Here is a 144,179-nt window from a genome sequence, read left to right as displayed (position 1 = left end):
ATGAAATATATGAAATTGATTGGGTTCTTATTAAAAAAAAAAAGCAAAGGACGAGATTTTTGAGCCCACTGAGGAGATTTAAATATGGACTGGATGTTAAGGAATTGTTATTGTCTTAGACATGAAAATGATACTGTGTTTATGTAAGACAATGCTCTTATTTTTGGATAGTTCCATGCTTAAGTACTTAGAGGTCAAATGTCATGTCTGTGCATTATTTTCCAATAGTTCAGCTCTATCTATCTATCAATCTATCAATCTATCTATTATGTATTTATCTATCTATCTATCTATCTACCATATTGCAAAATATTCACAATTGTGATGAATCCACAGATTTCCATTTATTATTTATTCAACTCTTCTTGACATTCAAAATTTTTATGGCAAAAAGTAGGGGGAAAATTAATACCAGATCCTATTCCAGACTAAAAAAAATCAGGATGTCTTGGGGACAGGACCTAAGCTACAACATTTTTTAAAAGCTCTCCAGATGATCGTTTGAAAAAAATAAAAAGACCATTTTTATCGGACTCTGGATTCTGTTGGTCAGGAATTCAGACAGGGAAAGACGGGGGTGCCTTGTCTCTGTTCCACAATGTCTGGAGCCTCAAACAGGGTGTCCTGGAGCCTGGGGTTGGGGGTCATCTGGATGTATCTTCACACGCATGCCTGGCAGTTGAGCCTGGCCGTTGGCTGGAATCTTAGCCGGGCTGTCGGCCAGCGCACCTCCATGTGGCCTCCCCATGTGCTTTCTCTACGTGGCCTGCAGGTGATTTTAACGTGAGGCAGCATTTGACCAACTCCAACAATCATAAGAAGTATCCTAAATATTTATTAAAATTAAGATTCCCTGGCCCTTTTCCTGGGTCTTGAGATGTGCACTCGGACATTCTGGAAAGTAAGTTTGGAAAGCACGGACCTAGGGCCTCAGCCCCAGATCTGTCCAGACACCAAGCATCAGATACCGTAGACAAGGGGAAATGTCATATTCTCTTGCTTTATTTCTGAAGCTTTGTTCTTGTTCCTGTCTTTGATTTCTTGATTTTCTTGCTGCCTCCAGCTTTGTCTTTCTCTTGGCCGTGACTGTGGTTCTCCCATGGCTATGTGGTTTTGTTGTTTTAGTTGAAACACTTGTCTAAGCCCTTGGAACTTCCTTCCTTAAGACATGATGATGTGGGAATGGAAACTGGATATGTTAAGATACACTGGGAGAGAGAAAGATGAGCCTAGGTCATCCCAGGTCCTGGATGTTAGACTGAGGAGTTTGACCTTAAGTCAGTGTGCAATGGTTGTCCAGAGAGGTTCTTGCTCATGAGTGCAAAAGGACTAAGGATGTGCATCGTGAAAGCTAATCAGAAGCAACGAAGCCTGGAGGCAAGAAGAACAGGTTAGGGACTAGGAGAAAAATTTACTTACAAAAAAAACAGGCATTGGGCCCTATTCAGTTATGTCCTGTAATTTGATGACCTGTCCTAAATTCATCTGGAAGTCACTCCTTATTCCTAAATAACCAGTTGAAACTATACCTTCATTAAATTTAGGCAGAATGCTACAAATAACAAAAACGAAACAAAACAACAACAACAAAAAACAAGCAAGCAAACAAAAAGCCACCAGTATATCTGAATAATAACTTGATAAATACCAATGGAAAATCTCCTCCGAAGATAATCCGTTACTCTGGTCGAATGTCACATCTGCACGTTATTTGCCAGTAGTTCAGCTCTATCTATCTTGGAAGCATTTACCAAGATGGTGGCAATCTCAGTGTTAAGGAGAAGATGAATCTAGGACACCTTATTTTCAAATCCCTTACAGACCATCACCACACTCCTGGGCAGTGGTGTTGGATTATAAAATGGAATCAACATTCTATCTTCTAGAAGCAGGACTATATTGTTGACTTATAAGCTACACCATAAATTGATTCCGAGCCAGTCATAATGTATACGAAGTGGTCAAATGAGGTCATATTCCTCCATTTGTCTCATTTCCCTCTTGACCAAGATGACTAAAGCTAAGCTAAGCTTTGGATGTGTGGACATTTATCTTTGTAGCATGATTTTCCAGCCCACTGAGCCAATGATGATAATCTAAAAGCAAGGAAGAGCTTCTATAATCAAATCAGAACCAGAGAAATAGATTGTCTTCTGAGGATATTTCCATTGGTATCTATCAAGTTATTATACTGGTGGTTTTTTGTTTGCTTGTTTTTTGTTTTGTTTCGCTTTTGTAAAATTCTGCTCAATTTAGTGAAGGTATAATTTCAACTTGTTTAGGAACGAGGAGTGACTTCTAGATGAATTTAGGACAGGTCATAAAATTCCAGCGCATAACTGAATAGCACCCAATGCCCATTTTTTTTAATAAGCAAAGGGTTTTTTTTAAATTGTTTTAAATGTTTATTATTTGAGTGAGAGAGAGAGAGAGAGAGAGCAAGCAGGGGAGGGGCAGAGAGAGAGGGAGACACAGAATTGGAAGCAGGCTCCAGGCTCTGAGCTGCGAGCACAGAACCTGACGCGGGGCTCAAACCCACAGACTGTGAGATCGTGACCTGAGCTCAAGTCGGCCACCCAACCAACGGAGCCACCCAGGTGCCTGTATAAGCAAACTTTTATTGGGACAGTCAACTCATTCTTACATCCTTCCTATGGCTGTTTTCAAACTACAAGGGCAGAGTTGGAGCAGCGGCAGCAGAGACTCTATGGCCTGCCAAGCCTGAAGTGTTCACTCTCCTGTCCTTTACACAATTTTCTTGACCCCGAACTAGGAGAATGACTTTCTCATTACCTGGGGGTACAGTCCGCACATGATATTGGTGGAAGGACAATGTGAGGAATGAAAACTTCTCTATCCACTTTCTTTTTTTAAAATTTAATTTATTGTTTAAATTTACATCAAATTAGCATCTAGTGCAACAATGATTTCAGGAGTAGATTCCTTAATGCCCCTTCCCCATTTAGCCCATCCCCCTTTAGCCCATCCCCCTCCCACAATCCCTCCAGCAACCCTCTGTTTGTTTTCTAAATTTAAGAGTCTCTTATGTTTTGTCTCCTTCCCTGTTTTTATATTATTTTTGCTTCCCTTCCCTTGTGTTCATCTGTTCTGTGTCTTAAAGTCATCATATGAGTGAAGTTATATGATATTTTTCTTTCTCTGACTGACTAATTTCGCTCACCATAATACCCTCTAGTTCCAGCCACGTAGTTGCAAACGGAAAGATTTCATTCTTTTTGATTGCCAAGTAACACTCCATTGGGTGTACATCTTCTTTATCCATTCATCCATCGATGGACATTTGGGCTCTTTCCATACTTTGGCTATTGTTGTAGAGTTGCTATAAACATTGAGGTGCATGTGTCCCTTTGAAACAGCACACCTGTATCCCTTGGATAAATACCTAGTAGTGCAATTGTTGGGTAGTTCTATTTTTAATTTTTTGGGGAACCTCCACACTGATTTCCAGAGTGGCTGCACCAGTTTGCATTCCCACCAACAGTGCAAGAGGGTTCCTGTTTGTCCACATCCTCGCCAGCATCTGTAGTCTCCTGATTTGTTCATTTTGGCCACTCTGACTGGCGTGAGGTGATATCTGAATGTGGTTTTGATTTGTATTTCCCTGATGAGGAGCGACATTGAGCATCTTTTCATGTGCCTATTGGCCATCCGATGTCTTCTTTAGAGAAGTGTCTATTCATGTTTTCTGCCCATTTCTTCACTGGGTTATTTGTTTTTCGGGTGTGGAGTTTGGTGAGCTCTTTATAGATTTTGGATACTAGCCCTTTGTCTGATATGTTATTTGCAAATATCTTCTCCCATTCTGTCAGTTGCCTTTCAGTTTTGCTGTCTATCCATTTTCTTTTAAGTCAGGAAAGTCTAGTTGGGAAAAACAAATTCAAATTCCCCTTTGTGTGTCTATTCTTTGAAGCTGTTTTTTCTTTCTTTTTCTTTTCTTTCTTTCTTTCTTTCTTTCTTTCTTTCTTCTTTCTTCTTTCTTTCTTTTTAGGGAACTGTTAGTAGATTTATATTTGGCAGAGCAACAGTCAGGTCTCTTCTGTGATTTGTGGTTTAGAGGTTAAAGTCACGGGCTCTGGAGCCACAAAGCCCAAGTCACTGCCTCAACAACTCTACCAGCCCCCTGTACAACCTTCAGCAGTCATTTGAATATTCTGTGCTTTGGCCTCAACTGTAATACTACAACATGCTGTCTAACATTTTAGGAGGATCCAATGCATTCATGCATGAGATGACTAAGACATAGCTGCCTACAGTCAACACTCTGTAACCAGCAGCTCTTATTAGTACCAATCTGATACAGGATCATCTACAGCCAACGTTCCTTGATGAGACCATCAGCATTCTTCTTGCCAATGATGACTTAGGATATGAATATGTTCTCCATTTCAGGGCTCCCTGAAATGCTTTTCCAAGCAGTTCTTAAAGTGTGGTCCCTGGACAACAGAATCAGTATCACCTGGAAATTAGCTAGAAATGTAAATTCTCAGGCCCCATTCGAGATTTACTGTATTAGAGACTCTGGGGATGGAGACCAGCCAATGGTGTGCTGGTAAAGGTACAACAACTAGCTATCCGGTGGGGGGAAAAATGCTCCAGAGTTTGCTGATTCTTGTGATTTAAATTCTCCCACTATGACTGATTTGAGGCTACCAACGTGACGTTATTGAACACGGAGTTAGGAAAAGATGCCCGCAATTGGCTCTTTTGCGCTGATGGGAGGAACCTGCTCCAAACCAGTGCTGACCTGGAGATCTGTGTTTTAACAAGTTTTCCAAATGATTCTGAATGCTGCATGTTGGAATTTGAGAACCATTGCTCCAACTGATCCCCCAAGAGCTTAGTCATATGGAGTTCTGGAAAGGAAGTGTGGCAGAGCTCCTGGGCTTTGGTAGTGTAATATCTGGGCACGAATCTCATTCTGCCACTTCCTGACCTTAGGCAAATGCCTGGCATATCGTTAAGCGTAAGTGCACATTAGTTATTATTATTTCTCTTGCTGCATTCCTGCTACAGTCAAATGACACTGTCTCCATCAGTTAGAGGAGGTCCGAGGACTTTTATTGCTCCTCCAGTCCCCAGAGTAAGTCAGCAATGATCCTGTTGTAGGTAGAGTGGTTGGATTTTCCTGGGGGCTTTGCCATATTATCTGTTGTGCCTCATAGTGATTCTATAAAGTGGAAAATGGTTGGTATTACCCCATTCTACATGACAATCACAAAAATAGCCAAGATCAGCATGGTGATTTGTAGACCCCTGTTGTAACGCTAGGTTGGGGTCCAGGATGTATGCAGCCTGGAGGTTCGTTTTTGTCTTTCAGCAACTGAAACTACAGTGATGGGGGTGGGGGGTCTAACAAATCCTTCCTGATAATTCCAATTTCTACCACAGTCAAATGGCTGGCCTCCTGTGTGTAAGAGATCCCAGGGAGCAGAAAGGCCAGCGTGGTAAACTTGAAGTCCAATGAGGCTTCCTGAACCTCCCCAGCTATCACGCTCACACCCATAGTTCCAATCTCATGAGCGTCTGTGCTGATCTTCCTTCCTGTTCCTCCTTTCTTGTTGATTATCAACCCAACAGCCACCTCCACTTCTTCCTTGTGAACACAGCCTTGATTTTGTCCAGGGAGAGTTAGTCCCCAACACACAAACTCTGGTCCCAGCACTGTCCAACAGAACTTTCTGTGGGGGTGGAAACGGTCTGTATCTGTCACGGAGACCAGTGGCTTTGGCTATTGAGCACTTGAAATGTGGCCCGTGTGGCTGAACAACTGAATTGCCAGTTTTCATCAATTTTAATTTAACTCTAGATTCCTTCACGTGGCTAGTGGCTACCATGTTAGATAGCGCAAAGAATCGAACCCGTGCCAATTCAGTCCTCTTTGCCAGGTATTGCCACACTCACCATGTGGTCCTGTCCTGACCCGCAGGCTCCGGTGTTAAAGGATGAAGCTCTTTGGGAAAGACTTTTATTCCTGCTAAAAGGGAAAGAGTTAGTAGGAAGCTCATGTCCTTTTCATGCCCTGCCCTGTCCAGCCCCCACACTTTCCTTCCCATCCTGCACGTTGTCTTGGGCAGCGTGAAGTTTGGTGCCTTGGGAAGCCTGTTGGCGGCAAAGGCGAGGATGATGTTACTATAAAGAAAGTGGTAACTAACATGTATACAGTGCTTATTATGAGCCAGGCCCTGGCTACGCAGTTTACATATACTAACTAACTTAATGCTAACAACAACCCTGAAGGGGATGTACCGTTGTTCTCTCCAATTCTACAAAGGTGGGAACCGAGACTCAGAGAAGTGTAGTAACTTGCCAGAAATTCCACCACCAGATAGCACCAAAGCTGAGACTTGAACCCAGGGAAACCGAGGACGGAGGCTGTGCCCCTCGTCACCGCACCACCCCACCTCGCTAGAACCAAGAGCATTGCAGACACGGCTGCCTAGTTCCAGAACCTTTGGACTTCTTGTTACATGAGATGGACACAAGTCCTTATGCTTAAAGCCACATTAGCTTGGGTGTCCTGTGATTTGCAGCCTCACATATCTTAACTAATGGCATATCTTTGAGTGGGTCTTCTCCACCCAGAGTACCGGACTGTGCTAGCCTACTGAGTCACTCCACTACCAAGGGCTGAGTCACAGCAGACATGGATTAGGAAACCAGCACCGTCTAAGCCATGGGGGCGCCGATGTTGAAATACCTACTAGGAGATGCCACAGGGCTCTCTGTCCCTGCCCCAGCCTAGAGCTGACAGCAAAGTTCTGTCTTTCGGCTTCTGCCCTTTATTTTCTGTTTCTGATCGATAAAGTTTGTCCCAAGGTATTAGGGGAATGACAAGCTCCAAGAATAGGGAGACTTGAAAAACATCTATGAAAGGCTGCAAGGCACATTCTTCAAGTTTTACTCTAATTATTCATTATGTCCTCATCATGGAGTCAACATCTGGGTTTCCCCATCTTGCAGACCCTCTTTTGTGACTAAGAATTCCGGCTGACTTGAAGCTGTATCACTGGTAAGTAGGTGTTCGTCCTTCCAGGCTGACGGAAACTTGGAGATATATGAATGGTTCATCTACTCAGTCAGAAGTAAACACGGGTTTAAGAGGATAATGCTGAAAATCACTTGCCCATGTCAGCACGCGACACGTTGAATAGGGGACAGAGTGGCCCCCCATCCCCAGGTGTCACAGGAAATCTCCCTCCACCCCCAAAGCTATCCTTCCTTGGTTGCTGCTGGGTGGCCCCCTCTCTCTCCCCCACCTTTTCCATTGCTCCCTCCCTCTCCTCTAGTTCACCACACCTAGAATTAAGCACTTCTGTGCTGTTGTCACCACACCTAGAATTAAGTTGAATCATGGCTGCAGTGGCAGAATGAATGGGCTGATTCAAGAGGAGGGAAGAACAAGTCTAAGTCCCCCAGAGTCCCTGGGCCCAGCCCTCACCACTGTCTTCATCTGGCCCTTCACTCATCCAGCAAAGAATGATGGAGAACCTATTTACTTACTACTAAGTACGAGACATACAATGGTGGAAAGGTACTCCTGGGGGAAGAAAGGAAACTGCTGTAGGATCCCTCTGGGGTTTTGTTTCTTAATCCTATTTTAGAATTTGGTGAATCCAAAGACCCAACATTATCTTTGTATCAAAACTTGTGAGTTAATGAGTTAGGTATTACTGTCTCATTTCACAGAAGAGAGCATGGGGACTGAGGTCAAATGACTTTCTCATGGGATGTGGGTAAATGGCGGACCAAGCCTCAACCCCACATCTTCTGTTCACTTATTTTCCCCTGGCCGGGTCAGGGCCACCCACAGTTCTGAAGCAGACCCTTGCAAGTTCTTTGACCAAGAGCCCCTCATTGCAGGGAAAGGGGTCGGTATTGCCTGCATGATCCTGCTGGTTATTCTTTGAAGTTAAAAAAAAAAAAAATCTTAAGATCAAAGGAAATATTTTGTTAAACTCAGTCATTTGTTCTTGATCTGCTGGAAACCTTAATTTCATTAGCAATATAAACTTTGTGAAGACTTCACTTTCCCAGCTTGGTTTAACCTATACCATTTCTTTTATGTCTAAGTGACTTGGAACAAATAAGGAAAAAAAAATATGTAAAATAACTCACGTAAAACATGAAGTGTGCAATATGGTCTATCTCATGAATATTTTCCAGCAGTACTGACCCAGCTTTGTGTATTTCTTATGCTCCAATGAGTAATAAGTTAGGGCGAGAAATATCTTGGACTAAATTATCTAGTTGTGGTCCAGAGAGGCAAACGTCCCAGATTCCTTGGTGTTTGAAGTCACAGCATTTTAGAGACAGGGTACGAGCCTTACATAGTCCACAAATCACGAACTTCACATATGCTTAAGGAATTCAGTCCTCGCAAGAACCTGTGACATAAGCAATCCTCTAAGTTACCAAAGAAATCAAGAGACATTTCCGTGGCCACACGGCTTGGGTGGTGCTAAGGTCTGAATCCACACTGGCGGGTGCTGAGCCCAACTGTATTTGTGGTTCACGTAGTTCACAGTTCACTAAAGAGCGACCTCTAGACCTTCGGAAGCCAGCTGGCCCCTTCCTCCCCATGTTAGAACCGAAGTAAGTGAGGTCCTAAAACTTAAAGTCCTTGCCCATCCCCGATGGAGTAGAGATGGAACTCAGGCCACCAACTCTGGAGGGTGTTCTTTTCCCTGTCTCTTTTGCAAGGGTCAAGGATGGGGAAAGTTGTCCGAAGAGGATGAAGGCCATCTCTGGGGCCCTTGAGGAAACTCTTCCATTCCAGAATGTTTGACTCTTGGCAAGGGGCCTACCGGGGCATTTAAGCCCCAAGAAAATGGGTCTCCTCATTTCTGTTGTGTATCGTGTATGTGTGTGTGTGTGTGTGTGTGTGTGTGTAATAGCTCTGCCCTCCTCTGTGGGACTGTGTTCATGGTAGACACGTATCTGCCTTAAGCATTTTGTGTCTGGGAGTCATACCTGTAGACGTGGAAATGCCTCTGGCCAAGACATCGGGCCCTGATCTATTTATGCCAAACGTATTGTTTGCTCTTTCATAGACTTTGTCAGTATTTGGGGGGCAATCATTTGAGTTCATCAAATCCCACGATGGAGGTGTCAGATGACTCTGGTGATAGGCAACGTGACCTTGGGCCATTATTGGTACCCACTGCTCATATTTTTCCTTTCCCTTTCCCCTGCTGACAGAAAACAGAAGATCTTGGCAAGTGACATGTTCTCTTTTTCTTCATAAGGCATATGCTCTTATTAAAGAAAAAGAAAGAAGGAGGGATGGAGGAAAGCAGGGAGGGAGGAAAGAAAGGAAGGGAGGGAGGGAGGGAGGGAGAGATGGGAGAGAGAGGGAGGAGGGGGGGAGGGGGAGGAATCACAAGCTACTTTTGAGAAACTTTTTACAGACGCTCGTCTCTTCCTTCCTCAAGAGTGGTGGACAGTTCTGACTCCCTCTAGAATAGTCTCCGTTGACTCACACGAGAATGATCTTGGGTGGGCCGTGTTGCAGCAGGTCTGAAACTGAATTTGCACGACCTGACTGCAGCTTTTGGAAATCCAGGGCTGTTTGTACCACGTGTCTTCCCTGGGTCCCACCGCCACCCCACCATTGCTTTCGCTGGGAAAGTCCTTAAGCTTCTTACTGGAATTTGCTCAATGTGGCTAAATCCCCAACAAGTAAATTGTGAGCTTGGCGTAAATCATCACTTTTGTTTTAGAGTTGCATTTGGAAGAGTGAGTGAAAATGAGATAAATTCCTTTTTAAGGAGGCTCCTACTTCCTATAACCCAATGATATCCCTGAAATGTAATTGAAATTCAGAATCTGGGGAGAGTCTGCAAAAAACAGATTGTATGTCATTCGTGCTGAGAACTATCTCAGTCTGGCTTCCAGTGTAGGAGGGAATACGAAGGAAGTGCGGAATGTGCTCCAAATTTTGTGTGCAACATTTAATGCATTTTCCCCTTATTATTATTATTTTTGGGAACATGTCTATTGAATACAGTGGCCCAAAGAAGCTGATATTTGTTGAAGCTGGGTGATGGACACATGGGGCTTCATTGCTTTTCCCTCCATGCTGTTGTGCATATTTAACACTTTCCTTAATAAAAACAAACCAACCAACCAACCAACCAACAAACAAACAAACAAAAAACCCAAAACAGAGAGAGAGAGAGAGAGAGAGAAGGAAGAGGAAAGAGTGGGGGCAACTGTCATGGCTGAAGTTCTGGGCTGTTCTTAGCTTGCAAGAGCCATCGAGGAGAGCTAAATTGTTGCAGAAAAGCATTAGTTCAAATGCATTTTCAAAGGAGATTTTTTTTTTAAAGTGTTTTCCTGGAATCTTAAAACACACTCAAAAGCTATTTCCCCCTGGTCTGGTCTGGCGGGGGGTCAGAAATGGCAGAGGTGCAAGACGGTTGAGAAAGCCTATGACGTCCAGTTTGTGGCTGGTTGAGATCATTTCCAAATAGAATTATGCCCAGCAGATTAGAAAAAGAGCCTGTAACCAGGAATCCTGAGATCCATCACGTGACTGCCACGTGTCTTCGACTTTACCTGGGGGCCAGAATATGGCGCTTCAGTTTTGGGTGTTCTTCATCATCATAAACACTATAAGGCTTGCTTTTTTGAGTGAGTCCCTCTCCCACCCCTTTCCAGATGAGCAGAAGGTACAGCCACACTCAGGGCAAACTGTTTTCTGTTTCAGATTTTCCAGTGGGAAAGAGGAATGTCTATCAGGCAGATTATTTCACCTTCCCTCCGTCATGCCAGAGGAAGCCTCCTAGACCAGCTAATTCTTCTCCTGCGAGACTGGCAGTGCTGGGCAGTCAGCTGGGTGAAGCTGAACTCCTTCGTCCTCCACCATCTCTGTGGTCCCAAAGGTCGCCGTTCTACCGAGGGTGTCGACCAGCTGACCACAGCCCTGGCAGTTCAGAGGACAGAAACAACCCCAGCCTCTGTGGGTCCTGGAGGCTGGCAAGTCCCATCCTGGCTGTCATTCTGTCATCTCCAGGGATCACCCAAGTCCCTGCCCCTCGGGTAATCTATCTTTTTTATAGTCATGCACCATATTGCTCTGTGGGTCTTTCCCATGGATTCCAGACTCCTCTTCTGTTCCAATGCCGACTCCTTCCACTGGGCTGTGCAGGGTCCTTGTTCCATTGTCTGCGATCCCTTCTGTGTCCTCAAGAGTCTTCAATGGATGCTAACCCTCGCTAAAAAATGGCTTTCTCCAGATTAATCTGGTTTTCCACTTTCCCCATGGGTTGGGGATTCGGCAGTATGCCAGTGGTCCATGGTCACTTGCAATCCATTGATCTTCCTTTTGAACAATATGCCCTCTCTGTTGAGTCCTGGGCATTTTGTGATTCCTCTCCCTTTCTGCCTTGCTCTCTCCTATGTGATCTGGGGACTGCTGTCCCCCACCTCTCCAATTCAGTTAAGACATGGGTGTATGTGTTTGAATGTGAATGTGAGTGTGTGTATGTGTACCTATATAGTGTTAAGACCTTGGCTGTAATAGCCAATGACATGGATTCCAGTTTTGGCTTTATGCTCACTCATTGGCGTGACTTTGGCCAAGTTATCGAATATTTCTAGGGTCGTTAGGTCTTCTATAAGATGCGGGTAAAGGAATTCTTATAGCATTGGGCCATAAGGAGATGAACAGATCCATAAACAGCACTGGCATGTTTCCAGCATAAGTTGGTAACTGTGAACTATTATTGCATTTGACTTGCTTGTTCTCCTTCCCAAATCCCACCATCATTTGAGGAAACCACTGTTCTTCAGAACCACACAACTGTTCCCCACCAGACCCCTGACTGCCTCAACTTGGGACACACAGGTCCCCTGCGTATCTGTCGCACTTTCTTTGACAACCTCTTGCTCCGTGTGCTCTCCCTGTGCTCTTTGCTGCCACCGTCACTTCCTTCTTATCCATCATATCTTTGTCTTTCTGGATCACCAGTGGGGACCCCTCAGCCTTGGCCACGTGGCGTATTTCCCCTGCAGACTACAAGGGCCATGACGTGTATATGTCATTCATCTTGTAGGAAGGTCATGTTTATTCTATGGTTATATTTTCGTAATTTTTCCATTATAAGGATTAACAGGGAAAATGAGTAATTCTTTAAAACCTTAATGCTTAGTCAGTTAAGTATCTCCTCGTTGCCACTCCCGAAATCCCCTATGCTACAGTTTCTGAATTTGGCCAGAAATAATTACATAATTTCCTAGAGATGCGGTAACAGAGTGCCACGGACTGGGTGGTTTAAAACAACAGTATTGTATCTTCTCACAATTCTGGACACTGGAAATCCGAAGTCAGGGTGTGAACAGGGCTCTGTGGGGGAATCTGGTCCATCCTTCTCTCCTGTTGGCGGTCGGCAATGCTGGGGGTTCCTTGGCGTGCTGACCTATCACCCTGATCAAAGTCTCTGGCATCCCGGGTGTGTCCAGGGGTTGAAATCACCTCTTCTTTTAAGGACAACAGACATACTGGATTAGGGCCCACCCTCAGAATCTCATTTTCACTTGAACCCCTGCAAAGACCTTTCCAAACAAGGGCGCATTCACACGTAGGGGGATTGGACGTCAGCCTATTTGGGGGGGAACGCAATTCAAACTGCAACACTGACCAAGTAAAAAAATAATAATAATAATAATAACTTTCCCTCGGTGACCTGGCCACTGGCAACTGCTTTGTGTGGGTAAGGTCTCTTACTCGTAGCCTTGTAGGGCAGGCAGGGAGCTCAGTCAGGACAGCGCTGTGGGGGCCTGAACTGTGCTGTAAGTATCCTTAAGGTGCCTTTGCTGAGTTTTCATTCCTGGGGGCCCCCTTTGTACCCTCTCCGCCCGCCGCCACTGTCCTCAGCCCTCCAACTCTTAGTCTAAGAAATGTATGTTTAGCAAATCAACCAAATGCTTTTTAGAAATGGAGTTAGTTTAATGAAAAATTCAAATGTTTATTTCTTTTTTCAATTAATTTTTTTGAGGGGCAGCACAAGCTGGGGGGGAGCAGAGGGAGAGGGAGAGGGAGAGAGAGAGAATCTTAATCAAGCTACATGCCTAGCACGGAGCCCCACTGTGGGGCTCGATCTCACAATAGTGAGGTAACGACTTGAGCCAAAATCAAGACTCAGCCGCTTAACCGACTGAGCCACCCGGGTGCCCCATCAATGTTTTTTTTTAAAAAATGGCTAAGAACATGCATTGCTGGCCTCTTATCCTCTACTCCATGCTTCTTTCTGTCCATGTGATACAGCCACAAAGAAGGCCCCCTTTTGACCTTCCTGGCACAGCGACCACTACCCTCTGGAGATCCCTCGCTCAGCTGGAGTCAGCTGGTGACATCAGATGTATCATGAAATTAAATGCCTTCCCCTCCTGAATCTTATTTTAAAGCTTCTGAGACACCTAAATGTTCTTGCCTATGACAATCAGCAGGGGTAGGGTGAAGGGAGAGTAGGGGGGGAGGGCAGAGGACATTTTAGCAAGCAGAACGAGCCAGCAGGCCATCTCCTGGACCCGAATGTTATCTCTGGCCTGACCTTCTTGGTTCACGTTCTCATGCGGGTTCAGGTTTCCTGAACACGTGTATGTTGACCTCAGTATAGGGCCAATTCTGGACGCCCAGTCAGCTACTTTTGACTTCTGCTGCCAGAAAATGATTTTTTTTCTTCCTTCAGGCAAAAGTAAAAAGAGTGGGCTCTCATCTTGTGAAAACAATTCACTTTGGGCAATATTAATGAAAGGACCTGAGTTTACCCCAAGTGGATTGAAGGTTTGCGGTCATTCCCGGTGTGCTTTGACTGCAGTGCCCCCTAGTGGATTTTCCATGTCATACAAGGTTCTCCTGTTTGATCACTTCCCAGAAATCCAGGAATGTATTTTAACAAATTCATTGTTCTCTCAAGTGGGTCCATATTTTGTTTTGTTTTGTTTGTTTTTTTGTTTCTTTTCCCCAACTAAAGCTCGCTGCAATACATGACCAAATTGTGTATATGCATAATCTTCAGATTGTTCACATGACATTTTCTACACATTCCCTCTTTGTCGTTTCAGGAAGGAAGGGAGAAGAGAGAAGAAAGATGTAATAAAATAGGCACAGAAGGAAATTACCACACAGCAGAGATTTGGAACTGTGGTTGGTAGCATGATATACGTCTAGAAAACTAAAATGCTGAAAATGCAACTATAGTGAAGCTTTAAAACTGAGATTCTCGTGAAAGGTGTTATTTTTATTTATTTGTTAACGTTTATTTATTTTGAGAGAGAGAGAGAGAGAGAGCATGAGTGGGGAAGGGACAGAGAGAGAGGGGGACAGAGGATCCAAAGTGGGCTCTGTGCTGACAGCAGACTGCCTGATGCGGGGCTTGAACTTACGAACTGTGAGATCGTGACCTGAGCAAAGTCGGAGGCCCAACCGACTCAGCCACCAGGTGCCCCATGACTAAACAATTTTTAAAGCAGGATAAGAATATGAATTCACTCAGCGAGAGTCTGACACGTGGGGAGTGGGGAGGGGAGAGGAAAGAGCAGGTCCCCAGGTAAAGGCCACTTTCTTACCGCTCTGCCTAAAGATGTCCTGCCTGTGACTTTATCTGTCCAACTGCCCTGTACATCGTTTGTCATCCCGGTCCACACGTGGGTTAGGGATGAAGGCCCTGGCCTCACTTCCTTGCTTTGTAGCTTCCCGGAAGACTGCAGGGTGGCAAAGTCAGGTGATTCCAGTAAGGATTGTTGTGTACGAGACACAGATTTGGAGAGTTCTCAAGGCTTCTCCAAAGCGATGGTAAAGCTATTGCAGAGATTCCCAGACCTTTAGATCTTACAAACAAGCCACAGAGTGAAACGGAGGCTGAAAAGAGACTGCTGATTACAAAAGAAGCTTCCAGATAATGGCGTCAACGATAAATTCATTAAAAATTAACGACCATCTCCATCAGTTCATAAAAGGAAAAATAATTTAATACAAAAGACAAGACGTAAGTTGAGGACGACGTGCATACTTCGCCCCTGAAAGTTGCCACCGTTGGTATGACACTGACATTTCTTTGAAATTGGGACTCTGGACCCATTGTCGCAGTGAGGAGAGACTAACTCCGAGGGACAGTCTGCCCTCGAGGCTCACAGAACTCGCTGCCTGCTGGCCTCTGCTTGCTGTGGAGGGCACGGGGGAATGTCAGACCTCAGAGAGTCTTGGGGACCACAGGACCTAAACGCATTGCCTGGCGCAGAACCAGCGTGAATCCTTCCAGACAGATGGGAATGTGCTCACGTCCAGGCCCTCGGAGGAAGGATTCCAAAACATCCCGGGACACTGCCTTCCAACGCTCACTCGCGAGAAGGGAGTTCACGGAACTTTCGACTCAGCAGTTCAGAGGCAGAAGAGGCCGAAAATCATGTAGGTGGATTGCTTCCCTATTACAAAGTCAGTAAGTCACCTGAAGGAGGCAAAAGACAAGCAGAGATTTGCTCCAATTGTCTTTGGAGAGGCCGACACTGCCCTGTATGCTCCACACAGCCCAACACTGTAGCCTTGAACGTGGAACGGTGGGGGACTGGGCTGGGGTCTCCAGACACATGATCTCACACCAGTGATAATCCCAACCCCCTGAGATACACCCTTAACTTTGCTAGAACCCTGTGAGCCAAAGGAAAGCCAACACCAGAGACTCTGTTGAGAGCCTTTGGCTGCTGGGCCAGATGATTTTATCTTCTAGGCTTTGTCCTGTCCACATTCCAACTTTTTATCCCTTCTTTCCAGGATTTATTTTACAAATATTTAATTGTTTGATTTTTTTTTTCATATTCGGTTCCTTTCTCGCAGGTATTATTGCAAAGGGGCTACAATATCCTATACAAAATGGACATTGCATGTTTCCACGATTTGTGTTCTCCTATTTTGTGCATTTTGAGAGTCTAGACACCACACGTTCTTGTTCATATTTTTATTTGCTGTGTGTCTTTCAGTTGGCCTTGTCTTGTCTTCCCAACCTTTGAATTAGTTATATCTTTTGACTATTTAACTTAGTTTGTTGGTTTTGGATGGTATCTCTGTGGTGAGCCACATGACGGTTCTCGAAAAAGGTTTGTTCACATTCTACTCCCTGGAACACGTGACTGTTACCTTATTTGGAAAAGGGGACGCTGTATATACATTAAGTTATGGATTTTGAGATAGGGAGCTCATCTTGAATTAATCCAACGGGTTCTTTTTTTTAAATTTTTTTTTTATTGTTTCTATTTACTTTTGAGACAGAGAGAGACAGATCATGAGCAGGGGAGGGGCAGAGAGAGAGGGAGACACAGAATCTGAAGCAGGCTCCAGGCTCTGAGCTGTCAGCACAGAGCCCGACGCGGGGCTTGAACCCACGGACTGTGAGATCATGACCTGAGCCGAAGTCGGATGCCAACCGACTGAACCACCCAGGCGCCCCAATCCAATGGGTTCTAAATCCAATGACAAGTGTCCTTATAAGAGACACAAACAGGAGAGATGCCAAAAAGAAGTGACAGCTGCCCAAAACTGGAAGAGGCGATGAATTCTCCCTCAGAGCCTCCAGAGACTGTGGCCACAATGATGCCTTGGTTTTGAACCTCTGGCATCGGGGCGCCTGGGTGGCTCAGTCGGTTGAGCTTCCGACTTCGGCTCAGGTCATGATCTCACGGTTCGTGGGTTCGAGCCCCGCGTCGGGCTCTGTGCTGACAACTCAGAGCCTGGAGCTTGTTTCAGATTCTGTGTCTCCCTCTCTCTCTGACCCGCCCCCACTCATGCTCTGTCTCTCTCTGTCTCAAAAATAAAATAAACATTAAAAAAAAATTAAAACAACAACAACAACAAAAAAAAACCTCTGGTGTCTAGAACTGGGGAAGAATAAATATTTGTTGTTTTAAGCCACCAAACTTGTGGTCATCTGTTAAGGTAGCCACAGAAAACTCATATAGCCTCCAATATTCTAAGAATATACTTGACACATTTCTTATATGGTGCTAGCTAGCCATTATTCCTACATTTAATGTAATTTCCTAACTGTCAATGTTTTACTACCCCTCTTAGGTCATGGATCCCAGGCATTTTGTGTATTCTAATCACTGCATTTTACTTGTCAATTTATGGGTTGTGTCTAGAATTGGAGGCGTCTATTTCTCAACTAGTAAACAGAAAATAAATTAGTTCGGGAGCAAAAGCATGGAAAACCTACAGAACTGAATGGTTTGACATCTCAAAAGAAAATATGAATCATGTGAAGGTGTTTTAGAGCAATTACACTAATTAGACTCTAGTAGCAGCTAATATGGGGTTTGGAGCTAGACTCCCTGGGTTGGAAGCCAGCTTTAGCAATGAATTGTGAGAAAGTTATATATCTTCTCTGGGCCTCGATCTCCCCATCTGTGAAATGGGTCTAGTAGTTGTACCAATTTTTGATGAGCATGAAGTGAGGGACTATGTGTCAATTTCTTAGAACAACACCAGGAGCATTTTGAGCACCTTGGAAGTGTTAATTATTGTCCATATGTTTATGCTTTAAACATCTAATTAGTGGGAAAGCACCTTAAAAATAGGGAGGGACTAAGTAGGGAGGTTATTAATAAGTTAATAACCTTAAATTATTCCCTCAGGGTAAGAGCACGAACAAAGTGTTCCTAGGGTCATAACCCTGTGTGACCCGGATCGTTTAAAACTTTTTGTCCAGCTTATTGTCACAGGCGATTGGATTATTGTTGCTTTTACTGTATGCTCAAGGGTGGGTGTGTCTGCTGTCAGGGTCGGCTGCTTGTGTGTGTTGCTTTATCAATACGGTGTTCAACATGCCGTTTCTTTCCAGGACTCTTGTTAAGCTGCTTGTCCTTTTATTGAGGGTTAATTAAGTTCAAAAACATGAGCCATCTGTGCTGCAAAACACAACAAACAGGCAGCGAAGCAATGGGGAGGAACCCCCCCTCTGTCACCCGCATCACTTTGGGATAAACTGACACGCTCACGGGCCATCTGACACGCATCCGGGCTGAGTGAGAACATCAGTGTCAACTTGCATAGTTAATACTGACCAAAGAGAAGACTTCATGTGTTCTGTCGCCTCTCATTTTGTGCTCCTTCAGAGTGGATGGTATCCCATGGGGGACCAGTGTCTTTAGAGAAAGTCCAAATATTTTAGCCAGCTTTCCTATACCCTCCAGAGCCTGGTCTCCATTGGCCTTTCCTGGTCTCATGGGTGGATGGCTCCTAGGGGACCCGAACTGGGTATATGCACTCAGGCTTTGGTCTCAACAGAGTGTTCACTATTCTCTATGAGCACACATACTTTTTACCTCTCACGAGTCCTTGGACTGCCCTCCCCATGTTCAAGTAGACAATTCTACTTTTCCAAGAAAACTAGGACGGACCTCACCTTTCTACAATGTCTGCCCTTCCGATATCAAGGCTTCAGTGAGTATTCCTGTCTCTGACTCCAGAAATCGTGTTTTGGCAATTAGACAAATTGCCTTGTTGAGGGTATCATCTATCATTGACTTTATTATTGAAATGCTCATTATTATTGTTTTATTTGTATATGCTTGGGTCTTATTGCTGCCTCTGGATTGGTAATTCCTTGAAGATGAACCTGTGTTGTATCAGTCTTTCTTTTTTTTAATTAAAAAAAATAAATGCACATAATTTAAAATGTTATCAGTACAAAAAGACTTAGCGTGAAATACACCATTCTCCCACTCATTCCTTCCCATCTTTATTTTCATTTTCTTTTTTTTTTTAAATGTTTATTTATTTTTGAGACAGAGAGAGACACAGCATGAATGGGAGAGGGTCAGAGAGAGAGGGAGACACAGAATCCAAAGCAGGCTCCAGGCTCTGAGCTGTCAGCACAGAGCCCGACGTAGGGCTCGAACTCACAGACCCTAAGACCATGACCTGAGCTGAAGTTGGACATTTAACCGACGGAGCCACCCAGGCGCCCCTATTTTCATTTTGTTTACAGACATTCCTTTTCAATTCTTAGTTGGTTCTTGTGGAAATTTTCTCCAAATTTTATTGGTCATTCTCCAGTTCTTGAATTGTCACTTATAGACATTATCTAGTAAATTCCGGCTCTGGGATATAATAGGGCATTCTGATAGCTCTTCTCCTATCTTCCCCTCGCCCTCTTCATCTTTGTGTTTTCCTAATATGTCACAATTTGTTGTTGGCCATCATTTACATTAGTATGGCCATCTAAATATGGTTTATCACTGAGCCAACTAAGTAGATGAGTTCATTTCTTTTTACAAACTTGTTTTTCCTGAAGTTGCCACATTTTCTCATTTGTTTTATTGTCTCTGAAACTGTACTTGTTTTATTTCCAAATGCTCTCACAGCATAACCAAGTGTCTGTCAGTATTGTCTTCCAAATTCTCAAATGTATCTTATAATCTTTCCATTTCGAGTTTTGCTGGGAGAATTTCCTCCCAAAGATTTTGTTCACTTGCTCTAATCTGGGTCAGTGGATATCTGAATCCAGCAGTGCTGTTATTCTGTGACTTCCCTTTGACACTGTCTTGTGTTAGACACCCTCCTTTTTGGATTCCATGTCCCACTCCAGAATGAGAGTTTTAACTCTCATTCTGAAGGGGTCCTTAAAAGTCTGAAAATTTTTGGCACAGAAACAGACACTCAGATCAATAGAACAGAATAGATAACCCAGAAATAGACCCACAAATGTATGACCAACTAATCTTTGACAAAGCAGGAAAGAATATCCAATGGAATAAAGACAATCTCTTCAGCAAGTGGTGCTGGGAAAACTGGACAGCGACATGTAGAAGAATGAACCTGCATCACTTTCTTACACCATACACAAAAATAAACTCAAAATGGATTAAAGACCTAAATGTAAGACAGGAAGCCATCAAAATCCTCGAGGAGAAAGCAAGCAAAAAGCTCTTTGATCTTGGCCTCAGCAACTTCTTACTCAATACGTGTCCAGAGGCAAGGGAAACAAAAGCAAAAGTGAACTATTGGGACCTCATCAAAATAAAAACCTTCTGCACAGCAAAGGAAACAATCAGCAAAACTAAAAGGCAATCGACAGAATGGGAGAAGATATTTGCAAACGACATAACAGATAAAGGGTTAGTATCCAAAATCTATGAAGCACTTATCAAACTCAACACCCAAAAAACAAATAATCCAGTGAAGAAATGGGCAAAAGACATGAATAGACACTTCTCCAAAGAAGACATCCAGATGGCCAACCGACACATGAAAAACATGCTCTATATCACTCATCATCAGGGAAATACAAATCAAAGCCACAGTGAGATACCACCTTACACCTGTCAGAATGGCTCACATTAACAACTCAGGCAACAACAGATGTTGGTGAGGATGTGGAGAAAGAGGATCTCTTTTGCATTGCTGGTGGAAATCCTAGCTGGTGCAGCCACTCTGGAAAACAGTGTGGAGGTTCCTCAAAAAATTAAAAATAGAACTACCCTATGACCCAGCAATTGCATTACTAGGTATTTATCCAAGGGATACAGGTGTGCTGTTTCAAAGGGACACATGCACCCCCAAGTTTATAGCAGCACTATCAACAACAGCCAAAGTATGGAAAGAGCCCAAATGTCCATCGATGGATGAATGGATAAAGAAGATGTGATACACACACACACACACACACACACACACACACACACAATGGAGTATTACTCAGCAGTCAAAAAGAATGAAATCTTGCCATTTGCAACTACGTGGATGGAACTGGAGGGTATTATACTAAGTGAAATTAGTCAAAGACAAATATCATATGACTTCACTCATATGAGGACTTTAAGACACAGAACAGATGAACACAAGGGAAGGGAAGCAAAAATAATATGAAAACAGGGAAGGGGACAAAACATAAGAGACTCTTAAATATGGAGAAGAAACAGAGGGTTACTGGAGGGGTTGTGGGAAGGGGGATGGGCTAAATGGGTCGGGGGCATTAAGGACTCTACTCCTGAAATCATTGTTGCACTATATGCTAAGTAATTTGGATACAAATTAAAAAATAAAATTAAAGAAAAAAAACACACAGAAGAAGGGGACCCCTGGCTGACTCAGTTGGTATAGCATGCAATGCAACTCTTGATCTGGGGGTTGTAGGTTTGAGTCCCACGTTGGGCGTAGAGATTTCTTAAAAATAAAATCTTTAAAAAACACACACAGAGAAGAACAGTGGTTACCTCTAGGGGTTGCAGGGGCTAGAGCACTGAAGTGTACAGGTTGGAAGCAGAATGACTTCTCACTGTACCATTTTTTATATATTTTAAATGTATCATATTACACAGATTATCTATTAAAAATAAATAAAGTAATAAAAATTTGCATCATAAAAAAAGTGTGAAAATTTTTATTGTACCCTTACTTTGGTGGATATATTGGCTGGGTATGAAATCATAGATTGACATTAATTTTCCTTTAGAACTTTGAAAGTTTTATCCTTTTACTTCTAGGATTTTCATTCTGATTCCTGATTCCATTTGTTGGTTTCCCCTCTGGAAGGTCCTAGCATCTTCTCTTTATCTCCGGGGTTCCTGTATTTCAAGATGGTGTGTTTGTTGTGATCTTATCATTCACTCTGCTAGGAATTCAGTGTACCCTTTTAATTTGGAGGCTTGTGATCCTCAGTTCTGGGGAAAGTGTTGTATAATGTCACTGATAATTTCTTCCTTTCTGACTTGTTTCTGTAATTTCAGAAATGTTGGACTTCTTATTTTGAACCTCTGTCTTTCCTTTTCTTCCCTATTTTCTATTTCTTGACATTTTTATTTTACTTTCTAGAATTTTTCCCGTTATATTTTAACCTGTTGAAATTATATCTTGGTTATCGTATTTTGAATTCCCAAGAAATCTCTCTTGCTTTCTGATGCTTGTTTCATATCTACCTTTCTGTTCTTATTTCATGACTCAGCTTTCTTCCCTGATAGCTCTGAGTGTACATGCAGCACACGCACATATCTATTCCTCCATCATCTCTATGTTCTCTGGAGTCCTTCCTACCAGTCTCCAAATCATGTTGCAAGTTTTCTTAAATACCTGATTATCCTTGGTTATCCTGTTATCACTAAGACCAAATAGTGATTTGCAAGCTGTGTGTATATGGACAGAACTGTGGAAAAGTGGGCTTTATAATAGGTGTCAAACCAAAAGTTTGGCCAGGGGCCCACTGACTTTTCATGAGGGACACTGCTCCCCATAGAAGTTTCCAATCTCTTATTTGGGGGACAGGATTTTCCTGGCTGTGACCTTTGGTCATTAGGGTCTTGGAAAGGGGCTGGGTAATCTACCATCCAAAGGCCATCTATCATCTCTATTGAAGGCCAGCTTTCAGTAATAATTCCTCTATTTTCAGGCCTGCCCCTCACCCTCTCTCTGGACTTATCAGTAGCAACTACACTGGCACCTCTTGAAATCAGTTTCTTTAGGGCACATTTCTAGTTAAGGGGGAGGAGGGACCAGGAAGCATAGAGGTAGCTGCCTCTATTGCATGATTGGGAGGGAATCTGGGAGTACATTCATCTACATAAGAATGTTAAACCAATCTCCCACCCTGTCCTCAGTTTTGAGTGGATCCCACCTCCAAGTGTTGGAGTTTTGAAGGTTCTATAGGGAAAACTGGCTTTTAAACTTCCCATGAAAGAATTACAGTTTAAAACCATTTTCGTTTTTGGGGCACCTGGGTGCTCAGTCGGTTAAGTGTCTGACATAGGCTCAGGTCATGATCTCATGGTTCATGAGTTTGAGCCCCACGCTGGGCTCTGTGCTGACAGCTCGGAGCCTGGAGCCTGCTTCAGATTCTGTGTCTCCCTCTCTCTCTCTCAAAAACAAATAAACAATAAAAACAATTTTTAAACCATTTTCTTTTCAATTAAAGAGACCAATAATAGAAGTATTGCTGTGAATTGTCTGATGGAGTGGGGTCTGTGATGCTTGATCTGGGTTGAGAGACTCGGCAGGAACTACAGGTCAGAAGCTACATCACTCAGGAAGTTGGCTGTTACCTGGCAACCATTCCAAACTGTATTAAGACCGCTAAGTTGTCACCATTATGAACGGAAGTTCGCATTGTTTGGGATATGAGAATGTATTCTTTCAGGGGATATAAAGGGGATATAAAATTAACCTTAATTCGGCACTAAAGAGGCTTTGCTTTGTTACTCTGACCCAAGACACGTGGGGAAGTGTGCCGTTTCCTTTTTTTTTTTAATGATTTTTTTTGTTTTGTTTTTGTTTTTGTTTTACTTTTGAGAAAGAGAGATCGCAAGTGGAGAAGGGGGAGACAGGGGGACAGAGGATCAGAAGTGGGCTCTACGCTGACAGCAGCGAGAGCCCTGTGGAGAGCTCAAACTCACGAACTTGTGAGATTGTGACCTAAGTTGAAGTCGGATTGAGCCACCCAGGCACCCCAGCACTTTTCTTCCCTTGACGCCAGGAGCTCACTGTCGTAAGTGGAGAGCCCAAAGTTATTTAATGGAATGGAACTCAAAAATTAGAATAGTTTAGGTTAAGTAATTTCTTTCATTGGTTGTATTTAGCAGTCGAGGAAATGTGTACCTGCGGTGTAATAGAGGCTAAAAGACAGAGCAGGGTGTCAGGGAAATTAACACTAATTGTTCAATAAATATTCTTGAGTTTGGATGCCATCCCATGCATGGCACTTAATCACCCATACGTTCCATTGCTTTCCATGTAGGAGAGATCTTAGCCTCTCTGCTGGACTCTAAATCTCATCTTAAACTTCTCAATGATGCCAACATCTTATAATGCAGATTAGATGAAGCCCGAATGTGTTTTATCGTGAACCTGGCAGGTAAAATGAATGAATGAATGAAGATCAATTATATTAATAACTTAATATTTTCCATTGCTTAACATATGCCATCCATGGGACTAAGTATTACAGAAGTATTAGTTCACTTATTCTTACAACCTCCATATAAGATACCGTGTCAGTCAACTCAGGCTGCATGAGTTGTGCCGCAGGGAAACACAGCCCCCAGATCTCAACGACCTATGACAACACACATTTATTCCTCACCCACACAGCAGGTCCATGATGAGGCTGCACAACAGGGGTCCAAACGGTGCAGCAGCAGTTGGGTGAAAAGTGGGGGGTCTCAGGTGAAGGGGCAGGAGAGATGGTGAACCGTGAGCTGGTTCTTAAAACTTCCGGTTAGAAGCAATGCTTGTTACTTCTCTCCTCAATTCAGGGGCCAAAGCAAGAAACGTGATTACGCCTGGCCTTCATGAGTCAGGGAGATTTTACTGTATTTCATGGAGGGGTGTCTCAAATCATGTGGCTTGTCTGATATCAGTGGGTGAGGAAATACAATCCTTTACCAGGGAGGCCAGCAAATATTTTGAATAATACCATCTACTACAGACAAAACAAAATCAGCAAAACTGGAAAACCCCCCACAATGTCAAGGATTTAATTGTGCAGACATGTCAGAATCGAACCCCGTATCCCACTTTTTAAACAGAGAAAGGGGGCACCTGGGTGGCTCAGTCGGTTAAGCGTCCGACTTCAGCTCAGGTCATGATCTCACCATTCGTGAGTTCGAGCCCTACATCGGGCTCTGTGGTGACATCTCGGAGCCTGGAGCCTGGTTCGGGTTCTGTGTCTCCCTCTCTCTCTGCTCCTCCCCTGCTCATGCTCTGTCTCTCTCTACCTCTCAAAAATAAATAAACATTGAAAAAAATTAAAAAAAAAAAAAGATGTTGTTTCTAAAAAAAAAATAAATAAATAAACAGAAAAAGAATTAAATTTTACTTGAATGATATCATTCCAGGGGGTAGTTGGGAAAGAAAAATAACATGTTAAGATATTACCACAAAGAGTAACACCAAGAGATTTCTTTCCATAAGGGCCGATCTAATGTTATTTGCACAAATATTCAGGTTCTAAAATTCAGATTTCAGACAGCTTAGGTGGTCTCAAAGAGTCTTCTGGTTCACCTTGGGGATCCTCTAGTGTTTTACTTTCATTGTGTGACTCAGACTTGCCAAAGGCAAGAAATAGCGGAGAGGCAGTAAGTGTTATTGTTTGAAGGGGAAATAATTTCGCACCACCAGAAGCATGTCTTAGACTCTTGGGTACTTAACCAATCTTTACATTTTATTTCCCTTCTTATGGTTGCATCGAGTCTTGTCTGTCACAAGAGAAGTTAGTACATACACATCCCAGCACTATAATTTGTTTTCCAGTTTATTAGAAAGTTCTTCAAAAAGTCACCACTTCTCTGGTGTTAGCATTGATTTTGCTCTAAAAGTTAGCCAGCTAGGTGACACTGTTTTCTTGAACGAGCCTGCCACCTTGTGGTCATTTGGAAAACCAGGCTCGGCTGCGCTAGCTCTCTGCAGTACTTTTCCCTTAGTAAGTATTTTTGAGCCCCTAACGTGTACCAAACCCTGTTCTGGGTACTGAGCTTACAACCGCGAACGAGATGGAAAAGAATCCCCGCCCTCCCGGACTTTATGTGTTAGAGCAGACGGATTGTATATATAATCCTTATATACAAAGGATTGTATATAAGTTAAACTTTGGAAACGTGGTCAACCTTTATTTATTTATTCATTTTTAGATGCCTTTTTTTTTTAAATGTATTTTTTTGTTGCTGTTGGCGGTGGTGGTTTTTTTTTTTCTTTTTCTTTTCTTTTCTTTTTTTAATTTTGAGAGAGATCGAACTCACAAAGGATGAGATCATGACCTGAGCTGAGATCAAGAGTCAGATGCTTAATTGACTGAGCCACCCAGGCGCCCCTGTGGTCAACCTTTATTACGTGTTAACAGAATATCCTACCTACGTGTAAAGCTCATCTTTCCTATATGTTAATCTGCGAGCCCCGCATCCCTGCTGCTATAAAGGTCAGCTCTTCCTTGCTTCTGAAGGACTCAGGGACTTGGCATCTATCATTACCCCATCTTTCTCCTACATTCTCAAAGTCTGCCTTCCCCTTGTATGTCTCCTTCTGTATAGATACCCAAGTTCAATGGCTTCCAATAGAAGGCTTTTCTTAGCCCCAATTCTCTCCTGCTAAGGCTGCGTTTCTCTGCTTCCCATCACAGTAACGCTCTCAAAAGTTTGGTTTCTATCTCTGGTGCCCAGGAGAACCTTGTCTACCTTGTTTATGGCTGAATTCCCAGCACTAAGGATAGTTTAGTAGGTGCTTGATAAATATGATTAATTTGCGTATGAATTCATATTGTCATCATGGCAACGCCCACCCCGCCCTGGTCCCTGGGTGATAGGGGATTCGTAAAACAGAAGCAGAAAGGGCGTTACATTGAAGAGAATCCTGTTTAGAACGTGGGAAGATTTGTTAACCTTATGGTCTCCAAATTTGTAAAATCAGGATTGGACTATCTTGGAAGTGAAAGTTACATGTCAGCCTTGGGGTGAGATCTAATTGGCAGTGGTATCTGGGTATAGTACTACGAATAATGTTTTGGCCCTGGAAACAATTCTGTGATTGGTTGATATTGACTTATTAGTGATGTCCATCCTGGAGGCAGGACGTGGCATTGACTGTACATCCTTGGGCAACTTGGTTCCCTCCAGCTCTAAATGTGAAGGATGATTTAAAAAGACAGAACCTCAACACGTTGCTGCATGGTACATGTAAACTAGACTTTGAACAGTTCTCAACATTTAATTATAAAGTAAGAATTAAACTCAGGCTCAAAATGGCAAACTGTAGTCTCTAGGAGTGATTCTCAGATAACTGAAAGTGGATCTGTCTTTTATTTTATTTTATTATTTTATTTTTTACTTGTTTTTAAATGTCTATTTATTTTTGGGAAAGAGAGAGAGAGAGAGAGACAGAGCATGAGCAGGGGAGGGGCAGAGAGAGAGGAAAACATAGAATCCGAAACAGGCTCCAGGCTCTGAGCTGTCAGCACAGAGCCCCACGTGGGGCTTGAACTCATGAACCACGAGATCATGACCTGAGCCGAAGTTGGACGCCTAACCGACTGAGCCACCCAGGCACCCCTACATCTATTTTATTTAACTGGAGTTCATCTGATATCTCATATCATGAAGGAAAAGTTATTTTTTATTGTATAATATTTTAAAACGTTCCTTTCAGAAAAATGTCCTGCACTAAGTCAGTATTTTTTATGTTTAATATTTTATTTTCATTTAAATGTATTATTTCCCTTCTCTGCTGGATGGCTGACTGCATTCGCTTTCTTTCCCCCATTTTGCTTCCCCACAAGGAGGTAATTCCAGACCAGACTGGCAAATATGTCAAGCTATATTTCAATTTCTGGGACAATCAATGTGAAGTTAATGAGATTAAATACAATGAACCTCCGAAGAGACTGTAAGCCCCTTTTAATGGAAATCAGGATTAAATGCAAATTTTCATCCCCTTATGTGTCGGTCATAAATGTTTTGAGTCGATGAAAAAAACATCCGAATGGATTTCAAGAATGTAGTTTATCATAGTGAAAAAAAAAGATAAATGATTTGAGAATATAGAATATTCACATAACTCTGCATACAGCGTGTGAAGAAAAACATTCAGCTCGCCTTTTTGTTGCTTGCATTTATTTATTCGTTGCTCCCGAATAATATTTCAAGGCAAATAAAAGAATGCATGTGAAATTTTTAAATTTTCGAAAGGAAGCTTCAAACTTACTTTACTACAGCCTAGGGGTTTGAATTTAGCAGGGGTGGGTGAACTGCAGCCCCCTCCCCCCCTTCGTCAAAGCTGACCTGCCACGTGGTTTTACAAATAAAGCTTTATTGGAACACAGCCATGTCCGTTTGTTTTCAAATTATGGCTGCTGTCCGAGACCAGGGCAGGGGTCTGCGGTGGCAACAGAAGCCTGCCCGCTTGCAACACCTGAAATGGTCACTATTTGGCCCTTTCAGAAGTAAAGTTTGCAGATTCCTGCCTTACCTTGTAAGTTTCTCCATTGTAGTGTGTGTTTCTGAAGGCAGGAACTCTTTGTTTAAGCTTCCTCTTTAATTTCTCTTAGAAAAGTCTCCATAACTTTGAGATGATTAGCTAATAACAACTTGAAGAAATACAGTATGAAACGCAGCTTGATGCTGTGGGGCATATTTAAAATTTTTTACATCGCTAGTTATATGTGTTTAGGCCAATCCGAGGACGGTTGTGTTGGCTGTTTCTCCGCCCTCCGCTGGGTTCTGCCGCTGGTCCCATCCCGGAAGGGGGGCCTGCACAGCGGGACATCGGGCCCACCCCCTTCCAACCTGCGTCTCCCACTATTTCCCCGGGGCCGTTTTTTAAAGCTTAGAGTCCATCCAGCTGGTTGATGGGGAACAGCTGCTCTCAAAAATCTCTTGGTTGCGCCTCCCACCCTCAGCACTTTTGGCCTCGGGGGCTTCTGGTTGACACTTTGCAGGCCCCTGAGCACATTCTAAGCAGCTGCCAACAAGATGTGGCAGGTCCTCTGCCAGAATCCCAAGGCGCCCCCTTTGGCGGACATGGGAGACCCCTTTGCCTGGGTCAAAATGCAAGCTAAGTCTAAAAAAGGAAGATGAAACCTTAGAATATAAATATTTCTTGGTTGTATTTATTTATTTTTATTTTTATTTTTTTACCGTTTATTTATTTTTGAGACAGAGAGAGGCAGAGCATGAGCAGGGGAGGGGCAGAGAGAGAGGGAGACACACAATCCGAAACAGGCTCCAGGCTCTGAGTGGTCAGCACAGAGCCCGATGCGGGGCTCGAACCAACAGACCGCGAGATCATGACCTGAGCCCAAACCAAGAGTATGACGCTTAGCTGACTGAGCCACCCAGGCGCCCCGGAATATAAATATTTATTACTTTTCTGGCAATGCAATTCGGGAGAAGTCAATTTTGGCGCCGCAGTGTGTGTTTAAAGTTCACACCAAAATGCAGAAGCAGCTAGCGAGAGGGGTGAAGAATTGCGTGATGGCTGTCCCCCAATCCCCTGGGACTCTAGGGTCTCCGTGTTCAAAACCTCTGCTTCAGACTCCCGGGGAGAGGTTGCCAGCAGAGTCTGGGGGAGGGGTGGCCGTGTGTTTTCAGTAGGCCTTCTCTCCCGGGGGACAGTCTACGCGGACCACGGAAAGGCGTCCCGCTGCTTCCCTCCTGGTGCCGCCCGCGCGGAAAAATCTCACCCTAGGCTCCAGCCCAAATGGTCTGCCTGCACCACCTTATTTTTCCCTTCTCGTAAAATCGCTGTATAATTATAATAGCTTTCCAGATCCAGAAGTATGATATGAATTGTAAAACTCACGAGCTTCCTTTCCAGAATTAGGATTCGATGGCTCGTGGCGTTTGCTGGTTGACGTCATAAATGACCTCATGAGAAAATGTCTGTGTTTCCAGTAAACGTCGTTATTGCAAAATTGTCCTTTACACAGTCCACGAGCCTTTCCGTCGCGGGATACATCGATCCATTCCTCTGAAACGTTTGCTGGGAACATCTGTCGCTCCGCACACCCTGGAAACCTTTCCTTTATTAGAGGAGAGTTAATAGTTCATGGCGTCTTGACCTTCTTTTCTTGGCTGCCAGGAAGCTTCGAGCTAAGTTTCTCGTGCAAACAAAGCAACAGACCGTGTGCCACAGGTTTTCCCATTCCAGGGACGTGTGCCCTCCCATCCTGTTGACTCCTGTTTTTTATCCCTTCCTTGATGGCCCTCTTGGTGGCGCTGTAAAATCAGCCCCTTTAGAACACATTTTTCTGAGTGTGTTTTATGAACTGCCTGAGGGATTTAAAGTCTCTTGTATAAAGAAGTTGTGGTTTGTATATGCAACGGAATACTACTTGGCGATGAGAAAGAATGCAATCTGGCCTTTTGTCGCCATGGGGATGGAACTGGAGAGTGTTATGCTAAGTGAAGTAAGTCAGCCAGAGAAAGACAGATACCATATGTTGTCACTCTTATGTGGATCCCGAGAAACTTAACGGAAGTCCACAGTGGAGGGGAAGGGGAAAACAAAAAGTTAGAGAGGAAGGGAGGCAAACCATAAAAGACTCTTAAACACTGAGAATAAACCGAGGATTGATGGGGCGGGGGGGGGGGGGGGGGGGGGGGGGGGGGGGGGGGGGATGAGAGGGAGGGGAAAGTGGGTGATGGGCATTGAGGAGGGCACCTGTTGGGATGAGCACTGGGTGTTGTCTGGAAACCAATTTGACAAGAAATTTCATATTAAAAATAATAATAAATAAATAAACATTAAAAAATAAAGTCTCTTGTATAAACTTCAGCACAACCCGGTGCAACTGGAAATATTTCCATTTCCCAGATGAAAAGACTAAGGCTAAAAGAGATGAAGATCTGTGCTAAAACCCAGAAAGCAGAGGCAGTTGGGACTTGAAACCATTAGTATCTAAAAATCAAGCTTGTCTGCAGAGCCACTAAGATGTGCTGCCCGCGCTAGTCCCGCAGAGTTCAACAGGTTCGAAGAGAACGTCGACGAATGGAACCCACTTTCCCATTAAAAAGTGACAAAGGGATGAACAGAAGACTTTTGTCAGTAGAACTGATATTAACCCTTTTTCATAGGAGACAGACTATGACATCAAGTGAAACCCATACAGTGAATCAGCACTGGAAAAAAAAAAAAAAAAAAAAAGGCTGATCCGGTCCGTAATTAAATATATGCAACTTAAAGACATTGGCACCTCGGAGAAGTTGTAGAATGTGTTGGGGTCAGATCTCTGGGGAAACGAGTTCTCTTAGTTTATTTTGTTTGCACTGATTTTGTTTAATCTCGTGGATGTGGAGGGCAAAACCATAAACATCAGCATAGCAGTGATTGATGGATCCCATTTCTAGAAATGTAAATTGGGAAAATACTTCAAAATATGAGAACCATGTGTTGAAAGCTGTCACCGCAGCATTATTGGGAATAAAAAACAGAAAGGAAGAGAACTGGTCTCCAGTAGAAGATATGATGCCTACGGTGATTTTTGAATCCGCAGCAGTGCTGTTGAGTAGAAAAGCACTCAGATATACCAAGAAAGACATTTAGGAAAACACATTATATAGAAAACAGAGCTTTGCGTGTGATCATCGGTCCATCAACTCCCAAAGTAAGTTAATATGTGGATGGCACAGTGGAGGTGAACTGTAGGCGAACATCTTTCTACAATCACCTCAAAAGCTGGGGAGAGGGGTTTTTTGCCCTAGAGGTGGGCTGGGGTGAGGTCGCCCAGACACCTGGTCCAGCAGCTGAAAGCGGAGTGCCAGGGCTATTAAGAATGTGCCAGGGCACATGCTTCATGTCAATTAGGCCACCAATGTAAAGGTAAGAAACAGGAAGATTCAAGCAGCAGCAGTATGGGGTTAGAAAGCATACAGCAGGAAAGCTGATGGGAAGGCAGTCTCCAAGTGGTGATTTCTTAGCCCAGAACAGGTCTCTCGAGCACTGGTCAAAATTATATATTCTGAGTCCCAAAATAATGAGCGGTCATTGCAAAAATATTCACTCAACATAGAACTTGATAATATGGTGTCAGAGAGCCAAGCAGCCCCCCACCCCACCTCTGGAATGACACCAATTCCCGAGGACAGCCACTGGTAACAGTCTGGGCTAAAACCCCGTGGACATTTCCCCATGTATTTATTTCTACCATAATGCACAACCCCACAGGTGCTAGTCAGCAACTTGCTTTGGCACCTGAGAAGTAGTTCTTGGCATCTTTCACACCCTTCCTTGTGTTCGGTTTTGATCAAATGAATATTTCGATTACAATGAAATTTCCTTTATTTTTTTATTTTTTTTTAAATTTTTTTTTTCAACGTTTTTTATTTATTTTTGGGACAGAGAGAGACAGAGCATGAACGGGGGAGGGGCAGAGAGAGAGGGAGACACAGAATCGGAAACAGGCTCCAGGCTCCGAGCCATCAGCCCAGAGCCCGACGCGGGGCTCGAACTCACGGACCGCGAGATCGTGACCTGGCTGAAGTCGGACGCTTAACCGACTGCGCCACCCAGGCGCCCCTGAAATTTCCTTTTTTGTTCCAGGTCCTTTTGGATGCTTTCAGATGGGGACCATGATGCTTTGTGCCAAATACTTTGGCTCTGAAATCATTCTTTCTGACATGGAGCTGACCTTATCTGAGTAGGAGATTCCTGGGCTTGAGACACGGGAGGGTCATGGCGTCTATTTGGGGGTCTTAGGGTGTGTATCCAAAGAGCAGAGTTGGCTAGATATTGGAATTTGGGCAGCATTTGTGCTTGGAGAGGCAGGGGAGGCAGCATCCCTTAATTAATTTATAACAAAAAAATGTTCGTCCTCTGCATTCTGTTTGGCAATTTACTGTTGCACTTAGCAATTTATTTTGGGCACCATTCCTGGCTTCGAAGTTAAAGCAAAAATATTTTAATTACCGGTAGGGGCTGATCTGAGAGTAAAGGCAGGTAGCAACAAGGAATGGGCGAGACTTCAAGCTCGTGTTATTTAACACCAGAACCTCTTCAGTCTCATTTATTCAAAAGTGGAGCCATGCGAATAATTGTTCTACGACATTCTTTATGTCATTTAAAAGCAACTTGTTCTTTGAAGGGTTTAACAGGCGATTTGGGCGGAAGGGCAGCCAAAGAATTAAGGGCTGTTTTTCTAAGACTCGAGGTCCCTGTGTTTAATCCCAGGCCTCAAGGCTATAGGAGCGGGTAGGCACCGGCTAGAAAAAGCCCTCGCTGGTGAGTGAGGCACACACCCTTTATCGTTGGTTTGATGTATTTCCTTAATAGAAAATGCTGGTGAGTAGAAAAGTATTTGGGGGCCAATGTGGCGGGGGACGGGGAGGTGCGGAAATTACAGTGAAAGAAAGGGAGAAGGGTGTTGAAAAGGGGAACTGTTCGGGCAGAGTATGAGATTGTTTTTTGCTGTTGTTGTTTTGCCCTGCTTTTTCTCCTGGGCAAACATGTTCCTAGCGTCTTGCCGAGGCCGGCTTGCTCCTTCCACTCGGAGTCCCATGCTTTGTTAGCACATCCAGGGTTGCTCAGGTTTCCCGGCTATCGTTTTACAGGACACAAAGAGGAAACTGAAATTGGGAAGTGAGGCTAAGCTGTTTCTCTTCCAGTTACTCGGCAGGTAGTAACAGAGGGTGGAATTCAAAAATCCCTGATGTCAATCTTTGGCTCCGCTCTTGAAGTCACCGCTCAGACTCATGTCATAGTCAAGGAAGGGGGTCGGTGAAGGGCTCAGGGCCCCTGCTAAGAGCAGAATTTTACAGCTCCAGACCCACTGCCTGCGAGACACCCTGAACCACACACACGGCAAGAGGCACTGCCCCTGGCAGCACGTGCTCTCAAAACAAATCTTTCCCGACTTCATGCGCTTTTACACCAAGGTTTCTCAACCTCATTATTATGGGCATTTTAGACTGGATAATTGCTGACTGCAGGGCTGTTCTGCGTGTGCTGAAGGATGCTTAGCAGCAATGCTCATTTTTACCCATTAGATGCCAGTAGCACTCCCCCCCCCACCCCACTTCTATCTTCTTTCCCCAAATGCTTCTAGGTGTTGCAGGCTGTGCTCTGGGAAGTCAAAGAGCACCTGCCTGAGAGCCACCGATTGGAACAAAGGAAGTCTTTTCACTTGGATCTGTGAATGCTGAGGTGGTGATAATCGCAGGGTGGGGGAAGTGAGGCAGGGAGAAAGACGAAATAAATGTACCGATTTCAATATTTTCCTTTGATCGAAAATCATAACGACACTGGGGCGCCTGGGTGGCTCGGTCGGTTAAGCGTCCGACTCCAGCTCGGGTCACGATCTCACAGTTCGTGAGTTCGAGCTCCGCCTTTGGGCTCGGTGCTGACAGCTCGGAGCCTGGAGCCTGCTTCGGATTCTGTGTCTCCCTCTCTCTCTGCCCTCCCCGGCTTGTGCTCTCTCTCTGTCTCTCTCCCAAAAATAAATAAGCATTCATTTTTTTTTTTAAGTCACAAATATACTTCAGGGTGGGGGGAAGCTGTAACACTTTCATATGTCATATGGGATCTGGCTCTGTCTGGCCTTTGGCCTGGAATTTGTAGATCAGGCCTTGTGAACACCTGCCGCAATTCGGTTATCTGTTCAATAGCTTAATGAGTAGAGCTGAATTTATCAAATTCTCCGCGTGGTTCTCCTCCAAGGCTCTGGGTTAACACGTGGCCTTGGACAGGAGCTAGCCAAAAAGATGTCAAGCAAAGGCGGCTGGTGTGACAGGCCTGGCTGTCAGCATGCTTTTGCTTCACTCATCTGGGTTCACATCGTATTTGGGACCTTAATCCTTTTTACTATTCCAGAGAAAAGGAAGGGAAAGCGAGGACGATGTCAGGCCTGGGGAGGTGGAGATTTGGGGGTCCAGGGCGAGGAGCTGTGGGTGAGGTTTGGAGGTGAGATGAGGTCTGTATACTAATCAATCGGAGATGCCTCAATTGACACACTAGATACAGTTGAAAAAGCTGAGCTCGCATTGAGGCTCTTGGAAACGGACTAGTAATTTCGGTGGCAATGTGTCCATTACACTGCAAGCAATTCTTTGGTAAGTCTTTTAGGAAAAATCAGTTGTCGCTGAATAATTTATCTTTTGGATGAGTAATTTCATGATGCAGGCGATGCTTCACTGAAGCAAATTATGCAGGCAATTGAAAACGACACTAGGATTCATTTTACAACCCCAGGAAGTTCAGCTTTGTTTATTAAAAAGATATTCACTCCATTTGGAGAGTAAAGCTGGTTTTCACGAGTGTAATGCTGGCAGGTAATTAAATTTGTCATAAAATGTGCTTTTAACATATGCCTCCAAATCCATTCATTTATAATCGAAGCAGCGAGTGACATCCACAAGAGTTTTCTAAACTCCAGAGCTTCCTGAAGCGTGTGTTTTGAAAACGTTTTCAAGTGCACGCACCCTAAAAATGTTAAGATGGGAGATGAACAACTAAAAATCAAACTAAAAACATCAACAAATTGGATTTAATGGAAGACAAAATTGAGGAGACCCAAAGTCTCATTGGCGTACGTTTTTGCCTCCTGTTTCTTTTTTTTTTCTTTTAATGTTCATTTATTTATTTTGAGAGACAGCATGCACAAGGGGAGGAGGGACAGAGGGAGAGGGAGAGAGAATCCCAAGCAGGCTCTACTCGTCAGCACAGAGCCCGACTCAGGGCTCCATCCCATGTACAGTGAGATCATGACCTGAGCTTAATTCAAGAGTCAGATGCTTAACCTACTGAGCCACCCAGGTGCCCCTTTGCCTCCTATTTCTATGGCAACCTGTGATCTTTTCTCGAATTGCAACTTTGAAAGGCTTGTTTTTTCCCATCATGAAAATTTAGCTAGAAGCACTGACGGTAACAAATGTTATTTTCTGCGTTGTCTATTTTGGGAAAAATTGGAAAAACGGAAAACAGAAAGAAGGTAACATTCAGAGGCCTCTCATGCAAACACAATAGGAGCATATATTTACTAATTTTCAGATGACTTATTTACATGTCTGAAAGATCACAGAGTTAAAACTGAATGTTAATGAAATAACTATTCAGATGTCTTAACAAATACATTCAGCAAATGCCTTGAGTGTAAAATGCAAGTGCTCATCGGATTCGATAAAGTGAAAACTTAGAGGCTTGCTTAAGAGGACTTGAAATTCGATGGCCACACAGTTTTCAACCTGGAGTGACTTTTGCCTCCCAGGGGACGTTTGGAGACATCTGGAGACATTTTTGGTTGTCACAACTGATGGTATGGTGGTGGTGGTGGTAGAGGGTGTGTATGTGTGTGTGTGTGTGTGTGTGTGTGTGTGTGTGCGCACTCACTACTGGTAACTAGTGGGTAGAGGCGAGCAATAATGCTAAACATCCAATAGAGCACAGGACAGCCCTGTCCCCCATCCAAAACAAAAAATTACCCATCTCAAACAGGAGGTTGAGAAACCCTGCATACGATGTTCTGGATGTTCTGGATGATGTTCTGGAATAAGGGGCATAGGTTGAACACACTCAATTATTGAACATAAATGTTCAAATATATAAAATGCTTTGGAGACAACCCTAGTTGTAATCCGCTCCACCCCGTTCTTGAACTATAGTTACTTCTTTGCTATTTCACTTCAATGGCAAGAAAAAAAAAAAAAAAGAAAAAAAGAAAAAGAAAAAAAAGGAAAGCAAGGAAAAAAAACCACTTAGAAACATAATCGCCACTTTTTCTTACCGCCCTTTGGTTAAAATGCGAACATTTCCAGCTTGCACGCGTTTTATCTGTTGTGGCCGCGTATGAACCGTAACTACCTGTGCAGTACGGTTGTCTAGCGGTTACCTGCATAGCCTCCAGCGACCTATAGAATTGGGTTGATATTGACACCCTGCTTAATTTAAATATAGTTAAGTTCTAACAAGTTTTTTCCTTGTTACCCGGACTTACCTTTCCCCAGTTGAATGCAGATGCACTTGCCTTTGGCGTCCTCCCTTTGAAGATATGGTTGCATTTTGTCGCCTCGATTTTGGAGGACAACCCAACCCCCAAATCCAGGCGCGGGTCAGGAGGGCAGATCCACCTTCAAGGACAACTCCCAGCTCCATCCTTCGCTCTACCGGGAGGCGGGCAAACGTGAAAGCAATCCGAGCACAGCCAGAGGGCGCCAAAATGCCGCAAATAAAAGTTCCGAAGGTTCGGATGGTTGCGGGAAGGTAAAATTGGCTTTTGTCTAATGAAAGAGCTGCGGTTGTAAGCGTTGTCCCGTTATGTTTTGCATTTGCTGCTGGCCAACAGATAAGCAAGGTGGGCATACCTCCCCACGCTGGTGGTTATTTTATGTCCCGGTGTGAAAGTGGCGGTGCCTCAGGGCACCCCGACACGGCTTGGCCGTGGCTTTGACCTGTGCGCTGCTAGGCAGCACTGCACCGGTTGCCTCGGCTAACCCAGTCTTCCCGAGAACTGGTTGCCTCTTTTAAAGAACAGACATGAAACACCGACGGTTCCTTCCCTCGGGCTCTTGTCCTTTCTCCTTCCTCTCCCAAGTCCCGAGAGCACGGTCGCAGGGACGACGCTGCCCAGCCCCCCCCCCCCCCCCCCCCCCAAGGCGGACCTCGGCGGCGTCGCTAGTCCCCAGCCGCGGAGCTCCGGGCTCAGCCCAGCGTGCGAAGGAGCCGCCTCGCCCAGCGCGCCCGGTCCTCGGGGGGGCGCCGCCCGGACTTGCCTGCCGTTGGCAGCCTCCCTCAACCCCGAGGACCTCTGTCTCGATGGGCTGAGGGGGTTCGGCAGGTCACCCCCAACCTCACTGCCCGTCCAGGTATCGGAATCCCAGGCGGACGTCGCGCGCGAGCGGGATTGGGGTGCTGAGAAGGGTAGCAGGTGGCAGGGGGCGTCATTCACCACCGCCACGCAGCCCCTGAAGTCTGAGCGAGAGCCCGAGCACTTCCTATCCACCCATTCCAAAGGACTGAGAGAGACAGAGAGAGAGAAAAGAGGAGAAGAGAGAGAGAGGTGCCTGCAGACAGCCCCGGCGCGGCGGGGGAGGGGAGGCGGCGCGGGGTGTGGTAGTTGGGGGGGGGGGGCGCGGCAAAGGAGAGGAGGGTAGGGTAGGGTGAGGGAGGTGGGGAGGGAGTGGGAAGCCCGCGTGCAGGGCAGATGGAGACTGGCGGGAGGGACAGCGGGATGGAGGGGAGGAGAAGGGGAAAGGGGACCACCGGGACGCGGGGAGGGGACGGGGTGGAGGGGAGGTGAGGGGAGGCGGGCGGGGCCCGGGATGGAGGGGAAGGGAGGGGAGGGAGGCGGGCGGGGTACGCGGGAGGAGGGAGGCTGGGCGGGCGGACGCGCCGGGGGAGGGCGCTGGGCAGGAAGGGGAGGGGGAGCGCGAGCGCGAGAAATGCAGAGGCTGCAGCGGCGGCGGCGGCGGCAGTAGCGGCAGCGGCGACGGCGGCGGCGGCAGCGCTCCAACTCGCTCCTCGCTCCGGGCTCCGCCGTCGAGCCGGGGAGAGAGCCTCCGCCAGCGGCCAGGCACCGGCCGGACGACGCCTGCGACCCGGGCCCCTCGGCGGCACCGCGCTCACCCAGGGCCGGCACAGGCACCCAGAGCCGGTAAGGAGGCGCGCCCCGGCGGCCCCGCCGCCCCCGCGGACCCGGGGCGCCGGCAGCCCGGGGGCCTCCGTTCGCCCCCGCCCCACCTCGAGGCCCTTTGTTCTCTCGGCGCCGCGGCCGGGGGCGTGGGGCGCCGCGGGCCTCGTTAGACGGCGCCCAACGCGGGGGACCCTCCGCGAGGTTCCCGTCGCACTTCGGGGCTGTGGGGTGATGGGGGGGCCCCCCGAAGTGGGTGGCTTCAGCCTCTCGCGGGGTGGGAAGGTGCGGGGGTGGCGAGTCTGGTAGACGGGAGATGCGGGGTGGGTAGCGAGCGGGAGCCAGCTGCTCGTGAAGGAGGAAATTGCCTAATGGGAAACCCTCTAAACGCACCGAGTCCCGAGGAGACGGTTTTGTGGGGCGGAAGGGAGCGTATCTGTCATCGGAACCCGTCGCAGCCCGGGAGGGAGCGCTGGGAGAGAGGGGCGCAGCAGCGAAAGATGGAGGGTGGGGGTGGGGTGGGGCGGGAGTAGGGGGAGAAAGAACACGGGGATCTGGTGTGCTCCCAAGGAAGGAGGTGGCTCTTTGGTTCAGCAAATGGGTTTCCTTGACCCCGGGGGACTCCTGAATCCTGGCCTGCGGTGGCCAGGGAATGCGAGGTTCACACGACAATGTGCCCGCCGAAGCACCTCTGAGCGGATCAAAGCCCCCCCCGCCTCGGACGTGGCCGAACTGCCTTCCCGCTAACCTGTGGGCCATCTCGGAGCATTTTATATTTTTGCGAGGCTTCGGTGCAGAGATGCCCGGGGCGCCTCGCCTCCACCCTCGCGGCCCGGGCCGGGAGAGTGTGAGCGCGGACCTGACAGCGCGCGGTCCCCCCACGGCCCGGCTCCGCTGTGAGCCGAGGTTTGGGGTTCAGCAGGTCTTGCCGAAAGCGCTAACGCTGAAACCCGACGCCCGGTTCCTGTCTCCGTCCCCACGCCCCCCCTCCCCCTCCCCCGACAAATAAAAAAAAAATTGCGGAGTCCCTGGATGCGACCGCACACACAGCGCGCGGCTACAAACCGCATTCTTTCATGAATATTCATCGAATGCTCGGCTGAGCTCCTTATCTGCTTCCCCAGAGACATTTCCGCCTTGAAACGAACTCCTTGGACAGCCTGTGCCTGTGTAATTTTCACCCTGCTGAAATCAGCACAGCGCTCAGGGGTGCAATTTTAGTGCCTTTGAACGGGGTTGACACACCTCGATCTCCCTCGAGGCCACTACCTCGCGGGTTAAAATCCAACAGTAGCATCGAGGTGGTCGTTTTGCTGTAGGGGTGTGGATCGGCCTCCCCGGGATTCCAGCCAGGGCTAGCAGATCCTTGGTACTGCGGGCAAAATGAATGAATCGGGACTGTAATTACCTATTCCTTTGTCTTGGCCTCGCGCATGCGCCGGAGAGCAGGGTGTGGAGGGCCCCGGCAGCCCCATCTGATCTCTCCATCACCCACCCACCCACTCCCTTCCGAAGCCGAGGAACAAAGGCGTTTGCCCTAAATGTTGCGTGAAATCCTTGGACCCAAATGACAGTTTTTCTTTTATCCCCTCTGTGTGTATGTTTCTTCTTTTCCAGGTTATCTTTCATCTTTTGCTTTCTTAGCGATCTCAGTTGACAAAAAGTAAAGATTATCCTTGGTGATGAGAGCAAACTGTGGATTAAATGTTTTAATGACCGAATACTGCTCTTTTCCTTTCTAGTACTGTCCATTGTTCTCTTTTCTGCAACATATTGCACCGCAGTGATGGTGGCCCTCGATTTGCATCAATTAACCATTTGACAGATTTTTGCTGCTGGTCCTTTCATTAAGGGACATTGGCCTCAAAACTAACAGTGGCTATCTGCCCCTAGTGTCACTACTTGGGAGAAATTAAGACATTCTGGCGTTTATAGGAACAAGATGGCCTACAAAACCCAAGGCAGAGAAAATGGTTACCTTGTCAGAATCCTAACCCTGTGTTTTCTCTTGATTCCTGCCTCATTGTTTTACTAGGGACCCCAAAAGGCCAACCCCACAGAGATGCAGATCACTGATAGGGCAGGAAGAAGGAAGAAGGCTACTGGGGCTGCAGGGGTGAAGATGGTCGATTGAATTCATAACGCTTCCTTTTTTTTTTTTTTTTTTTTTTTTGGTCAATTTCCAGCAGAAGCCATGATACATATACCTTAGGTGCTGATTTTCTTAACGATGATGTAATAACCAGATTATGGTCATTTAGATTTCTTTTTGGGCTCCTTTATTCTACCATCCAAAAGGTGACTTATGGATATAAAATAACTAAATACTGTATTTTTGCAATAGCCCGTTATACTTAAAAGAATTTATGTTTAAGTAGTCTTAGTACACCCTGATAGGACAGCATGTGGCAGGAAAATGGAAGTCTTCTCTTTTGTTCCTTTTAATAAAAGGATATTGATATTGACCACGTTTAATAGATGAGGGTGTGTGCTTGATAGGCCTGGTACTCTGTCTCTAGTCTTTAGTATTGAGCAGCTTATTATGGTTTAGAGGGCTATCTTTTTTTTTTTTTTCCTTTTCTTTTTTCCTTAAGGTTATGTTTTTGAGGGAGAGGTGAGTTAGAATATAGATGGGATTTGATAGCAAGTGTATTCCAGTATGCCCCCAATTCAGTGAGTCATGGGTTTTTCAGCGAGATCATTTTTAAGCTGAATTTGAAAAAATAATCAGTTACCTTATTCTTTTATCCGGCTAGTTTTTTTGGCAGTCCTTAGCAGGTGGAGAAAAGGAGCTAATGGGCCTTTGGACAAAATGCGCCAACAATAACCATATCAGACAGTGGCATTTTTGTCTTTAACTTTGCTCATCCTCTCATTATGCATGCTGGGGAGAACCTTCTCTCCTGCTGGGTCACCCTAATTTGAATGTCCACTGCGAGAGCCCTGAGGGCTTCCACTCTGTCCTTGGAGGCATCTTTCTAATCTTACTGGATTTACCAGAACAAACCATGTTATAGTCTAAGATGTGATGTGTTCTCTTTGGCTTTTGTGTTTTTGAAAACAAATTCACATTAAGAACAATTTAAAAACCATTTTTATTCCACGGTCACGATAAGGAGAGTATGAAAAACTTACTACGTTTGGGGGAGATTTGGTCACTGTAAAATGGATGCCTGTGTTATTCACTGTCGTTTTGCAAAAACTTGCAAAATCCAAACCTAATTTTTAAAGCAGTTGAGGTGTCCGGTATATGCACATGTGTATACGCATATACACACACATACACATATACACATATGTATATATATGTACACGTGCTATAAAATAAAATCTTATTAATGATATGAAACTAAACTAGTTTAGTTATTGTACAGTGCTTCATACTGACGTTTGGAAAATGATCCATTTTTGGTCTTTCTAAATACGTAGGTAAAAGGGGGAGCCTAGCTAGTGTCTGAAGAAGCCCATTCCCAGTGCCTAGCAGGGTAAAACTAATGGATTGCATTGAACATCTTAAGTTAAGATGTTCATTTACAGGCTTAAGAACTCACAAGGAGCATTAGTGAACATTAAAAGTTGTAATAAACAATGCTTACTAAATAAAGGATTTGTAAACTTGTTCTGTCTTCTTTTTCTGATCTCTTGTACAATTTGGTTTTGAAAAATATCCCCCAAAGGCCTGTCAACTCTTGTGTGTCAGAAGTAATTGCTTTTGGTGTCTGATTCTGTTGAAAGAAATGCTCTGATTCGCTTGGGCCTTCCTCTTTCTTCCATGTAGTTGACCTGCTCATTTTACACTTTCTTTATCAAAAGGTTAACATCTTCTTCATGATCGTTTTAGCTGGTGAACTGGAAGCCAGGTAACTGCTAAGGGAAAACTGAGTATATAGACAAGTTGAAGTTCTTGGGAAATTGGGTGCAGAATCTCTCATCTCATCAAGTTTTCTCGACTCAGCTGGATCCTTTCCATTTATCCCAGTTCTGTAGATAACCCCATACAACATGAACTTTACTCTTTGGCTTAATTATGGTAGATACATAATCAGGAGATAGCTTTGAGGTTGTGAATAGTCAGAATTGTTATTTATTTATTTATTTATTTATTTATTTATTTATTAAGAGAAAATAGTGCATTTTGGGGAGGCTTCCTAAGACACAGCGGAAAGTAACTGGGTTTGAAAAATCTCTAGACACTGGTTAAACCACTGTGGGCAAATTATTCAAGCCTCTCTGAATTTCACTTTCTTCAATTGTGAAATTGGGATAATAATTCTTATTTTTCTTGCCATAATAAGGGCCACACGTAAGTCTAAAAAGCGCACAGGCACGGTGGCTGGCTCTTTGTGGCTTCTTGACCTCTCAGTCTGCAGTTTCAACACAGTCCATGTGATTGACATCCCTAATTAATTTCTGTATATTGAGCTGTATTTTTGTTCCATGCTGATTAATCAAGACCTGAGGGGTTCAGTGTATTCAGTTAGAAATTGGATATTTCAATTTCAAAGTTGCTCAAATATCATAATTCCCAACTACTGTCTTCATACATGTACATATTTGAGGTTTAATGAGACCCTGGGAATTTGCCCCAAAGTGGATTGAATTAAGCCGGGGTAGCCACGCTCATTGAATTTCCCATGGCTGCTTATATAACTCAAGAGGTGGCATTTAAATTCTTTTGAGAAAATACAGGGGTAGTTCTAAAACCACAGAAGCTCCCAGCCAGCCAAAGGAAGGTTTTTCCTAAATACCATTCCCTACACCACTATTAAAGACAGACATCTAGGTAAGTGTCCTATGAGAAAATTGTCCAGCGAACCTTATCAAGAGTAAGAGGTGACCACATAGAATCAAATTCTTACCAGGATACAGTTAAAGTGTAAATATGAGAAGACACAAGCCTTGACATTGATTAAACCGCATTCTGTCTTTCCCTCTGGAAGTCGGGAATGGGGTGGCATGGACACAGAGACTCATAGTGCCTTTTCCTTCTTCTGCAACCTGAGAACTTAAATAGCTTTAAAAATCAGGCTTTCCAAAGGCAGTAGAGAGTTTTTTGACTTGCCAAGGCCGTTGGTGAGGGGAGGTTTGCAAGTGGGCAGGTTTCAAAGTCTAGGAATAAATTCCTGAAAGCTTTAGAGATTTAGAAATAGAAACCATCTGCAAGCACAAACAGGGGCCCAGGGCATAAGGAAACCTCTCAAGATAATAGAGAAAAATGGTGTTTAGTGGGGCAGGCAGAGCATTTACACAATATTTCCTTCTTATCACTTAAACATTTTGTGAACTTGTTTCTGGATTGACTTTTCCCCTTCATTTTAGAAAGGACTGGGTTTCACTGGTGTTTTTTTTAAACTTCTCTTTGAAATAAATAGATTTCAGCCATTGTTTATACCTTGTGTAGGGACTATGGTATTTAGAAAAGCATGATTTGGAGGGCTAGGTGTGGTAGATTTGGACTTCGGGGCCAGATTCCCTGGCTGAAGAATCTTGCCTCAACCGTTTTACGAGCTGTGTGGCCTTTGGCAAATTGCTTCGCTTCTGTGCCTCAATCTCTAAAGTGGGGATTACAATCTAGAGTTTTTGTAAGGATTAAGTGAAATTGTCAGACACTTACAACACGGCCTCACATTCTGCATGTCTTTTTTTAAAATCCGTTTTATTTATTTATTTAGATAGCACGAGTGGGGGAGGAAGGCAGAGAGAGAGAGAGAGAGAGAGAGAGAGAGAGAGAGAGAGAGAGAGAGAATCTCAAGCAGGCTCCACACTGTCATTGCACAGCCCCAGCGTGGCTCGAACTCAGGAACTGTGAGGTCATGACCTGAGCTGAAATCAAGAGTAGGGCACTTAACCAACTCAGCCACCGAGGCGCTTCTGCAAGTCTTTGTAAAGCACATTCACCATAAAGTGGTGAAAGAACCAGGTTTCTTTACTTCATGCCCTGTGTTAGTGACTTACACGCTTGTTTCAAAGAGGCCATCATCGCAAAACAAGCTGACGGTGGCGCCTTGGACAGGAGTTGGTAGAACACAGAAATACGTGGTTTAGAAACATCCTCCAGGTTGGGGCGCCTGGGTGGCTCAGTCGGTTAAGCGTCCGCCTTCGGCTCAGGTCACGATCTCGCGGTCCATGAGTTTGAGCCCCGCGTCGGGCTCTGGGCTGATGGCTCAGAGCCTGGAGCCTCCTTCCGATTCTGTGTTTCCCTCTCTCTCTGCCCCTCCCCCGTTCATGCTGTGTCTCTCTCTGTCTCAAAAATAAATAAACGTTAAAAAAAAAAAAAAAAAAAAAAAGAAACATCCTCCAGGTATAGCTATGATACCTTGAACATGTTGCCAGGACACTTAACTGGTTTCAAAAGCCCAGAGTGGGTAAATCAACACAACCCCAGCCTCCACAACTGGTATTAAAATGAGGGGGGGGAGGGGAGGGGAAAGAAAGTCCTTGGGATTTCAGAGACCTTCAGAGAAAGGCTTACTCTTTTGATATGTTCAGATCAGGGCAAAACTATCACCTGGGGAATAGACATAATTCATTCAGATTCCTGAAGGCACGCGGTTTTGTTGTGTCCTGAATCAAGATGCCTTCGTTTGCAGTTGAAAGGAGCGTCTTAATCATTGGTACTAAGATTAGTATAAACCAATCTCGATATTTAAAATTCTAAGGTATACACTTAACCACATCCCCACCACCCCGTTGCCAGGAGTAAAACCGAAGCTTCAATTATGCGGGACTGTAAAGGTATTGTTACCTGTTGACCAAATTATGTAATTATCCCCGTAGACACCTTAGTCAGCCTGGCTTCTTAAAAACAAAAAAGGAAGTTCTTTGGAGTTTCAGATATTTGGGTTTGATGGGTCGGTCCTAGATTCAGTTTGAACCTTTTAGGCATTTAATTCAGAGATCTGCCCAAGGTGATTTGTGTTTTACCTTCTGGAGACTGAGTTTTGCTGTTGGGTGAAGGTAAAGTCATTTCCATTTTGGTTAAATCCTTTTCTAAATAGCTTTTTTTTTTTTTTTTTTTTTTAACAGCTTTTTGAATCTTACGGATTTAGGAGGGAAATTATATTTTACTTTACCAAGAGGTTTTGGATATGGGTGTTGTAGCTTTTGAAAACTTGCCTCTGTGAAGGCTTGTTTTGATTTGTTTTGGTTTAATTTAGAGACGCTACAGGATGAGATTGAACATTTGTGAATATTTCTTGTACATCCTATACTCTAACTGAATTTTATCCCCTCAGACAAATTGTAGGATGCATTTTGCCTATGAATAAATGAAAAATGGAGGGTTGAATAATACACATAAGATTGCAGAGCTAGGGACACCTGGGTGGCTCAGTCGGTTGAACAGCCGATTTTCGGTGCTGGTCCTATGTCACAGTTCATGAGTTCGAGCCCTGAATGGGGCTCTCTGCTGTCAGTGCGGGGCCCGCTTCGGATCCTCTGTCCCCCTCTCTCCCCTCTCTCCCACTCATGCTCTCTCTCAAAAATAAATAAACATTAAAAAAGAAAAAAGATTATAGAGCTAATAGGAAGTCCTATATTCCAAATCCACGTCTGATGACCCTGTTCTGCTGTCCAGCACTACACTGTATTTCCCATAAGCCTTGGCCATTTTATCTTATGTCCAATGGACATGGGATAACATGGGTAGCCTTCTAACATATTAATATCTTCAGTGTTCATATAGAGAGAGTTGTACTAAGTTCTTCAATGAAAAGATGTTTATCATAGAGATACAATGTGGAATAAATGTTTTAATCAGTAATGCCTTAAGCGATCTGTAGATTAGAAGTGCTTCTTATCCTAGTGAATATGGACTGATATCCTCAAGCCATCCTTTTCGAGGGGGTGGGGAAGGGGGAGGAGGGGGAGGGGGATGGCAGCTGCCCCTAATGAGGGCTCTAAATGAATGTGGCTTTGGTTGGCCCCTTCACTTTCCTCATTGCCCTTCACAAGTGAAAGTAATCACTCAGATGCCTTACCTGTAATCCTACCTTCGTGGTGCTAATCAGCGATGCCACTCGACCCCCTTCCTGCTGTGTTGTCGGTTGCCCGATTAGAGACAAACTCAAGTCCTAACGTTGCCAACCCATTTTCATTCTGCCTCCAGGCAGGATTCATTTACAGAAAATTGGTGGCTGCTTTTAAATACCATCCTGACCACAACCTCAGTCTTCTGTAAATAACTTGTGTCATTCCAACAGAAGGTTTGAAAGCTCATGACCAAACACACTTATTTTGGAACTCGAGAGGGTCTTAGAAAAGTCAGTGGCTTACTCAAGGTCTCATGAGCTGGTTAGTGGCCGAGTGGAAAACCAGGTTATTTCCCAATAAAGCCTCACTCCTGCTGCCTCTCCCTTATGTGGAATTGAGTCAAACTCTTACTCAATGTCTGCAACTTAAATTCCTGCCATGCTTTTAACCTGGTACCATTTTGTGAAAATGTGCTCTGCATCCTGTATGTCTCTCGCTGCTGCCCTCTCTCCCCTCCTCTGCAGAAGGAACCTCTTCCGCCTTCGACAGACCACGTGAGCCCCTTGTCTTCAGGTACCCCCTGCTTTCTCCACGTGCCATCTTTCCCCCTCAACTTCTCTCTCTTCTTGCATTATGGGACGTGACTTCCTTCACATGCCAAAGCATTTATGGCATGCATTAAAATAACTTTACTCATAAAATGAAATGTTGGTGTCGTATCTGCGTTTTCCTCCTGAAATGAGCAGTGGTGCAGGGTTGGGGGTATTTTGTTTCCTTTGAGGAGAAAGCCAGTTGGCTCTGCACTAATTTGGGGGCTGCAGAGCGAGTGGAACAGTCAAGCATTGTGCGCTAGGAAGACTCACTCAGGAGTCTCTTGGAAGCTCCAGGGAGCAGTGCTGTGGAGATCGGATGGACAGCAGCCTTCATGCTGATTACTAGTGTTATCTGGCTTATTGGTTTGAGAGCTGCATAAAGCAGGAGGTTTCATCTTTTTTCTTTAGAATCACCATTAACAGTGTTTGGGCCGATTTAGAGGATTTCAAAGCGCGGCAAGTTTCTGCAGCAGTCATTGAAAGTGGAATGTAATTAAGTACTGAGGTTGTGAAAACACTTTGGCCAGACTTGAAAACTTATTTGAGCAGTGTAAATGGTGTATGTGCGTTTGCACGCGGAGAAACCAGTAAGCTTAGTTTTGGTGAGATACGGTTTTCATTTCATATTTAAAATGATCTGGTTGGACATTTCGGTAAGTGGAGAGTGAGCCTGATGAGTTTATATTTCTCCAGGGAAGCCTGCAGTAAATAAGTGACTTCACAGTTTTTAGACGGCTTTTAATTCTTACAGTTCTGTAGGTCAGAAACCTGGTCCTCAAATAAATCCAAATTAAAATTTCTTCTTGAAGGTTATGAAGAGATAGATGGTAGAGAACAGCCTTTCCTGGTTGAGCTTTCTAAATTACAAGTTTCCTGGGTTGCTTGGCAAAGTGATTTTGATTACCTGTTGACAGGTCTTTAAACCACCATTACCACAGAGACTAATTCAACAGCCAAGTTAAGCAGTAACAAATCTAATTGGGGGAAATAATGTATCAAAAAGGAAAGCAACAGCAACCAGGTAGCAACTGTAAGAACATCACTATTTCTTAAGGATGTTTAGAAGAAAGGTCTTGTGTCTTTGTACTGTCATAAGCTTCTCTGAGCTTGTCCTGAAAACAGTAGGGGCTGGAGGAATGTTTGCTGTCTTTGACCTTTACCTATGTTCTCAGCTGTGTCAGTACAGATTAACAGCGTCTGTATTTGTCTCAGGCATATTTGAGATGATTATGGGAAAGAACAATCTAGAGAAATCCGTGATCTGTAGGTGGGAAGGGGGGAGATCGCTTTCTTTCCTCCTTTATCCTGCATTTATTTCATCAGGAAGGTAGGATAAGGTGACGGGACCACTTGGGAATTTACTGAAGACATAATATGGTTAAGTAAGGTGGTCTGGAATCTCTGAATGACCCATTTTCCTAAGGAAAAAAAGAAAGAATCTCAGCAGTTGGTGGTGACAATAGCTCCTGGGGCTTCTCGTGATCTCCTAACCTCAGTGAATAACACCCTGTTGACTGGAGGTTTACTGTAGCACCCAGGGTTTCCTCAGTAACCCTGGTGATCTTTTGTTGAGACCTCAAGACTTGAATTCCCGGGGCTCACCCAACTGGACTTTGGAAACCTCGTTCTAGAATTTCCAGTGTTTGGTTTTCGGACAAATAGTAACAGGTGTTTGTAGCAATATTCGCCACCAGGTTGTTAATACGTGATTAGGAATGGTTTCCCAGGTGTGTGTTTCTTCATGTGACTCACATCTAAATGTTCCTCTTCTCCCTCATCCAATCCAATGGCTGACTAACGAACGGAAAGTCTCACTGAAGGTCTCATGGGTGCAAGAGTCAAAAACTTGGCTCGCTCCATTCCCTTTCACCCTTTTCATTCTAACTAGTTTTGTTTCTATCAGGCAGAGAGCTTAGGTTTGATTTCATCTGTCCTAAAGTCTCCTGGGTGGGTGGTCGTCTTAGGAGACCCCAACTGGCCACCACGAAGAGAGAAGTAACTATACAGTGGAATTATAACCCATGATTTCACTAAGGTAAGAGTGGTTGTTTTAAGTGGAATAAACTCAGTGGGAAAAGAGTTCTCTTGAATATTGCTAAGATCTTACATTCAACTTTCTACTAATTCTGGGTGCAGGGGATGTAACAAAAGGTGATTTTTTAAAAAAAAGTGTATCTAAATGTCAGTAGGCTTCACATTGCCACCCCCCTCCCCCGCCCCAGTCACCGAAACAACCCTGTTGATGAGCCCTTCCTGCTTACAAGCTATCACTTTGGTGCACTTTGAACTTTAGTGCAGCGAATAGTAACACAGTCTCTGACTGTATCCTTGCTTCCAGCAACAAATACTACAACAGGGTTAAGGAGAACAGGTAATCGTTCAAGGGAGCGGTTGGCAAATCAGGACAAATGGACTTGTGCCTCCCCTTTAACTTGCCTTCTTCAGTCCAGGAGCTACTATTTGCAGTCCCCTTGCCTGTATTGATCCCCATTGGCTGGGCTTTCGGCCTAGTGAGGTAGCCAAGAATCTCAGATAAAGGGCAAAGGAGTCCAGAATGATGTAACATTGCAAAAAAATGTTGCTGCTGTTTCTAAGGGGAGTCAAAAAAGCTCAAGCCAGTTTTGAGCAGGGCATGATTCCTATTGGAAGAGGGTGTAACCTGGGGGAGATAGATCTGTAAAACCCAACCCAAACCCTTAGGGCATTTAGACAGTGTTCGCATCAGCTGCACGGAGCGTGGCAAACCCAGCAGGCCCTGGCATGTTAGCCACTGTTTGCATAGTTTACCTGGCAGAGAAATGACCCAACTGCTGACACAAATGTTTTAGAACACCGGAAGGCACAGTGGTTAGTGCGAGGTTTAATTGGCATTTGCATCTAAATCTGATGCTGAGAACATATTGAACTATCTCCCTACCGAATTAAACAGTCCAATCTTGAGGGCGTGGGGGTGGCACTTGTGGGCAGTGGCGTTAACTTGTTAAATCTTGCAGTTTGTAAAGTGCTTCCGAAAAGGAGGCCGTGGCTGTACTTGGAGTTTCTGTACGGTCGTTTGGCAGCCATGTTTCCGGTTGGAGAGAGGGGAACACCGCTCCTTTCTGTTTCTGGGAGTGTCTGGATTCCCCTTGTACAAAAAGTACGCGAAACTGTCTTGTAGGTCAACGGTCAGTGACCTCTTGTCCTTGAGCCGCGCTGCTTCCTCCTAGTGTTGGGGGGAGGGCAATAGTGCCTGAGAGGAGGAAGAGAAGGGACAGGACAGGTGGGGAAACAAATGTGTAGTAATAGAAGCGGTGGAAGACACCAATGCCTTGTTCCCGTCTTGGTCTGCTCAGGCTGCCATTACACAATACCGCGGACTGCATGGCTTTAACACCAGAAATTGATTTTCTCGTAACTATGGAGGCTCGAAGGCATGTTTGGTTACTTCTGAAGTCTCTCCTTGGCTTGCAGATAGCCAGCCACCTTCTTGCTGTGTCCTCATGTGGTCTCGTATCTGTGCACACAGCCATCCCTGACGTCTCTTCCTGATCTGTAAGCACAAGGCCCACCCTAATGGCCTCATTTTCATATAATGACCCCTTTAAGGGCCCCGTCTCCGAACATAGTCACGTTTTCAGGTACTGGAGGTCAGGGCTCCAACGTGTGCATTTTGTGGGAAGACAACTCGACCCCTAACAACTCATGCTTGATGTTACGAAAGGTGGTTTATAGTGAGGAACTTTGGAAAGTCCTGGGCGAAAAGGTTTTTCACTTGTCCCTGCCCCCAAGAAGAGAGTGGAGAGAATCAATGGTACTTGAGCCCCTGGCTTGGTCCCCACCAATCCACGTGGGGCAAACATAAGTGCCTCCATTTGATATGAGATGCAGAGAAGTTAATTTCCCCAGGATTCACATCACTGGAAACGATCAAGCCTGGTATGAGATTCAGAGTCAGGTTTCTGTGGCTCCCTTGTACGGGGGATGGCCAAGAGTGCATGCAGGTACTCTTCCCTCTGTTGTACTCATGACGGACACGGGTACGAGAGGCCTTGGAATCCCTCTCAACACAGTCTCTAGGCAGTTGCCGTCCACCAGTAAGCATCAATACGTGGTGAAGCCCGGTTTTCATTCTAGCATTATATTCTGTTTCTTTCCCTCTGCCCGAAGGCTTTCCCATTTGGGTAGCCACATACCCAAATATTACAAGACCGTGAACAAAGGGAGTGAGAGAAAGATTTACTTAGTGAGTACGGTGTGAAGAACTAGCTAGTGTCGAGTAGGTGAAGACAGAGTTATTTTCCGAAGGCCCTCTTTAAAATCTGCCAATCCTGAGGGCGCCTGGGTGGCTCTGTCAGTTGAGCATCCAACTCTCGATTTTGGCTCAGGTCCTGAGCCCAGCATTGTGGGATCAAGCTCCTCATCAGGCTCCAGGCTGAGCACGGAGCCTGGTTGGGACTCTCTCTCCCTCTGCCCCTCCCATGATCTCCCCCCCCCCCCCCCTTTATAAAATCTACCAACAGTGGCAATGGCAGAGACCTTGTTCTAGACGAAAGAGTAGACGGGATGCCTAGGCTAGTTGAAAATCCCCCACTAGCATCAAGGCTTATTGGTAGGAATTCACCACACACAGTGTCACCAAGGGGCAGGTTTTGATGGATGGAGACCTTAGGAGATGGGAGTTTTAACAAAGGCAAGTGTGGGCGGGGCCATTAGAGTTTTGCTGGAAAGTTTGCCTTATAGTGGGACGCTGGGGAATGGAAAGTAGCAAGTGTCAGGAATCATATGACGTCTTTGATGACTGCAGACATCAAGCCTAATACATTTCGGGGTCTCTCCAAGCAATAAAACAAGTAGTGATACTTAAGGGATTTTCTTGAGGGGCATTTTCAACACATGTGCCTGTGGGTATATGCCTATGCTTAACGCTTTTGAGAGACTCTTTCTAAAAAACCAATTTTGCAACTTTTGAGGGTGTCCCATCAAGTAGTTCAACTACCGCCTTTTCTGTTTCAACTTTCAGGTCACGTCATGTGTTAACGGCAGCAATAAAATATTACCTCGTTGATCCACCACTAAATTGAGTATAACAGTTCAGTGTTACTACACCAGATAAACCACAGGTCCTAAAATAATTGAGAGTTGGTACTATTTAATATTTTTATAAAGGATTATAAGTGGTAAATTACTTTCTGCATAAAATTGCTGTAAGTAATAGAATTTTTAATTTTAATATGCAACATCTATTTTCTTTTTTTAAAATTTTTTTTTAACATGTATTCATTTTTGAAAGGCAGAGAGAGAGACAGAGTGCGAATGGGGGAGGGGCAGAGAGAGAGGGAGACACAGAAACAGAAGCAGGCTCCAGATTCTGAGCTGTCAGCACAGAGCCCGATGCAGGGCTCGAACTCACGGACTGCGAGATCATGACCTGAGCCGAAGTTGGCCACTTAACCAACTGAGCCACGCAGGCGTCCCTATGCAACATTTATTTTCAAGCTAATGTCCACGGTTCGCATTTAGTGGCTCACTTTCTTGGTCAGCATCACCTTTTTCCACTCATTCTGGAAAACTGGGCTCTTTCTGGTGACCGGTGTACCTTGTCGTTATCTCACTATGTTCATCGCCCTCTACTCTAAGCCGTGAACCTCATAGAAGCTTCTATCCCTCTCCTTGATTACCGCCCTAATACTCTTGTATATCTGAGCATGACATCCCTCTACCTAAGACTTTATATCATGATTTTCTGGTCCACCGACAATAAAATATGAAAATCCTACTGATCTGCAAGTTCCTGCCCTAGTTTCCCATTTAAACTCCTTCGTCCTCTCTCATCTACCCTCTGTTCTCCAGCCACATGGCCCGCCTTTCCGTTCTCTTAGTGCTGTGTGCAGGCCCTGGCCTGCTGTTCCTTCTGCCTGGAATATACTTTCTCCCACCGCCCAAGTAGTCTTCAGTTACCACTTTCACAGAGATAACTTTCCTGTCTGTCCCCACACCTCTTGCAGCCCTTAGCATTTTTGTATTTTTGCATTTATCAAAACTGAGGGCATTATTTCATGTTTCCACCCCTCTCGATGAAAAGACCAGAAGGCGGGAGTGTACTGGTTTTGTTGACCCATACCAGTGCTCTGTGACAGTTCTGATACATAACCTAGCCCTCCGCATTTGTGCAGTGGACGAGGTTGCTTACCGTACATTATATGGAGGGCCCGTGTCTTCTGAAAATCACCTTTGGTAGTTGAAATGACTTCCATTTATGGACACTGTAAATTTCCCCTCATCTGTTGTGCTTACTATGAAGATGAATATCTGATGAACTCCAATTAGTGTAATTATTCTGTTTCCAGGCAGTAACTTTAGTAGTAATTGTTCTAAAGCCCTGAGACATTACGAATAATTAGTCCTAATGGCTTATGCATCTAAGCTTCCTCCCTAGGTAGAGCCTCCGAGGAAGAATGAAACTGTGTTATTTGTGGGAAACAAATAGTATTCTGTTATGGAATCTTTTCAGAAATAAACCACAGTGAGTGGAAGCTGGGGCTCATTACAGGTACATTTCTTTTTTTTTTTTTTTTTTTTTTTTTTTTTTACATTTATATTTATTTTTGAGACAGAGAGAGACAGAGCATGAACAGGGGAGGGGCAGAGAGAGAGGGAGACACAGAATCTGAAACAGGCTCCAGGCTCTGAGCTGTCAGCACAGAGCCCAACGCGGGGCTCGAACTCACGGACCGCGAGATCGTGACCTGAGCCGAAGTCGGCCGCCCAACCGACTGAGCCACCCAGGCGCCCCATTTACAGGTACATTTCTCATCCCTTCCTCCAAGTCACTGAATATCGAGGGTTTGCAGTGGATCCATCATTATTGAACAGCTTGACTAATCCATTTTCATAACCGCCTTTGGGAAGTGTCATGTGTTAGGCCCCCAGAGGAGCGTGCAGTTTTAAATCTTTACACATTAGTTGATGATAACAAATAAAAATGAGTTTAGCCCTGGTTCTGTGCTGTAACCACTCATTCTAACGCGTGCATTCCGCCAAGCCAGGAACTTGCTTCATTCATCATTGGATGTCAGTTTCTAGCTCAGAACCTGTGGTCCAGTAAAGGGCCGGATGCACAGACGGGCATGTTTCAGGGCCATAAGGCATATGCCAGAATGTTAATTATTTTACCTTCACGTCCAGGAACCAGCTGGCAAAGAACCTTTAGCCAACATCATGGTGTTTCCTTTAGGGGTTGGGGGTACACAATTAAGACAGCATTTGTGATTTACTCCCCCTCTCTCCTCATTTCATACACTCCTCGACGGCCAGCGTTCAACTGTCACTGTCTCCTCCCTGAGCGTCATGCTTTACTTTGAACTGAGATGGTTAGAGAGTTAAAAACCCTCCTGTCAAGTCTGAGATCTCTCACGGATCTGTGTCTAGTTTCCTAAAACTGGCTCTTCTTCATGGGACTCTCACTAAATTAAAAGACAACGTTTGTAGTTTTTTATAACGACGCAAAATGGACTTCCAAAGCAAACTGTATTTAGGGAACAATGATGCAGGGTTTCAGGCAACTATCTGACAATACAATTTGCTCATTCTAAAAATGTTCCTAGATATTGATATTTTACTTGCAAAATTTTTATTGTAGTAGGTTTTTTTCTAACATATTAAAAGTGTAGTTACCGTTGAGTTGATGACTGTCTTTGTTGCCTACATTTGTGAGCTGAGCTGGGAGAGGAGACGTATCACCTACATGATTTACACCCTAAACACTTGCTACTTATACTATGAGATCAATATTTCATCTTGAAATTATCTCATTTTAAACTTCTGTTTTTGAGAGAGAGAGAGAGAGAGAGCGCGCGCGAGCTCGTATGCATGCAGGGGAGGGGCAGAGAGAGGGGGAGGGAGGGAGAGAGAGAGAGAGAGAGAGAAAGAATCAGAAGCAAGTTCCAAGCTCAGTGTGGAGCCCATTGCAGGGCTGGATCCCATGACCCTGAGATCATGACCTGAGCTGAAATCCAGAGTCGGATGCTTAACCCACTGAGCCACCCAGGCGCCCCGAGAATGGTCTCATTTTAAATAAATTCAGGTTATGGATCAGCCAGCAGCATTGTCTGCAGCTGTGAGCTCCTCCCCGCAATGCCCCTCACCCCTGCGTACAGAACGGCACTCCTTATCCATCTAAAGGAGCCAGCCATCAGGGAAAGGGAGAGGACAGCTCTAGCTCATAGGGTCGAGCCAGTTTGATTTAAATCGGTTAGCAGACCAGAAAGAGCAGGGCCAACCTTTGCGGGTACTTTTTTATCTGATGCACACTGTTAAGTCTCCCTAACTTCACGTTCTCTTGGGAAGCCCAGGCCAGGTTGCAGGTTCTGTCCTTGGAATATGTAATTAGCTGGAATGACAGCGTAGGGATGGTGGGGCAGGAATTCACGACACAGACTGGATGATCGATACGCCTTTTGATGTGTATTTCCAAGCAGTTTACTTGATGATATTTTTCATCCTGTATTTTTTCTTAAACCCTCTGATGTGACCCGCGTGAAGGAAGTCAGCAGTAGTGCTGTAGATGTTTGGATTCCATCAAGTCTTTGAACTCCAGGGAACATGCATGTGGCCCTCAGTCTTCGGCTGTTGTGGGTATAGGCCTCGCCTCCCCCTCTTCAGTTGTGAAGATTGTCCTATTTCTGTTTTATAAATATGTTACTGGGGCAGATGCATATGATGTACCCTCACATATTTGCAGCCAGAAGTAAAAAAAAAGAAGAAAACAATGCAGCTAAAAGATATAGCTAATGCTTTTGCGATGAATTTATCCTTTATTTAATTTTTTTTTAATGGCTGTTTATTTTTGAAGGAGAGAGAGAGAGAGAGAGAGAGAGAGACAGCAGGAGTGGGGGAGGGGCAGAAGGAGAGAGAGACACACACAGAATCCGAAGCAGGCTCCGGGCACAGAGCCCAACGTGGGGCTCGAACTCCCAAACCGTGAGACCGTGACCTGAGTGGAGGCCGGACACTCAACCGACTGAGCCACCAAGGCGCCCCAAGACCAAGCTTTTTAACGGCAGTCCAGATGAGCAGCCCGTGTGGGATTTTTCTGCTCTGTCAAATGCAACGTGGGAAAAGGCAAAACCACATTAAACTCTTGCAGGATTAATGTTTGTTTATTGGATGAGCTGGGAGATGCAAAGACCGGTTTCCTTCCTTTAAGGAGCTCACAGTTGATGAAGGCAAAGAGGTGCACCAGTAATTAGAATGAGACAAGTGTTGGTCTGTAGATGTGGGGGGTAGAGACACTGGCCAGAAGATAGCCATTAAATTAACTACACGGATGAATCATTACTTTTTTTTTTTAATATTTATTTATTCATTCATTTATTTATTTATTTATTTATGAGAGAGAGAGAGAGAATGAGAATGAGAATGTGAATGTGCTGTCAGCACAGCCCAATGTGGGCCTTGAACCCATGAACCCTGGGATCATGACTTGAGCCAAAATCAAAAGTCGGACGCTTAACTTGACTGAGCCACCCAGGCACCCCTCGGTCATTACTTCTGTCCTTTCTCTGTCCTACTGTATGTCACTTGACCCACCTCCTTCACCTGACCACACCACGTGAGATATTCTGGGCTCAATTGGTTACCATTTAACGAGTTATGTGACTATCACTTTTGAGAATATGAATTTCGGGATTGATTTTGTTTCATTTAAAGGTCTTAATTACCAGATAGAGAAGACGTTCAGATATCTTACATTCCCATCAAAAACCAAGTACTTTAAGGATTAAAAATGGAAGGAAAAGCCTTCCAAAAATAGTTCTTAAAACACAGGAAGAATATACTTTATATCTCTAGCATACGGTCACTGAAGGACCTCTTGGGGAAATGTCCCCAGCAGGTGCCCTCTCCTGCCAGCCTTGCAGCAGGGACAGGATAGTCCTCTTGAGAGAATGAGGGAAGGACTACTGTTGCTCCCACGTTCAAGATTCTAAGAAAAACTCACGCTGGTTCGTAGGACCCAGCAAATCTGTATTCTGGCGATGCTAACTTCTTGAATCCAGAGTATAAGTGCTGTTTGTCCTTCGTTCCAGAGAGAGATGTGATCTCTAGGAACACAAGTTGGGGGGGGGGGGGGACCGCATCGAAAATGACTCTGAAATTACATGTGGCATATGATGAAAAGGGGTATCTCTACACAAAGAAAACCTTTTGTTTTGATAACATCTACTTTGGAAAATGTTAATTTCCAGAGTTTCTTCGTGGATTGGGTAAGTTTGCAGTGCTGTTCATATCAGATCATTTTTCTGTTAATGTTTTGTTATAAGAATGATATTTCCCTCCATATCTAGGCCCTTTTGCCCTAATGTGTTGCTTTCTCTTGACTCCTAAGTTGCCAATAGTTTACAGAAGTAGCTGAGACTCTTGAACGTGATTTTTTTTTTTTTATATCTTAACAAACGTAGGGCAAGGTTGGTAACCAATTATTTTCTCATTCCTCGAGCCTTTAGTTTCCAGTCTGATTTTTACTACCTTGTAATCTCTAATGGCTGATTGACAAGTGATTATTTCTCAACTTCACAGGACGTGGGAGCCCTGTCTGCTTACTTGTGGTTTTCCTAGAGCTTCAGACAGTAGGTGGTCCAGAGTATTTCCTCCATGTGAATCAATGTATTAATCCTTGGGATTATTCTGCCTTGGGGAAGAAAAGCAAAAATGACTTCTTATGACTCCTGAATATACTCTGAAATAGATTCTGTCTTACAGGTTTAATTTTCATGTCATTATTAAAAAAAAAAAAATAATAATAGGAATTAAAGATTTATATTAAGTCTTCACAGACTCCGATATGTAAAAGTTGAGTAGTAGTTCAAATGTGGTGAATAATGCATACTTTTAATTAGATCATATTTTAAGAAAAATCCGTAACACCCCGTCTTGATATAAATAAATCACAATTCTGTGAATCGGAAAAACTGCTGTGTTACATGTAGTTCCCCTGAAATCTTCAAAAGCTGAAATTTTTCTGTGTACCTTGAAAGTTTGTTCATGGAATCTCCCAGCCCACACTGCAGTAAACACCCAAGTATTCTGCGTCGGAAGTGTTGTAACAAAGACTGATAAGGCTGTCTGATTACGGACACGAAGAACCTTCCGTGAGCTCATCTGGAAGGGTTTTCTGAATTAAAACTAAAGGTCTTAACATTGGTGACTTGGATAGCTTTCGTTATGGAGAAGGAAAACTGCCGAAGCCTGTGGTTGAACTTGCGGACGTCACAGGTGTGGACCTGGGGGAAGGAAGTATTTCAGTGAGGATTCTGTCACTTAACTCTTGCGAGGTGTCCCCTGGTGTTACTTTCTAAAGTCAGCATGCGTGTCTCCAAACCCATGCACAACACGATGTGTGTGTGAGAAGAGACTGTTTAGTTACGTAAATGCTTATTTGTGGGGTCCTTGTCTTTGCAGTTGGGTGTTTCCGTTGACACTTTATTTGGTTTTTGACTTAAAATTTTTTTTGTGATTATACGTATTCTATGGTCTAGGTGCCTTTCTTTTTTCTCTTTATTGAAATCTTTTTTTTTTTTTTTTTAAATAACAGCACCGGACTTTTCCTTCTCCATAAAATCTTAACATTCATTTGGTTCTTCTCCATGTTCCAACTTTCTTATACAGGAAAAGTGATCACTGTTTTCAACCAACGTGATTTACCTAGCTGGCTCTCCAGGTTTTTATGGAAGCCAAAATAAAACTTCAAAGCAACTGAAGACTCTGGAGCCTCCCATCTTTCCCTTTCAACTAACACCTACCGATGTTTATCTTGGGAATAATTTGATGTTTATTTGATGAAACGTGTGGTTAGGTGTTAATGGACATGAATGTCAGGCTTCAGAACGGTGCGCAGAAACCTTTTAAGATTCTGTGTTGAGCATTTGATGCTCTGTGGTCAGGGGTTTTCTATGGCACCCTTGAAAGCGAGGAGTTAAAAATGCCTGCCTGGCCCTCACGTGGTCTCCTCGGAATGTGCCGGAGGGGAGTCACAGCCATTTCCTATCCGACCTCGGCTCACCTTTTCCTCTTCGCCCCTGCCATCTCTCTGCCTGCCTCACACTGTCTCCAGTTTGTCATCCTCTTTTCTAGCACCAGGAACTGTTGGCCATTTCTGATGAATATCTGAAGTGTGGCATACACGATATTGTGATGGAAACGTGACTCATTATGAACTGCATTCAAATATTGCTGTGACAGTGACTTCTCGAAGAGTATGTGGAAATTTCTGTTGGAGCGTAAACTCTTCATCACCAGCTTTCTGTTGGACTTCGGTTATCTTTGGTAAACTTTTAAGTATGTGTCCCCTGAAATGAGGACTGTCCGGTTCTGATAAATGCCTAGGAAAGGAGGACTGGGTTTGGTGCTTGCTCTCTTAGCCATAGAAGAAGCCGAGGAAGGGGAACCTGGGTGGCTCAGTCAGTTAAGTGTCTGACTCTTGGTTTCAGCTCAGGTCATGATCGCACGGTTTGTCCATTTGAGCCCTGCGTCGGGTGCCGTAACTGACGTTGTGGAGCCTGCTTGGGATTCTCTCTCTCTCCCTCTCTCTCTCTGCCCTTACCCCACTTGTGCCCATTCTCTCTTCAAAAATAAACTTAAAAAAAATTTTTTTTTTTAAAAGAAGCCAGTGAAGTTGTCTTCATCCAACAGAATATACAAATGTGTTGGTGGATAAAACCATGCAACCCCTTACCCGGGTAACCCATCGATACTTGTCTGAATATCACACATTGCCTTTAGCTCTTTCCGGAAGAAGGTATGGCATGCATGATAAGTCCTCTCATTTTCTCTTGATAAACGATTTTTGAAGCCACCAAATTCAGGGTCCACATAGATAGGTCAGTGTTGGTACATGTAACAGAAGGCCGTATATTTGGTGATAGCTGTTGACCCCACACGCCTCTTGGGATGGGCGTTGGTGTCCCGAAGGGCATGTTCAAACAGCCCAGGCTATCCATCTAAATTATAGCTTCATTTGTCTCCCTTCCAAGGCCTTGCGACGCAAGGCTGATCCTCATTAAGGCCCTGTTCGGATTGCAGATATGTGTGGCATATTTGCATCTTATAATGTCCTTTTATGGTTGAAAATACAACCTTCAATCAGGGAGACAAAACTGTTTTAGTCTGGGTTCCCCCTGAATCTGTGAATTGGTACTTGTTCAGAATCCGTTTTACTGGCAACCAGAGCGGGCGAGGGGCGGAGAGAGCGGGAGACACGGAATCCGACGCAGGCTCCAGGCTCTGAGGCAGGGCTCGAACCCACGACCTGTGAGATCTGACCTGAGCCAAAGTCGGATGCTTAACCAACTGAGCCAGCCAGGCGCCCCACAATTCATTTTCTCAGCGGTTATTTTGCAACATTTTATGGAAAGGGTGTCATGATAGATGCACCTGGACTTAAATCCTCATTTCACACCTTATTTATGTCCACATTGGCTGGATCCAGTTCCTCCAACCTTCTTAGCTTCCATTCCTTTTGTGTCTAATTTGACATGAAAGAGGTCTGCTTCTCGTTATTGTAAGGATCAGCCAGGCAGGGAACACACCTGAAGAAGGAAGGGGTGGTGGGAATGCAAGCTGGTGCAGCCACTCTGGAAAACAGGATGGAGGTGCCTCAAAAAACTAAAACTAGAACTACCCTACGACCCAGCAATTGCACCACTAGGCATTTATCCACAGGATACAGGTGTGCTGTTTCGAAGGGGCACACGCACCCCCATGTTTATGGCGGCACGATCAACAGTAGCCAAAGTATGGAAAGAGCCCAAATGTCCATGGATGGATGAATGGATAAAGAAGATGTGGTATATATACACAACGGAGTATTACTCGGCAATCAAAAAGAATGGAATCTTGCCATTTGCAACTACGTGGATGGAACTGGGAGGGTATGATGCTACGCAAAATTCGTCAGTCAGAGAAAGACAAAAATCATATGACTTCACTCCTATGAGGACTTTGAGAGACAAAACAGATGAACATAAGGGAAGGGAAACAAAAAATAACATAAAACCAGGGAGGGGGACAAAACAGAAGAGACTCTTAAATATGGAGAACAAACTGAGGGTTGCTGGAGGGGTTGGGGAGGGGAGATGGGCTAAATGGGTGAGGGGCACTAAGGAATCTGCTCCTGAAATCGTTGTTGCACTAGATGCTAACTAATTGGCTGTAAATCTTAAAAAATAAAAAGTTACAGAGAAGGAGGGAGGCAAACCCTAAGAGACTCCTAAGGACTGAGAACAAACTAAGTAAGGGCAGATGGGGGTGAGGGAGAGGGGAAAGTGAGTGTGGGCAGGGAGGAGGGCACTTGTTGGGATGAGCCCTGGTGTGGTATGGAGGCCAATTTGACAATAAATTATATTTTAAAAAACTAAAAAAAAGAAAAAAAGAAGGAAAGGGTGGTCTTTTCCATCATTCCCTTCCCTGTCTTATCTAGATCCTCATTTCCTTAGAGCATTTTTGACAAATTGTAATTATTTGGTGTGTGACTCTGTAACTCTTAACTATCTCCCTTATTGGCTTATGGCAGCTTTGTGCTACCAGCCCCCAGGCGTTCTCTGCCTGGCTCTGTTTCCAGCGTCCTGCACCTTGTATCTCTTCAAGGAATATTCTTCTACTGCCAACCGAAAACCAATCAGTAGAGCTCTTGCCAGAACGTTCATCAGGCACCTATTCTCCAGTGCAGTATGTGCTGGGGACGATGCAAAATCAGCTAGAGTTCGTTCTTTGCAAATATATATTGACACCATAAACTGTAAAAACAGGGTTCAAGATTTCTAATTGAAATTTTAGGTTCTCAAATAGTAGAATATCGGTTCCTACTCTGTGGGAATCTACATGTTAAATATTGCCAATATATGCCTTCTTGATAAGCATATGTACATTACTGGGGCGCCTGGGTGGCTCAGTCAGTTAAGCGTCCAACTTCGGCTCAGGTCATGATCTCACAGCTTGTGGGTTCGAGCCCCGTGTCAGACTCTGTGCTGACAGCTCGGAGCCTGGAGTCTGCTTGCGGTTCTGTGTCTCCCTCTCTTTCTGCCCCTCCCCCACTCACACTCTGTCTCTCTCTCTCTCTCTCTCAAAAATAAATCAACATTAAAAAAGATTGAGAATATGTACATTACACATTCCCAGGGTCTGCAGGACAGAATAATTAGGTGGAAGGTTGGTCCATCGTCGTGTGTGTGTGTGTGTGTGTGTGTGTGTGTGTGTGTCTGTGTGTGTTTAACTAGTAATTTAATTCGTGATAATATATAATTGGATTTATGCTTATGAGTCATCTGCTTTAACTTCAGAGCACATTTGGTAGAGCTGTCGCGACTGTTTGCTTTGTGTGTATAGGTGAAAATTGTACTGAGCTTTCAATGTGAATAAAATGTAAGAGGGTCGTCATGTTGGGAGAACACATTCTGGCTTGGGAGTACATTATCCACGGATACCTGGGGACCTGTGTTGTAGTTAGTAACTCTTGCCACGCGGGGGTCTGACATCGAATCCTGGGACTTGCCTCTTCAACCCCTATTTTAGGGAGGTGGGAAGTCAAGGTAGGAGGACTCCGAGATACCCGCACAGACACTACGATCGAATGCACCGTCAGATCCTAAAGTGAGATTTTAACCTAAGTACAGCTTAGTGGAAATACGTCATTGGATATATTTTTGCGCCGAAGTACATTGAAGGTACCTTAATTACAGTTTTTTTCAAACATACTTAAGTGCCAATGTTGAAATAAGACATTTTCCCCTGTGGTGGCTATCAGCTACATTTTGTTAAGTTTTTTTCACATTTAATATTTAAAAAATGCTAAAGTTATTTTACAGTTAAACTTTAGTTTTCAAAACATTGTGTTTTGCTCTCACTTTGAAGATAAAGTGTCTTTTGTCATTGTTGATGCTATTTCTTCTCCCTGGAGTTTTTCCATTAATACCGTCTGGCCTCCCTATTCTATTCTCATTGTTAAGAGACATTGCATAAGTGCTACATCTAAATGCTAGATATATGATGTTTTGTGTATACATCTATACAAATCTATAAATACCACTTTGCCTCTATGAGTAATTCCATTGTTTTGGTAAACATTCTCACCTCAGCGATTTAATGTATGGAATTCTGAGATTGATGATAAAAAAAACTGTAATTTTATAGGCTTTTAGAAATTACTAGGCACTGCACAGAAAGTTACATCACTTTTTTTCTTTTTCTTTCTCTCTCTAGGTAGAGAATCTCCTCAGTCTTTACTATTAGAAAAACACAGAGAAAACTTGCTGGGGTGGGAAAGACAAAAATAAAGAAAAGGGTGAGGGAAGGAAAAAAAAGGAGAGAAATTAATTGTGTAGGGTAGCTCAGCCAGCATCAGGATGGATTATTTGGAAGCGGCAGGATTCAGAGTGATGGGCGTATGATGCTCAAGCTTGTGTATTTGCTTTCGTAGAGTCAAAACGTAAAACTGGGAAGTGTAGTGAATTAGGATAGGTTGAATTGTATCAGTGAAATGTGTGGATAGAGAAATAAATGTCAGGAGGAGTCTAAAAAAGGAAGGGGATACAGGTTTTCTAAAATCTTTCTAGAATTCTTGGAGAGGGCTTCATAGTAGAGTCCCATTGTACTCAAAGGTATTTGGAGAGGGTCTTTCAGCCAGAAATGATGGCCACAACTTGTCCCAGCTTTGAGAATTGGCTTCAATTCTTCAGAGGACGTTCTCCATTGTGTTGACAAGAATAGAGCCCTCCCCATGAAAGACCTTTGGGAAGCTGGAAATTCTAGATCACAGGGGCCACGACAACCCTGAAAACTAGGTTGAAAACTGAGCCCCCGTGATGGCAGTAGGGGGCCAGTGAGAAAGAGGGGCCTCATTCCCCAACTGGCCATTTCCCCAATTTGCTTTACAAACCCTTCCATGAGAGATCTTTTTCAACATTGCATTCTTGCTCCCTCTGGATCTCTGGAGATCTGAACTCTGGCTGTGACCGTTGAGGAGAAGCACCTAATCTTCTATCAGTCATCTTGTATCACCTTATGAAAGTCATTTCAGTGAGTGTTGAGTTCTTCCTCGGATTAAAGTTCTGAACACGAATCTGAGAGGCTTTAACCCAGAGCCCCTCGGACTGAATAGAGTCCATTGGCACTCTGAAAGATGTGGATCCTGACTTCGTACGTATGGCTGAGTGATGATAATGTTTTTATTTGGTGCAGAGGATTAAAAAACCTAAATGTTACTGTGTCTTCAATTCAACGATGGAAGAAGTCCGTTGAATACCGGACTGCCCACTGGATGTGTGTTCCATATGCTTTGGTTTGTCAGTTGTAACTCTTATCTGGATTGTTCCTTCTTCAAAAGGTACCTGTGGTTGGGAATCAACTTTGACGTGGCCTCTAAAGTTCCTGGCCCAGCACTTAAGCTGGCCTTTGGTGGAATAACTCCTCAGTCAACTTTAAGAAATTGTATCTCTTTCCGTATAAGACAGCGGCAGGGACGGAGTATGTGAGAATGGCTGTCTAAATCCTCTGGCACGTCATATGTCCCAGATTTAACTTAAAAGAATTGGTAGACTTTGTGTTAAAAGAATCAAGGGATAAATGTGCTGCAGAGGATTTGGAAAATATTTAGCATTTTTGTGGTCTCTTTAACAGTGCCCCACTGTTTCCTGGGGCAAGGGCATTAGTGATCAGAGAAATTGTGAATCTCTGCATCTGGGCCACCGTGGAGCTTTCTTAGGCATGGGCTGGCTAGTACCCCGGGGTCATGGGTCTGCCTGTGTCTTGTTCTCAGTTGCTTGTGATTATTTTTGTTCAAACCGATCTGAGATATTCCAGACCTGGGGGAGTGAACGGATGGTTTCATGCTGGTTAATATTCTGGTAAATATGGGGCGCCTGGCTGGCTCAGTCAGTAGAGCACAAGAGCCTTGATCTTGGGGTCATGAGTTTAAACGCCACCTTGGATGTTGAACTCACTAAAAATAAATGAAAATAATATTCTGGTAAATATCTTTTAGATGGTTGTGTGCAGTCCTAGGGCTAGAATTCTCACCTCAGCTATAAACGCAACAGTCTCTCTGACACACACACAAATTTAGCCACTGTTTGTAAACTCGTGGGATGAAAAGACCACGTTCATATCTCGTGTTTGTTACCTGGAGACAATGACCGATAATTGTGCCTATGAGAGCAGCCTCTGTTGTGAACTGAATCCGTTGAAGTGAAAACAATGATGCCATATTTTATTTACCTATTTCTTTCGAGAGAGAGACTTCCACTTGTGTGTGCAAGTGGGGATGGGGGGAGGGCAGAGGGAGAGAGAGAGATAAAATCCCAAGCAGGGTCCACACTCAGTGCAGAGCCCAACTGGGGGCTCGATCTCATGACTGTGAGGTCATGACCTGAGCCAAAATCAAGAGTTGGATGCCCAGCCGCCTGAATCACCCAGGCACCCCAGCCATACCATACTTAAATTAAAAGCTTATTATTATTATTATTATTATTATTATTTATTATTTTTTTTTTTATCATGTGCTGTTGCTGTGTGTGGTAAGGCGACAAAGCGTTGAACTTCCGGTGCATCTGTGGCATTAATTCTATAGTGGCCTCCCGCGGTGTGAATCTACATGGGGGGAAGGGTCACGTAAGCGGAATCGTTAAACAATATCTGCTCCGGAGGCAGTTGAATGTGACCGTGGGATATGGCGGTGTTTGGGTGATCGTTACCGCACGGACAGTGCGATGTTTATTCTCTGGCTGAACATTCTCATTGCGTACACTTGAGGATGAATAAAACCAAGCTGAGACGTCGACCAAGCTCTGTCACTGAGGTGTCCTTTCAAACTCAGAAGGAAGGAGGCAATGTGTTTTCCACTCTGGGACGTGAGCTGCTTCCAGCCCATAGTACGGCACGGCTTCCTACAACGAGCGTGTTTATGGTTGCCTACCATTAAACAAGGGGGCACTGGACGGCTCAACACCCTCCCATCTTGATAAAAATACACGCCGCGTTGCAATTGTGCTTTTTTTTATAGCTTTCAGAGTGCTTTTATGTACGGTGTTAGGGCTCCTCGATTACCTTTTTTTCTAATCACACACCACCATTGCACAAGTCCCAGCATCTCTTAATTACGGAGGGCCTATACCACATCGTATGAAACTTTAAACATGTTCACACCTCAAATTAAATATGCTTTGCATGAACTATAAATCTGTGTGTGTCGATCTGCAAAATACCCTAGAGTGAGTGGCTTAAACACTAAATATTAATTTCACTCAGCTTTGACGCTGGGGAAGTCCAGGATCAAGGTACCAACAGATGGGGTGTCTGGTGAGAGCCCTCTTCCTGGTTGGTAGGGGACTGTGTTCTTACCATCGTCTCCCACGGTGGGGGGGGGACTCTCTGGGGCCTTTTGGCAAAGAGCACTGATTCCCTTCATCAAGGCTTCCCCCGCATGACCCAACACCCACGTACCTCACAAAGGCCCTGCCCCTGCATACCGTCACCCTGAGGGTTCGGTTCCAACATGGGAATTTGGTGGGGCGCATCAGCATTCAGTCTATAGCAGTAGTTACGTACTTATTCGTTAAACTCTCTCTTTTGAATTTTGGAGGCTTTATTTTTCTTTCCTTGAGATCTCAACCTTGCAGACTTTACAGGGCCTTTGAGAGCTGACACCTTTGTCCCACGTCCGCAGGGCCTGTCCTTTGTCCCTGGTCTCGCATTGCCTAACCTCCTGGTGGGTGGGTCTGACCTGGGTGAGGCACGGCCGTCCCTCTGGCAAAGCCTGGTTTTCCAGCCGGAAGCAAATCCAAAGGTAAGAAGCTCCTCCCTTACTGTGTGCCTGGCCGAAAGTCGGAGTTTTAATCTCCTTAGGTTGCGGTGTTGGGGGTCTTTTGCATGGTCGCTCCCCCCTGAGCTGCGGCACTGGCCAAAGTCTAGATAGTTGTGATTAATCGGCCTGGAATTTGAAGAGCCAAATTCAGTCACTAGATCCGTGAGACCTTTTCAGTCCTGTTCGGTCAGTGGTAAGGCAGTTGCCAGCATTTTCTTTTGTGTTTCTTTCTTTCTTTTGAGAATGAGAGTTGGGGGGGAGGGCCAGAGAGGGAATCCTAAGCAGGCTCCTAGCTGGGAGCCAGATGAGCTGGGAGTCAGATGTGGGCTCAATCCCACAACCGTGAGATCACGACCTGGGCCCAAATCAAGAGTCCGGACGCTTAACTGACTGAGCCACCCAGGAGCCCCGCGCTGTCCCCCACCTCCCCATCCCCCACCAGCATTTTTTTTAACCCCTACTTAAAAATCACTTGACACACAGCTGCTTCACCTTTTTAAACCTTCAGTGTAGACTTTCTCATGTTTTCTATAAATGGCTCTTTTTTTCCCCCATGCTAACATTTCTGCCTCTTTGCCGGCTTTGTGCCTTCCTATTTCCTTAATTTCTCTGAAACCCACAACTTGAGCTCTCTCTCTTTTTTTTTTTTTTTTCTTTTTGGACCATCCCTAAGGCTTCTCATTTGCATGTGTTTTTTAAGGGTTCTCTTTTACTTTTACTTATTGCTAAGACCCTTGCTGGTGTGCTTTGGTCCATCCATACTAAAATACACCAATTTCCATGTGATGGTTTTTGTTCCACTTGACTATAAAAAGTCACTTTGTTCTGTATAGAAACTTTGTATTTTATAGGAGATGTATTTTTGATTCACTTGTCTGTTTTTAGCTGCACTGACTTTACAGTAAGTATTAAGAATCAACCTAATTTTTGTTACTATTTATTTTTCACAGTGAATTCATTGAGCAGGCTTGCTATTTTCGGGTGATTCCAGACTCTGACCACTAATTGTTAAGAAATGTATGTGTTTAAGAGATGGTCCTGGGGAGGAAGGAGTCTTATGAATAATTTATTGCCAAATGTGTTGAGATATTTTTAACCTGAATTTTTGGCACTTAAGGAGTGGGTTTGAGAAATTTACTCTTAGAATTAGATTATTTTTTTTTTGCATAGATAAAACAGAAAATTTAAAATTATAATGGCTTAAATGAGAGAGAAGTTTAATTTTCTTTTACATAAAATTCCAACGATGGGCTCCAGGGCTGATGTGGTAGTTGAGTGGTGTTTTCAAGATACCAGGGTCCTGTCTTTCAGCTTCCATTCTCAGTGTTGATTTCTGCCCTCGTGGTTCAAAATGGCGGCTGGAATGCCAAGCTCTCTTTCTTCAGAAGCACGTACAACACTTTTTAGATCATATTTTGTTTGCCAGCACTTAGTAGAGGAGTTGAACTTATTTTACATAGGAGAAGGACACAAGTAATTGGATACCAGAGCGGTTGTGATAGTGGTCGTGTGCGTTGGTCCACAAAACCCCCCATATTTCTGCCGTGGCAGTGGGGGGTGGGTGGATGGTTTTAGTCTCTTGGATGGGAACACAGAAGAGGAGTAGATTCAGGTAGGTGGGAAAGGTGGTAAGGAGCTCACTTGGGGACATCTTGAGTTTGACGTACTCAAGGGATGTCCGTGTTGGGTCAGGGGTATACCACAGTGTGCTCGAGTCTGTAGCTCAGGAAATAATAGTCGGTAAGCTGTAGACACTAGACAAAGGAACCTTAGCATTCCAGAAGGCTCTTGAGACTGTGCACGTGGGTGAATCTCTCAGGAAAAGCAAGACAGCTGAGTTGACGAGGACCAAAGGTGATGCCTCCATGCGCATTTGAAGGAAGTCACGGACAGAAGAGAGAAACTTAGGTTGAGGCTTAAAGGTGAGAAAGACAGGTGTGTGGAAAATTAGAGGGAAGCAATAGGTGTGTTTTTATTTTAGCTTCATTTTTACCGTTGGACTGTTGTTTGATATAATGGACGCGTCACAAAGATGAACATTTTAACTTCAGAAAAGGCTAGGTGTGATATAATCTGAAGGGCACACAAGACTATGCCGCCAGCTCAAGAAAAGCACTGAGGTCCTCGTTGTCTCATTTCATCATTAAAAGATCCTCTGAATAAATCTTTTCTCACATCAAGGTGTTATTATCCCCATTTTATGCTTATGAAAAGCAGCCTTGCCGAGGTTCGGCAGTTCACTCCCTGCCATGGGGCAGAAAGGGATTAGATCCCTGGCTTGGAAACCAAGCGCATTTATTGGTTCTGCTCTGGATTTTTTGCCTCAGTACCATGACTCCTGAGAAGTTGACTTGTCAGGAGATTTTGACTTGGTAAGAGCTGTGCTGTTGCTAACAACCCAAGTCCCTTTGCTCTCAAAGAATTAAAAAATTTTTTTTAATTTCTGAAAAATTAAAAACAAAATTCAAAAATTAAAAAAAAAAAAAAAAAGGACTATCTTGTTTGCACTGGCTAAATATGTTCATCTAAGACTAGATTAGACCGGAATCTGCCAACTTTTCCTCAAGGGACCAGAGAGCAAACATTTTAGGCTCTGCCGGCCGTGTGATTTCTGTCACGACTACTCAAGTCTGCTTTTGCAGCCTGAGAACAGAGGGGGTGCAACAATGAATGGGCATGGCTGTGTTTTTTTGTTTTTTGTTTTGAAAATAGCCATTTATGTATACATATATATAACTTTATTCTATATAACTTTATGGTTTGTCTTAATGTTATCCATGCGAAGTAGCTCATTGGCATTTTTAAAATGAACGAACAAAAATAACCAAACAAAAAACCGCCGGATGCGGCCGCCAGACGAGGATATACCGTCTTTATTTTGAAAATTAGAAGACTTTGGCCCTTCAAGACTAAGCGACTAGTCAGAAGTCCCTAACCCGTCCAGCATGGCGATAGCATGAGCATTAAAGGATCCTCTTTAGATCTGACACCATCGGCTTCCAACACCTTATTTCCTACTCTTCTTTTTGTCATGTGTGAGAAATGGAAGGTCTCTTTATTTTTATCTTTCTTTCTTTAATATAATTTATTGCCAAATTGACTTCTATACAACACCCAGTGCTCATCCCAACAAGTGCCCTCCTCCATGGGCATGGCTGTGTTCTAATGAAACTTTATTTGAAAAAGCAAGCGGGTGGCCCCATTTGCTGGCCCCTGCTCTAGAAGAAAGGTAAATTTTAGAATTTCTGCTTTTTTTTTTTAAATTTTTTTTTAACGTTTATTTACTTTTGAGACAGAGAGAGACAGAGCATGAACGGGGGAGGGTCAGAGAGAGAGGAAGAGACACAGAATCTGAAACAGGCTCCAGGCTCTGAGCTGTCAGCACAGAGCCCGACGGGGGGCTCGAACTCATGAGCCGTGAGATCATGACCTGAGCCGAAGTCGGACGCTTAACCGACTGAGCCACCCAGGCGCCCCTAGAATTTCTGCTTTTAAGCCCACAAGTAAAATCATCTGACAAAATTGTGAAAGTAGTGAATTATTCCCCTTTGTTTCCAGACCTCGAAAAATACGTAGCTGATTTTGTTCTTAAACTTGACCTTATCTCTAGAACGATCTTTTATAAGTGTGATGACCGTTCTGAGAGGACAAATGAAAAGGGTGAAATTGGAGTCCCTGTTTTGTTCTCTATTTTATTTTCCTGTGTGTAGGCTTGATGGGATTCTGAGTTACCAAGGTCCTTCCAAATGTCTCAGCGTCATCTGTCGCTTCCACGTCAACCCCTAAGTCACAGAGGACCTTGACCACCAAACAGACTTCTGAGTTGCTCAGATCACCATCAGGGTGTATCCTGATAGCCACACTGGTATAGACTGGAATCTGTGGATGAGAGGAGTCGTGGGTCCTCACACTGTTGGCAGATTTGCATGCATTTTACTCCCGGGCGGTAAGAAGACCACCTCAGGAGTCTTCAAGGAACAGAAAAATCCTTCAACTTAGTTACTTCGTCTAGTGTTTTTTTCTTTGTATAATGCCGACGTACACAGCTATCATGGAAAAGCTTTGTAAGGTGGAGTTGGCTTGTTGGTAGTTTTACAATCTGTTCAAATCTGTATTCGTCCTGCAGTGGAGAGTTTTTAGTAATTTCACCTAGATGATTTTAAGGGCAATCTCTTCTAGAAGAACACACCAAGAGGACTTTGTATTTTGTGTGCAAATAAGTGCCGATTATGACCAGTGAGCATAATTAATTTGTAGGAGAATCATAAGCAGATTCTCTGTTCTTTCTAGCTGTTGGTTCTCATTGAGTTGTAAGAGACAGAGCAAATGTTTGCTAAAATAATTGTAATTCGCCTTTTGTGTGTTCCTTTTCATCGCAGGCATTGCATGGTTCAGGATACACCTTGAGCACCTGCACGCTCATTGCCTTTGAGTGCTATTATGTATCTGTTTGACCTTTGGCTCTCTTCATGACTTATAGGAAAGAAAATATTTTCTCCTGGTGCGAAAGTTCTCTTAAAGTTCCGGTGACTGGAGGAGCGGAAAGGCTGGGTTTGGGGAATCCCGAGAGTCCGCTGTAATCACACATCACAGTCAAGTTCCGCTAATTCTAAATAAAGAGTCCGTTGTGCCTGCCATAGAGGATGGTTTGGATCTCAGCATAGTCTACTTTTCAGAGCTGCGTTACAAGTGGAATAAATCTGTGTGAATCAGTTAAATGAAGTAGTTCGATAAAAACATTCAATTCAATGGGAGTTCATTGCCACGAATCTTCAGTGAATAGTGAAGAGCTCAGTGACAGTTTTGAAGAACGACAATTATTTCTCAGAGTTTCATTCGATGAAGAATCGCAAATCCCACATCCGAGTTGTCGCAGAGTGCGAGTCACGTGATCCAGAATCATGACTTTCTCCTATATGTCGTGCCTGGTACTGATTCCTAAGACATTTGAGGCTTAAATTAGATGAGGGTTCCAATATAAAAGTGGAGTGGATAAAGCTTAACACACCATCTATGCCGGACGTCTTTGTTTCACATATAAAATAAAGTAACGGTGTTCTGACGACTGGTCTTTATTTTAATGGGTGCCCCCTCTTTTATGGGTGGTCTTAGGAAATTTTAATTCACTGTCTTCCAACTGACTGACGGCATAGCTTTGATTTTTTTTTTTTTTTTTAAGTTGTACACGGTAATTTATTCTAACCTGCAGTGCTCCTACTTACATGTTTATTTATTTGGACCCGTTGCTCCAAACACGTCGGTAATTCCGGACACGAAAATTTTTTCTCTCTTAGTATTTACCGATTTAGTGTCTTAGACGTCTCACGTTTTCGAGACGAGCTGGCTCAGTCCCTTTGTTTTACAGAAAAACGTTGCAGGTCCAGAGATGTGAGGGACAAGTGTCCGGTCACCAGGGCTAGGGGAAGCCATCCTAACAAAGATTCTCTTTCCCTTGGATTCAACTGAATCAATTTTGGGTCTCGCGTTCTTGACATAGTAAACTAATCTGCCCACTTAATACTGTCGTAAGTCTGCTGGGATTTTCTCCATTGAAACCGACTCATGAGTCAGAGGTGAATATTCCCTTCCCAGCGTTTCTTCTGTATTCTCCTTATACCTAACAGTCACCTGGAACCTGGTGACTGTTACCGTGGCAGTGCAAGGCTGCTCTGTGTTTTCTAATCCCTCACCCCACGCCCATGCCTAGTGTCAGTCAGGAAATGTGACTTGTAACCCGCTGCTCTCCGTGTTACAGGTTCAGAAGTTGTGGGGCTGCAAGTGTGGTGTGGTGACACCTGTGTGGTGACAGGAAGGAGTAGCGGAACTCTCAGAATCTTGACCGAGGCTGAGTTTTGCCAGCTTGTGAAATCGGGTCGATTTTGTCACGTCAAATACGTCTTCTCTATTGTCCCCACCTTCTGTTTGAAGCGGACAATATGTGTGCCTTTGACTTTCTCATTAAGACAGTACCCCTCTCGTCGAACACGTCTGTCAAAACTAAAGATTGCTTAAGACGCACTCCGCCAATGGTGCATTCTGTTTAGCACCATCCTCCAGACCAGAGTAGGCTTATAGACGGGGAACTCCAGACACCCACGTAGGAGACTTGGGTTGAGTGTAGACAGGATCCTTGGTCTGTTCATCAGAAGGAATTTGTGTCAGACTGAGTGAATCATCAGTTGTCTGATAGCAGCCTGACTTCCCACCCTTGCCTTAACAACCCGCCCTGTTCTGCATCTCAGATGGTGCACCAGAACTTTGAAAGACATCCCTAGGAGAGCCTAGAAAGCCTCATTAGGAAAGATGTGGGCCGCTGACTGTGTATTTTCTCCTCTAACTCTTGCCAAATAATTGACTTTTTATCGTAGTATACTTGTTAAAATTGCCTAAGCCACACTGTCAGAATCCAGCCCCCCCCCCCCCCCCCCCCCAGCTACTATTTATCTGCTTGCTACCTTTGACCAACTGACAAGGTGTAATCTTCCTGGGGTCTAGACTTTGACGGACCTATGGATGGGAGTTCCGAGGCAACCAGGGACAGTGCCTGGACATTTGTGGCGTTTCCGAAAGAAACGTGGAAGTGGATTTGAGTCCTCAATACAATCTAATCCAATCCACACATGATTATTGTACATCTGTGCAAAGACCAAAAGTTATAGACCTAAGGGATACAGTGGTAGTCACTTAAGAGCACAAACGAAATGACCAAGCCTTGGGGAATTAAAAAGCGGCTTGTTTAACATAAATCTCTAGTAGTGACCATTGATGTGAAATGTTGGGGGTCTGGGAGCAAACAGGAAAGAATTCTTGAGATGTCTTCAGTGCCACGAAGGTGATGTTAAAGCATGGGGACAGGACCCGTGGGCAGAAAAAGTTGTGAGGAGTGACTGATTATACACTTTCAAGCTGGGAAGGAAGGGGTTAGGGATAGTTTAAGTCTCTAGGGAATTTTTTCCAGGACCTTGAGGAGTCATTTACTTTTGCCTAGTAAAACCTTAGTCATGAGACACTTCAGATGTGTATCAGTGGGCCAGTTGCTAACATATATCTTGAGGGGATAGAGATAAAGGAAGCTTCCAAATGGGATTATGTTAAAGAAACCGTACAGGATCCTGGAGGTCAGGCTCATGTCAAGCTAAGGTTGCCCTTTGCCCTTACCAAGTGTTAACCTCCAGGCACCTGAGTTCCTGCAGGAAGGTCACTCTGCCGGTCCCAAGTCCTTGTCAATGTTGCCAGTTGTAAGGAAGTTTAATTGTTCTACATTTCTTTTACCTTTGTTCTCCACGTCAGCCATAAAGAGATTGAAACCCAAGTTGAACAGAACGTTGTTGATTCCAGTTCACGCGATCATGTGCAATTAATGATGTTAGTTCCTTTTCTAAGGAGAGTGGGGTGAGTTTTGCATGGCTTGAACCCCTCAAGAGGGACACTGCTGAGGCATTAAATAGGTGCTCGGTTTTAAGTTCACGTGCTGGGATGATATTTAGCACTTGGTCAGCAGGCGAGTACCAACTGTGATGATACTCGTGTGGCTTGGAATCCAATGTCTCGTTCCCTGGTGGCTCCCTGATTCCAAGAAAACTGCTCACGGATTTGGGTAATCTATTTTCTTAACTTGCTTTTTCTAAGCCTATAGGAAAAAAAAAAAAAATAAGAGAAATGGCCGACTTCTTGCCTGAGTTTTATACTAACAGCAAGGAAAGATTTCTGGTAACTCTTTCTTGTACTCTGTGTTTGAATGTATTATTTTATACATGGACAATAAAATATTCCTAGGAAAAGGGACTATCGATATTTCCATTTTAAAACTTTTACTGAACTCCAAACAGGTAAGATGGGCAAAACTGAGTATTGTGCATGGCCCTTTGCCACAACCTCCCGATCTACCTAAAACAAGAGAGGTGGATATGTAGTTGGAAAATACTCTTTCCCAAAGTTGCTTTCAGGCACATTTTAAGACACATTCTCCCGTTCGATTTTTTTTTTTTTTTCTGGCACTTTCTCCCATACGTACTGGGCTCCCTTAGTCATTTGGTGTCCCCTGTTGGCATTCATCTTTTGTCAACACGAGGCGTCTGTTCTTATCATTGTAAGATTTTGCACATTTAGTAACATTCACTTGCTCTTAAAACCTACTCATTATATGATGAGTATTGCAGGCTTTAGGATTTAAATGTGAAGGAAAATGATTATTTTTGATCATAATTGAATCAATTTCCATTTGTTTGCCTGTTTTGAATACAGTAACTTATTCGCCCTCTATTTTACCTAATCTTGAAATTCAAGGTCACCACCAGTTACCTACTAACAGGGCTGAGAAAAGGTTTCAGGTTGCTAAACACAAATCTAATCGAGTAAAGTTTAGAGATCTAATTGGCTTTATCAACCCATTCGTGAATCAGGCAGCGTCCCATCTAGCCAGTAGAGGGGAGATCCCAGGAATTGTACAAAATGGAAGGTTTTTGTAGGAAGGCCGGTAGGGCAAGGATGTTACCAGCAAAAGAAAAGAAAGGATTGTTTCGGGCAAGGTCCTCTTCCTTTAGTGCGCAGGGAAGGGCTCCTGTTTTGTGGATGACTTCATCTTCCTCAGGGGCATAGAGGGGGCCCATGTGACAGATTATTTCATTAGCACGGATGAAAATGTTCCTTACTGGCCCGGGTAAGCCTCCATTTCTAAGGGGAGGTTGAAGCTGCAGGTAGGTTAGGTCTTGAGCCCTGGTTTGGTGACTTGGCCTAGCATACATGACTCCATTTTGGGCCTGCGGTGTTCTCTTTCACGAGCTAAAGAAAGGTGAATGAAAATTTCCTGAATACCTACTCTGTGTCATGAGCTGAACTTTTCTCTCTTGTGCAAGTACTGCAGTTAATGCTATTAACAACCTCGCTCCTACCCCCCCACCCCGCCTTTTTTTTTCTTTTGTAGGTGAGACCGAGTTTGCTGAGGTGAACTTCCCCGCCCAAGTTCACACAGCCGAACTTGGCCTGCTGACCCCATTGCCCAAGTGCTTTCTCCCCACAGGGTATATTGGATGGGGGCTCAAAACTTACTGGCCAGCCGTCAAAGCTCCATTTGAAGTAGAAGAGGAAAATCTGTTGTCTAATTCTATAAAATGGATGCTCCCGGAAAAGCATATTGTCTCAGGGAGAGTTATAAACCCAAAGCAACAACTGAAGCTTTGGTTCTGTAAGAAGGGAGTTTACAGAGCCCTACTGTGTGTCCCCCCAGTGTGAAAAGTTGCTGCAGTAACAAAGGACCACCTAAGGCCTGATGTAGGTGCGGTGGGGGGGGGGGGGGGGGGGCTTCTCTGCAGCTGATAACACTGCTCTTCGGTCTGGAACCTTCCTCTTCTCTGCAGACTGCTCGCGTGGTGCCCCTTCTGTGGCTAAACAGTGGCACTAATGATGGGGCTGGGGGGGAGAACAGGGGGGGTAGGGAGGTGGGGGGGGGATATGGCTGCTGGAGAGGTTCTGGGAGGGAGAGAAGTCGCGATAATGCTAATGTATTTGTGATTCTGACAGCGAAGAGAACTCAAAGATGGCCCCGTAGGTGACGAGATTTTATTGGGGCTGACGCCACCCTGTTCTGTCCCCGCTTACCTCGGGGTTAGACCCAGCTAGGTGTTCTTCTATGCCTGTTTTCTGCTTCATGGCTCCTAATAATCATACTGGTCTTTGGAATTTTCACGTTTCAGTTTTTATCGATGAGGCAAAACCATTCGCCAACTCCCGTGTGGCTGCAAACTCCTCAGTGAGTGTCCTCTGAGCCACCGGCTTCAGTTGTACCACGTTAGCTTCTTAAGAAATACGATGCTTAGGACCCACGCTAGAGCCATGAGTTAATCTGGAAAAAGACCCCTTGGTCTGCATCATTAACAAGGTCCTCGCAGGATTCCGCTGTTCTCAAATTTCACTACTATTCGACACGTTTTTCAATTTCACCAAATAAAAAGATTTTGAATGACGTCGACACGAGGGGCAAGTTGGTCCTGAATTCCAGTTGTTTCAATTAGAAATCGTTCCTATTCATTCATTCCGTGAGGAGATACGGATTGAATTTTTACCATAGCGGGCGTGGAGATAAAAGACGTAGTCTTGCTTTAGGAGTTCCCGGTTGGGAACAAATACCCCTCAGTTATGTTTTTCAATCCCACAGCACTCCGGGACTCAGACCTTCAATGTTTTCTTATTATTCAATGCCTCATTAAGTGGCCAAGAGACTCAAACTTGAAGAAGGCAAGTGTGGAGAGGGAATGCTTGGATGAGAAATATTGAGAGATCTACTCCACCTGTAAGAGTGGGGGGCCGCGTTACGAGTGACATTAAAGGTGACCTTGTGTTATTTAAGCTCACCATTGCGGTAGCCTCTTGAAAAGAGACAGCTTTTACTGTTTGCCTGTGGATTCAATGTGTTCTTCCTTCATTCAGCCCATGTTTCCGAAACTCTTCTTTGTTTTGCGCTAAGCATAGCATCAAGGGGGGAAAAAAGGTCAAATGCTTTGCTTAAAAAATCAAGGACCTGTAGGGGCGCCTGCCTGGCTTAGTTGGTTGAGCATCGCGTTTTGGCTCAGGTCGTGATCTCGTGGTGCGTGAGTTCAAGCCCCATGTCGGGCTCGGTGCTGACAGCTGGGAGCCTGAAGCCTGCTTCAGATTCTGTGTCTCCCTCTCTGCCCCGCTCATGTGCGGGCACACACACACTCTCTCAAAATATATATAACGGTTTTCTTTGAAAATGATTAAACTATGAGATAGCAGCAGGACTGGAAATACCACTACATTTGCTATTGGTGCCAGAACAACAGGGTACATTAAAATGTCAATATGTGGCAATTTTAAGTGGTCATAAAACGTGTGACCCAGCCCTTCGTGATTAGATATAGACAATACTGGAAATAAAACTGGGGTTTTTCCCTGCACCGCCGGGTCTCCTCCCTTCTCCCTGGCTACTAGTCAGACTTTGTCCAGGGGACTACATTGAGCGCATCTGTTACGGCCCCAAGCCTAGGATGATCTGTCTAGTTGACCAGTAAGCCCCCAGAATATCTCAGCTTCTGGAAGTTGTTGTTTTGTTTTGTTCTGTTCTGTTTTGTTTTTCCCTGGGCTTTGTTTAATTCTGTCTCGAGAGCTTTCAGTTAGTGGCAGTCATAGGACATATTAGTTTCCCAGGTCGGTAGTGGACGGGAGGAGTGGTTCAGGAGTGATCTTAGCTTGCATTTCGTGGGTTGGTTGTGGTTCACTTACTAGCCTTATTGGCGAAAAGAACAGGTGATTCGTATGGAGTCAAATGTTAGAATGTCGCAGCCAAGACTCTTGAAAGGACCACTTCTTAAGTGCACATAAATAATGATGCAAATGCACAGCAGACTCTGAAGGAAAGCATATTAGGCTATTGACAAGAATGAATAATACATGTTTTCTGATGGTCTGCTGTGTGTGGCAGGATGTTTTAAACGGGAGGGGAAAAAAAAAAAAACCCTCTGCATAAGGTCTGCATTCGGTCAACCTCCTATTCAAAGCCATGCTTAATGTCCTCTGTCATATTTATAGCAGCACATAAATTCAGTTGTATGGTTAAAAGTTGTAGAGTCAACTGGAGATATACTTTGAAAAATTGGTTTCCACAATATGCATTTAGTAACTTCAAAAGTCTCGCAGTGATTTGTGCGTCCTCCTCTTAATTACGTGATGGGCCCTAATGCTGTAGAATTCGCCACCATGGATGATCTCTGGAACTTGGCCATGTCTCATTTAATGGAATGGGGATTTCAGTTGTAATTTAGCATACTTATTTCTACCGCTGTGGAAAAGCTGAGCTTATGTAGCCAAATTTATACTCCTGGTTCTTTCATTTTATAAGTTTATAATTTGAAAATTGCATTTCTCAGTGTGGAGTAAGTCTGCCTTGTTTATGGAGCACCCATCGTGGATTCACAACCGTGAAACAAAACCTTTGTTCTTGAGTTTTCAGATACGTGTTGAAGAAATTTGAAGAAGGGCTTTAGGTCAATGCTCCAGTAAGACTAGAGCTGTGTTACTGTTAAAGCTCCCTGCACAATACAACAGAATATACAAGGGCTAAGCAAGGATCATACAGATGGATGGCTTATTAAAGACCAAGACCAGATTGCATGATCAGGAAAGAATAAGTGTAGCAAAGTAGTTCTTAAGACTGAATGCCCTTTTTATATTTACATTGAGAATAAGGGTCTAGAGACCAAATGTGCCTTCCCTTATTTCCAAGCCTTTTATATATAATGTGATGAACCTATTTGCTTTAACTTGTGCACATCAAATTGTTTTCCGATAAGACCTCTCCAGGTTTATTGGTCACTGTGTTCATCCTCTAACACTTTAATTGATGAAATGGTTGTCCTTTTTTCTCTGTGTGCTTGAGAAATCCTAAGTGTTGTAATATGAAAGAAGCTAAGTGATACGGTAAATAACTAGAAAAATAAAGACCTAGAATACTAAAAGGTAAACAACTATTTCAAATGCTCATGAGTTAACATGCCCTTCAGAGAGATCCTGTTGAGATCGTAGTGAATCTTTGTTCCGGAATAAGTCGGAGTTGACCGTATTCACTTGAAAGAGAGGGATGTGGATGCTGAGTCTGGGCACGCCACTGGCCTTGGACTTGCCCTCACTCCTTTCTCTCCCTCCCCATCTGTATAGTAAGTAAGCAAGCTTTACCAAGCCCAATTTTGACTTACTTTCTGAGCGAGTCTTCCGGAACCTTGAATAATCAGTGATTTCTCCTTCCTGTTTCTCCTTTCATTTCTTTCTTCCTTCTTTGTCTCTTCCTCTCTTCCCATATGTATTTTCTCTTCTTCCAAACCCTTACAAACTCTGTCTTGACAACATTCCAAGTTCTCGTCTTGGCTTTTGCCTTTACTGTAGCAACGCTCTTTTCTGTTGACCGTTGTGGATATCTCTCCTGGCTCCTCTTACGCTCTGTGAGCCCTTCCTGAGAGACCTGTATCTTCATTCCTCCACCCGAGTCACTCCAGAGTCAGTAGTGGGCAACTTATCCCCAGATCGAGTCACACAATTTCCCTCTTGGCCTTTTTGCAGCAGCATGCAGACCCGCCAAACTGCTTCCTGAAACCCTCTCTTCCTTCGCCTTCTGAGACGTATACTTTTTTCCCCTTTGCGACTCCTCTAAGAGCTGCTTTCCTACTTTCTGCCATTTGAATACAAACATTCTATTAGACAGCCTTATAGATTTATATTCCATCATCCCTCTCTCCAGGTAAATACATCCTCACCTGTCTCCTCAATGTCAAGAGGGTTTTCTTACAATCTTAACTGGACTTTCTGCTTTCTTGTCTTCATCTATAGATAGTGTAGCTATCTGTCCGGGGAGGTTATCATGACGGTCGAGACCTCATGTAAGTGCCAGCGTGCTTGGGTTCACACCAACACCTCCAGAGGAATGGTTGTACGATCTTAGGTGAGCTATTGACCCACAACACGCCTTGGTTTCCTCAGGGAAAAGTGGGGGTAGTAATAAGAATTCTTTCTCCATAGGATGGATGAGACCGTTAATGAGTCAATATACAGTAAGAGTAAGTACTATGTGCATAAATACTTTTGATATTTCTACCATCTCAGACCCCATCTCCTCTATCAAACTTTCCTGATGCCCTTGCTCCAACTAAAGGTTATCTCTTCTGGGAAAAGTATGGTTTTTCACCCTCTTGTAACACTTAGCTTACTCTCATTTTAATTGTCTCTGTATGTCGTCTCTCTCCTGCTAGACGAGAGGAGGTTTTTTGGTTCACTTGTCTCTGTGCATGGCTCCTACTTGAACCCACCTCAAAACAGTTCTTTTCTTATTAAGATTGTCTCTTCTAGAATAATTTCTGAACATTTGAAGTTCTCGAGGCCACTCTGCATGTTGGATTCTTTTTTAAGTTTTTTTTTTTTTTTTTGTTAATGTTTTATTTATTTTTGAGAGAGAAAGTGTGAGCAGGGGAGGGGCAGAGAGAGGCGGGGACAGAAGATCCGAAGCGGGCCCTGTGCTGACAGCAGAGAGCCCCATGCGAGGCTTGAACCCATGAACTGGGAGATCATGACCTGAGCCAAAGTCGGATGTTCAACCAACTGAGCCACCCAGGCGCCCCACTGCATATTGGGGCATATCTGTTCTTATCGAATATAGTTTTTGAATATGTCGTGTTTCTTCATTCTTTATAAATTCTTTTTCTTTAATGTTTGTTTATTTATTTTGAGAGAGAGAGAGAGAGCGCACACACATGAGCAGTGGGGAGGGAGGGAGGGAGAGAGAATCCCAAGCAGGCCCTGCCCCAGTGTGAGGCCCCTTCTGGAACAGGGAGATCATGACCTGAGCTGAAATCATGGAGTCTTGATGCTTAACCGACTAAGCCACCCCGGTGCTCTTGTAAATTCTTTCTTAAAGGTAATTTCACCCCCTTTTCTCTTACCCTAATATTTGCTTCAGCTAACCAGTAACTTGGGTATTTTTTTAGGCCGCAGTAATTATAAACCCAGTTGGTCTGGTGAAGAGTTTGTCTGCAGATACAATTCATGAGTTCTAACTTTGCAGGTTACCTTAAAATCAATCATGGATTGCGTTGCTTATAAACCTGTGGGAGCTTTGCAGCCCTGAATTCAGAGTGATAATTACTTGTTCAAGAGTACCGTTAATATACTCTGGCCACACATTTAACCGTGGCAGGAAGCACTGATTCGTTCTCAGCATTTGTGTGAAGCAGATGTATTTTCTTCTGATTCTGAAATGGAAACAGAATCAAAAGGAGATTCTACTTGGTCTTGATCATATCATGAAGCAGCAATCAAACCGGGAATAACGCCCCAGCCTGTGACACCTGCCGTGGCATATTCATTCATGTTGCGTTTTGCTACGTGCGTGGAGTCATCCTCATTGTAATCTGGTTGATGTCATCCTTAAAAACTCGGTTCTCGGAGTGCCTGGGTGGCTCAGTCGGTTGAGCGCCGACTTCGGCTCAGGTCACGATCTCGCGGTCCCTGAGTTCGAGCCCCGCATCGGGCCCCTGTGCTGACAGCTCAGAGCCCGGAGCCTGTTTCAGATTCTGTGTCTCCCTCTCTCTGACCCTCCCCCATTCATGCTCTGTCTCTCTCTGTCTCAAAAATAAATAAACGTTAAAAAAAAAAAATTAAAAAAAACCAAAACAACAACAAAAAAACTCGGTTCTCCTGGTTGGAGATGAAATGGTTAATTAATCCAGATTTGCATTTTCAGAATAAAAGTCTTGGCAATGGATGGGACCTTTGTACGTCTTGTATAGGAGGTGCCTAGATATTATTAGCACAGAGAAAGAAGACATAAATAGGAATAGCATGTGAAGTTGTAAATATAGTCACTTTTAGATCATATGGGAGAAATTCTATATTAGTCTTTTTTTTTTTTTTTTTGGTTTGGTGTGGTCTGGTTGTATATACCAGTTAAGTATACCAGTGATTTTCCCTGTCACAGACTTGTGGTGGTGTTCACTGACGTAGTGACACAAACGCGAACATATTAGTAAGAAATGCAAGTGGGTGACATTGTGGAGTATGTAGTGGTTGGAGAGAGAACACAGTGCATGTAATCCCCCGGGGTTTGGGGGTAGCGAATGCCCGGAAACTATGTCATTATGCAAGGCTGCATTTTCTGAAGAGCGGCACTGCTGTAACTGGGGCTTGCAGTTTTGTTCCAAAGACTGGGGCGACGCTAATGGATACTGACCAACCGAGGATTACTGAAACGAAGATTCAACAATTGTAAGGGGCGGCCCTGTGCAAATCGAGACATCGAAAATTCAATACGTGGGCTAAGATAAATACTAATACTTAATGGCCAGTAATTTTGCTCGCTACCAAGATGCAGACGGGTTCTTGAAAGCTATTTGGAGGGAGTGGGGGACGAGCGACAATCGGTGGCCTCAAAGGACTGAAATCTCAAAGTCGGTCGTGACAGTGCTTCTTTGCTTCTCTTACTCAGAACCCCTTTTGACCCAACATTTCTCCTTTCCTCTCTCATCTGCACCCAACCAGACTCTTTAGTAAGTGTTTTAGTTCAGGGTCTGAAGAAAGGAAAGAGTAAATGAGAGCTCCCAGAAACCCTACGGTGACTATAGGAACAACTTCCATAATGGCGAAAATATCGATTAGATTCTATCCAGGTAACTAGGGCTGTGCCTTCCTATGTTTTAAAACATTGCTAGTTTTTTGTTGTTTTTTTTTTTTTACTAAAACCAAAGGCAGGGGGTCAGGGCCTGTGTTTTCGCGTGGTAGGAGCCAGAGGATTTGAGAGCCTCAGTTCTAGAAGAGGGAGAATGTCTTCTGTCTATGGGGAGGACTGAGCAGCAAGTCAGCTCAAGGGCTCCACGCACCCAAACTGAGCCCCTTTCTGAGCATTGGAGAACAGAGAAACTATTTTCATGGGCTCCCTGATTCAAAATGCCACTCACCGTGGAGTCCAGGTAGAAACCTTACACAGCTAGATACTCTCATTCTTGGGTGCCCGGAAGGTATCTTGCTAGAAAAGCTGGCTGCGGTTTCCATGAGTAAAAAAGATGCAGATAAAGATTGGATCCGCTGGAGGAGTAGATTTTCAGAAGTGGTAGAGCGAGGGCGGAGAGACTTGATTCAAAATAAGAAACTTCCTCTCTGATCTCATTCTCCTCACTCTTGCCCTTGCTCTCTCTTTTATGTGAACATAGTGAATCTTTGCCCTTACTGTTTTCAAGTCACCATGACCTCGTGCCGACCATGACCTCCCAAAGCAAAGTTGGCATTTAAAACCTGTAACTGGCCTGAACTCTTTCTCAACTTACAAACTCCCAACAAAGTCTTGTAAAATGTTGCTTTCTGTAGCTTTGTAAAAAGTTGATGCGTCCGTCCTAATTTTGTTTTGTGTCATTTGTCCCTGACAATAAATGTAGAAATGAATTCCTGCTTGACTAAAAAAGTAAAACAAAACAAAACAACACCTGGGGCGCCTGGGGCGCTCAGTCGGTTAAGCGTCCGACTTCGGCTCAGGTCATGATCTCACAGTCCGTGAGTTCGAGCCCCGTGTCAGGCTCCGTGCTGACAGCTCAGAGCCTGGAGCCTGCTTCTGATTCTGTCTCCCTCTCGCTCTGCCCCTCCCCTGCGCATGCTCTGTCTCTCTCTGTCTCAAAAAAAATAAAATGAAAAAAAAAATAATAATAAAAACATTAAAAAAATTAAAAAAAACAATTCATGAGAGATTTCTTAGATAAAACTGTTTAATGAGGTTCTGAACACATAAGAAAATTCAGAAAAAATACAGACCTTTATAAACAAATTGAATTTTTTTTCCTTGAAAGAAATATCCCATATTTCTGTGCTCAAACACAAAACAAAAATGGTTCTACCCAAAGTAAGTGGTGTAAGTGATTGTAAGTGTTTGTGTGTTAAGCTCTTCAGACTTCTCAAGTCTGAAGGAAAAGAGAATGAGTCCTCAGCTACAACCTTCAACTTTAGCAATATTCAGACCACTTTTGTGGTACTGGACTATCTTAATATTTATTCTGTCTCAAGAATTCTACCCTTTTCCATAAAATTCAAGTTACTTTTTTTCCCCATGGTGGTGGCAAGAGAATAATTTCCACCTGGTGCAAGTTTCTGTTTTATAAATGCTTTTTTTTATATGCAGGAAACTGGTTACTTAAATAGTCTTCCATAACTAACTGAATTTTAATATATATGTATATTTCTATAAATTTAATATACATAATATATTATTATCACATATATAATATATATATAATATACATATATTATATAATATATATATAATTTATTTAACTAAACTCTATACCCATCATGGGACTTGAACTCAAGACCCTGAGATCAAGAGTCCCATGCTCTACCAACTGAGCCAGCCAGGAGCCCTTGACTTATATATTTAAATGATTCTCACAGGATATAGGATGGGACAAGGAAATTGTTTTAATTTGGCTTCTGAGGCTTAGTAATCCTTCGATGTCACTATTGTTCTATTTAAGTCACTGACTTTTGCTTTTGAGTTTTAGGTGGATATACTGTTGTAGCAAATTGAACCTGAGAAGTCTTCCCACATGGTTTTCCTCAACCAACAGTCAACTGCAAGTCATGTTAGCTTCAGGGGCCTGTGATGGATCTTCCATAGATTGACTTAAATTCTATTGAAAAGATAGTTTTAAAATATTCTTAGCATTGCATAAAAGGGGAGATGGTTAGCGTTTGATTGTTTCTAGGAAGTGCTTCTTCTTAGAGTTTGGCATAGGGCACGTCTTGGCCAGCAGGACCACCAAGGGTTGGTAGATGACCCATCAAAAGTAGGTCAAGGGAAACAACTGAGCGTCTTCTATAAACACAACGCGATGAGGTAGTTCTGCATGAGCAAAACTAACGAAGCGTAATTTTTCTGACAGTTACGTCTTCATCCGAAGTGTTTTCAGGGTTCAGTTCTGCCCCCACTCATTACTTAACGGAGCTGACGCATTATTCTGAAAACATATCCTAAGTGTAATTGAAAACATCAGAAAATGTTTTTTGGTCAATACTTGGATGTTGTTTTGTAAGTTTTTATTTCTAACTTTTAACAAGTTTCACGTGTGTTGAAGGTACTGAACATTTATCGTACATTAATTATATCTACAAAGAAATCCAAGTATAGCAGGAAACCAACTGGATGTCAGTCTTCAGGGTGCAAGGTGGTGTGTAAGTTTTTATGATAATAATTAGCAGGAATATAGAGCTTTACTGATGGCCTTCATCTGTTCAAGCTGCTATAAGAAAGTATCATAGACTGGCTGACTTATAAACAACAGGAATTTATTTCTCACGGCCCTGGAGGCAATAAAATTCCAAGGTCAGGGTGTAGCATAATTGGGCTCTGGGGCCTAGTGCCGACTTCTTCCTCTGTCCTCACGCGGTGGGAGGGGCTGAAGCGCTCTGTGGGGTCTCTTATAAGGGCACCTATCCCATTCATGAAGGCTCCATGCCCAGGACCTCCCAAAGGTCCTGCTTCCTAATACTGTCACCTCAGAGATGAGCTTTCACCTTACGAATTTGGGGGAGGACACAAGCATTCCGACCATAGCACTGATCATAACCCATTTTTCACACACATAGCATTTTGTTAGTGTCACAAGCCTTCATAAAATATATGCACACATTTCCACCTTCCCCACCAAGAGCACGAACTTTAAATATCTTCATTTTACTGAATAGGAAATTTGAGACCCAGAGGGGAAGGTGATTTGCTCAGACTCTTAAGCAAATTATTGACAGCTGGGACCAGCACTCTGCGTGCTTGCCATTTTTAGCAAACTTTCATACTGAGTGCGAGGGGGCTTGTTTTTGACGCGTCTTAAAAGATTTATAACTTACTTAACCTTTTTCTAAGTGACATTTTGTCCTCAGCCCTTCTGCCTTCATTGTCTCAAAATGAAAGACCAGATTTTAACTCAGGAGGCTAGGAGGCTATGCTGATGGTAGACTGGTTTGTTTTAAGGTAAGAAAAAAATGTGAGTGCCCATCAGGAAAGTTCTGGACCCGCTGATCATATTAGCGTTTGTAAGAATTGTTACTTAATGAAATTAAGTGATAATTCAGCTCTGTACAGAGGTGATTTTGACCCGGTGTGCCCTGAGGGTTGTGTGTACAAAATAAACATGACTTAGGTGATTTGAATGGCTAAGAAGCATCTTCCACGTTCCCTGATAGGCTCTCTGGAGTGAAAGGAACAAAGACTTGGGAGAACCTTGTAGGGGAGATCATCTCTATTAGAGTATGTTGACTACAACATAACCTTTCAAATTATTTCTTGCCCTTAATCCCCCAAACAAATTTTTTTTTTTTTTATGTAAAATTTAAGCTGTCAAGAGTCAGAATCATTTTTTTAAGGTTTGCTATAGTGGCGATATATGGGGTCACATTTCTTTTCTTTATAGATATGTATAGTCTTCAACTTCATAGTTGAACATGAGCTTGTAAGCAGGATTTTGTTTTATATAAAAAAAGGGCTTGTCAGCTTCAAGATTCAACAGGATGTTTGGAGAAAGAATTACAATCTAATTTTTAGGCCATTTATTACTTTACTTCATGTACCTATTTCTGAGGCCTGAACCCATCATCTTACCTTGCCTGCCTAGCTAGGGAGTTGTTCTTTCACGTGCCTTCATCCGCTTGAAGACGTTAGAGAAACACACCTTTGGAATTTTCATGGAAGTTCATGAGTATACACGGTCATTTATTAGGAAAAGTCATTAGCTGCCAACAAAGAAACGTGTCAGTTGCTTTGATCAGCGAACTGTGCTAGAGTGACCCTTTCTCTCCTCTTTTCACCAACAAGCAGAACTTGAATTCTCTGGAATATTTGTTTATAGCCACGTGGGATTAATTAACTAGAGAGAGGTTTGCTTTTATTGGGGAGTAAGTCACAGGACAGCTGTGGGAGATTTCAAACACCATGTTAGGACCTTAAAAGTATGAAAGTGTTGGTACTTGGTAAAAGAAAAAAAGTCCTCCACAGAATGCTGGGAAAAAGGGGGGCATTTGACAGTGTGACCTTCCCTCCTAAGCAATTTGTTTAGCTTATTAGCTGCGCTAAGGTGTCGATCAGGTTTTTGGCCTTCCACGTGTATTATAGGCAATAAATGAATTTTAACTGCAGAATTTGGGGTCTGCCTTCATCCCGATGACCGAAACGGAATTTTCCCTTGTTTCCTTGGAACAAATGATGAATAGATGGTAGGAAGATGAAATAATATTTCTTCCGTGGTCGCTCTGGTACCCAGCTCAAATTACGAGTCATTAGATTTGGTGACCGGTCTATAATTTTTACTTCTGTCTAGAAAATAGTTTCTTGCTATCACAGACTGTTGATGTTTTTAAAAAGACTTGTAACCTCTTGAGAATCTTAAGTGCATAGAACATTCACATCCAAAGAGTAGACAAATTTACTCTCAGCAGCATGATGACAAGAGATAGGTGCACCAACTTCTTTTCCGCATCCACCCGGTCGGCAAGAGCAAGCTTGAAACGCACATCCCAAACATCTTCTTGGTGACATTTCAAAATATTGTTAAATCGTCTTTTGATTACTGTGCCTGTGTGTGTGGAGCCCATGTTCTACTGTTCTCGTGGGGTTTACAAGCACAGACCTAGCTAGGAATCGCAAAATTAAATGACGGGGAAGGGAATTTAACATTTCTTGCAGGCCCATGAAATGTCAAACGTTATACCGATGCTTCACACGAAATTCCCCGAAGGTTGACATTTTTTTTTTATTTTTTTCTGTAGAGGAAATGGAAGGACAATGAGGTTAAGTGACTTGCAAGGATTCAGGGCAGGTGTGCTGAGGAGTTGGGATTCATTAGCAACATCTTAGGAGTCACCCATGACGCAACATGCGGGCACTCCGTGAAATAATTCTTGTACAGGATTTTCCAGATTTAACACAGTGCAGTCTCTTCGGTTGTTGGCCGCTAGTTATTTTCTATGCCACGTTGAAGCCGTTAGCGTGTAGTTTTGGCCCCGGTGACATCGAATTGTCTTGTAATTTTAAAGGACAACTCTGGTAAGAGATCAACTTAAGTGTCTGGTTATTGTATCCACACTATGAGGTCAGTTCAGTGCATCAGCATTGGTCTGAGTTTTTAATGGCTAGTGAATGTTCCAGATGTGGAGAAATGCAAAGGTAGGCTTAGCCTTCACCGTAGCTCAGATTGAGGTTTAAATCATTTCCAAGGGGGATTATTTGCTGCTGATTTTTTATTTTAACTGCTTTTTTTTTTTTATAGCTTAGATGTTTCAACTCACAACTTGCTACAGCAACTGATTTCTCTCAAAATTAGAATGAAAACTATGAGAGAAGTAATTAAAACGCATACCCACTGCTCTCCTTATTTTTTTAAGGATACTGATACAAAGCCCCACTGACAAATGGGGTGATGAAAAGTTTATGGGCAGAGAGTATCTGAAGTTCAGAATTTCATCATTATCTTGACAACATCTTGAGTTCTGAGTCACCCCACGTCGGCACCAACCTTGTGACCCAGGGTGGGTAACATTCCTGAGATGAGCTCTGTCCCGTGAGAAGCTTGCTCATGAACTTCCCTCTGACCTCTTGGATGGTGCCTTCTCACCTTACATGCTGGATTTGGCTTTTGCTTCTAGTCCTGCCCCATGACCTCTGTTAGTTAGAATTTCCATATGGGTAAGAGGATACTAATGGTATACTTACTACATTGTGGTACTATTGAGAAGGTTAAATAAAATAATCTCGTAATGTGTTTAGGATTAGGATTGTGCTCGACACGCAGGAAACCGTTAGATTTTAAACTGTAATTTTAATTTACCCCTCGGCATATGCAAGGTTTTCACCCCTGTGGTCTTGGGAAATAACCAGACTTCCCTGCTTTTCCAGGGTTCTGGTGGATTCTATAAGCCTCCCTCTGATACCCCACTATAACTAATGTAAGAAAATTAGCAAAATGTAGGGGCATTTATTAACTTTGTGTTTGAAAAACAAATAGGGTTGGAGACTTTCTTACAACTTGATTATGTACATTCATTTCCTGCCCAGAAATGAATCACAGCTGGGTTTAAAGAATAGAAAGTGGCCCTGTGTTTCAGAAAACCAATTTTAGTAACACAGATTTTAGGTTTGTAGACCAACATAGCTTTAAGCCTCTGGGGATAGCTATATAGAATTTCATGCTGTGTATGTCAAAAAGAGGCACCCCTATGTTATGTGCAGAATGCACACCGCATTTCCACTTTGTCTTCTATTCTGTGACTTCTAAATTGGCGTATAGGTTTCTATGATAGAATTGGAGAATATATAGAAAAGGCAGGCCTGTCAGGTTTTCCATTTCTTAGCTCTAACCTAATGAACCAGAATAGATCTTGAAATATCAGAGCTGAAATTATTTTGACATTCCTGCATACTGGCTAATTGAGAACTCAATGAAAGAGTTGTAAACGACAACTTAAGACACTAGTCCAACTTATCTCTTTATGTTTTCACTTATTGCTTTGTGGTTGTTTAGGAGATTAGAGTGGGTTTAATTGTATTTTTACCCTATATGTTTGCCCCCACTTCTGAGGGAGAAATAACCAAAAATTAAGTCAAATAGATCCCATTGGATATCCGAAGTGGATCATGACCAAAAGCCATTCTTTTTTTTTTTTTTTTTTTTTTAAAGCTACATAAGATAAATTCTTTCTTTCATAACATAATAAAGCCCTTCCTTCAGACTAGGAACATTATTTTAGTCATCTTTCAGCTTATTGCTTTTTCCCTCCTTCAACCATTAAATGCATTCCAGACAGGAAATTCACATATAGAGTGGAAATGAGCAGACAGAGACGAATTTTGACCAAAGCATAGCACTCTCCTACCCAACACCCTGCTTTGAAATAAGATAAATGTAGATTATTTCACGGTCATGAATTACGATTCCAAGAAGTGTAAGGAATAAAATTTTCTGTTCTAAATGGATGACATTAATGACAAAAAAAAAAAAAAAAAAAAAAAAAAAGGTGACTGGGCAACAAGAATGTTCTAATTCTGCCTCCGCTGGTGCCCAGGGCAAAGCCTTCTCTCTCCTGGACTTTTCTTAATGGTGAGGACTGAAGAATACATGTACATTCAATCTTTTCCATGCTTCATCAAAGAAAAGCAACCAAATTTCCTCTAAAGAGCAACAGGTCAGTGGGTTCCCACTGATATATGATGGCATAAACATGCACTTGAAAAAAAATAGCATGCCCGCTTATTTCTGGCAATGGTTCTAGACTGAATTTATTTGTACATTTATAATTTATTATTTATTTGGATTTGCTTTCATACTAGGGAAGAAAAATTGAGGGTTCAAATACAATCACAGCTTCTGAGGCCAGAATCAAAAGCCCCTAGGAAGTTGGGGACTTCACTCGGAGTGAAAAAGCCTGTTAATGACCATTGAGTTAGTTGGAATTCTAATCAGGTTATTGATTATGATAATTGATAATGAAGGCCATTTTCATATTGCTATGGAAGTATGTAAGCCAAAAATACCTGGAAAAGCAATGAATACAAGTCTGGAACAACTGACAAAGCAAATATAATTAGAGACACTACGTAGGCTTTTCATTTCTTGGGTGGTAGTTTTCCTTTAACCGGTCCCGCTTGATAATCAGAAAGGCCACATGCTGCTTGTCTTTGGAGATGTGTGTGCCGATGTGAGCATGTAGCTGAATAGCTTCGTTGGAGAAGAGTTGTTAGTTTGAGATTCTTTTCTAGGAATTTGTCATTTGTGCTTGATTACAGCTGTGCCATTTCTCTGGCAAGTATTTTAAGATTATGGAGCCTCTTCGGGGCTGCACTATGGATCTAAAATGGCTGCCTCTGGGGGCGCCTGGGGGGTTCAGTGGTTAAGGGTCCGACTTCGGCTCAGGTCACGATCTCCCGGTTTGTGAGCTGGAGTTCGAGCCCCAGGTCCGGCTCTGTGCTGCCAGCTCAGAGCCTGGAGCCTGCTTCCGATTCTGTGTCTGTCTCTCAATGATAAATACACGTTAGAAACAAATTAAAATAAGATAAATTGGCTGCCTCTGCCATTTTGTACACAAGCGTTCACTAGTGTTTGCGTTGGACGTCGGAAAGCAGACAAGAAACAAATACTGCGCCCCTTCTCTTTTCGATGGACACGCTTAGCGTTTCATCACGGATTCTTTGATCTCGGTTTATTATTTCCTCTACTTGCTGCAACCAGACACTCTCTAACTGGGCTCTTTTTCAGATTCACTTTTTTGTCATTTTTAACTGTGGCAAAATATGAAATTGACTGCAGTAACCTGTCTTAAAGGGTACAGTTCTGGGGTGCTTGGGGGGGGGTGCTCAGGCGGTTAAGTGTGGGACTCTTCAGACGGGGCTGGGCTCTGCCCTGACGGCGAGGGATTTTCCCTCTCCCTCTCTCTCTGCCCCTCCACTGCTCACGCTTTCACTGTCTCTCTCAAAATAAATAAATAAACTTAAGGAATAAAGTGCACAGTTCAGTAGCGTCCGGAGCTGTTTCCTTTGTAAACGGAAGCTTTTTTTAGTTTTCCTACTGAGAAGCATCTTGGTCCATGCTGGCTGCTAAACAGTCAGACCCGGTGGCTCGTAAATAGAAGGTTCTTTCTCAGAGTTGTGCAGGCTGGGAAGTCCCAGGTGGGGGTGCAGGCAGGTGTGGTGAAGGGAAAGCCCGCTTCTGACTGGTCGTGATTGGTCCCCTGGCTGCTCCTCACGTGGGGAAAAGGCTGGGGAGCCACGTGGGGGTCCCGTCTGCAGTCCCACCCGCGAGGGCCCCACCTTCGGGTCCTAATCGCCTCGCAGAAGCCCCACCTCCTGGTGCCATCGTCTCAGGGCGCGGGGTTAGGATTTCAGCCCGCCAGGTCAGGGGTGGGGAGGTGCGCAAAGCCATTCCCTCAGGAGCCACCAGTAACGCTTCTGTGTTGTGTCGTGTTGTGCTGTGTTACAGAACTCCAAGATGGGAGGCAAGCTGAGCAAGAAGAAGAAGGGGTACAATGTGAATGATGAGAAGGCCAAGGACAAAGACAAGAAGGCCGAGGGTGCAGGCACCGAAGAGGAGGGAACCCCGAAGGAGAACGAGGCCCAGGCGGCCGCCGAGACCACAGAGGTGAAGGAGGGCAAGGAGGAGAAGCCGGACAAGGATGGCCAGGACGCGGCCGGCAAGCCCGAAGACAAGGAAGGCGACAAAGACACGGCCGCGGCCAAGGAAGACGCCCCGAAGGCGGAGCCCGAGCAGACGGAGGCGGTGGCCGAGGGCAAGCCCGAGCCCCCGAAGGCCGCCGAGCCCGAGCCCGCGGCCGCGGCCGGCGACGCCCCCAAGGCCGCGGAGCCCGAGGCGCCCGCGGAGGCCAAGGCCGACGACAAGGGCAAGGAGGCCGGGGAACCCACCAAGACTGAGGCTCCCGCAGCTCCTGCCGCGCAGGAGACGAAAAGTGACGGGGCCCCGGCTTCAGACTCAAAACCCAGCAGCACCGAGGCTGCGCCGTCGTCCAAGGAGAGCCCCGCAGCCACGGAAGCACCCAGTTCCACGGCCAAGGCCCAGGCCCCCGCAGCCCCCGCGGACGAGGTCAAGGCGGCCGAGGCGCCCGCCAGCTCTGAGCAAACCGTAGCAGTCAAGGAGTAACAAGGACAGCCTATGGAAACCGAGTCTGCTTCCACCGCCTGTCTCTCTCTCTCTGTGTCTCTCTCTCTCTGTCTCTCTCTCTCTCTCTCCTATACTAACTCGTTTCAAATCCGAAGTAATGATATGTATTGCCCAAGATTAAAGAAAAAAAAAAAAAGGATGTTGTCCCATCGAGGGAGGGAGGGGGTGGGGAGAATCCAAATAGTATTTTTGTGGGGAAATATCTAATATACCTTCAGTCAACTTTACCAATCAGTCCTGGATTTTAAAGATCAATGTCTGAAAGTACAGTACAATTTTTGTACCTGAACTGCTGTCACAGGCACTCCGCCGCTAAGATCCGAATATCTTGTCTTCTGCAAGGGGGTTGGGAGTGATGCGTTTGATTCTGCCCACAGGGCCAAGGCAATCAGATCTTTCGGAAAGCAGTATTTTCTGTGTTTTTCTTTTTGATTTACAGCTTTTCTTATTTTGATATTTTTTTAATGTTGTGGATGAATGCCAACTTTCAGACAGCCCTCTTAGCCTGTCCACACGTATCTCGATGCCAAGACTCCATTCTTCCTCCCCAGGTATTTTTGGGAGTAACAAACATTCTCTCATCCTACTTAGCCTCCCTAGATTTCTCATGACGAGTTAATGCATGTCCGTGGTTGGGTGCACCTGTAGTTCTGTTTATTGGTCAGTGGAAATGAAAAAAAAAAAAAAAAAAAAGTCTGCGTTCATTGCAGTTCTGGTTTCTCTTCCATTCTGTGTCACAGGCACCAACACACCGCTCATTGGAAAATGGAAAAAAAAATAAAAATAAAAAAAAAACAAAAAAATGTACAATGGATGCATTGAAATTATATGTAATTGTATAAATGGTGCAACAGTAATAAAGTTAAACAATTAAAAAGAAGTAATGAGGACTATTGGTTTTCTTTTATGGCCCCTTCCTCCTTGGTTATTACCTCAGTAGAGAATAGAGCGCGCTCTTGGGCATTTTCCTGGAGGTATTTGGATAGAAGTATAAAGCGGTATGTTCTCACTTTGGTGAACATTATCTGTTTAAAAAATTAGCTGGTGGATCAGTGTCACTAAATTATCTTGGAGAGGCTAAACTAAAAAGTGACTCTGGATATATACCTTATAACATGGGTGTTATTAATTTACTTAGAACAAATGTGTGTGTGTGTGTGTGTGTGTGTGTGTGTGTATATATATATAAAGTTTATTAAGTTTATTTATCTATATATATATATTAAATTTATTTATTTTGAGAGACAGAGCATGAGCAGGGGAGGGGCGGAGAGGGAGGGAGAGACAGAATCCCAAGCAGACTCCATGCTGTCAGTGCAGAGCACGACTTGGGGCTCCATCCCACAAACCATGAGATCGTGACCTGAGCCCAAATCAAGGGATGGACAGTCAACTGACAGAGCCACCCAAGTGCCCCCAGAACAAGTATTTTTGAATAAAACAAGAAGCCGTAAGCAGAGTTGATCTTGAAGCCTGGGAAAGAGAATTAGAAGATCCTATGGAAAAATATCATATATTATGTACGTTGTGAAAACACCGATGATCATATTATTTTAGCCCTTTCCTTATCATATTCATGACAAAGCCTGGACAGAGGACCCAAGGGCGGAGGCAGTGAGATAGCAGCTCTGTGAAAGCCAAGTGTGGAACAGGAGTTCATGGTGACCGGATTCCTCTGTTGGTTTTGCCACTAATGTCTTGTATGACTTCTCAGTCTCTTAACCTCCAGGTCTCCCTGTGTTACCTACAAGAGGGTGAAGGCTTTATGATCTCTAAGGAAAGACCCTTGTCACTTCGGAAATATTTAGTAATTTGTATATATGCCTGGTAATAATGTTATAGGATGGATAGATAGCCACCAACGTATGTGACTTCAACTTCATCCTTGATTTCTCCCCCAAAGCTTGTTCTGATTCCATGTATTCTGTACATGGGGAAAGGCTTGGAGAACTGGCAGAAGCAGTGACTTTTAGAGTGTGCTCATCCATCTGTAACACAAGAAAATAAGGAATTGTCTCTTGAATCTCTTGGTAGTAATTTGGGTCTTTTCCAACTGGATTCTAGAAGCTAAATCTCAGATGTAAACCCCTTAAAAATGAACTTAACCCTAGTCACAAAAAGCTTTCTCATGATTGAATCAGTTAAACAACAGGTTTTGGCAAGGAGTGGCATTGGGTGGTAATTAATCAGAGTAACAAATATGATTTCACACCCTACCATAGAAAAAGTTCTATGGAACTTGTGAAGGGCCAGTACACGGGGATTATTAATTCTCAAAGAGACTTAAGTGATACAGCAGATACAGACGAACCTGGTGCTGTCCCTGTGGGTTAAAGAAATTGGCCCCAGTTAACTTCTGAGTGATCTGTCGTGTGTACCACACCTAAGATGTTGTCAGAGGATAATTCTGGAAGAAGAAATGGTGAAACCGAATACTGGGCAAATATTATACCTCTTGGGTTCAATTCATGCCTATGATCGCCTTTGGGGACTTTTGGTTCTTGTTTCTATAGTGAAATGAATTTGAATTCTTAATGCTTGAGAGCACAGCATACAAGAAAGACGTAAACACCTTAACCACCAAGCAACTGTTTTAGGTAGGAAAAAAAGCAGAGGAATGCCCAGGTTGTTACAAGGTGTCCGGGCACATATAAAATAGCTTGGGGGCAGGTTGGTAGGGGGTGGTGGGGAGATCACAGATTCAGTGAACCTTGGGGGACATTTATACGGTTACTAATATTAAATACTGTGCATTTCTTACAGATAAATGTCATCGGTGGAAGCAATATGTTATATAGTCACTGTCTTTTCATCCCCTTTTTTAATTAAAAAATTCGCTAGGTTTTTTGGTGATTAGAATAATCAAATCAGCCTCCTGAATTAGTGTTTATTACAATAAATCACTGTTCAGGGATAAGTGAGACTAAGGAGACATTTTTTCTCAGTTTTCTTACACTTAGATGTGTTGGGTAACGTATAGAAGAATTAAAATCTGAACCAAGTATGCATTTTTTTTTCTCTTTTCTGACTCTACTCAAACTGTGTGCAAGCAATTAAAGACCATCATGAATGTGCTCACCAAAATATTTAAATCCGACTTTTAACCTAACTATGGCTCATGACATCAAATTTTACCATTCTTAAGAAAACCTAAGATGTAGTCTGAAATCAGATATTCAGCAGAAAGTGTCGTATGTGTGGGAGTATTTGGCCCAGCCAGGAAGGGAACAATTGGGCAATCCATGTTAAATTTGGATTAACCTAGATTGTTCCCTCCTCGTGAAAAATATAAAATGAAGGGAATGCAATACCCAGGCTGTGCTTTGCAGTCAAGTCAGCACTGTTCGGGCCTCACCACCTACTTGGCCCGCTAGCTCCCATGAGTACAGCGTCTCCTCTGAAGAACGAAGGGTTCCAGGGTCTAATACCTGTTGGGGACCTATGTGCATACTGCAAAGAGGAAACACAGGAACCAAAATGAACTAGTCCGAGGTTACCAGCTATGTCCCTCCACCCTGAAGGTCCTATCTAGTAGCTGACACTGACTCTGCATGATGGGAACGGAGCCAAATCCCAAGAACTGGGGAGCACCAGGCATCCCGGAGTGGCCCTACCTGGCCTCAGCCCTAGAAGACCGTCTTCAGCCTGGGACTTCCCATTGAGGCAGAGGTCACACATGGTCATGATACAGGAACACCATTCCCCATTCTTGGACAGTCCCCTATCTTTCAGTGGGGTCAAGACCCAGGGTCTAGCGTACAACAGGGGACTGGTGGTCAACTTGGGTGCTGGCAAGATCTAGACATTCAGCTGCCTGAATTGGGTAAGTTGGGAAGTGCCAGCAGCTACGCAAAGTTTGTTTTCATAGGGCATCCGAAATCCTTAATCTTCATCACATGAAACATCAAGGCATAATGAAACACCCTATCTTCATTGAAGGCTTCACCCAACGTACCACTTAATGTCCACTGTCAGAGTTGGCTTTGGGACACTCCTTTACAGACAGAAGGCTGTGACACACAGCCGATTTGAGTCAAGTGGGGACTCAGATTTTATGGGGAAAAATTTGCTGTTTGTGAAATTTACTATTTTGGTGACGAACTTGTCTCAAAATTGATGAGGTTAATCTTCATTCTTTTGATTTCTAGTCTGCTTTTTGAGAGTAACCGTGGGGTAATTTTGATCGTTACTTTGTAACTAATTTCCTCCATATGGAAAGCTGAATGCTCAGAAGATAATTTTAAGAATATACCAAAAAATGCTATCGCTAACCAGTTGTGATATTAGTCACATGAGCTCTTATATGCATCCTCATAAAAGGAGACAAGATTTGCTTCATTTATAGCTGACACTGTTTTTGGCCTGCCAAGTAGTTAATATTTTAAGCATTTAGTTCAGGGGCTGCTATTTAGCCAGGGTGTTATTGTTATTATTATTATTATTGATTTATTTTTATCTTTTACCCTCTCTGCTAATGGAAAAGTGAAAAGGGCCACGCAGGGAGTTTTTCGTGAAGACACATGCCTTTGGTTTAAAAACAACGATAACAACAAAAACTATTCCTTACCCTGAGCCTGTATGTTTCATGCCCTCTTAATGATAGAGATTTTTCTTATTAATGTATGAAATCTCAAAGTCCCAGAAACCATTGTTTTATTTTTTATGTATTTTTAAATTTTTTTAACCTTTATTTTTGAGAGACAGAGAGAGAGCACGAGTTGGGGAGGGACAGAGAGAGAGGGAGACACAGAATCCGAAGCGGGCTCCAGGCTCTGAGCCGTCAGCACAGAGCCCGACGCGGGGCTCGAACTCACAGACCCGGAGATCAAGACCTGAGCCCGAGTCTGACCTTCAACCAACTGAGCCACCTTCCGAAACCATTGTTTTCATACATTTCTGAGTCTTTCTCAGTCTTCATTTTATGAAGAGCAATTTTCTTTCTCCATCTGTATTCTTCTATTCATATACATACTTAAGTAAATTCCCAGAGTATCTTTTTGAAAAACAACTAGAATCTTTAAAAAGAACACTCAGTGTGACTGTGCACACCAAAACAATCCATCAAACACCAATATCATCTATCTCCATCTCATGGACACTTGACCTTCATATTTTTTAAGGTCCAAATATCACACGTGTTCCTCATTTTTCTCCCGGTAAAGGGCGGTTTTATGTTTCTCCTGAGCTGCTCTCTGAGTCCAGAAAGTTCGCTTGTAATATCACTCATTTATAAATTAATTGGGCCTCATATAATGGATCCAAGCCTTTTGTTTTAGCTCCCCCAGGAGCTAATTCAACGTGTTCGATGGTCAAATGACAAAACGATGAAGCGTTGGGCACCCATTTAGAATCATTTAGAGAATGTGCTCATTTGCTCTCTTCACATATGTTTTTGCTTAGGTGGCCCAGGATTTAAGAGAGTGTGGGTAAAGGGGCCTCAATAAAAGTGCTGTTTGGGGAACTTCTCATCTTTTCCTAATTCTGAGTCAGAGTTCCAGATAATGAAAGCAAAGCCTGTTAGGCTGCAGGCTTTCCTGAAGCCGTGGGTGTAGAAACGTAAATGAAAACATAAAAAAGCAAGCTATTTTTGGGGAGCCTGGGTGGCTCAGTCAGTTAAGCATCCGACTTCGGCTCAAGTCATGATCTCACAGTTCGTGGGCTCGAACCCTGTGTTGGGCTCTGTGCTGCCAGCTCAGAGCCTGGAGCCTGCTTTGGATTCTGTCCCCCTCTCTCTCTGTCCCTCCCCCACTTGTGCTCTGTCTCTCTCAAAAATAAATAAATAAACATTAAAAGAATTTAAAACTAAAGAAATCTATTTTATAACACTTACATAAATATTCTGATAAATTTTTAAAATTTTTTTTAAAGACTGAGCTCCCATCCCTGGTAGGAAAGGCTTATTATTGGAAGCCTCACTGTCTTTTGGGCTTTTTTTTTTTTTTAATTTTTTTAACATTTATTTATTTTTGAGAGACAGACAGAGCATGAGCGGGGGAGGGGCAGAGAGCGAGAAGGAGACACAGAATCTGAAGCAGGCTGCAGGCTCCGAGCAAGCTGTCAGCACAGAGCCCGATGCGGGGCTCGAACCCCCAAACTGTGAGATCATGACCTGAGCCGAAGTCGGATGCTCAACCGACTGGGCCACCCAGGCGCCCCTCTTTGGGGCTTTTAAGCTACAAATGTATCGAAGTACAAAATATGTTGGAATAGGCACCAAAGACTTGCCTTAGGACAGAATAAATTAATCCTTCATGTTGCTTAGATTGTATTTAAGGGTCACACAACCAGAAAGCCAGCCCCATCATGTTGTTACTGAAAGGAAAAAGGCATCTTATTTATTTATTTATTTATTTATTTTTTACCTTGAGGAAAATATATTCACTTGTAATAAAATTTTATTGGCAAAAAGAATGGGGAGGAAAATAAAAAAAAAAAAAATTCTTCCTCCTTAAAAAAAAAAAAAAAAAAACACTCATTAAGGAAAGGGAAAGGCCACAGCTTTAGTACTTTACCGACAGAAACAGCCCTGTTTTGAGATTCACCGTAAAAAAACAGGATGACATATCTGATTACAATCGTCTTTTACGCAATTTGGGGAAATTTGACCTGACAGGTGTACCCCATTAAAAGAACTAACTAAAGGTCCTATAGCAGCAGTGACCGAGTTCCATCCTCCTGCTCAGACATCTAAGAATAGAGCTGCCTCTCAGCCGGAACCACCCACTGTAGCCACCAAAGTCTGACTAGTATGCAAATTCCCCGGAGGGTTCTTTTTCTTTCTTTCTTTTTCTTTTCCTTTTTTTTTTTTTTTTTTTTTTTTTTAGCTGAGTATAATGGAGACTATATTTTGCTTGCTACCTATTCAGCTGCCTTCTCCTGCAGGAGCTGAAATTGCCTTGACATTCAGAGCAAAGCCTATGTCTTCAAAATAAAACACACACCCGTAAAAGCAACAAAACCCCAAATAACACAATTCGAAGACAAGCTAATTAGAGTACATCAGAAAAAGAGCTGGTTACATTTCAGATGCTAGTCCGAACCTCATTATAACTTTGTCTCTTTTGTTTCCTCTCTTCCTTATTCTGTTTCCTCCGCATTTTGTCTTTCCCGTCAAGTTTTCTACCCTTTTTTTTTTTTTTTTGCCCAGCTAATTAAATTCTAAAGTGATAATGTCCCCGTCTTCCCTCCCTCGCTCCTTCCCTGCCTCTTTCCCTCCTTATTTCCTTCCCTTGACGTAAATGCTCATACTGGACCAGAACTATAAAAATTACATACATCTTAAATGTGTAGTTCTCTTTTGTGCTTCATTCATTCCCAGACGGGAAGCCTGTACCTTTTACTTCCCTTCACCCATTTTGTCCCCCTCCACCTTCCTTTAAGTGTGTAGTTCTTAAATACACTTCCTTCTGACTCTGCATAACCCTTCTTATCCATGTGTTCAGGAAGACAGATAGTTTACTTGAACTTACCTGTCTTACTCGTCTCCTCCCCGCCTCCATTTATCTGGATCCGGGAAGGATAGGAGGCTATGTTCAGGATCCAAGATAATTCGAAATAGTTTTTGATGTAGAATGCTTATTAAAAGAGCATCTTGAATGTCTCTCCACCAGAAACTCCGACCCGGAGGGCAGGGCTGTGGCTCCTAAATGCCATACAACCTGGCTACGTAATATCTTCTTGGATGTTGAAATACAAACATCCCAGGCCGCCAGCCATGACTTTGATTCAGCAGTTCTGATGGAAGGTGGAAGGACGGGGAGAGTTTTGCAAAGCCTTTCTTTGGGGCTTCGCTTTGATACTGTAATTGTCACACGATTGCAAAGACACTGGGTTAAAATCTGGGGTTTGTGGATATACTCTCATCTTGAGTAATGCCCTTGACATTGTGAGGCTTACTTACCTCCTTGGGAAAAAAAAAAAAAAAAAGGAAATAATAACAACAATGGAGTTGCTGTGACTATTTTCAATAAGACCTAGAAAAAACTGGCTCGTGATGTACTCCATGAACATACGTGATATACTTCTATTCCTTAAAAAGGCTAGGGTCTTAAGCTCTGGCCCGGCGGTCCTACCTAAACGATGCAGCAAAATGTAACAGGAAGACATGGCAGGTGAAGTCATTGGAGTCCCAACCCTGTACTCAGGTGGCTCTGTGACCTGGGGACAAATTTAACTTTTTGGAGCCTCGGCATGGTCATCTGAGACCCAGAGAATATTCCTGTCTCAGGGGCTTGTGGTGAGAGTTGAAGGTCGTGTTTAGTGCCGTGCCTAGTGCATAAGTGCTCATTAAATGGATGTACCACGAGGATTGGCATTTCCCTCTGGAACAAGGGACAGTCAAGATTGGGGCAATTTCATCCTTCCCCTTCCCCTGATTTTTATGATCAATTTATCTTTGGAAGCAAAAGCATCTGTTATGGATTAAGTCTGCTTTGGTCTTCATATTCATTCTGTGGATATACCATATCATATGCTCAGATGCTTCAGTTAAGGCAAGGACATGGAAGGGGTGCCCCAAGACGAGGGGTGAGAGTAAAAAGGAATTTTCTTGCTATGATGCTGTGATTCCAGGGCATGTAACGGCAGAGTTTGGGAGGTGGGGGGGAAGGCAAGCAAAGTCTGGGGCAAGGAAGCAGAATGCATTCTGAGAGTGATGGTGTTGAAGCAAGAGAGGGCCCATGATAGCTGACAGTTGGGTGTTGACTGATGACCGGAGATGTGAGATAGTGATTAGGCTCTACCATTCCCTTTGAGGACAGTGAGTTCTGGCCCTAATGGCCATAGGTTTTGTTTCATAAGACGTGGGGCGAAGTCCTTCCAAGCCATGGGTAGGGAGGCGATTAACTCTGCTCCTGAATAGCTCTGGGTGGTGCCTTTTTGGAAGTAGATGCTGCCCAAATGAGCAGAAAGAAAGAAGCGTTTCATTTTCTCTAAGTTATCCCTCATTTTGACTCGACCTTGTAGGTTAGACTTTAAATAAAGCACAGGTGGGTGAACTTCTTTGCACCTGGGCTCGGCACACTGTTCTGATCACCTGCAATCTCTCTGAAGACCTCCAATGACTTTATGCTTCTCGACCCTCCCTCTCTTGCAACCTACATTTAGAAGATGCTGGCAGACCCCCAGGTTTGAAGCTTGTCTCTGAGACTTTATGAGCTCAGCGACCTCTGAGACTTTATGAGCACAGTGACCTTGGGCAAGCTACTTAACTTCTCAGTGCTGTATCCTCCTTATCTGTAAAATGGGAATAATAACATCACCTAACTCATGGGGTTGTCACCGAGATCAAGTGACATAACGGATCTAAAGCACAGGACCTGGAACCTAGTAAGGGATCAAAGAAAATGTGCCATTATGTCTCTTCCTATTTCTCAAAATGTTCCCCAAACTCCAGGTTTACTGGACTTCTTTAAATTCACCTGTTTTCACCGCTCTGTCCTTAAATGTGCGTAGATTTCTGTGCCTTCACAGTCCCCGCCTCCGTGTGTTTCTTGCCTTCACCACCCCCTATCACTCAGTGTCTGTAGGTTTCTACTTATTCTCCAGCTGTCAGTCATTCTGAAGCATTTCTGACTCAAGAAGACTGGAGTGTAACAACTCATGAGGTCCCTTTGTTTCTGGCAGACAGCTCCTTCATAGCCAACATCAACTTACATTACATTGACTCACGGGCATGTGATTCTTCCCCACTAGACTGAGTAACTTGAGGGCAGGGACATTCCTTCCCCTTTCCTTGTCTCTAGTGCTTTGAATGTTGCCTCACATTTAGTAAGCATCTTAAGAATATTTGTCGAGATGTAAATGATTTACATAATATGAGTTCGAACGTCCTCTCTCAGACCTATTTGCCTTTTAAAATGAGACGAAGTTTTTAAGTAAAAATGACTCTCAATTGTCCCATTTCAGATAAATGGTCAGTCAGAGGAGAAATAGTTATTAGGGGGAGAGTCAGGTGACTTTGGGTGGGCAGGATAGTATTATTAGGGAAGATCGTCCTGGAACCACTGAAATGGTGTCATGCCTGGCCAGTTTGACTCTCTCAATTAATATGGCCAACCCTGTATTTGGTAGCAACGCCATTTATTATCTTATTAACGAATTTAAAATGTAAATCGCATTTGGAAAAGGAAGGATGTAAATGCTTGTCTTAATTCAAATATTATAAATGAAAAACATCTGCGAATCACAGATTCAAAGCAAGCATTATTATTTTATGGAGATGTTCAGTGGAATTGAATCACTAAGCTTCCTATCTCTGAACAGATTCCAGTGGATCCCCAATAGTCTTCAAATGGGATTGGGTAGTAATTGAACCGATGTCCAAGATCACTCTATGATCTCGCCAAAAATACTGGTTTTCAATTTAAATTTGGAGAAAACAAAAGCAAAAAGAAAGACCTTTATTTGCTTAATATTCTTTGGACCAAGTAATTGATTGTTGGTTTCTTCGTGAGTTCTGGAAATTTGACATCTGTTTCAGAATCTGAGTTTCAGCCTTTTTCTGAAGGTCCCATAGGAGGTTGTTGAGTGAGCTGCTACAGGCTGGTTAGAGGAGCTGGTGTTTTCTTACCTAATTCTCTAGGTCTCTCTAAAGACAACTAATAATTATTGGATAGCTTTATCATTTGTTAAAACAAGGCACTAGGAGTTTACACACCAAGTCTATAATCAGTCCATTAACGTTATTAAGTTAAAGTTAATACCTTAAAGTTATTAAGTAGAGAGTAAGCTTATTCTGGCAAAGCCCCTACAGTAAAGTAACATAAATATTATCTTTTTTTTTTTTATATGATGTGCATAGTGATTTAGTAAACTTCCAGTGGAAACACACATGATTCTCTTATAGATCTTCTTTTCGTGAACCATGTTACCTTTTTTTCCTTAATGGAAAAAAATGTGTTCATAATTGCCATCAGTTTTAGCAGGCACTAGCATTCTATACCTGAGCAAATACCTATGTCTCCATTATATGTCAATAATGAGACATAATTAGACATAATTAGAAAAAAAATCCTTACTAGTCTTCATTTACCTAAGTCATACCAAAAGATGCTTCACTTATGTTGCATTCTAAAAAATCCTGCTATTCTACTCCAGTGTGTTCAACGATCAAATTTTTTAATACAGTGAAAACAACCTATATACGGTTGTAAAGTACATAGATTATTTCATGGAACAAAACACTCATGTTGGTAGTTTCTTCATTTAACCTGGCATCTGGTTTTAAGGAAAAATTCTGGCTGGTCACGTTACTTAGCTTGATTGATATTGTCTTATAATAGCGGTCTTCAAGGAAACATCTAGATCAGTGGTCTATAACTTTCAGGTGCTAGATGAAATCTTGGTTACTTTTTTTTAGAGGTCACCACTTTGTTGGCTGCCTAACCATCCATACTCCGTAGCTCAGGTTCACTCATACAAGGGCCTCCTGGTACTCGAATCAAATTCTTCCAATTTTTCCCATCTCCTGATTCTCTAAAGCAAGAGAAAGTGCATGCTCATGAGAGATTTCATGCCGGCTTTAACCCATCACCACTTTCAAAGGCAAGAGGAGGCCAAAATGTTGCTTATGAGTCACAGTTTTGATGAGTGGAGCCTAACGGTAATTTGAAATTGAGCTCCTTTTTTATATGTGCCTTGTTCCTGGAGACAGTTTGAATTTATGGAAGTGTTAGAAGAGAGTCTTGCGTTATCGCTGAGGATGTGGGAAGGCCAAGGTCCTGAGGCCACAGTTGTAGATAGGGCAGATGCCCGAAAACTGACAGGGGCCAGAAAAGAGCATCCCAACTGAGAACTAGCAGATCAAATGAGGAAGAAGCTGATAACCCACCTGAGCTCTCAGTCAGTAGACAAGGTCAGAAATCAAAGATCTTTGGGGTGCCTGGGTGGTTCAGTTGGTTAAGCGTCTGACTCTTGATTTCGACTCAGGTCACGAGCTCACGGTTCATGAGATTGAGCCCTGTGTCAGGCTCTGCACTGACAGCACAGAGTCTGCTTGGGATTCTCTCTCTCCATCCCTCTCTGCCCCTCCCCTGCTCGTGCTCTCTCTCTCACTCTCTCTCTCTCACAATAAATAAATAATAAATAATAAATAAACTTTGTGACTTATGTAGCAAAACACGCGGCCACATATGCATTTGCCGTAGATGCTCAAGCTTTCAACTTCCGCCCAGACCTTCTGGGGGTTTCCTGAACATGTGGGAACACGTGCACTCTTGCAACATGTACCATTCCTTGGGTCTCTGATAATAGGTTTGCTGAGTATAAAACACTTTTTGCCTTTTTGAAATGGTAGAGGTGGAGGGTGGAGATAGGATGTGGTTTCTTAGCATATTTAACTTCACCAATTAACAAGTATATTTAAGGATAACTTGCAGTAACTCTGATGGAGAATTTTCTGCCTAAGAAATGTAATTTTCTAAATGTTCATTATTATTATTTGTTTTTAGTTCATTTTAGAGGGAGAGAGGGCATGTGCATGTGTGAAAGCAAGGGAGGGGTAGAGGGAGAGAGAGAAATCTTAAGCAGGCTTCGGGCTCAGTGCAGAGCCCAACTGGGGGCTTGATCCCACAACCCTGGTATCATGACCTGAGCTGAAATCAAGAGTCAGACACTCAACTGACCGAGCCATCCAGGTGCCCCTAAATTTTCGTTATCGGACGCTGAAAAGAGAAACACACTAGTATATATCTCAGAATATTTCCCAAACCTCATATGCGAACGATTTGCCTGGAGCTCTTGTTAAATTGCAGATTCTGATTCAGTAGGTCTGGACCGGGGCAAAGGCACTGCATTTTCTAAAAAGATTCCAAGAGACGTCCATGCTGCTGGCCTTTGCTCCACACATTGAGTAGCGAGGTCTTACAGGACTTCAAATAATTAGCATTATTCTCTGCAGTTGGAGAGTGTCTATCTCTGAAAATATATGTCATAGGCATGTATCTGATTTCTTCCAGTCTGATAATTAAAAAAAAATATTCCTAGGCTTTGTGCTTTGTTGTCTATATCTGAATGATTTCTAGGCTTAAATTGCGAAATGTTCAACAGTGTTGCTTCACTTCCACGCTAAGATTCGTATTTGCCTCCAGGATAGAGGGCTATTTCCTGACCTCAGTCCCCTCTGGGGGCTTAGGAAGCCTTAGCTCAACACTGAGGTTAATAATTGCTCTGTGGCCTTGGTCCTGAGGCCGAGTTCCCCCATGGACCCACTGGGGTAGAGGATCAGCAGCATATTCCAGAACCTATGCCCTCTTAAACCGTGCTCCTCCAGAATTGAGACTCTACCTAGATCTTGGCGGTCCTCTCGCAGACTGGGAGTCCTGTGGTTGAGGCCAGTGCCAGGGGCACAATCTCAGCCAGCAGCCTATACCAGCCTCCTAAAATCTCCGCAGAGGCTGTCTGTAGAATTTCTGAATTTCGCTGGTTATCTAGATTCCCCTGCCCCTCATACCTATACAGACGTCCCTGTTATTTTTATTCCATCCTATACATCTTAACACTGCCTACTTGTCTAGACTGGTTGAAATTTGCCAAATTCTCTGAACGCTGGGTTTTGTTGCCAGTCTAGGCTCTATCTTTGGCAAGAGTCTGGGCGTTCCTCACAGTAAGGGGCAAGCCTGTTGCTGGGCCCCCTTGATCCAGACTAATCTTTTCACCACCGCACATCTGGCTTTACCTGACAAAGTCCTGAGATGAAATGTGGGCGCCAAGGCGGGATTATCTGGATGTTTCTAATCGTGTGATGATGGTGTCACCCAATAGAAGAGCGAGGGGCCGAAATCTCGAGAGGAAGGGGTTACAGAAAGTTTTGGGGGAAGAGCTCTTTAATCTCTGGACGGGGCCTCAGACTCCTGAGCCACAGACTTCTCCTTACCGTGAGGAATAAAGCCTATTATTTTCCCACACTGTTGCATTTCTAGACGTGACCATAGAGTGAACATGTTTGATCATCTATGATGCTAATTCTCAGGGAAAAGCATTCTTTTGTGAAACAGAGATTTAATCTTGGTACTATCTTTGTGAATTAACAGTGTAGCCCACGAAAAATAAAGAACAGACATTTTAAGGTATTTTCAGTTTTTTTTTAAAAAAAGGCTATTCTGTCGGACTTCAGGAGATTTGAGATCGATCAGGATAGACACGGATGCAACAAATTTATATGTTTGCATACACACGTGGATTAAAACCTTCTCTGATTCAAAGTGTTCTTTCAGCCACTCACATATAAACGTCATAATTTTGCTGTGTTCATAGGACACGTGGACTTGTTGACTCCGTGTTTTCTTCAAATTTGCTCACTGATTCATGTATTTCTACCGGGAAATATTTGTTTAAAACGGAAACTTTATTTCACTGTCCAAATGGAAAGCCGTTGAGATGTCTTCCCTAAGGTTTGCCTCCAGCCCACTCTTCCAATCACCTGGTCTTGCCATTTCAAGGCCCTAAACTCTCTTCTTTTTCTCCTCCTTCTTCCATCGCCCCCCATACTCGTCCATCTGGGGTGTAAGGTTTAAACTCAAGGTCAGTATTATGTGTTGCCTCCACATCTAGGGGAAATTGGGAGCGTCTGGAAGGGCCCGACAACGTGTTTCCCTCCCCTCTCCGTTCCCGTGGACAAGGCGCACGGGCCAGTCAGTGCCATTATCGTGGCCCCGCTTGTCTCCGCGTGGCAGGCTTCTGTTCCCCGCCAGTCCACGGATATATTCAAATAAGCCCATCACATCCTGTTACAGGGGGAGGAGGGAGAGCCACCTCACCCCCCTTGTTACTACAAAACCAGCCTCCCACAGCCTCTGCGTGTTCACTCTGCTCCCGGGAGCAACTCCTGTGTGCCCTGCGTGGGCGATGCCCTCCTTCCCCGGGGCTGCGCGCATGCGCCACTAATACCGTGGATGTCATCTGTTCAGTGCTGTGCGTCATGCGCTTGGCCCCCTGCATCACTCTGGGATGCAAATTCCCCCCTTCCCAGGGGGGGAGGGGGTGGCGATTGAAACACCACCCATGACCTGTCATTGCCGCAACGGCGTCCCATCATCCCCCGATGCCCTTGGCTACAGAATCCCTGGGATGGAAGAAAATTCGTTGAAGACACGCTCACATTACACTGTCACTGTGTGGCCATTTCCACACGTTTTCTGGGGATGCAATTTTAGGCAGTGTGATCAGTAGCCGGGAGAGATATTTTTGGAAAGTGGACCTCCTCGCATCCCACTGAAAGGAAGACTGTCCTTTTTGCCTGATGGTAAGGCCTGTCCTAGATACTCAGCTCACGTGCTTATATACCAGAGGAGGAAAGCTTACCTGAACACAAAATATAAAGCCACGGACATAAGACCAGAAGCGTTTTTAAGAAAGGTACTACATGCATCCCATAGTTTAATATTGCCAAGTCCTTCCAAAAAGCCATGCCATCGGGTGAAAAGACAAGATTCATTTCTCTTGCTTGTGAAAGCAGATGTGCAGGGGGCGGATGACAGACCCCGGGGTCTCACTTGTCGGGTTCGAGGTGCGGTTCTGACGCTGACTGTTGATAATCCTGGTTGAGTTACTTACCCTTGACCTTGACCTCATCTGTAAAATGGGGATGGTAATAGCATCTGCCCTGGGAGGTTCCTGTGGGGATTAATGGGGTTCATAGTGCCAGGTCCTTCGTAATTGCTGCTTCCATACCCGCTATTTATTATTATTATTATTATTATTATTATTATTATTTTTACTGAAGAGAAATCTCAGTCTCAAACGGGGGTTTGACAGCATCCACATATTTCGATATTGTTGGCTTTTTGTGGATTTATGTCTAGTGTCTTTAGTTCAAATCCGTCTCAAAGCCTTACTTGTTCTTGACTGATTGCCATTTTATTCGAGAGTGATTTTTTCTCTTGTGTGCATTATTGCAAGGGCGAAGCAATGACTACTGGGCAGAAACACGCGTGGTGAGTCCTCAGCAAGCAGCTGGCTCCCTGAATACAAAGTCGGGAATACTTTCTGATTTAATAATCCGGATTTTTCCACAATAATGCCTGGCTTACTTCTGCGTGCATATCTGTGTTCAAGATGGCTAGATTTTTCAAAAGAAGAAATTTCAGAGTGAGGTTTTTCAGAATAAGAAAAACGTTTCTCAATTATTGCCTTGAGGGATTATGCCTTGGTCGTCATAAGTTATATCCAGTTTTCACTAGGAAGGAAAAAACACATAATTTCAAACAAACGGCTATTTTTCATGTTGGAAATATGGCCGGAGTTCCTGTTTGTCTAGTTAATCAGACCTCTAAAAGGGCAGCGTTCCTAGAGAAGTATGAATGTGGTTTGGGAGGGGCTGTTGTTTATAGATAATGAGTTCAGATCAGGGTGAAGTTGATACGTCTCATCTATTAGGGATAGAAAAAGAAAAGAAAAATTGGGCTGAGACATTGCAGATTCTGACTTCGAATTTAGATTCAGTTTACATGTGGGCAAACACGTGACCGACAGTGGTGAGCACGTCTGTGTATGTATGTTACAGGTGTATAGGTGTAGAGAGGTAGGTGGACACGCTAAAGAAATGGGGAGTAATCATGTAGCATCAGTGACCGTATGAAAGGGGCGGTTGACATCAGTGCAGTGTAAGAAGAGTGACATCGTTACCATCGCTTTCTGTTCTCCTGAGATCACAGAGTGTGAGAATTATTGCTATATTAATGGTCGTTTCTGGAAGAACCAACTTACATTTTTTCCGTAACACCAGGATAGAACTAAGAATGGAGATAAGATTGGACCTTCCGAAGTTGCTTTTATTATAAATTCTCTAGCTATTGAGAAAAATATGTGTATCTTGCATCACTCGTAAACTGGGGGAAACATCCCGTGTGAGTAGATATTTGGAGCTAAAATCATCCACAGTGACAAAGTGATGCACCTCGGTGGCCACGCTTATGCACATTACCAGCAGGACAGTTCGCTTTTTGTTTTGGTTTGTTTTGGTGCCCCCTTGGCACCACGGGTGTTGGGAACTCCTTTTCTTTCCCCAATTAAATATAGGTATGGGGCACCTGGGTGGCCCAGTCGGTAAAGCGTCTGACTCTTTTTTTTTTTTTTTTTTTTTTTTAATTTTTTTTTTTTTTTTTTTTTTTATTTTTGGGACAGAGAGAGACAGAGCATGAACGGGGGAGGGGCAGAGAGAGAGGGAGACACAGAATCGGAAACAGGCTCCAGGCTCTGAGCCATCAGCCCAGAGCCTGACGCGGGGCTCGAACTCACGGACCGCGAGATCGTGACCTGGCTGAAGTCGGACGCTTAACCGACTGCGCCACCCAGGCGCCCCAAAAGCGTCTGACTCTTGATTTCGGCTGAGGTCATGATCTCAGGGTTCATGGGATTGATAAGCCCTGTGTAGGGCTTTGTGGTGAGTGTGGAGCCTGCTTGAGATTCTTTCTCTCTCTCTTTCTCTCTCTCTTCCCCTCCCCCACTCACATGCGTGCTCTCTCTCTCTCTCAAAAACAATGTAAAAAAAATTAAAAAAATATGCAAGTTATCATCACAAGAAAAAAATTCTGTAGTTATGTCTGGTGACAGATGTTAACTAGTCATCTTGTGGTGATCACTTCACAACATAGACAAATGTTGAGTCATTATGTTGTCCGCCTGAAGCTAACATAATGTTGCCTGTCGATTGTACCTCCATGAAAAAAGGAAAAGAAGTATATTGAAGTGATAAAACCAGAAGAATTAAAAGTGAATCTAAAACATCTCTGCCAATGTTTCTCAAGAACATGTGAAAGCATCCTACACTACGGTACGCAGCGTCCGAGGCGCATAAAGATGCCCAGATCATAAAGAAAAGCTTAAATTATGCTCAAGGTCATTCATGCGTCAGTTTCTTTTCCTTTTACACACAAGACACTTGATGTTTTCCTTGGTTATGTTGTTATGAGGAGTGCCTACCTCCCCTCTTTTTTTGTTCTTTGTGTCTACAGATGTCAGGGCAAAGCCCCACCCAGTCTTTTACACTGGGCAGAACATTCTGGTGTCCTACTAAGCTGTGCAATCATGTGCTCACACAACGTTTGTGTATGGTATACAGAACTTTTGACTCTCATTCTCAATGCCCCCCCCCCAACATGGCTGCTGCCCTGTCCCTCACCTTTCCTTGCTCCCTAAGGCTGCTTTGTCCTCTAGCCCAGAGATGCCAAACTCAGGAATGGGGAACCTGGAGGTTGCAAACTCAGGGGTCTGTCGAGCCGTGTAGGGCCAAGTGGAGACTGGCAAATTGTTCGAGGGTTGTCTACTCCTCAGCTCAAGTAGATGGTTGCTGTGAGAGAACGCGGGCTCAGAGTTTCCAGAATTTTTCTCAAAAGAAGCTCTCATTTTGGGTTTTTATGGGAGCTTTCTGAAATGTTGTGTGTCACTTAATGTAATATTGAGAAATGCGTGGGATAAATGTAACAGTTTGTGGGACCGATCTCACCCATAGATTTGAGTGTATCATGTCAACCTTATTGATTTTTGAAGTCCACTCTATCTCTGGGTCTCCCCCATGCCCGACCTGCATCTAGTAAGATATGTATTAAGGAAGAAGATGCGTATTAAGACACGACTTCAAACTAGAGTACAATTTTAACATTATAATATAATATAATATAATATAATATAATATAACATAATATGTTATAATAATATACATAATATAATATAGTATAATATAATATAATGTAATGTAATATGTTATAATAATATACATAATATAATATAGCATAATATTACACAGTATATGTAATATACTATATTATTAATATAATAGTATTGCATATTAAAATAGTTTGTTATTATATTATATTATATATTAGAATAGTATATTAAAACAATATATTTCTATATTGACAGCAATATATTTCTATATATTATATAGAAATAATATACTATATTATATTATACTATACTATATATATATATATACTATACTATATATAGTATATATATATAGTATATATATATATATATATATATATATACTATAGTATCTATAGTATATATAGTATATATATATTATAGATACTATAGTATATATATACATATAGTATCTATAATATATATACTATAATATACACTACACTACGGTATGCAGCGTCCGAGGCGCATAAAGATGGCCAGATCATAAAGAAAAGCTTAAATTATGCTCAAGGTCATTCATGGGTCAGTTTCTTTTCCTGAAAGATGTTATATTATATTATACTATATACTATACTATAGTATATATATATATATATATATATATATATATATATATATATATATATACATATATATATACTATAGTATACTATAGTATATATATATATAGTATACTATATTATATATATATATACTATATATACTATAGTATACTATATATACTATATATTATATAGTATAATAGTATACTAGTATATAATATAATATAATACTATAGTATTATACTATAGTATTATACTATACTATTATACTATACTGGTATACTATTATACTATACTATACTATTATACTATAGTATAGTATACTATACAGTATAATATAACATATAAATATATATAATATATAATAATATAATATAATAGATTATATAATACTAGTATTTAAAATAATATAAGCCTGGATAGCAATATATTTCCCAAATGGATTATATATACTCTTTAGTTATAAATGGCATATTAAGGGAAAGAAAACTTATATATAATTTATTCTTAAAAGCTTGAATTCATCACAGAACAAAAGAAAGCTCTAGTGAATATTCTTGAGTGGTCCTAAACCTCTCTAAACTACTAAGGGGTGGCCTGGGGCACATTTAGGATGGTAGGAATAGGATTCAGATGAAATAAAATGTAATTATGGTCACATGTATAGTACAACCATCATACACTTTCATCAAATCATGGAAATGGGAAAGAATGGATTGTATCAGTCATGAGAAATTTCTCGATATGTTTATTTGTTCTAGCAACAGTTTCTGTCAGTAAACATGAATCTCTCGGTCTCTCACATGAATCCCCTTGCCAAGTTCTTGCCTTCGATAAACACTGGGATGGTCACATAGTCAGCTTGTTGTTAATAATGCCCTTTATCCTCTCTGATACATCCTTCGAGTTCCCCCAATGTAGCCTTGGGCAATGCCGTTCTCAGGCTGATTTTATTCTGGAAGCCTTCATCACCTTCATGTTGCTTTGTGCCAAATCTAGTTGAGGGAAGAGGAGGAAACCCAAACACCTCATTCCTTAGATATCCACCCCCGGGGTGATCCTGAAGACTCCCGTCACCTCCGTGACTGTGGGCAGCAAAGAGTCCCATTGCCTGGCACCTGGCCAGTCCTTGGTCGTCCCCAGGGAGGCTCTTGCTCACTGCAGACAAAGCCTCGTGACATCTCCTTGGACTCCTCTCAGGCTCAATCTCCACATCTACACCAGCCTTGCAGCTCCGGGTATTTCAAAGAACCCACCGTTGCCCTGTGGCAAATTTGCTGAGATCTTAGCTGAGCAGACAGTTGGTGGCTTGAGCCACTGCGCTGACGTCCCCACTGGCACTGCTGCTTCTTTAATACTAAGATCCGGCTTCTGAGACCCCCCCCCCCACTTCTGTGGCCCTCACTTCTGCCACTGCTCCCGGGTTTCTCTGAAGTCTGTTGCACACTTATTTTTTTCTTTTTTTTTTTTTTTTAACAAATCAAATTTATTTATTTACTTTGACAGAGAGAGAGAGAGGGAGAGAAAGAGAATCCCAAGCAGGCTCTCCGCTGTCAGTACAAAGCCCGATGCAGGGCCTCAAGCTCACGAACTGTGACATCATGACCAGAGCCGAAATCAACAGTCTGTCGCTTAACCGACTGAGCCACCCGGGCGCCCTTGTACCCGAGTCTGAAAACTCTGAGCTGTTTGTCTGCAGCTAGGTCTTGTCGCAGAGGAGTCCTCTTTTGTTATGACTCTAGGGATCTACCTGGAGTAAACTGTTCCCTGGAAGAACATACTCTTTGGGGGATCCTCCCATGTAGAAGTTGTCATCACGGGGACGAGGCCCAGAATCTTGCAGATAACTGCTCCCGGAGGGCTCCAGCAAGATGTTCACAGCCCTGTTCCCTCGCTGGGCTGGAGGGTGGGGCAGACAATCCACCGTGGATTCCAGTGAGGCGTAGCTGTGACAATATAAACTTTCCTCCCTTGGTTGAGATGTCCTCACCCCTGGAGACATCTGAGACAATACAAACCTTCCTCCCTTGCTTGAGATGTCCACACCCCGGGGGACACGGCTTAATACTGTGCAGGCTGATGCTCATTACACTTATTTTATACTTAACAGTATGTTCTGGAAGTCATGCCTTCTCAGGGCATGTCGAACTGTTTTTTTTTTTTTTTTTTATTTAAAAAAATTTTTTTTTTCCTTAATGTTTTTATTTATTTTTGAGACAGAGAGAGACAGAGCATGAGCAGGGAAGGGGCAGAGAGAGAGGGAGACACAGAATCGGAAGCAAGGTCCAGCCTCTGAGCCATCAGCACAGAGCCCGATGCGGGGCTTGAACTCACAAACGGCAAGATCATGACCTGAGCCAAAGTCGGACGCTCAACCGACTGAGCCACCCAGGCGCTCCCCATGTCGAACTGTTTTTAGAGAACACAGGGTATCATTTATTTACTCGTTCCCCTCTTGAGGCACCGCCAACCTTTTTGACCATAGACACCGCTTCCGGAGCCTAAATGAAAATGGCGCTTTCGTACAAAATTATTGTTTGTTTGTTTGTTTGTTTTCCAGAATAACCTTTTCAATAATTGCAAACAAAGGATTAAAATACTTCTGATGGTGTCGACAATACCGTCACTGCTCGTTCCTTGAGTTTTCAAGTTCCAGGAAGGGAAATTTATTGAACGTTATTTGCTCAGCAGCCAGCGTGAAGCGAGCCCCTACTCGTTTCCATATTTATTCAGAAACACAACAACAATCGCCAGGCACCAGAGGTACAAATCCTGGCTCCTGAAGACCTTCTAGTTGGAAGGTGAAAATGGTAGCATCAGAGACCCGGTGTCTTGGAGACCTTGTGCTGGTCTGCAGGGTATAGTTTACTGAGTCAATGGCAACAAATTCTCAAGGTTGGGAAATGTGTTTCCTGTAGGTAAATTTCGCTTATAATGGTATTTATTTTGTTTGGAGTTTGGCCTAAGCTGTGATGCTAACTCACTGGGGCCCCTAGACTCCGAGCGAGTGGAGGCCTCTTGTCGCTGTCCTTCTTTTTCAACACTTGTGGAGAATTTTCAGAAAGCTTCCCTTTGTAATCTGATGCATTGAGAAGGGGGACAACGACACAGCGACGAAAACCAGAATTTGATTCTGTCGGTGAAGGAGCCCTAAGTGCAAATATGTGAACAGGATCACGTTTATTGTGAAGAGAACTGTTTTGTTTGCTGAAGGAAGACACGTCTTTCTTAAAACTGTCACTTCCACGAGGACGTTAAATTAGCATTGGCCGCGAACTGCAAATGGCAGTTAGCCTAGTTATGGAAACCCTTTCACTCACCCGATTAATGTTGTAACACATGAAGGGGATCCTTTAGCTGAGATTTAAAACAAGAAGGCAGAACTGATATCAGAAATTGAAATATGGTCTTAGTTAAGCGGTCACTTGTACAACGCATAACCATTTTGACCGAAGTGACCAGATTCAGTAAACGCAAATACAGGGTAAGTCTTGCAACTTTTAATGAGATACACAGGGTCAGAGAAAATAACCTTAATGTGATGGGGCAGCAGAGTTTTGCCAGTGGTGTACCCTTTGAAGTCACAAAACAAGTCGCGAAAGACTAGGGATATCTCAAGGTCTCCTAAATTCCCGCTCAGCACGTCTTGCAAATCCAAAGACTTCAAATGATCTTCGAGTGATTATTTGAGCGGGTGTTTGGCTCTGGATAAAAATGGAATTTTTGTTGTCACAATTCATGTAAATAGCGTTGACTTTGGGTGCAAACGAGTTGGGATCAGACCTGCTTGATATTGTTTCAGGCAATGATGTCAGCAGTTGTGTGTTAAGTAAACAAATCAGAGAGTCAGTGGAAGCCAAGTTACACAAGGAGAAACACAACCATCTCATTCCATTTGCTTTTCACCACAGAGTGTGTGTAACTTCAGGGCAAAACCCAGAGCAAGTCCCCTGGTGACTTGGGGATATTTCATAGGATGGCAGATAAACTACGTGAATGCTGAGAAAAATTCCAGCTGATTTCTCCAATCCCTGGGAAGTGTCTGAGGTGGATGAAGAGTTGTAGGGGCAGGCTAGATCTCCTCCCCAACTCACCCCTGCCCAGATTGGAATAATTCTCTACGGAGTTTACATTCAACCCTGTGCTATTTAGCACTGTGTTGTTTTTATGAGTAATAATAATAGCTACTGCTATTTATTTTTTTCTGAGGTTTTTATTTATTTTTGACAGAGAGAGACCAAGCCTGAGTGGGGAAGGGGCAGAGAGAGAGAGAGACACAGAATCGGAAGCGGGCTCCAGGCTCTGAGCTGTCAGCACAGAGCCCGACGCGGGGCTCGAACTCACGGACCTCGAGATCATGACCTGACCCGATGTCGGAAGCTCAACCGACTGAGCCACCCAGGCGCCCCACAACTGCTATTTATTGAGAGGGTTTCTTCTGTGCCGGGCCCTCACTGAAGGGGTCAAAATATATTTAGCCTTTTATCACTGCGGAGTCATTGTACACATTTTTCAAAGTTCTGAGCATGACTTTGCTCAGGAATGGATTAAGAATGGATTCAGGAATGGATGAAGAAGGGAGATTAAAAAATTTGAAAACAGGTCCTCAAACACCTGTTTACACCGATTTTCACAGAAGCGTTACTCACAACTGTCAAAGGTGGCAACAGCCCAATGGTGACCTAGGGATGAATCCACCAAAAGGGCTTTAGACAAACAGCGGAATATTATTCAGCCGTGAAACAAATGACGTGCTAGGGACGAACACAGTCACAATGCGGATGAACTTTGACAGCATGTTAACTGAAAGAAGCCCAAAATACAAGGTTTCACATGCTGCATGATTTCATTTGTATGAAATACCCAGCATAGGTCACATTTATAGAAACACAAAGCAGATCGGTGGTTACCGGGGGCTGGTAGAAACGGAGAGTGACGGCTACCAGGTACGGGGTTTCCTTCCGGGGAGATGACAGTGTTTTAGAGATGGGGGGCGTGGTGGCACAACATCGTGAATGTACTAAACCCCGGCCAAGTGCACACCCGTAAAGTGTACTAAATACCAAGAGTACACGTTTCATAGCTCATTCTGTGTTATGTGAATTTCATCTCAGTAACAGTAATTTAAAAAGACCGAACCTAGCACCAAACCAAAGGGGTCTCATTTTCTAGAATCCTATACTCACACTTTTTCATTCCCAACTTGCAGCACGTCTGATGGGCCCGGTGGAAATGGCCCAGCAGCTGAGCTGGTCTCACTTAGTTCAGGTCTTGGTTCAAAGGTCACTTTATGAGCAAGACCTTTCCGGCCCATCTGTAACGGTGCCCCCGTTATTTTTGTTCCTCTTCCCATGTTTGTCTTTATAGCACTTTTCACCAATGATATATTTATTTGTTCATTTTTCTGCCTCTCCTCCCAAATAAATATAATCGCTACGAGAGCAGGAAATTGATTATTTCAATTCACCGTTGTACCTAAAACGGTGCCTGGTAAGGACCGGTGTTCAATACCCTTTTGGTGAATGAACAAACATCAGTATCCAGTCCTGATTTTCTTCATTGTTAATCACCATAGGAGACTAACAGTTGGGGGGGGGGGGCGGGGAGGGGAAGGGCAGGTGTAATTTATCTTCTGCTTCCACATCTAGGACAATGCCTTGAACAGAGATGATGCTGACTGAATAGTGTAGGAACTAAACTAAAGACAGTCCAGTTGGCAAGATGAGACACAGGTAAACAAGAAGTTAAAAGACGGTGCAGAAAAATGATATGACGTTATAGTGGAGGGAAGAAGCATCTGGGGGTCATTAGATTTTGTTTCTAGGGGCGCCTGGGTGGCGCAGTCGGTTAAGCGTCCGACTTCAGCCAGGTCACGATCTCGCGGTCTGTGAGTTCGAGCCCCTCGTCAGGCTCTGGGCTGATGGCTCGGAGCCTGGAGCCTGTTTCCGATTCTGTGTCTCCCTCTCTCTCTGCCCCTCCCCCGTTCATGCTCTGTCTCTTTCTGTCCCAAAAGTAAAATAAAAAACGAAAAAAAAAAAAAAATAAATAAAAAAAAAGATTTTGTTTCTAATTCTGGCTCGAATTTTCCTTCCCTCAGGAGAGGATTTCAATCTCTCTAGGCCTCAGTTTTCTCATCAGAAAACTTAGAAGGTGGGACCAGATGGCCTTTCCGACCCATCCTAAGCTTTAATTATAATGCACATATGTGTAGCAAAGGAAAAGAGTGCTACGCATTTAAATAAATGGGAAATCACCCTAGATGGGAAAGTTATCTGGTTAGCTACCCTCCCCTAACCTGATCATGTGACACGTCTAAAGAATAAGAAGGATAAAGGAAATCTTTTGCAAATGTGAAATTCTGTTGCTCAGTATAATTTTATGAATTGTAGGCGAGTATGAATTCTAAGATATATTCTAAGCCTTTTGAGACCACAACCTTTATTTGGAAAAGTGGCGAGTTTATGCAGTTGGACTTTACTGATGTAAACTCTTCATGGAAATTGTAGACTGCATTAGAAACAATTCTAAAGGTTGATAGGATCTTAAATGAATCTTGAAGCCTACTAGCAGCGAAAGATCTGATTACATTGATTTCCAACTGGAGTTCTAAAGTCCTCCCCAAACTTCTCTTCTTTATAATAACGTGAAAGGTATTTGCAAACTCTAGACAAACACAAACAGAGAATTGAAACCCACACAAAAATTCTGTTCTCTCTGCCTGGGGTAGTTAACACGGAACAAGGCCAGCCAAAGTTGGGGTTCAGCTGACTCCTTAAAGAAACCAGTTAGCTTCGACACTTAGCCTGTTTGCTGAATTCTTTGAGATTTGATAGTAGGGACTTGACAGGTCTCTCTACCTTGGAATTTTAATACGAGAGCAGAGAAGGGAGTTAGCGTGGACAAGAAGCAAAACAGAAAAATCCTCAACTGGGACAGCACTATAGAGACGTTTATGAAAGGCAGGATTAAAAAAAAAAAATCCATTTAATGATTTTTCCTTCGGAGCACTATGAAAAAGAAATTATGTTGCCAAACTAATTTAAATTCAATTCAACAAACGTTTATTGAGTACGTACTCTGGGACACATACCGTCTTGCGGTGAAAACAAAAAATGGGGTTGAATTTTTAAAAGTCTAAAGGTCATTGTATAAATGTGACCAATATATGGCTAATTTCTTACTCTTAGTTTTTCCTCCTTTTAGGGAACATTTCTGCCACATTCTCATATAGAATGTAATTTCTTTCCTTTTCCTGTATTCCTTGAAATATGCATGATTATTTTTTACCACATTTCAATTTTTTCTTTTCTTATATTTTGGTTCATACTATTTATAATTAAATATGAAATATATTATACTACATTATACATATACATAAATATGTATATCTATATACATGTGTATACAGATATATGCATATATGTATAATTTTTCCCCCTCTTTCCAAGTCTATAATATATTTCCACTCCTCCCTGTTCGGGGTGGGGGGGGGGGACTCTGGCTGAATATTTGATCTGGATCTTTGCTTTAATCAAATAAGCAGAACTGGGTTGTAATTCTTGCAACTATGGTTCCATTGTGCTAATTAGTTAAATTCTCCAGGCCTCAATTTTCTTTTTCATAAAATTTATAGGCAATAAAATATGGAAAAATCACCTCTTGGATTTATTGCTAGAACCCTTGGCTGAGTTGTAACTCATAGATGTCAGGAAGAATGATGGCAATCCAGCACAGATGGCTGATGGGAGGCAGTCCATTAAGTTGACCCTGTATTAGCATAAAGTACGTGTTTATTTAGTTGCACAGACATGCAAGATGTTGCTGACGGATTGTAACAGAGGCCTTGGACTAGTGATAAATCTGAAATAGTCTAAGGTAAAATATTTAACTAAGAAGCATTTGCATATCACCGAGTCGTAAAGGCAATAAGGATACCAGCTGGCTGGGTTGAATATACCCTAACAATGAACTGATGAATTGGACTGATCCAGAAGACTTCACCACATCTATTTGGGAGGTTGACAAGACGATGCCTACCCCTAGAAACTGAGTCAGAGACTGAACTGCACATATAAGGACGGGGTAGGGATCCAGTGTTTTGTCACCTGTGTGACTTCCAAAACCAAACTGCCAGAAGCACCACTGAAAGATCCTAGAGTAGTGAATATTGTCACCTGAATGACACCGAGCAGAAATCAGGATGGCTCAGGAAAACAGGAGACTGTAAGACAACCCGCCCCAAACCTCACCAAAGCAAAACAAACCCACCTTCAAGGAGTCGTGTTTGTTCTAATTGTGTTTTTTAAGAACCTTGTAGATGGAAAGGCAGGAGAATTCCTAGCAAACAGCTGTGGCAGTTGAGTTGAGGTGAAGAATGAGAAGCCAACTGGCGACCAGCAGCACTCGAGGTTGACGTTGCCATTTGAAGGCGGTGCGCATAATGGTGTGAAACAGTCAGAATTGGGGTAGTTCCTTAGGAAAGGCGTCAGGTTACCTCTGAGAGAAACCAGTTCCCAGGAGGACTTTAAATCAATTAACGTGGAAGACTTGGTTGCTTGTGTAGTTTTTACCTACTGGGTTTGTGCCAATTCTCCTATTAGATGAAGTATTTTCTCCTCCCCCAGGTGATTTTGATAGTATTCAAGTCTGAAAATCAATGCTCTAAGTCAAAAGTCTGCAAACTATGGTCCTTGCGTGGGCCAAGTTTGGTCTGTTGCCTAATATTGCATGGCTGGTGGGCAAAGAATGGTTTTTATATTTTTAGATGGTTAAAAAATGTGAATACTATTTTGTGACATGTAAAAATTATCTAAACTTGAAATTCCCCAAGTGAGAAATGCGTGTGGTCAGATTCATCCCAGTCCTTTGGGCTCAGAAATTCTGGAGTAGGGCCCCATGATCTGTGTTTGAACTCATGGGTTCCCTGTCCTACAGCGTGTTTGATTAAAAGCTCATGCGTGTTGCCTGCACAAAAGGCACCATGAATATTTTATTTCATGCTTCCGTGCTAACGCAAATCAACTCTGAAGGAAGTGCTATTCATTTACGTTTATACAATGCAAGCTGTTTTTAATGAAATCTTTCCTTGGACTGAGGGAACAGATCTACCTGCTGCAAACAATACGAGGTACTGGAAGGTGCGATTACTTTTCCCCCAATATTCCAGGCGTTTGAATCCAGGGTCACCACCATATATAAGGCAACCAGCAGCCAAAAGTCCCTTTAGAATAAATTAATGTCTTGGGGCGCCTGGGTGGCTCAGTCAGTTGAGTGTCCGACTCTTGGTTTTGGCTCAGGTCATGATCTCACGGTTTTGTGAGTTCAAGCCCCACATCGGGCTCTTTATTGGCATCACAGAGCCTGCTTGGAACTCTCTCTCTCCCTCTCTCTCTGCCACTCCACCACTCACTGTCTCTCTCTCACATAAAATAACATAAAATAAAATAAAAAGTTGGTGTCTTGAGCTTTCAGCTGTTTTTGTCTTTTTAAGAGTTTCCATTAATTTTTATGGGAGCTGATAGAAAAATGGCTGAGTGAATGAAACTCTTTATCAGTCTATAAAACACATTCACTGCCAACCAGAATGAAAAGGACACCAAGGAATGGAAAGATCAAAGGATAGCAGTTTGTTATTACATTTCTTTTTCTTTTCTTTTTTTTTTTTTTGTTTATTTATTTTTGAGAGAGAAAGAGAGAGAGCAGGAGAGGGGCAGAGAGAGAGAGGAAGGCACAGAATCTGAAGCAGGCTCCAGGCTCTGAGCGGTCAGCACAGAGCCCGACGTGGGGCTCAAACTCGTGGACTATGAGATCTGACCTGAGTCGGATGCTTACCTGACTGAGCCACCCAGGTGCCCCCCCGTTCTGTGACATTTTAAACAATCGAGGGGCGCCTGGGCGGCTCAGTCGATTGAGTTTCGGCTTCGGCTCAGGTCATGATCTCGCGGTTTGTGAGTTCAAGCCCCGCGTCTGGCTCTGTGCTGACACCTCCAAGCCTGGAACCTGTTTCAGAATCTGTGTCTCCCTCTCTCTCTGCTCCTCCCCCGCTGGTGCTCTGTCATTCTCTCAAAAATAAATAAACATTAAAAAAAAATAAAAAAAAAAACAACAATTGAGATTCCTTGGTAATATTTTTGAATTGAGGGAGGGATCAAATTAAGGGAATACAGTATCTGGCCAAGTACAGTTTAGTTTTACTGAAACATGGTTATTATTCTAGAACAGATTAAAGCACGCACGATCCCAAGTCCCAGCGCTTCCATTCACAATCATTTTGCTGAACCGAGTCAGGCCCCTTACTTTCCATCACTCCTGGTTTCCTTTCTTTTCTGCAAACATTTGTGAAACACCTACAATGTGTAAAATGCTACGTGCTGAGAAGTATGTCAAGTTTATCATTTGCGTAAGTCATTTTTAAGAGCCGGCATTTCTCAAATATCTTGGATTTTAGTCTGAATCTGTTTAAAAATGTCTTTACGTTGGTGAATTAGATTTGAAAATATTTCCCATACACAAATAATTGAGCAAAGTAATATTTTGGCTGAATTCCCAAAGCGATCTGGGGTTTTTGGTGCTTCCTGAAAATATGGTCGGCATACCCAGGCTCAGCACCACGTCGGAGCTTGTTAGAAATGCAAATTCATAGGCCCCATCCCAGCCCTACTGAATCAGATTCTTTACACAGGGTGGAGGAAGAAATTTGTGTTTCAATGAGCCCTCCAGGTAATCCTGAGAAGCCCTGATCTAAGTGAAATTACGAGACCATGTACTATTGATTTGTTCTAATTAGTAGTCTGAAATTTCAATAATGAGAAAAAAGCGTAGTGTATGGCAGAATGGGCAAAAAAGGCCGAAATTTTATTTTTCGTGACATTGAAAATATTGCCGTATGATAATCATTCACATAGTCAGGTGACGTGAAGGGGGATGTGAAGGGTTGGGAAAAAATTGGGAGTCATATTTAATACCTTTTTACATAAGAAGGCTTTGGGTTGAGGTTCTATGTTAATTAAGGTTATCTGTGCCATTTCATTCGAACAGTCGGCTCATAACCAATAATCGCATAGGAGAGATTTTCTCTTTTTTTTTTCAACGTTTTTTTATTTTTTTTTATTTATTTTTGGGACAGAGAGAGACAGAGCATGAACGGGGGAGGGGCAGAGAGAGAGGGAGACACAGAATCGGAAACAGGCTCCAGGCTCCGAGCCATCGGCCCAGAGCCTGACGCGGGGCTCGAACTCACGGACCGCGAGATCGTGACCTGGCTGAAGTCGGAGGCTTAACCGACTGCGCCACCCAGGCGCCCCGAGATTTTCTCTTTTAATAAGATCGGAATCTGGAACACACTGGAATAAATAAACTTGCACTTTTAGTCGCTCAAACCGGTGCTTCAGAATGACCCGTCGGGGGCGGGGGGGAAAGAATATTTTGTTTTTGTCTGTTTGTTTTTAATTTCCAAATCCCTCCTGGACTTTCACTTCTGTAATATAAACTTAAAATAACCTACCAGAAAAATGAGATTAAAAATGAAGCTCAGAGGGCAAGCACCAGATTTTATGGCTGGAGTCAACAGACACTGAATGACTCTAGCAAGTGATCTTTCCAAACGCTGACTCTCGCTTTCTGAACTGACCTCGTTACGGACTGGTAACAAACAGTTCACGACGGGCAACTATTTCTGCAGGCCGCTACCATGAGGCAGCGTTGGTTAAGCCACCTCTTTAGTGTAAATACTAATAAACTACCTGCAGGAAAACACCAGGTGAGTAAACTTTAACGAAACAAGCAGCAGTGGGGGTTCTGGAGTCTGGCCTAGAATCTTGGCCAGGCCCTTTCCCTTGTGCCTCGATGTTCTTACCTATAAGATGGGGCTCGTAATAATAGCCTTGACCTCACAGGGTGGTGGAGGGAGCTTCTCGTGGTTGACTAGTATATGTAAGGGGATGCTTTAAATGTAAGACTACAGAGTTTGAACAGTGTAGGTAGGGAAATGAGGACAACAGGGAGGAGGAGGGCATTGAAAAGTGGTAGGATCAAAGGAGTGTAAACTTCACTAGTGTTAACTGAGTTAGTACTCCCGGGAGATATATTTAGGGCGAGGGGAGGGCCTGAGGGTGGGGATCTCATGATAGGATTAGTGTTTTTCTATGAAGAGACACCTGTGAGGACACGGCAAGAAGGCAGCTGTCTGCAAGGCGGGAAGAGAGCTCTCCCCAGAACCCGGCCGTGCTGGTGCCTGATGTTGGACCTCCAGCCTCCAGAACTGTGAGAAGTAAATTTCTGCTGTGTGAGCCCCAGTCTATGGTATTTTGTTACGGTAGCCTTAGCAGACTAAGGCGGTGGTGCTCATGAGTGAGACCCTTGGAACTGGGATTTTTGGTTGGATTGGAGTTAAGGACAATGATAAGGTCCTTTAACTTCTGCACGCGGGAGTGGTTGAACGAGAGGGCTGCCTAGGGTCTCTTTAATCCTTTTTTTTTTTTTAATTTTTTAATGTTTTTATTTATTTTTGAGACAGAGAGAGACAGAGCATGAGCAGGGGAGGGGCAGAGAGAGGGGGAGACACGGAATCTGAAGTGAGCTCCAGGCTCCTAGCTGTCAGCACAGAGCCCGCCTCGGGGCTTGCACTCACGGAGTGTGAGATCGTGACCTGAGCTGAAGTTGGACGCTCAGCCGACTGAGCCACCCAGGCATCCCATCGTCCTTAATTGTAATGCTTGAGACTGAACTTGCGGTTCCAAGATTAATGTTTACAGAGTGACGCATATTCAAGTTCTTTTTATGATCTCTATGATGCACCACGAACAAGTTAAAAGTTGTATCAGAGTTCTTGGAAGTATCTGACTATCTTCACGTCCTCCTTATCTTAGACCCAAAGAGAGTCGTATCACTTATACATCCATTCATTCAAGAATATTTAAGTGCTCATGAAAGCGCCAGGCATATTTCTTGAAACTTGGGTTGCCGATAGACTATCTTAGTCTGTTTGATGAGCTGTAACTAAGTGCCATAGACTGGATGGTTTATAAAAAATAAAAATTTATTTTTCCCAGTTCCAGAGGCTGGAAATCTGGAATCAGGGTGCTGGCGTAGTTGGGGTCTGATCGATGAGGTCCTCTCCTGGCTTGCAGACTGCTTTCAGCTTATAGACACTGTTACTGACTTCTTGCTATGTCCTTACAGGGTAGAAGGAGCTGGGGAGCCCTCTGGGGTCCTAATGCCATTCATGAGTGTTTCATCTCATGACCTAACCACCTCCCAACAGCCCCACCTCGTAATGCCATCACACTGGGGATTCGGTTTCACCATATGAGTCTTGTGGAGACAACCATTGAGCCCATGGCACATACTCATCTGTTTTCCATGCCCTGAAGAAGCTTATATTCTAGGGATATAGGAGCATGGGCGGGGGGGGGGGGGGGGGGGGGGGGTTGGGTAGCAAGGTAAGGGCAAGACAGATAATAAATAATATGAAGGTCAGTTATATGGTTTATTAGCGGTGACTGGCTGAGAAATAAGGGAGGAGGTCTGGGGGTAGGCGTGGTGAGTGGGCCAGGATTAATACACAATGCTAATGGGCGACTGGGCGAAGAGCGTTTGCAGAGAAGGTATCTGAGCAGATTTGAAGGGAGTGAAGGGGTTGCTCCTATAGATATAGGAGAGTAGAACTTTCCAGGCAGAGAGGATTGAAACTCAATTATGTCCGTTTCTGTCTCCTAATTTGTATGTAAAATTTATATAGGCTTTCCCTGTATGACCTCAAAGTGGCTCTTGCTGATCTAGCCTGGCCATCGTGGACATTTCTTTTTTCCCTTCTCCTCGCTCCCCTTGTTTCTAGACCACAGGTCTCTGTTTAGATCTTGCCAGCCTCGGCATCCCCCGGTACTTGTGAGTGCCAATGGTCAGCCTCGGTCCTGTCCTTTGGGAGCAGAAACTCTGGAGGGGGGCCCAAGGATCCGTGTTTCATCTCATTCTCCAGCTGATTTTGATGGTGCCCATGTTTGAAAATCCGGGCTCTAAATCAGAAGTCGACAAACCACAGCCTGTGGGCCAAGTCCGGCCTTCTGCCCGGCACTGTATGGCTGGTGAGCAAAGAAGGGTTTTTATATTTTTGAATGGTGAAGAAACGTGATCGCTATTCTGTGATAGGTAAAAAAATGCTCTAAGGGTCACATCGCCGTGTCTGTCGATAAATACGGTTTTATCCTAACATGGCCATGCCCCTTCCTTTACAGACTGTCTCGGGCTGCTGTCACATCGCACTGGCAGAGCTGAGTAGATGCAAGAGAGACCAGTGGTCCCCAGAGCCTGTGCCTTTACACAAAAGGTCTGCTTGCGCCTGCTCTAAACCCTTTGTTCCTAAACCCCCAGACCTCCGTCTCCCCCACCCTCTCCCTCCCTGTGCCTGAGCAGAGCTTCTGTCAGTCACTGTCACTGACAGTCTTCTGTCCAGAGGTGGAACGCAGAGTCAGAGGATGCTAACCTTTGTTTCCGGATAATGTTGTGCAGGGAAGCAGCGCAACCTTCATTTCCATGTGCAAACTAGATTTACCTTCATTTCCATATGCAAACTAGATTTACCCGTGTGTAGCCGCTTCGGGAGAACACGGCTTCCAGATACTTTGCATTCACAGTTCTGTTTCAGGGTTGAGGGGATGTATTTTCTTAGCATTTGATTACAGGTCTGGTTTTAGTGGAACAGGCTGTGGGGCAGGAGACCAGCCTGCTACCATGGGCTCTTGTCTAGAATGCTCTGGCACGCACAGGGCAGATGATCGCGAATTGTGGAAATGAATACTTGTGGTTTAGGAACGTGGCAGTTGTCACTCTAGATGAGATTACGGGTCCGCCACGTTGAGACTTTCGCTTCCTGCTGAGGGTTCTCTCCTCATAGTTGGTGAGTTGAAGAGACTCACTGCACGCCGCACACTGCAGCGAAGAGGATGTGGGCCATCACGGGGTCCGTGCAAAGCGGGATGATTGGGCTCCCTTCCCCTGCCCAGCAGCCATCGGCTTCTCTCTGAGGCACTGGGCTTATTTGCTTCATGCTAGCATAGTGGCCTCTGAAACAAAAATTAATCTTTATTTTTATATTTTTTTAACGTGTATTTATTTCTGAGACAGAGAGAGAGAGACAGAGCATGAGCAGGGGAGGGGCAGAGAGAGAGGGAGACACAGAATCTGAAACAGGCTCCAGGCTCCGAGCTGTCTGCACAGAGCCCGACGCGGGGCTCGAACTCACGGACCGCAAGATCATGACGCGAGCCCAAGTCGGACGCTTAACCGACTGAGCCACCCAGGTGCCCCGAAAATTAATCTTCTAAATCCCTTAATAATGTGCAGCAGAAGCAGCCAAGGCACACAGACTACTTACGCGAACTGCTTTCAACATGAAAAGGAATATTCCACTTTGGTTTCAATTTTACACCCACTTAATGACGCGAGTGTCTGAGAATGCCACGATCTTCCTTTACTTTTCCCGGGGGGGGAGGTCAGCGAATGCTCAGGTCCTTCCAAGGATCCCGTCTTTGTGTACCTCGGTGGTCTGCTTCATCGCGTCTCTGTTCAACTCTCGTAGGTCCGCCTGCGTTTTGGTTCGGTGCAGAGAGGGGAAGTGTGTGTGTTTGCGTGTGTGTACGTGAACACGTGCCTTCTCTCTCTCTCTGTGTCTCTTTTTTTTTTTAAGTTTTTTTTTGAGAGAGAGAGAGACATGGGGACAGAGGATCCGAAGCAGGCTCTGTGCTGATGGAAGCAGGCCTAACGTGGGGCTCGAACTCACAAACCTTGAGATTATGACCTGAGCCAGTCAGCTGCTTAACTGACTGAGCCACTCAGGTGCCCCCCCCCACACACATGCTTTCTCAAAAGGAGGGGAAGAGTGGCTCAGTTGGAGACTCAACACTAAAGAGTGAAGGAGGAGCATCGTGGAAATTTCAGATGGCTACAGATACAAAAGGGAGTCTCCATTTCAATAATAATCGTGGTTGATGATTAGTAAACTTTTTTTTAAGTGATTTCAATGTTAACTTATTTTTGAGGGAGGGAGAGATGCCGACTGCAAGCAGGGGAGGGGCAGAGAGAGAGGGAGAGACAGAATCAGAAGCCGGCTCCAGGCTCCGAGCCGTCAGCACAGAGCCCGGCGCGGGGCTCGAACCCACGAACCGTGAGATCACGACCTGAGCTAAAGTGGGACGCTGAACCCACTGAGCCACCCAGGCGCCCGAGGACAAGTTTTATCTTAGACAATCGAGTTCTGTTTCTCCACAAAGAGCAGCTTTCCCTAAGTGCCCACTGAGGAGGTAGGAAAGTTGTCTGGGAAGAGAATAGGACAGCATCAGGGAAAAACAAGAAGGAAAAGCATGGGGAATTTCGGAAGTAGAGACTCTGGGAGTGAGAAGGGGGTCTTTGTTCTATTCAGACAGATTACTTTTACTTACAACTTTTATTACGAAAAACTCCAAGATACTGAAGAGGTGAAAGAATACTTTGATAGATACCTATCTATCCACCCAACTAGAGTCAATAAATTGTTAACTTCTCCTTATATTTGCTTTTTCCATCCAGCCATCCCATGCCTGTGTCCCTCTCTCCATCTCTTTAGCCATCCCACTGCCTCCATCCAGCCATCCGTCCATCCATCCATCCATCCATCCATCCACTGATCTGTCTTTCCATTTGTCCCTCTTTTCAAAACCTCTTAAAAATAAGTTGCAGATACCATGAGTCTCGATTCAGAAATTAGCATGCTTCTCTCCAAAATAAGGACATTTCCCAGCATATCATTGTTCTACTTAAAGTCATTAACAGTAACTCCTTGATATTGTCAAATATTCATGTTTATTGAGTTTTTACTTCAATCACCACACTTTTTGCTTTAAAAAGTTGTGTTCTTTTTAAATTTTGTGTCTTCCTTGATCACATTTGAAAGCTTCTTTTAAAAAATGTCCTCTTGGGGCACCTGGGTGTCTCAGTCCTTGAGCTCAGCGTCTTGATCTCAGGATTGTGAGTTCAGGCCCCACGTTTGGCTCCGTGCTGGGCATGAAGACCACTTGAAAAAAATGTCCTCTACAAACTATTAAGTATAGTTATTATATTGTATCTAATAACTCCAATATATAAAAGTTTGTATGTCTATTTCAGTGATTTGTTATTTTTACTGATTCTCTTATGGTACCTGCTCCATTTGTGTTTCCTGAAATTTGAATGAAAACTTCCCATTTTCCTTGGAGATTTATTAGTGGAAATTTGAGATTTGGTTTGAATTAGAGATCCTTCAGAGAGCATATAGCTTGCTTCTGCTTGCAATAAAATTGAGATTACTGTAATCTAGTTTTCTTTTGAGATGTTTCTGATCACATGGGCAACGTACATTTAGACTGAAAACCCACGTAAGGGCCAGACTGTAATTACAAAATCTTAAACGAGATCTCTGTTTCATTCATCCAACATGAATAGGTATGTAGTTTTTGTTTTGTTTCATTTTGGTTTTGGTTTCCTTTTGTGTGTGATGTATTTCTTGGTTCCCTTTGGGGTCTGGCTTTAGGTAAAGGGTCTCCTATTAGATTCCAGACTGAACAACCCTAAAGTTTATTGCATCCTCAGAGTTTAACACACAACCCTAAGAATGCAGCCACTTTGGGATTGGCTTGCTTTTCAGAGTTTCCAGATTTCTCCTTGGTTATCATATTGCCAGAAAGAGATATTCCATAAACTCCTCACTAAGATTAGAAGGGAGAATATTCAAGAAAGAAGATGGCTGACTCTCCTGTAGGGAAAGACAGTTTCAAGGTTTGAGTTTAATTTCCTGTCTTGAAATAGTCTAGAATAATGATGATAGACAGACTTGCCTGCCAAGATTTTCTATTTTGTTGTCATCAAAAACATTGAATAAACATTGACTTCACCTGACCGTATACCAAATGCTTCCGTTTTCTTGCAGCAGTAGAGGTTATAGATTGTCTGAAAAAGGATGCTTTGCTCATTCCAAACCAGGGAAACTACATCATGACCTGATTAATAACCAGAAGATGACATTTCTGCTTGTGATCTTTAGAGCAGAAAAATGTTGCTGTTTTAGACCCACAAAGAGTAGATTCCACAAGGGAAGAAGAAGATGACTTTTGTGGTTGTAATCTTCAGGATGGGACTGTATAGGAAACCACATGTCTGGAACTATGACTACTTCCATGAAGGAAGCCAAGGTCTACAGTTTGCCTGACTGACCATCGCCATTAACCAATCTTGAAATACAGAGATGTTGGAAAGTGAGAGAATAGGTCTGGAAGACAATTCTATATTAAATTTTGATTTATTTATTTATTTATTTATTTATTTATTTTAATGTTTATTTATTTGAGAGAGAGAGAGAGAGAGAGAGAGAGAGACTGAGTGCAAGTGGGGAAGCGGCAGAGAGAGAGAGAGGGAGACACAGAATCGGAAGCAGGCTCCAGGCCCTGCGCTGTCGGCACAGAGCCTGACGCCGGGCTTGAACCCACGAACTGTGAGATCGTGACCTGAGCTGAAGTCGGACACTTAACCAACTGAGCCACCCAGGTGCCCCTAAAATTCTGAATTTTATTATCAGGTAGTATAGAAAACATTATCTTTCTTTGTTTTTTTTTTTGTTTGTTTGTTTTTCAGTTTGATTCACCAACAAAATTCAAACTTTTGAGTTTTTATGTAGGCAAGAAAGAAAACGGATTATTAGGACAGACTTCCTGTTACATTTCTTCCAGAGTAACTCCATAGCGACAATAGGACACAAAAGCTAATGGGAAAATAGCTTTTTTATTTTGAAGCTAAAACAATAACAGGGGGTTATTGTGTTTAATTGGTCACTTGGCTATGGCCTCCTTGCATGTAAAGAACGTGTAGATATCAGGCTCCTGGAAGTAACACAACCTTGTTTCTCCCAGAGTGGCTGAACACCATCATAAACGACAACACATTCAAGTTCAAATCACTGGGTGAGGATTTTGTGGGTCTTTTAATTCTCGCTTGAGTCCTCCTTACAAAATGCCTCTAATTTGGATGGAGAGGAAATCTCCCTTTCCAAAATGAGATGCTTTTATTTACTACTTAAAAACAAAATCGATCACACGTCCTCAGTCCTTTCCTCTGCCTCTTTGAGAGTTCCATTGAGAAGCAACAAAACAGGACAAGAGACACAGATGCTTTTTGGGCTAAAAATGGTAGAGCAGCTCTTGGTCTTGGACCTGTTTCCAAACGTCTCAGGCCATGCATCTAACCCAAAGAAGCCCAGTGGAGATTAGCTTATAGATTATTTTTGTGCACTTCAGTTGAACTTGCCCTCTGGCCTGGTGTTGGAGAGTTTTTGGCCCCAAGACTGAGAGACCCCTATATCACCATCAACTATCAGACAATCTTCTCGTTCGACTGTTTTCTCTCTTCTCATTGCCACCATCTTGGTCTAGACCCTCAATCCCATCCTGCCCTGGGCTTTGGATTGTTAGAATCCTAACCAGTTAGAACCCTACCTCCCATCTCTCCCCATCCTGTGTGTGGCAGTCTGCGAATTCTTGCAAAAGCCACGCTGTTCAGATTCGCCCGTGCTCCAAAACAGTGGCCTCTATGGTGGCGACAAAGAAACAGTCCAAACTCCAAAAGTCTGCTTTAAGGTCCTTTAGGATCCGGCTCTACATTCCTTGTCCAACTTTGTCTCTTACAACTGGTAAGAATCCTCTGTCTTGGTTATATACACTTATTTTTTGTAGCTCCCTGCAAGTGTCAGATTGCAAACATCCAAATCAACAGAAATCATTATTTTTGCAATGTGAAACCACAGAGAACAAGGTTAAGGGTAAACACCAACGGATGTAACAAACCCGTCTAAAGATGCAATAGCTGTTGTAGGTCCACATGTACCTGGCACTGTCTTTCTTAGTAACTCTTTGGCCACAGTCGAGTGACGCGACAAAATCCATCTTACCCGGAAGCAAAAGGTCGCATCGTGTAGGAAGCTTCGTCTTCAGAGAAATTCTTTCTCCAACTTTTCTTACTCTGTCCTCTTCTTTTGAACTCTCCTCTTTGACATTTATTATCAACAACGTCTGCAGTGCCATGTCCCTGAATGTTTGCCGGCCTCAGAACAGCTGGGTTTATTTTGATGGATGTTCCATTGTTCACCGCGCAAACACAGCCTTACGCTGGACATGATTTTCAAATCGATGAATATTCGGAGGGTTTATTATGCGTGGGTGGTCTTGTCCATGACAGAATCCCTAGTCGATTTTGGCAGCCTTCCACATTCAGATGTCTATTACTCTAGAATTCCTTTTGTTCAGTAATTTTAACCCCTAGATCCCTTTATTCATAAGGACCTTGTGATGAAGTCAATAATTTTGTATTAAAATATTACCTGTTTATGTGTTTTAAATCTCCTTTTAGTTTTACTTTTGGGGTGTATTGTATGTTCCACATAATATGTTAATATATTCATTTTATTATTTGTAAAGAAATAAATGCGTATATATTGAAGATGAACACATAGTTTTGATGAGAGGGGTACAGATATGACCTTAAGTTTGGAGGCCAATTAAAAAAATTTTTTTTTAATGTTTATTTATTTTTGAGAGAGACAGACACAGAGTGTGAGCAGGGGAGGGGCAGAGAGAGAGAGAGGAAGATACAGAATGTGAAGCAGGCTCCAGGCTCCGAGCTGTCAGCACACAGCCCGACGCGGGGCTCAAACCCACCAGCTGTGAGATCATGACCTGAGCCGAAGTTAGACACTTAGCCGACTGAGCCACCCAGGCGCCCCTGGAGGCCAATTTTTTAAACCATCAAGTTGACATTTACCGTATTTCATAATATGTGACTTTCTTTTCAAAAGCAGCTTGATGGGGATTATAATTCATATTTCATAAAATTCACTCATTACATACAATTAAATGATTTTTAGTAAATTTGCAGAGTTGTGTGACCATCAGCACAATCCAAGTTTGGAACGTTTTTAGTATGCGAGAAAGATCTTGTGTGGCTCTCTGCCGTCCCTCTCTTGTCCTATCTCCAACCCCAGGCACCAGAGAGCTTTCTTTCTCCATAGATTTGTTTTTTCTGGACTTTGCATGTAAATGGAATCACACAATATGTGGTCTTTTGTGACTGGCGCCGTTCACTTCGTAGGCTTCTGAGGTTCATGCGTGTCGTGGTATGTATTAATACTTCCTTCACGTTGTGGAAGGGACTCCCACCATGTGGATGTCTCATTTTGTTTATCCATTTACCAGTTGATGGTCCTTTGGATTATTTCCATGATGTTCGTTATTATGAATGATGCTGCTGTGGACATTCACGCGGATGTAGGCTTTTATGTCTCTGGAATAAAATTTCCGGAGGGTGAATCGCTGGGTCCTCTGGTAACTTCATGCTTAATTTTTTCAGAAGCAGCCGAACTGTTTCCCAAAGTGGCTGCGTCGTGTTACAACCTACCAGCAATGTGTGAGGATTCCAGTTTTCCCGCATCTGCCTCTTGTTGTGGCCTTTTTGACGATAGCCTTTCTAGTGGGTTTTGATTTGGTTTTCCCTAATGACTAAGAACGAGCCTCTTTACTATGTACACCTTCACTGGTGAAATGTCTCTCCAAATTGTTTGCTGATTACCTTTTTATACCTTCTCCAAAAAAAGGGATCCTCCATGGGAATAGGAATACTATTTTGTGCTTCGTGGAACCCCAAATGCTTGCCTGGTACATGATACAGTCGTTTGCATCTTGGTGTCCCAAATGCCCAAAAGGGTGATGATAATGTTGTATATTAAATGTAAAAAAAAGTTTCATATTTTTCTCAGTGGCTCACAAGCCTACGGTTAACCTAAATGTGTAACTTGGGTCGACTTTAGGAAAATAGGGAGCGGTGGAGAGGGCAAGCTCTCCTTTAAAAAGACACGTATACGGGGCACCTGGATGGCTCAGTCGGTTGGGCGTCCGACTTCGGTTCGGGTCACGATCTCGCAGTCTGTGAGTTCGAGCCCCGCATTGGGCTCTGTGCTGACAGCTCAGAGCCTGGAGCCTGCTTCAGATTCTGTGTCTCCCTTTCTCTCTGCCCCTCCCCTGCTCATGCTCTGTCTCTTTCTATCTCAACAATAAATAAAACATTAAAAAAAAAAAGACTGTATGTTCATTAAAAATGATCACGGTGCAGGCCAAGGAAATTCATTTATCACTAGATTCGGTAGGGATGTCAGGCACCAGACCTTCCACCACTGAGCCTAATTCTGGAGAGGTCATCATGCTCCCCAGGGTGTGTATCCCTCTCTGGTGTCATGAGGATCCTCTCTGAGAGATTCCAGAACCTTCCATGAAGTCTTCTTTTCTCTGGTTTGCCACATCCATAGTGCTGCAGCCAAAGGTTTCTTTCTGCATGAAACCATGCTGATGAGGCTGGCATACCTAGAGCCCTTCATAGACCCGTCGCTCTTTTTAAAAAAAATTATTTTTTAATGTCTTTTATCTATTTTCGAGACAGAGAATGAGCAGAGGAGGGGCAGAGAGAGAGGGAAACCCAGAATCCGAAGCAGGCTCCAGGCTCTGAGCTGTCAGCACGGTCCCTGGCTGGGGGCTCGAGCTCACGAACCGCGAGATCATGACCTGAGCGAAAGTCGGACGCTTAACTGACTGAGCCACCCCGGCGCCCCACCCCTCATCCCTTTTTGAGTCAGCTTGGAATGTTCGAGGATGACCTGTGAGGGGAACTGATGGGAGCCTCTTTCCCTTGTGCCAACGCCCAGCTCACCTTCTCATCACTAGCTCTTTGCTCCCAGCATTTCCTCGTCCAGTAAGATCTCCCATCCCCCACGTCCACCTTCAGCTGATAACTCCCACCTACCCTTCTCAGCTCACTTTGATGCACACCCTCCAAAACCTTCCATGGGACCCCATACTACTCATGTCAGGGCACATTCCACATTTTATTGTAATTTCCTCCTTCCTCTTCAATTTCTCTGCTACTTGAGGTCAAGGGCTATGTGGAGCGTATCCACTGGCGTCTTCTCCCGTGATCAGAAGAACCCTCCCAGATTGGATAGCGGGCCAAATGAACCGACGCAGAAGGGGCCCTACGGCATCACCTTGGAGAACGACCTGCAGGTGAAGAGTCGCTAAGCCTGCGTAGAAGGGATGTCATAAAATCCCCGCAAACCTGCCCACAAAGTTGATACCTGATTTTCCCTCCTGTTCTTCTCTGAGTCTGCAGCCTGGGGGGCACGTAGCATTCTTTCTCGCTTCGTGTTTACCTCGAGATAGTGTCTGAAGCCTGAAGATGAGAAGCTGGATGGTGAGGGTCCAAGCTTGGCGCCGGCCGCAGGTGATCTGACAGGTCTTTTCACTCTGGTTTATGACTATACCCTCTGTGACCCAGTGCCTTCTTGGAGACCTGGGAGTGGAGGGCCGGGTATAAGGCACTCGCCTAACGCACCCATTTCTCTGATATGCAAAGTGACGGTTACCTATCTAATTCGTGGACTTAATCCTCACCCAAGGGAACTCAGGGCTGCGGGTGGTGGAGACCCATCTGTGCCAAGAATATGACTCCCATCTTCTCATTTTAGAGAGCTTGGGTCATCTGCTAACCGGGAGGGCCATAGAAATTGGCTCCGCCTTCTTTTGGAAAAGGGAGTTATGCGTAGGGCTGAACGTTTTAAAGTGACTTTTTAAAACGTGACTGTTGATGACGCCTGCCATTTGCATGCTGCCTTCAGGACTTGCTTCGAGGCTCCAGGCTTCTGAGAGCCCCGGGAAATGAGAGCTGATGAGAGAAACGCCTTTCGTTGCACCCTTCTTGCCTCTTTCTTGGGCGGGATCCGATTGGACCTCTTTTATGGAGCTTGCCAGGGAGAGTCTCCAAATTGTAGGACCCGTGAAACACCGCCTGCGAAGTTGCTCTCTCAAATCATCTCCTGTGGGGTATTGGCAAAACCACAAAGGACATGATAAATCGAGGAGGTTCTTGTCTTTGCTGTTAGGATTTCCTCAATCTCTGTAAACCCAGAGAGAGAGAAAAAAAAAAAAAAAAAAAAAGGCAGCGTGAGTAAAAGGGCTTCTGATTCCTCGTTATTACTAATTAGCATGGGCTTAATTTACTAATACGTTAACACTTCTTTTCTTTGCCATTGTTGTGAAATGGGAGGCTTCCTATTAAGTGAATTAGTAAGGGGTCTTACCCAGATAAGCATTAAAACATACACTTAATTATCTTTACAACTATAGAACATACTTCTTTGCCTTATTAAGCATTTTGTAAAAACCACAATGGAATGTTCTACTGATTACTCAGGCTAATCGCAAGAAACTCCAGATATGCACTGTGACTTAATACATTTTATGTGCCCAGGGCTTCTGCTGAGGTGTCTAGATACAGTCGATCCTTCATGAAATGGCTCCGGGCAGCTGCTTTTTTTTTTTTTTAATTCCCAAATCCTGGGTTCTGGTTTTTCCTTTTTTCTTTCCTTTTTCTTTCAAAGGAGTTTTTACGTCTCAGACATGTTGTCAGGTTGTGACCTCCCTCTCTCTTCTTTCTGCTAATATTAGAACTCTTTTACCATCCATCCTTCCTACCCCTTTCAAATCTGTGCCTTCACCCCTTATAATGGGCTGGGCAAGTAGACCACTGAGCTGGTTGAATCTCACGTCAGAGTGATTAGGCACAGAAATACTATCCTAGGGGTGACGTTGAGGAAGTTTACTGAATGGAATGTGTTGTAACCTGTAACCTGAGTTGGTTAGTGTTTAAAATTCTAGGCTTCTTTTCTGTTATCGGTAATTTCTCCATGGAAATGATGTGTGCTTTCATTAGATCTGAGCGCTCAAAGGAACGAATACGATTCTAGAATGAATCCCATATTCTGTTGTTTTCAGGCAATGAAGATGATCATGATGGGTGAGAGAGAGAGGAAAGATAAACATCACGGCCCCACAAATCAGTTTTCATCTTTCAGAAATCTAATTTTTTAGTTCATCTAGAGGTGATCAGACTGTAAGATAAATCATAGTGACTGTATTAGTTTCTTACGGCTGCTGTAACAAATCATCACCAACTTAGCTGCTGAAAAATGTACAACTCTATTAACTTACAGTCTGGATGTCAAAAGTCCAAAATCAGTCTCCCTGGGCTAAAGCCAAGCTGTCTGCAGGGCTAGTAGGTCTTGCGAGAGCCTCTTGGGGACCATTTCTTCCCTAGTCTTTTTCAACTTCCAGAGGCCGTCTACATTCCTTGGCTCATGACCCCTCCCTCCATCTCTAAATCCAGCCTTGCAGAACCTCTAATCCTCTCTGACCATCTGACCTCTGCTTTCATCATCACAGCTCATACTCTGACCCTTGTCCCCCTGGCTTGGCTCCCTCTTGTCAGGGCCATTGTGATTACCCTCACCCACCAGATAATCCAAGATCATCTCTCCATCTCAAGGTCTTTAGCCACATCTGCAAAATGTCTTTTGCCATGTAAGGGTGTATATTCACAGGTTCTGGGATTAGGACCAGGGTGTCTTTGGTGAGAGGAAGGGCGCATTAATGAGCCTACCACACTAGTACTAACCTCACGATATACGGATTTAAAATCTAGGACGGCAATTTAGAGTTTAGAATTTTAATATTTATCTAGTAGGATAACTGGCATCACTTAGTTCTCTGGACGCTCTCTTCTGCCACGCATTGGTAAGTGAGGAGCCCAAATGATAGGAGCTTGCTTGGTGAACTAGAATCACACGTGGACATTGCCAAGCAACCACAGTAGCTTGAAAAATCGTCCTTTGTCCTCCACGACTCTTTCTACCCAGCTAGGCCGTACGGGCTGCTAGGATTTTTGTTTGTTTGTCTTTGGAATAGTTCTGGAGTTTGATATCCTGACAAAATCATCCTCACTGGTTCTTTCACTAGATCTCACGAGATCTGTAACTTGTGATGTTTTCTAGTGTACAAAAAAATGTGATGAATCTGTGTTAACGTTAATCTTAATCTATACCCTAGAGGCAGTTGAAAGACCTTCGTCAGAATTTACATTTTAGGGTGAATAGTTAGCTTTTGAAATATCATAACGGGGAACCAACACTTTCTTTAAAGATTTTTTTTTACTGTTTATTTTTGAGAGAGAGAGAGAGAGAGAGAGAGAGACAGAGTGCGAGTGGAGGAGGGGCAGACCGGGGAGGGGGGGGTGGCGGGGACACACAGAACCCTGAAGCAGGCTCCGGGCTCTGAGCTGTCAGACGCGGCGCTCGAACTCACAACCGGTGAGATCATGACCGGAGCTGAAGTTGGACGTTTACCCGACTGAGCCCACCAGGGGCCCTGAACCGACCCTTTCTTTATTTGCTAGTTCAAATCTCTGAAAACCTGGATGCAGGAAATAACTTTGCAGTGGTGCCGTGAGTTGTTTTCAAAGCAAGTGAACCCAGGCCGATGGCACATGACCGCTTGTGGCACATTCGTGTAAGAGTCCTGGCAGGCGTCATGCTGGTTATTAAAAGGCTGCCAGTAACTCACCATCTAGAGTTGGTCCCATGACTCCCCAAGTGAGTACCATGAAGCATAACTCTACCTTGTGCCCCAGAGGGGGATATTTGAATGTTGGTAAAATAGCACTAATGATTATCGCGAGTACTACCTGGCTTTAGCTGAAAGAGCCTGGTAACAGCTGGGCGGTCAGACTGATTTAAGTCAGTTCACGGTACTTGGCAATAACCTAGCTGAGGCCGTTATGGATCAGTTTACCTGGGTTACCATTTGATCCTCTCGAATAGAATTGGAAATCATACTAGCCTCGTTGGCGCCCTGTCTACACAGCATGTCTAACTTGGTTCCTCTTAGGTATGTGGTTGATCCGTCTCTCCCCCTTAACTCCCTTTTTTATTTTTAGGTTCTGTTGCAGACGTGATCTTTTCTGCCTTTCTCTTATATTTTAAAGATAGACTTGGCTTCAGAGGCCTGCTGCCCGGATGTGCTGTCTACAACCATGAAAGAACAAAGTCTGAGAATCTGGGTCATCAGCAATTTCTGCTCTGTGGCCCTTCTTCCCTTCCCTTCCCTTCCCTTCCCTTCCCTTCCCTTCCCTTCCCTTCCCTTCCCTTCCTCCTGCCTTCCTTTCTTATGCAGCTTTGCAATCAGTTAAGCCATCTCTGACATTGGAACAACATAATGCATAATTTAAGCGTAAACAAACTTGGGCTCAGAAATTCTTCTCAAAACTTCTCTTTGAGTCGTCACTTCAACAAATATTCCTGTCAGCCACCATCCTCTTACTGGTTCTGAATTTCTCTTGCGGCAGCAAGAGATAGTAGTTACATCTTCACCGGAGGACAAACCATAGGGGAAAGGACCGGGTGAGGACTGCTTGCTTTGCATTCTTTTGTTCATCACTTCAGTTCATCAGGGAAATAAAACTGTCAGCACAGCTCTCTGGGCACGGAGGACATGGGCAGGGTATGTGATTCAAAGTATTGCCCAAGGCTAAAGCCACTGTGTAAGCCTTAATTAACTGGGACAGCCAGGGGCAGGTGCCGTAGAAGGGAACAGTATCATTATTAATGTTAATTTTTATGTGAATATTGGGCAACTCCTGGATGCATTGGTTTCGTAATTAATTTTCTTATAAGTTATGAATGTCCTAGGATATCCCCTAAAGGAGAGCTGGAGAGAGCAATTCATTTAATTCGGCTTAGTTTTGTACAGGCTCTTCTCGTAGCCGTGTATTTATGACTACAGTTGAGTTTTTGCTTTCTCGCGTGGCTTTCTAGAGCTTAGACTAGCTTTGTTTTAAGATGGAAATAGATGGGGCGCCTGGGTGGCTCAGTCGGTTAAGCGTCCGACTTCAGCTCAGGTCACGATCTCGCGGTCCGTGAGTTCGAGCCCCGCGTCGGGCTCTGGGCTGAGGGCTCAGAGCCTGGAGCCTGCTTCCGATTCTGTGTCTCCCTCTCTCTCTGCCCCTCTCCCGTTCATGCTCTGTCTCTCTCTGTCTCAAAAATAAATAAACGTTAAAAAAAAAATTTTAAAAAAAGATGGAAATAGTTAATGATTATTATTATGCTGATTAGGACAGTTTAAGTTCCTCGCAGAACTTGCGATTGCATTGGAGTTTCTGACATATACAAATAAATGCTTTGTCCATCAAATATTTGTCCATCAAATAAATGCTTGCTTTTTTTTTTTTTTAGTTGAGGTTATCCTGAAAATTGGTTTTAGTTAAGTCAAAGTATTTTGCCTAATGCAAAATATGATATATGCTCTGACATTTTTTTCTCTTAAAAGTAGAATTTGTTTGCCTTCCTATTAACATTGATATTTTTTATGGTTCCTGGCCACAGATCTTTCAGTGGGAACAGGTAGGACAAGCTACTTGTGTTTGCCCCATGGCTTAGAAACAAGGCTGATAAGACTATTTTCAGTTGAACCAGATTTTCAGGTAGGACAGAACTGTTAGAATTCAACAGAAACCCTGGGCAAGGCTGAAGTCAACCCTGGGGGTGAATGGGATAGGGGAGAGCTCAGTGGTGCAGAGAAGCAGATTTTCCTTAGAGAACATGACTCCTTTTGTAAAATGAAGACAGCTAAAGGTATAGGATAACCTAAGATACTGAGAGGATTAAACGATATAATTTGCAAATGGTAGCATGAAGAGTAAGGACCCGGGAGATAGTAAACACTTAATCAAAGTTAGCTTTTTATTTTTTTAAATTTATTTTTTATTTTTTTTAACGTTTATTTTTGAGACAGAGAGAGACAGAGCATGAACAGGGGAGGGGCAGAGAGAAAGGGAGACACAGAATCAGAAGCAGGCTCCAGGCTCTGAGCCCTCAGCCCAGAGCCCGATGCGGGGCTCGAACTTGCGGACCACGAGATCGTGACCTGAGCTGAAGTTGGACGCTTAACCGACTGAGCCACCCAGGCGCCCCACTTTTTATTTTTTTACATCTCTCTCTTTTCTATTCCTTCTTCCATAAATGAACACATGCATAACTAACCAAGCAACAGGCGTGCCTTGCTGTCTTCCCTTCAGTGCTGACATCGTGGGGCTTACAAGGAAACATCGAAGTCTTCACCGAAAGGATTCAAAACAACCGGCAAGATGAATCCTAAGTGATGACTTAGAAAATATAAGAGAGATTGGGGCGTCTGAGTGGCTCAGTCGGTGAAGCGTCCGACTTCGGCCCAGGTCATGATCCCACGCTTCGTGGGTTCGAGCCTGAGCCCCGCATCAGACTCTGTGCTGACAGCTCGGAGCTTGGAGCCTGGAGCCCGCTTCGGATTCTGTGTCTCCCTCTCTCTCTGCCCCTCCCCTATTTGCACTCTGTCTCTCTGTGTCCCAAAAGTAAATACATATTAAAAAAAAAGAAAAAAAAAAAAGAAAATTTAAGAGAGAGATTTTCATCCGTTCCCAATATGGCACAGCATATACATCAGAGAAATCCAGGAGGGGAAGAAGTGACTCTGGAGTGAGGAGGTCTGGGAGGAACCAATCCTTTGGATGGGTACAGAAAGTGCTCGTGGAGGTGAAGGTAGGGAGGATTGTTGGAGTATCAGGTAGGGAGGGGCAATAAAATTCAATGCATGGGGACCAGAAAGTGCGAGATGTGTTTGTGGAACAGCAAATAACTTAGTTCGTTGGCGGGAAAGTACCCCGTTGGTGATTATTTAGTGAGGAAAAGGAGTGTTGGAGTCATTCTAGGGTGGAAACTTGCAGGCATATGTACATTTTTGTTCGAACCACCTTGTAAGTGAGGTTGAAAAATACGATCACTAACATTTCAGTTGGGAGTACATATTTGGTTCCTCACTATGGTCAGACTATGGTCATTAATATGATCTACCCATAAATATAATCAAGACAGTATAAATCCACAGGCATATGATAGACTCTCCAAAGAACCTCTTCACATCTTCTCTCACTGGTTTTTAAACAGCACTCCAAGCGAATCAGATATTATACAGTACTTATCTGATATCATGTAATAGTTATCCGTTTCGATAGATTGCTCATTCTTGGCACTGGCCTTTTTTGGCCCATGGGAGATACTTATTGACCTGGCAATGGAAAATATTCAGTCTTGGATCAATTTATAAGTACTTATATCCTATTAAATTTAATTATCTATCAAAATGTATCTACTGTTGTCACAGTTTATCACTTTTGGGGGACGTTAATACTAAAATAGTACTGAACAACTTGAATAATTCATATATTCTTTACTTTGTCATCTCTTTTATTGAACTCTTCAAAATACTTAAACATTTTGCACCTTTATGTGGAATTACTTTATGTAGATTGACTGTCATAAAAAGAATCTAAAGCAGCATATATGGCCCCAGTGTCAAAGCTGATGCTTTGTAGGATTAAAATATTTTCTTCGTAAAGTAAGCAGCTAAGCTCACATCCAAGAGACATATTCTTGATGACAAATGCTTCTTTTTTCAAGATTTTTTTTTTTTTTGTTATGTGTGACCATAATTAAGAATTAGAGTAATAAAGGAAGGAAGAAGAATATAATCCAGGGAAACTAAATCTGGGTGGGTCAGATGTTTCCGGACAGGTAGACATTTTTTTTTTCATTTGTCAACATTGTATTATGAAAAATTTTTAACATAAATTTGAAAGTAACTATCTGTATGTCCACACCTAGATTGTGCATTAACATTTTACTGTGCTTATTTGATTACATGTTTATCCATCCCTTTACCCTGCATGCGTAAATAATTTAATTCTAACTATGTAAGGAATGACTATGTCAGAGTTCCAGTTGCTTAGATTTATGCTATCTGTGTTCCTGTTTCTGTAGCATCTACCATTACTTCCAAGCAAGATCAATGGGACAGATTAGAAGATTCTGTTCATTATATATATATATATATATATATATATATATATATATATATAGTTATACATATAGTTATACATATAGTTATACATATAGTTATACATATAGTTATACATATAGTTATATATATATAGTTATATATATATATATATATATATATATATATATATATATATATCCTTCTTGAGCATGTTCCCAGCATGATTCTGTGGTGCTGTACAAGCTTAGTTATGTAACAATCATCTGGGGAGCTTGTTAACTTGATATTCTCCCGGACTTCACTCCCCATTTATCTTAGTCAATAAATCCAACATGAGGACTAAAATCTGCATTTCTTTTTAGAAGCCTTTCAAAAAGTGCCCTAGGTGATTTTAACATGTGGTTGGATTTGGAAGCTGTTGACCAAAGAACTGTATCTTACTGGTCTTTGGAGAAGGCAAGAGCTTTTTGGGGGAAAAGTCAATAATACAATGTATAACCATGAATTAAATTCTGCGGTTTAAATTCTAAATACTAGAGACTTTCAGAGAGTGGAAAGACCAGTGTGGGCTAGAATGTTGGTCAAAGTTTCACGGATGACAAGAGGCTTAAATGGAGTTTAAGAGAATGGGAGAGAGGTGCTGAAGAGATATGAAGTTAGTGGGTTTTGGAGTGTGTCAGATGCTAGAGAGTAGAAAATGTGAATTCCAGAAAATCTTTCAAAGAATAGCCTTGAAGGTCTTTAGCCCCTGTCCTGTCAGCAAATGACACTCTCTAGGGTTTTTAGAATCCTGATGGCAAACTATAGGTGTTGAATTCAACCATCCCTTAGGAAGAAAGGGGGATTCCCTGGAAGGCTTGCACAGCTACAGGAAGGCAGGGGTGTGGACACAGGTGGGATACAAACCCACCAGGGCTCTTTCTTCCCATTTCTCATTTCAGTTACTCCCCGTATTGGCTTCATTCACTCAGACTGGCTTCTTCCGCACGGTGACCACACAGGTCCCCGGAAGCTCTTGGTCTGCATCTTGCAGCTGTGCTATGTAGAAAGGAACAATGGTATGCAGTTTCAAATTCTAAAATTTCAGGATTAGGCTCTGATTGGCTCAGCCAGATTCCTGGACCAATCAGCTTCCATCCGTTCCTTTGTCCATCCCTCATCATTGTCCAACCCTCAGCCATTGCCACTGCAGCAGGCACTGGGGTGGGTGCTGAAATTACAAAAACAAAAATAACGAGCAGATTCCCCTGCTAAAGACAGAAGCTCCTCGGTAGGCCTGTAATAGCCCATTTGTAGACCTTGGCTGCACGCAGTTCTGTGCAACAGGAAGGCAGTGGGAGCCGGGGGCAGCTAGTAGATTGTGTGAGGCAGGCTATGCATCATTTCCATGCTATTTCGACATTCTGTTTCTTTTCTTATCTACTCTGTTCAGTCAAGGCTGCTTCTTTAAGATGCCAGTTCCTTGCATAAGAAGCTCTTCCTAGGCTGTGCTCTGAGTAGCACCTAGCTTGCTAAAAGGCACTGGATTTCTAACAAGTCATAATAGTTTCTGACAGGATCTTTCTT

General features: G+C 43.6%; 2 protein-coding genes across 2 annotated transcripts; one reads left to right on the top strand and one right to left on the bottom strand.

Annotated features, from left to right (window-relative positions):
• Positions 1-37,207: 37,207 nt before the first annotated feature.
• On the bottom strand, positions 37,208-49,672 carry LOC122198664 (collagen alpha-1(I) chain-like). Its single transcript, XM_042903379.1, has 4 exons — positions 49,527-49,672; positions 39,291-39,417; positions 37,776-38,939; positions 37,208-37,327 (listed from the first exon to the last, which is right to left on the bottom strand). The coding sequence occupies exons 1-4, from the start codon at positions 49,670-49,672 to the stop codon at positions 37,208-37,210; spliced, it is 1,557 nt and encodes a 518-aa protein (XP_042759313.1).
• Positions 37,866-93,509, top strand: BASP1 (brain abundant membrane attached signal protein 1). The gene is made up of 2 exons (XM_042952886.1): positions 37,866-38,069; positions 91,934-93,509. The coding sequence occupies exon 2, from the start codon at positions 91,943-91,945 to the stop codon at positions 92,606-92,608; it is 666 nt and encodes a 221-aa protein (XP_042808820.1). The 5' UTR covers positions 37,866-38,069; positions 91,934-91,942; the 3' UTR covers positions 92,609-93,509.
• Positions 93,510-144,179: the final 50,670 nt, after the last annotated feature.

The sequence above is a fragment of the Panthera leo genome, chromosome A1 (genome assembly GCF_018350215.1).
Source record: "Panthera leo isolate Ple1 chromosome A1, P.leo_Ple1_pat1.1, whole genome shotgun sequence".
In the NCBI taxonomy this organism is placed as follows: Eukaryota; Metazoa; Chordata; class Mammalia; order Carnivora; family Felidae; genus Panthera; species Panthera leo.
This window is presented reverse-complemented; position numbering and strand designations above follow the sequence as displayed.

Excerpts from the sequence above, each read along its gene's own strand:
- LOC122198664 (XM_042903379.1), bottom strand. The coding sequence starts at position 49,672 with ATGGCTGCCAAACGACCGTACAGAAACTCCAAGTACAGCCACGGCCTC. Across the intron at positions 39,418-49,526 it reads AGATTGGACTGTTTAATTCG|TACCAAGGATCTGCTAGCCC; the intron begins GTAGGGAGATAG and ends TTTTGCCCGCAG. Across the intron at positions 38,940-39,290 it reads TGGCCTCGAGGGAGATCGAG|CGGAGCCGGGCCGTGGGGGG; the intron begins GTGTGTCAACCC and ends CTCGGCTCACAG.
- BASP1 (XM_042952886.1), top strand. The coding sequence starts at position 91,943 with ATGGGAGGCAAGCTGAGCAAGAAGAAGAAGGGGTACAATGTGAATGAT.